The 144,179-nt window shown below is 39.8% G+C and overlaps 27 non-coding genes and 3 pseudogenes across 27 annotated transcripts; all 30 read left to right on the top strand.

Moving 5' to 3' along the window:
* The first annotated feature begins 13,961 nt into the window (after positions 1–13,961).
* LOC117185535 (small subunit ribosomal RNA) lies at positions 13,962–15,956 on the top strand. Its single transcript, XR_004471050.1, has one exon. It is a non-coding gene; the product is annotated as a small subunit ribosomal RNA (ribosomal RNA).
* Positions 15,957–16,556: 600 nt separating this feature from the next.
* On the top strand, positions 16,557–16,735 carry LOC117185521 (5.8S ribosomal RNA). The gene has a single exon (XR_004471036.1). It is a non-coding gene; the product is annotated as a 5.8S ribosomal RNA (ribosomal RNA).
* Positions 16,736–17,177: 442 nt separating this feature from the next.
* Positions 17,178–19,930, top strand: LOC117185549 (uncharacterized; annotated as a pseudogene).
* Positions 19,931–48,972: 29,042 nt separating this feature from the next.
* On the top strand, positions 48,973–50,967 carry LOC117185534 (small subunit ribosomal RNA). The gene has a single exon (XR_004471049.1). It is a non-coding gene; the product is annotated as a small subunit ribosomal RNA (ribosomal RNA).
* A 599-nt stretch (positions 50,968–51,566) lies between these two features.
* Positions 51,567–51,745, top strand: LOC117185520 (5.8S ribosomal RNA). Its single transcript, XR_004471035.1, has one exon. It is a non-coding gene; the product is annotated as a 5.8S ribosomal RNA (ribosomal RNA).
* Positions 51,746–52,162: 417 nt separating this feature from the next.
* LOC117185545 (large subunit ribosomal RNA) lies at positions 52,163–56,131 on the top strand. The gene has a single exon (XR_004471060.1). It is a non-coding gene; the product is annotated as a large subunit ribosomal RNA (ribosomal RNA).
* Positions 56,132–59,143: 3,012 nt separating this feature from the next.
* On the top strand, positions 59,144–61,138 carry LOC117185533 (small subunit ribosomal RNA). Its single transcript, XR_004471048.1, has one exon. It is a non-coding gene; the product is annotated as a small subunit ribosomal RNA (ribosomal RNA).
* A 600-nt stretch (positions 61,139–61,738) lies between these two features.
* Positions 61,739–61,917, top strand: LOC117185519 (5.8S ribosomal RNA). Its single transcript, XR_004471034.1, has one exon. It is a non-coding gene; the product is annotated as a 5.8S ribosomal RNA (ribosomal RNA).
* Positions 61,918–62,334: 417 nt separating this feature from the next.
* On the top strand, positions 62,335–68,323 carry LOC117185546 (uncharacterized; annotated as a pseudogene).
* Positions 68,324–71,067: 2,744 nt separating this feature from the next.
* On the top strand, positions 71,068–73,062 carry LOC117185532 (small subunit ribosomal RNA). The gene has a single exon (XR_004471047.1). It is a non-coding gene; the product is annotated as a small subunit ribosomal RNA (ribosomal RNA).
* Positions 73,063–73,662: 600 nt separating this feature from the next.
* On the top strand, positions 73,663–73,841 carry LOC117185518 (5.8S ribosomal RNA). The gene has a single exon (XR_004471033.1). It is a non-coding gene; the product is annotated as a 5.8S ribosomal RNA (ribosomal RNA).
* Positions 73,842–74,258: 417 nt separating this feature from the next.
* LOC117185544 (large subunit ribosomal RNA) lies at positions 74,259–78,221 on the top strand. Its single transcript, XR_004471059.1, has one exon. It is a non-coding gene; the product is annotated as a large subunit ribosomal RNA (ribosomal RNA).
* A 3,011-nt stretch (positions 78,222–81,232) lies between these two features.
* LOC117185524 (small subunit ribosomal RNA) lies at positions 81,233–83,226 on the top strand. The gene has a single exon (XR_004471039.1). It is a non-coding gene; the product is annotated as a small subunit ribosomal RNA (ribosomal RNA).
* A 600-nt stretch (positions 83,227–83,826) lies between these two features.
* Positions 83,827–84,005, top strand: LOC117185517 (5.8S ribosomal RNA). Its single transcript, XR_004471032.1, has one exon. It is a non-coding gene; the product is annotated as a 5.8S ribosomal RNA (ribosomal RNA).
* Positions 84,006–84,422: 417 nt separating this feature from the next.
* LOC117185543 (large subunit ribosomal RNA) lies at positions 84,423–88,385 on the top strand. Its single transcript, XR_004471058.1, has one exon. It is a non-coding gene; the product is annotated as a large subunit ribosomal RNA (ribosomal RNA).
* A 3,011-nt stretch (positions 88,386–91,396) lies between these two features.
* Positions 91,397–93,390, top strand: LOC117185523 (small subunit ribosomal RNA). Its single transcript, XR_004471038.1, has one exon. It is a non-coding gene; the product is annotated as a small subunit ribosomal RNA (ribosomal RNA).
* Positions 93,391–93,990: 600 nt separating this feature from the next.
* LOC117185516 (5.8S ribosomal RNA) lies at positions 93,991–94,169 on the top strand. The gene has a single exon (XR_004471031.1). It is a non-coding gene; the product is annotated as a 5.8S ribosomal RNA (ribosomal RNA).
* A 417-nt stretch (positions 94,170–94,586) lies between these two features.
* On the top strand, positions 94,587–98,549 carry LOC117185542 (large subunit ribosomal RNA). The gene has a single exon (XR_004471057.1). It is a non-coding gene; the product is annotated as a large subunit ribosomal RNA (ribosomal RNA).
* Positions 98,550–101,561: 3,012 nt separating this feature from the next.
* LOC117185531 (small subunit ribosomal RNA) lies at positions 101,562–103,556 on the top strand. The gene has a single exon (XR_004471046.1). It is a non-coding gene; the product is annotated as a small subunit ribosomal RNA (ribosomal RNA).
* A 600-nt stretch (positions 103,557–104,156) lies between these two features.
* LOC117185515 (5.8S ribosomal RNA) lies at positions 104,157–104,335 on the top strand. The gene has a single exon (XR_004471030.1). It is a non-coding gene; the product is annotated as a 5.8S ribosomal RNA (ribosomal RNA).
* A 415-nt stretch (positions 104,336–104,750) lies between these two features.
* On the top strand, positions 104,751–108,713 carry LOC117185541 (large subunit ribosomal RNA). The gene has a single exon (XR_004471056.1). It is a non-coding gene; the product is annotated as a large subunit ribosomal RNA (ribosomal RNA).
* Positions 108,714–111,725: 3,012 nt separating this feature from the next.
* On the top strand, positions 111,726–113,720 carry LOC117185530 (small subunit ribosomal RNA). The gene has a single exon (XR_004471045.1). It is a non-coding gene; the product is annotated as a small subunit ribosomal RNA (ribosomal RNA).
* Positions 113,721–114,320: 600 nt separating this feature from the next.
* On the top strand, positions 114,321–114,499 carry LOC117185550 (5.8S ribosomal RNA). The gene has a single exon (XR_004471062.1). It is a non-coding gene; the product is annotated as a 5.8S ribosomal RNA (ribosomal RNA).
* Positions 114,500–114,916: 417 nt separating this feature from the next.
* Positions 114,917–118,879, top strand: LOC117185540 (large subunit ribosomal RNA). Its single transcript, XR_004471055.1, has one exon. It is a non-coding gene; the product is annotated as a large subunit ribosomal RNA (ribosomal RNA).
* A 3,010-nt stretch (positions 118,880–121,889) lies between these two features.
* Positions 121,890–123,884, top strand: LOC117185529 (small subunit ribosomal RNA). Its single transcript, XR_004471044.1, has one exon. It is a non-coding gene; the product is annotated as a small subunit ribosomal RNA (ribosomal RNA).
* A 600-nt stretch (positions 123,885–124,484) lies between these two features.
* On the top strand, positions 124,485–124,663 carry LOC117185547 (5.8S ribosomal RNA). The gene has a single exon (XR_004471061.1). It is a non-coding gene; the product is annotated as a 5.8S ribosomal RNA (ribosomal RNA).
* Positions 124,664–125,078: 415 nt separating this feature from the next.
* LOC117185539 (large subunit ribosomal RNA) lies at positions 125,079–129,041 on the top strand. Its single transcript, XR_004471054.1, has one exon. It is a non-coding gene; the product is annotated as a large subunit ribosomal RNA (ribosomal RNA).
* A 3,011-nt stretch (positions 129,042–132,052) lies between these two features.
* LOC117185528 (small subunit ribosomal RNA) lies at positions 132,053–134,047 on the top strand. Its single transcript, XR_004471043.1, has one exon. It is a non-coding gene; the product is annotated as a small subunit ribosomal RNA (ribosomal RNA).
* Positions 134,048–134,647: 600 nt separating this feature from the next.
* Positions 134,648–134,826, top strand: LOC117185536 (5.8S ribosomal RNA). Its single transcript, XR_004471051.1, has one exon. It is a non-coding gene; the product is annotated as a 5.8S ribosomal RNA (ribosomal RNA).
* Positions 134,827–135,243: 417 nt separating this feature from the next.
* Positions 135,244–138,040, top strand: LOC117185548 (uncharacterized; annotated as a pseudogene).
* The last annotated feature ends 6,139 nt before the right edge of the window (positions 138,041–144,179 follow it).

Here is a 144,179-nt window from a genome sequence, read left to right as displayed (position 1 = left end):
TATAGTTTATTCAAATTATTATGCTTGCATTTTAACATAGAATAAATGTCATTAATTTGATAAAGTGTTGATAAATTAAAATTAATACAGTGCGTTAATTTTTCGAAATTATATAATGGCATAATTATCATTGATTTTTGTGTTTATTATATGCATTTGTATGATTAACAATGCGAAAGATTCAGGATACCTTCGGGACCCGTCTTGAAACACGGACCAAGGAGTCTAACATATGTGCAAGTTATTGGGAGATAAACCTAATAGCGTAATTAACTTGACTAATAATGGGATTAGTTTTTTAACTATTTATAGATAATTAACACAATCCCGGGGCGTTCTATATAGTTATGTATGATAATATTTATATTATTTATGCCTCTAACTGGAACGTACCTTGAGCATATATGCTGTGACCCGAAAGATGGTGAACTATACTTGATCAGGTTGAAGTCAGGGGAAACCCTGATGGAAGACCGAAACAGTTCTGACGTGCAAATCGATTGTCAGAATTCAGTATAGGGGCGAAAGACCAATCGAACCATCTAGTAGCTGGTTCCTTCCGAAGTTTCCCTCAGGATAGCTGGTGCATTTTAATGTTATATAAAATAATCTTATCTGGTAAAGCGAATGATTAGAGGCCTTAGGGTCGAAACGATCTTAACCTATTCTCAAACTTTAAATGGGTAAGAACCTTAACTTTCTTGATATGAAGTTTAAGGTTATGATATAATGTGCCCAGTGGGCCACTTTTGGTAAGCAGAACTGGCGCTGTGGGATGAACCAAACGTAATGTTACGGTGCCCAAATTAACAACTCATGCAGAAACCATGAAAGGCGTTGGTTGCTTAAAACAGCAGGACGGTGATCATGGAAGTCGAAATCCGCTAAGGAGTGTGTAACAACTCACCTGCCGAAGCAACTAGCCCTTAAAATGGATGGCGCTTAAGTTGTATACCTATACATTACCACTAAAGTAGATGATTTATATTACTTGTGATATAAATTTTGAAACTTTAGTGAGTAGGAAGGTACAATGGTATGCGTAGAAGTGTTTGGCGTAAGCCTTCATGGAGCTGCCATTGGCACAGATCTTGGTGGTAGTAGCAAATAATCGAATGAGACCTTGGAGGACTGAAGTGGAGAAGGGTTTCGTGTGAACAGTGGTTGATCACGAGTTAGTCGGTCCTAAGTTCAAGGCGAAAGCCGAAAATTTTCAAGTAAAAAATCAGTGAGTAATATTGTCAAATCTTTTATGATTTTTAAATACTTGAATAATTTTGAACGAAAGGGAATACGGTTCCAATTCCGTAACCTGTTGAGTATCCGTTTGTTATTAAATATGGGCCTCGTGCTCATCCTGGCAACAGGAACGACCATAAAGAAGCCGTCGAGAGATATCGGAAGAGTTTTCTTTTCTGTTTTATAGCCGTACTACCATGGAAGTCTTTCGCAGAGAGATATGGTAGATGGGCTAGAAGAGCATGACATATACTGTTGTGTCGATATTTTCTCCTCGGACCTTGAAAATTTATGGTGGGGACACGCAAACTTCTCAACAGGCCGTACCAATATCCGCAGCTGGTCTCCAAGGTGAAGAGTCTCTAGTCGATAGAATAATGTAGGTAAGGGAAGTCGGCAAATTAGATCCGTAACTTCGGGATAAGGATTGGCTCTGAAGATTGAGATAGTCGGGCTTGATTGGGAAACAATAACATGGTTTATGTGCTCGTTCTGGGTAAATAGAGTTTCTATCATTTATGGTAGTTACTTGTTCCCCGGATAGTTTAGTTACGTAGCCAATTGTGGAACTTTCTTGCTAAAATTTTTAAGAATACTAATTGGGTTAAACCAGTTAGTTCTTATTAATTATAACGATTATCAATTAACAATCAATTCAGAACTGGCACGGACTTGGGGAATCCGACTGTCTAATTAAAACAAAGCATTGTGATGGCCCTAGCGGGTGTTGACACAATGTGATTTCTGCCCAGTGCTCTGAATGTCAAAGTGAAGAAATTCAAGTAAGCGCGGGTCAACGGCGGGAGTAACTATGACTCTCTTTGGAAGATATGGGTCTGAATAATAGCGTAGAAGGGGAGTCATTCCGTAATTCGTAAATCGTAAAAATCAGATCAAGTTGATTCAAGACCTCCTCGTGGTATCTTCTGGATGCTATTAGACTGAAGTTCTTTTGGTCTAATAGTAACTAACTTGAACAGCGAAACGGTCCTATGGGGTTGCCAGCCCCTTGGAGAGTTCAGTTTGATTGGCACTAATATGCAAAATACAACGCCTCGGATAATAAACACTAATTCGTTGACGAACCAAATCCCTACGGTCTCTAGCCTAGGGGCCCAATCTGAACATAGTGCACAGGTTAACCCAAACAGTGGTTACCAATGCACGATATGTGAATCGTCTTTCCGTAGCAAAAGCGGACTAGGCGTTCACATGTCACGTCGGCACAAGGACGAGTTTGATCAACTTCGTCTGCGTACCGACCGTAAGGCACAATGGAGTGAGGAAGAGTTGAGTATGATGGCAAGAAAAGAGATCGAGCTCGCAGCAAATGGAGAAAGATATCTAAATAAGAAGCTAGCGGAAGTATTTACGAACCGTAGCGTCGACGCTATCAAGAAATGTCGACAGAGGGAGAGATATAAGACCAAAATCGAACAGCTAAAGGGTCAAGCTGTTCCTCTCCCAGAAGCATTAGAATCTGAAACCATACAGCGCCGCCCTAGTATACGCGAGCGAGATCTCCTAGTAACGCCACCTAACACTCTCGGAACCACTCCAACCGAACTGTCGAACAGGGAAATCCTGGCAGTACTACAGGGGTACCCACCTGTAGTATGCAATGACCAATGGAGAGTTGAGGTTTTGCAATCCATCGTAGATGGTGCGCAGGCCTCGGGTAAGGAAATTACTCTTCAGCGCTTGTCTACTTACCTTATGGAAGTATTTCCCTCACAGAATGACCGCCCCATTCAAACGAGACCTCCACGGAGACCTCGTAATAGGAGACAAGGTAGGAGACAGCAGTACGCCTTAACACAGCGTAACTGGGACAAGCACAAAGGTCGTTGTATAAAAGCCATTTTGGATGGAACTGAGGGGACAGCAACTATGCCAAGTCAAGGTATCATGGGGTCCTATTGGAGACAAGTCATGACACAAACAAGCCCAACATATAGTGGTACGAACACCACGTTCCGGACGGAACACCCACTTGAAGGGGTTTGGTCCCCGATAACACTAGGGGACCTAAGGGTACACAGAGTGTCATTGACGAAATCTCCAGGACCTGATGGAATTACTCCAAGAACTGTCAGGAGTATTCCGTCAGGAGTTATGCTTCGCATAATGAACCTGATACTTTGGTGCGGAAAGTTGCCTGTCTCCATCCGACAGGCACGAACCATCTTCATTCCGAAGGGTGGGAATGCTTCTCGACCGCAAGACTTTCGTCCAATTACGGTACAATCTGTTATGGTAAGGATTTTAAATGCCATTTTGGCTTCCCGGTTGACCTCATCAGTCGACTGGGATCCGCGTCAGCGAGGTTTCCTTCCAACCGACGGATGTGCCGATAATACGACGATAGTCGACTTAATCTTAAGGGATCACCATAAACGTTGTAAATCACTTTATATCGCAACTTTAGATATAAGCAAAGCATTTGACTCGGTGTCTCATGCAGCAGTTAGCGCCACTCTAACTGCATATGGTGCCCCTAAAGAATTCGTTGACTACGTACAAAATTCGTACGAGGTCTGTGGCGCAACGCTCAATGGGGACGGATGGAGATCAGAGGAATTCATACCTGCTCGAGGTGTCAGACAGGGTGACCCGCTATCTCCCATAATATTCAACTTGATCATAGATCAGTTGCTTAGGTCCTACCCCAATGAGATTGGTGCCACAATCGGTGATCACACAACAAACGCGGCCGCGTTCGCAGATGATATTGTCTTATTTGCGGAAACTCGTTTAGGCCTTCAAACAATGCTAGACACGACTGTCGATTTTCTATCTTCAGTCGGGCTTACCCTTAACTCGGATAAATGTTTTACAGTTGGAATAAAGGGGCAACCGAAACAGAAGTGTACTGTGGTCATCCCAGAGACCTTCCGTATCGGTTCGCGCTCGTGTCCTGCATTGAAGCGCACAGACGAGTGGAAGTATTTAGGCATAACATTCACTGCACAAGGGAGGACCAGGTACAGTCCAGCCGACGACCTAGGTCCGAAGCTGTTGAGGCTGACAAGGTCCCCCCTAAAACCACAACAGAAATTGTTCGCACTCAGAACAGTTCTTATCCCACAACTTTACCATAAGCTGACCCTAGGTAGTGTGATGATAGGTGTTCTGAGGAAGTGTGACATACTGGTACGTTCGACCGTAAGGAAGTGGTTAGGGCTTCCTCTGGACGTGTCAACTGCATTCTTCCATGCTCCTCATATTTATGGGGGCCTCGGAATCCCTTCAGTTCGTTGGGTAGCGCCAATGCTACGTATGAAAAGATTGAGCAATATTAAGTGGGCCCACCTCGCGCAATCCGAGGCGGCCAGCTCATTTCTTACCGACGAATTGAATAAGGCCCGGGGTAGAACTCTGGCTGGACTGAATGAGTTGACATCGCGTACAGAGATCGAAACGTACTGGGCGAACAGGTTGTATATGTCTGTTGATGGTCGCGGCTTACGTGAAGCGGGACTTTTTCGTCCCCAACACGGCTGGGTGTGTCAGCCCACGCGTTTGCTAACAGGTCAAGATTACCGAAACGTAATCAAGCTGCGAATAAATGCCCTACCATCGAGGTCTCGTACCACGAGGGGCAGAAATGAATTGGAACGGCAATGTCGCTTGTCGCACGCTTGCGTGATTGATGCGCAGATTATAACGGATGGACTGTTTCTCGACGATGTGCACCATCGCAAAGTTGAGAAATATAAAAGACCGGAAGTTATATCTGCACTGCGGAGAGAATTCGGAGTGTCGGGCAACGTCGAAGTCCTATCCGCGACGTTAAACTGGCGTGGGATCTGGAGCAATCAATCCGTTAGAAGATTGATAGCAAAGGGTCTCATCTCATCCGGTGACAGCAATGTCATTAGCGCCAGAGTGGTAACAGGCGGACTATATTGCTTCAGACAGTTCATGTATCTCGCAGGTTACACTCGAGATTGGACTTAGCCTATACACTATGTTGGAGAGAAGACGCTTGCTACCTAGGCATAATGTGAAATTAGGTATAAACATCGTGGTTGTAAAACTTGAGGGGGGTTTTTAGTACGTATGCGTGATTACTTCGTAATCATGAATCGTGCATGCTAGTGGGGTTTGGCCTCCACTAGTATCTTTGAAGATTTTCCTTCCTCAGCGATCAAAAAAAAAAAATAATAAAATAAAAATAGCCAAATGCCTCGTCATCTAATTAGTGACGCGCATGAATGGATTAACGAGATTCCTACTGTCCCTATCTACTCAGTTGCTTTTTGACTGCCACTCGAAGCAGACGTGTTTTTCAAGCGGTCCGCTATACCGTCGTTCGAATAAAGTAAAAAGTGATTTTTCCAAGTGGAAAATACATCAAAATTGCCGCGAGATCACGCGCTGTTCGTGAGTGAAATCGGGTGTTAATTTGGTGAAAGAACAAAGCAGATATTTGCAAATTAATATTTGCAAAATAAACGCTAAAAACAACCACGTGCGAACCCTAGTTCGTAAACAAGTGCAAATAGTTCGACAGCACGTTCGAGTTCGAAGCTTTGGTTCGAAGCTTTGGCTCGAGTTCGAAGCGTTCGGTTCGTGTCTCCGCTGAGACGTTGGTTCGAGTCTCCACTAAGTGCCGATTAGTTGAGTCACGCCAATAGAGGTAGTCACAACCCGCCGGGCTATGGAAATAGAGACGGAGGCCGACGCCAGCGACACTAGCGTGGCTAGTGTAGGGGCGAGCTCGTCGTCGAGCGTTCCCGCCCGCAGGCGGGGTCGGCCGAAGTCCTCAGCCGCCAAACAGGGAGCCAAAAAGATCGGGCTTGGGATTGGGCTAGCTGGAGAGCGGCCGATCCCAGCCGAGAGATCGCCGCCAACGTCGCTCCCCTTTGAGCAGGCTCCATCCACCTCTGCCGCTGCCGCTGCCACCACCGCTGCCAGTACTTCTGCCGCCGCTGCCACCACCGCTGCCGCCACCGCTGCCGCCACCGCTGCCACCACCGCTGCCACCACCGCTGCCACCACCGCTGCCACATGCCCGGCAACTGCCATTGTCGCGGCAGGTTACTCGGCCATCATCGCAGAAATGTCTGCAATAGGGATGGCGGTGAGCGAGGCTGTCCTTAAGGGGCTGATGCCGCCCGAGGCCTCAATGGAAATCCTCGTCGCGACCAACCGGTACGACGAGTTGGTCATGGCCCTGGCTGGGGAAAAGGTGCGCCTGGAGGAGAGGGCAAGGATGCCGCCTCCACCGAGACCCGCTGCTGCTGCCCACACGGGCACCACTGCCGTCACAGCCGCTGCGTATGCGACAGCCTTCCCAGGCCTGCCCGCACCGAGCGCCGTCGCTGCACCGATCCCAAAGCCTAGGGATACCTGGTCTGCTCTAATAAAGAGCAAAAACCCGGAGGAGACCAGCAAGGAGCTAGTGGAGCGTGTTAAGAAGACCGTGGTGCCGACTCTTGGAGTCCGCGTCCACGAGGTTCGCGAGCTGAAGAGCGGAGGAGCGATTATTCGCACCCCTTCAGTGAGCGAACTGAGGAAGGTAGTGGCCAGCAGCAAGTTCACCGAAGCAGGATTGGAGGTCAAGAAGAGGCCGGAGACCAAGCCTCAGGTCGTGGTGTATGACGTGGACACGTCCATAACACCGGAAGAGTTCATGGAGGAGCTCTTCACAAAGAACCTGGAGGAGACCATGACAGCCGCGGAGTTCAAAAAGTCGGTTCACCTGGGCAGTAAACCCTGGTCGGTCACCGACGGCGCCACGATCAACGTGACGCTAGAGGTCGACGCAAAGGCACAGGAGGCGTTGCGCGAATGCGTGTACATCAAGTGGTTTAGATGCCGCTGCCGCTCCTTGGTCAGAACATACGCCTGCCACAGATGTGCAGGCTTCGACCACAAGGTGTCGCAATGTCGCCTAAAGGAGAACGTGTGCCACCGGTGTGGACAGAACGGCCACAACGTTGCACGGTGTCCCAACCCCGTGGACTGCCGCAACTGCCGCTTCAAGGGGTACCCTGCAGCACATTCCATGCTATCAGCGGCGTGCCCGATCTACGGAGCGGTACTGGCGAGGGTGCAAGCTAGACATTAATGTTTAGCTTCATCCAAGCTAATTGTGGCCGTGGCCGAGCGGCTGTGATGGAACTCGGAGCCATCATGCGCAGATCTGGCCGTCAGTTCGCACTGGTCCAGGAGCCGTACGTCGATGGAGCAGGGCGGATTACCGGCCTTCCTTCTGGAATGCGAGTTTTCCAGGACCGCCGAGGAAAAGCTGCTATCATCGTCGACGAACCGGACGCCATCTGCATGCAATGGAGACCCTTACCACGGATTTTGGAGTATGCGTCAGAGTTACAGGAAGATTCGGCTCAATCTTCCTATGCTCCGTGTACTGCCAACTCGACACCGACTTGGCGCCGTACCTCAGGTACTTAGATGCGGTGCTGCTGCTGGGCAGCCGCACTCCTGTCATCTTTGGGCTCGACGCGAACGCAGTATCCCCAGCGTGGTTTAGCAAGCTCTCCGGACACAATCGGGGGCAAGCTAACTATGCACGGGGAGAGCTGCTGTCTGAGTGGATAACCGAGATGAGAGCCGGCGTGCTCAATGAAGCCAGTCGGGTGTTTACATTCGATAACCGTAGAGGCCAAAGCGATATCGATGTGACGATCGTCAACCAAGCTGCGACTATGTGGGCCACATACGATTGGGAAGTGAAGGAATGGGACACCAGCGATCACAACATGATCCATGTTGTGGTGACGACTGACCCGAACGACACAGTTGAGCCCATTGCTCCTGTGCCGTCATGGAAGCTTTCCAATGCGCGCTGGCGATTGTTCGAGGAGGAAGTGGTAAGGGAGATTGCCGAATTACCGGAAGACATCGCCGAATCGCCGTTGGACAACCAAGTGTCTGCACTGCGCTCTGTAGAGTGCGACAGAGTGCTGGGACGCAGCGCACCGAGAGCCGCGAGAAAAGTAGTTTGGTGGACTGCCGAACTACACTCCAAACGCCGAGAGGTCAGGAGACTGAGGCGAAGGCTCCAGGACGCTCGTCGGCATGAGACCGACGCAGCAGAGGAACTTGTGCTCGCGTTGAGGATCTCCTCAGCGCAGTACAAGAAGCTCATCCTGAGATCGAAGGAAGACAACTGGCGACGCTTCGTGGGAGAGAACAGAGATGATCCATGGGGGCACGTCTACAGGATTTGCCGAGGCCGCAAAAAGAGCACGGAGATTGGATGCCTTCGAACGGATGGTAGGCTGGTCGCAACATGGCGCGACTGTGCGGGTGTGCTCCTTCGCAACTTCTTTCCTGTTGCGGAGACGAATGCACACATTGCCATCCCGATCGAGGCTCCACCGGCCCTCGAAGCTTTCGAGGTTGATGCATGCGTCGCCAGGTTGAAGAGCAGACGCTCTCCCGGCATGGACGGCATCACAGGTGCCATTTGCAAGGCATTGTGGCGTGCCATCCCTCAGCACATGACAGCGATGTATTCCCGCTGCCTGGAGACAGGGTATTTCCCAACGGAATGGAAGCATCCCAGGGTGGTTCCACTCCTGAAGGGACCCGATAAGGACCGGACCGATCCTACCTCATATCGGGGTATCTGTCTGTTGCCAGTACTGGGCAAAGTGCTTGAGGGCATCATGGTGAATCGTCTGAAGGACACCATTCCGGATGGCTGCAGATGGCAATTTGGCTTTCGCCAAGGACGTTGTGTGGAGGATGCTTGGAAACACGTCGTGAGTACTGTTTCGGCCAGCCGGTCGAAATACGTGCTCGGAGTCTTCGTGGATTTAAGGGAGCCTTCGACAACGTTGAGTGGAATGCTGCACTACGCCGCCTCCTTGAGCTGGGATGCCGAGAAGCAAGCTTGTGGCGAAGTTTCTTCTCCGGCCGGAGTGCGAGCATCGTCAGTAGGCATGGAGTAGCCACTGTTACGGTGACAAGAGGTTGCCCGCAGGGGTCCATAAGTGGTCCGTTTATATGGAACATCTTAATGGACGTGTTGCTCCAGCGCTTAGAGCCCCTTGGTGCGCTCAGCGCGTATGCTGACGACTTGCTCCTCCTCATCGAAGGGAATGCCCGATCAGAGCTCGAACAAAAAGGAGGTGAGTTAATGTCCATCGTAGGCGCTTGGGGAGTTGAAGTCGGCGTTGCCGTTTCAACTAGCAAGACGGCGATCGTGCTGCTCAAAGGCATACTTAGACGGCCGCCAGTGGTACGGTTTGCTGGAGCAAGCCTGCCATATAAGCGCAAGTATCGGTACCTAGGCATCACGGTCGGCGAGCGGTTGAGTTTTCTCCCGCACATCTCGGGCTTGCGTGATAAGCTGACCGGAGTCGTAGGGGCATTGTCGCGCGTACTGCGGGTCGACTGGGGACTCAGTCCCCGCGCAAAGCGGACAATATATGCCGGACTCATGGTGCCCCTGTGCACTATTTGGTGCCTCGGTTTGGTCTGTCGTGACGACGACGCAAGTGGTTGCCAGGAGGCATCTGCTTGCGTGCCAAAGGATCGTCCTGATTGGACGCCTACCGGTATGCCGAACAGTGTCCACCATGGCGCTGCAAGTACTAGCTGGAGCCCCCCCGTTTGATCTGGTTGCCAGACGCCTGGCAATCAGCTTCAAGCTAAAGCGTGACTACCCGCTGGAGGAGAGCGATTGGCTATACGGCGAAGATTTGGCAAATCTTAGCTGGAAGCAGAAGATGGCGCGACTAGACGAAGACCTGTTGTGCGAGTGGCAACGCAGATGGGATGATGGTGACTCCCCAGGACGGGTGACGCACCGCTTCATCCCGAACGCAGGCTTCGTCTACAGCGAACGAAGGTTTGGCTTCACGCTGCGCGCTGGGTTCCTGCTGACGGGCCACGGATCGCTCAATGCATTTCTGCATGGAAGAAGCCTTAGCGACACGCCAGCATGTCTATGCGGCGCAGAACGCGAGGATTGGCAGCACTTCCTATGTGCTTGTCCCCTCTATACAGACTTGCGAGACCTCGATGGACTTGGAGTGCAGTACACGGATGGCGACTGGACCTTCTCCGATGTGACGGCTTCTCAGGAGAGAATGCGGACTCTCGACAGGTTCGCCGGACCGGCGTTCTCCAGGCGACAGCAGCTGCTGAATGCGCAAACGGCGCACGGGCTGGGTGGATTCCCTATCCAGGCCGGTCGGGGCTAAAAGGGAGGATCGAGCTGAGTCCTTAAGATCGGTACCACGGGTTGTGCAGTTCCAAGGCTGCACATTGAGGTCGGCCCCCTAGTGGGAGTATCGTGGTGGCTGTGGTTGATACCCAAACGTTACGCGGGGAGAGCCGCTAGGCTCCTCGTGGAGTTGCGCTCTCAACCGGGTGCCGAGACCCATAGATCGGAAGACGTGTACGGAAGACGGTACATCTGTCAAATAATAACGGAGGTGTCCCAAGGCCAGCTCAGTGCGGACAGAAACCACACATAGAGCAAAAGGGCAAATGCTGACTTGATCTCGGTGTTCAGTACACACAGGGACAGCAAAAGCTCGGCCTATCGATCCTTTTGGTTTAAAGAGTTTTTAACAAGAGGTGTCAGAAAAGTTACCATAGGGATAACTGGCTTGTGGCGGCCAAGCGTTCATAGCGACGTCGCTTTTTGATCCTTCGATGTCGGCTCTTCCTATCATTGTGAAGCAAAATTCACCAAGCGTTGGATTGTTCACCCATGCAAGGGAACGTGAGCTGGGTTTAGACCGTCGTGAGACAGGTTAGTTTTACCCTACTAATGACAAAACGTTGTTGCGACAGCATTCCTGCGTAGTACGAGAGGAACCGCAGGTACGGACCAATGGCACAATACTTGTTCGAGCGAACAGTGGTATGACGCTACGTCCGTTGGATTATGCCTGAACGCCTCTAAGGTCGTATCCGTGCTGGACTGCAATGATAAATAAGGGGCAATTTGCATTGTATGGCTTCTAAAGCATTAAAAGTTTATAATTTATTTTATAAACGACAATGGATGTGATGCCAATGTAATTTGTAACATAGTAAATTGGGAGGATCATCGATCACCTGATGCCGCGCTAGTTGCATATAAAAACATTATTTAATACAATGACAAAGCCTAGAATCAATTGTAAACGACTTTTGTAACAGGCAAGGTGTTGTAAGTGGTTGAGCAGCTGCCATACTGCGATCCACTGAAGCTTATCCTTTGCTTGATGATTCGATATATATAAATTTATTCTTTATATATGAAAATTATTTTTATATATTTATATGAATATATACCTATAAATGGTAATATATATTTATATATAGATATATATTAAAAAGAATATATTTTATATAAATATGGATAAATTATTTATCCTATATAAATTACGTTGGCTTGAATATGAATATAATGTTATATTATAAGTTTGTTATACTTAATTACATATGAAATGATACTTATAAAAATTTTATTATGTGAACACACGAAACATAGTGTATATGCATATGTGCAAATGTGAATGTATATATGAAATAATATGAATGCAAAAAGCATGGAGTGATCGTATATGGAACTTGGAAGTATTTCTAATATTGGAATTTAATGATATGTGATATGAATGCAAGAATTAAATAGTTTGGTATATAAAATGTGATAATATTATTGTGTATGTGAAATGTTTCCCATATCCTAAAAATTATAACATGAGCATGATTTGATTATGAATACAGAAAATATAAAGATATATTTTATATACATATGTACAAATATATGTATATTTGGAGTGGTCGTTTGTGGAACTTGGAAGTATTTCTAATATTGGAATTCAATGATATGTGATATAAATGCAAGAATTAAATAGTTTTGTATATAAAATGACAATATTATGGATATGGGGAAACATTCACCATATCCTTAAAATTATAACATGAGCATGATTTGATTTTGAATAGAGAAAATATAATGATATATTTTATATACATATTTACAAAAATATATGTATATTTTTGACATTGTGTTATAATGAATAAAAATAACAAATAACGCCGAGGTGTGCTATAAAATATCAATATTAGGTTTTATATGGATATGGATATGGATATGGATATGGATATGGGAATGTTTCTCATATATAATATAACATTATAACATAATCATAATGCGATTATAAATATAGAAAATATAAAAATGTATTTAATATAAATAGATATATTACGTGTATATGTGAAATTAAAGCAAAGATACCAGCTGATATGATATTTTTCATGTAAATGAATGATGAATGTAATAAAAATAATTAATTTAATTTCATATGATATGGGGAACATACTAAGTCGGCAATGTCTGTTTATTTTATATGCGTATATATATTTTTCTTAATATATATGAATAATTTTGAAGTGATAGTATAGTATTTTGTATTAAAATACGAAAAGAAACTATTTTTAAAAGGTACTCTCAAGTAAAAATACCTGATTTGCGGAAAGCGTGGCAGAAAACCTATATAGGGAGTGGTAGTCTCGTGCATGGTATATTTCATATGAAAATTTTATAATGAAAAATTATTAATTTATTTCATATGATATGGGGAATATACTAAGCCGGCAATGTCTGTGTATTTTATATGAATATATATATATTTCTTAATATATATGAATAATTTTGAAGTGATAGTATTGTATTTTTTATTAAAATACGAAAAGAAACTATTGTTAAGAGGCACTCTCAAGTAAAAATACCCGATTTGCGGAAAGCGTGGCAGAAAACCTATATAGGGAGTGGTAGTCTCGTGCATGGTATATTTCATATGAAAATTTTATAATGAAAAATTATTAATTTATTTCATATGATATGGGGAATATACTTAGCCGACAATGTCTGTGTATTTTATATGAATATATATATATTTCTTAATATATATGAATAATTTTGAAGTGATAGTATTGTATTTTTTATTAAAATACGAAAAGAAACTATTGTTAAGAGGCTTTCTAAAGCAAAAATACCCGATTTGCGGAAAGCGTGGCAGAAAACCTATACATGATGGACAGTTGATGTCCATCGGTATTGTATACAATATTTGGTACAGTATTGTATATAATATTATTATATGTTGTCATTATACTCAAAGTAGTGTTTAATAGGAGATATTTGTTTTCAAATTGATCTTAATAAAGATAATATAGTGAAACTAACCAAGATATATACTATTTAGTATATATCATTTCTGTTTCGAATTATTATCGTGAATTTTTGGAAATGGTCTTATATGATTAAATATTGTATGAGTGCCATTTCAACAATGTACCAGCATATAATCAAAGCGATTTATATGCAAATTCAAATATTGCCAAAATATATAAATTCCATTCCACATGAACTCATGTGTTTGGTTTTATTTAATGTATATCACAAAAAACGCATACGAAATTGGATAAATTTTAAATTTGTTGTCAAAATACATAGTTTAAACACAATTAATATTGGTTTAAGCCTATATACGTGTGATAATATATTAAGTGCAAATAAAAAGATATTTTTGAACGAAAAAAAAATGTATATAATAAAATATATATATTTATATAGAGAAAAATGGCGAATGTGAATGCTATATAAAAATGGCCACAATCGTTTAACAAATTCTCATAAACTGTTGATAAAAAATATTTATTTTTTTTTTTTTTATTCAAAAGTATTATTGAGTTGTCAAATATTTACATATGTGAGCGTATGCGCACGAAACGAAAACATTATTCTGGTTGATCCTGCCAGTAGTTATATGCTTGTCTCAAAGATTAAGCCATGCATGTCTAAGTACACACGAATTAAAAGTGAAACCGCAAAAGGCTCATTATATCAGTTATGGTTCCTTAGATCGTTAACAGTTACTTGGATAACTGTGGTAATTCTAGAGCTAATACATGCAATTAAAACACGGACCTTATGGGACGTGTGCTTTTATTAGGCTAAAACCAAGCGATCGCAAGATCGTTACATTGGTTGAACTCTAGATAACATGCAGATCGTATGGTCTTGTACCGACGACAGATCTTTCAAATGTCTGCCCTATCAACTTTTGATGGTAGTATCTAGGACTACCATGGTTGCAACGGGTAACGGGGAATCAGGGTTCGATTCCGGAGAGGGAGCCTGAGAAACGGCTACCACATCTAAGGAAGGCAGCAGGCGCGTAAATTACCCACTCCCAGCTCGGGGAGGTAGTGACGAAAAATAACAATACAGGACTCATATCCGAGGCCCTGTAATTGGAATGAGTACACTTTAAATCCTTTAACAAGGACCAATTGGAGGGCAAGTCTGGTGCCAGCAGCCGCGGTAATTCCAGCTCCAATAGCGTATATTAAAGTTGTTGCGGTTAAAACGTTCGTAGTTGAACTTGTGCTTCATACGGGTAGTACAACTTACAATTGTGGTTAGTACTATACCTTTATGTATGTAAGCGTATTACCGGTGGAGTTCTTATATATAATTAAGTACTTGTATTTTTTTATATATTCCTCCTATTTAAAAACCTGCATTAGTGCTCTTCATCGAGTGTTATTGTGGGCCGGTACAATTACTTTGAACAAATTAGAGTGCTTAAAGCAGGCTTCAAATGCCTGAATATTCTGTGCATGGGATAATGAAATAAGACCTCTGTTCTGCTTTCATTGGTTTTCAGATCAAGAGGTAATGATTAATAGAAGCAGTTTGGGGGCATTAGTATTACGACGCGAGAGGTGAAATTCTTGGACCGTCGTAAGACTAACTTAAGCGAAAGCATTTGCCAAAGATGTTTTCATTAATCAAGAACGAAAGTTAGAGGTTCGAAGGCGATCAGATACCGCCCTAGTTCTAACCATAAACGATGCCAGCTAGCAATTGGGTGTAGCTACTTTTATGGCTCTCTCAGTCGCTTCCCGGGAAACCAAAGCTTTTGGGCTCCGGGGGAAGTATGGTTGCAAAGCTGAAACTTAAAGGAATTGACGGAAGGGCACCACCAGGAGTGGAGCCTGCGGCTTAATTTGACTCAACACGGGAAAACTTACCAGGTCCGAACATAAGTGTGTAAGACAGATTGATAGCTCTTTCTCGAATCTATGGGTGGTGGTGCATGGCCGTTCTTAGTTCGTGGAGTGATTTGTCTGGTTAATTCCGATAACGAACGAGACTCAAATATATTAAATAGATATCTTCAGGATTATGGTGTTGAAGCTTATATAGCCTTCATTCATGGTGGCAGTAAAATGTTTATTGTGTTTGAATGTGTTTATATAAGTGGAGCCGTACCTGTTGGTTTGTCCCATTATAAGGACACTAGCTTCTTAAATGGACAAATTGCGTCTAGCAATAATGAGATTGAGCAATAACAGGTCTGTGATGCCCTTAGATGTCCTGGGCTGCACGCGCGCTACAATGAAAGTATCAACGTGTATTTCCTAGACCGAGAGGTCCGGGTAAACCGCTGAACCACTTTCATGCTTGGGATTGTGAACTGAAACTGTTCACATGAACTTGGAATTCCCAGTAAGTGTGAGTCATTAACTCGCATTGATTACGTCCCTGCCCTTTGTACACACCGCCCGTCGCTACTACCGATTGAATTATTTAGTGAGGTCTCCGGACGTGATCACTGTGACGCCTTGCGTGTTACGGTTGTTTCGCAAAAGTTGACCGAACTTGATTATTTAGAGGAAGTAAAAGTCGTAACAAGGTTTCCGTAGGTGAACCTGCGGAAGGATCATTATTGTATGTTTCTACCGTTAACAAAAATATATATATATTGCCAATTTACCAAACAAAATATGTTTTTATAAAATCATAATTGTAAAATAAAATATATTCAGTTGTATATATTATATGTTTATATTAATTAATTATATTGCCAATATACTCATTTAGTAGTAGCTATACATATAACATTGTGTTCTATGTGTGTAGCAATTAATATATAAATACATATTGATGATATTATTACAATAATATTGATTTATAACATCTGTGTGCATATGTACCATAGTATGCACGCGTTGCGAATATGTATTTTCCATCATAGCTATGGGCATACATTGGTTAATGCAACAGCCTAAAAAGTACAATGTTGTACCTGATTTCAGGTTAATACTTTTATATAAATTGATAATTATCAAACAAGCCAAAATACATATTATATTATTTAACAATATGGTAATATATCGTTTATATAAAACTAAGACATTTCGCAACATTCTTTTAGGATAAAATTAAAATTTATTGAAGGAATTGATATATGCCAGTAAAATGGTGTATTTTTAATTTCTTTCAATAAAGACATATCTGACAAATAAATGAATAAACAAATTTTAATCACTCTAAGCGGTGGATCACTCGGCTCATGGGTCGATGAAGAACGCAGCAAACTGTGCGTCATCGTGTGAACTGCAGGACACATGAACATCGACATTTTGAACGCATATCGCAGTCCATGCTGTTTGGTACTTTAATTAATTTTATAGTGCTGCTTGGACTACATATGGTTGAGGGTTGTAAGACTATGCTAAATAAGTTGTTTAAAAATTTTACGAAATTTTTAAGCATATTGTATATTATTGGATATGTATATATATATATATATTCATAATATTGATATTAAATGGAAACGCATTATCTCTCATTGTTGTATATATTTGTGTGAGAAGAACGAAGAAAAATATATATTTTTTTGTCCTTTTTGAATCAAATAATACTGAGGAATGTCTAGCATAAAAAAATAATTAAAGTTTTTTCATCTAGAATTGCCTCTTATTAATGTTTCGAAAGGAAATTTTGTTGTAAATATAAATATTTAATATTCTTCGTGATATTCGTTATAAAATACGAATATTATAATGATTTCATTATGAGAACGCTCTATATATATAATAATATAGTGTAATTATCATTATAAATTTTAATATACGTATATACAACCTCAACTCATATGGGACTACCCCCTGAATTTAAGCATATTAATTAGGGGAGGAAAAGAAACTAACCAGGATTTTCTTAGTAGCGGCGAGCGAAAAGAAATCAGTTCAGCACTAAGTCACTTTGTCTATATGGCAAACGTGAGATGCAGTGTATGGAGCGTCAATATTCTAGTATGAGAAATTAACGATTTAAGTCCTTCTTAAATGAGGCCATTTACCCATAGAGGGTGCCAGGCCCGTATAACGTTAATGATTACTAGATGATGTTTCCAAAGAGTCGTGTTGCTTGATAGTGCAGCACTAAGTGGGTGGTAAACTCCATCTAAAACTAAATATAACCATGAGACCGATAGTAAACAAGTACCGTGAGGGAAAGTTGAAAAGAACTCTGAATAGAGAGTTCAACAGTACGTGAAACTGCTTAGAGGTTAAGCCCGATGAACCTGAATATCCGTTATGGAAAATTCATCATTAAAGTTGTAATATTTTAACAATATTATAATAATAGTGTGCATTTTTTCCATATAAGGACATTGTAATCTATTAGCATATAACAAATTTATCATAAAATATGACTTATAGTTTATTCAAATTATTATGCTTGCATTTTAACATAGAATAAATGTCATTAATTTGATAAAGTGTTGATAAATTAAAATTAATACAGTGCGTTAATTTTTCGAAATTATATAATGGCATAATTATCATTGATTTTTGTGTTTATTATATGCATTTGTATGATTAACAATGCGAAAGATTCAGGATACTTTCGGGACCCGTCTTGAAACACGGACCAAGGAGTCTAACATATGTGCAAGTTATTGGGAGATAAACCTAATAGCATAATTAACTTGACTAATAATGGGATTAGTTTTTTAACTATTTATAGATAATTAACACAATCCCGGGGCGTTCTATATAGTTATGTATGATAATATTTATATTATTTATGCCTCTAACTGGAACGTACCTTGAGCATATATGCTGTGACCCGAAAGATGGTGAACTATACTTGATCAGGTTGAAGTCAGGGGAAACCCTGATGGAAGACCGAAACAGTTCTGACGTGCAAATCGATTGTCAGAATTGAGTATAGGGGCGAAAGACCAATCGAACCATCTAGTAGCTGGTTCCTTCCGAAGTTTCCCTCAGGATAGCTGGTGCATTTTAATGTTATATAAAATAATCTTATCTGGTAAAGCGAATGATTAGAGGCCTTAGGGTCGAAACGATCTTAACCTATTCTCAAACTTTAAATGGGTAAGAACCTTAACTTTCTTGATATGAAGTTTAAGGTTATGATATAATGTGCCCAGTGGGCCACTTTTGGTAAGCAGAACTGGCGCTGTGGGATGAACCAAACGTAATGTTACGGTGCCCAAATTAACAACTCATGCAGAAACCATGAAAGGCGTTGGTTGCTTAAAACAGCAGGACGGTGATCATGGAAGTCGAAATCCGCTAAGGAGTGTGTAACAACTCACCTGCCGAAGCAACTAGCCCTTAAAATGGATGGCGCTTAAGTTGTATACCTATACATTACCGCTAAAGTAGATGATTTATATTACTTGTGATATAAGGTTTGAAACTTTAGTGAGTAGGAAGGTACAATGGTATGCGTAGAAGTGTTTGGCGTAAGCCTTCATGGAGCTGCCATTGGCACAGATCTTGGTGGTAGTAGCAAATAATCGAATGAGACCTTGGAGGACTGAAGTGGAGAAGGGTTTCGTGTGAACAGTGGTTGATCACGAGTTAGTCGGTCCTAAGTTCAAGGCGAAAGCCGAAAATTTTCAAGTAAAAAATCAGTGAGTAATATTGTCAAATCTTTTATGATTTTTAAATACTTGAATAATTTTGAACGAAAGGGAATACGGTTCCAATTCCGTAACCTGTTGAGTATCCGTTTGTTATTAAATATGGGCCTCGTGCTCATCCTGGCAACAGGAACGACCATAAAGAAGCCGTCGAGAGATATCGGAAGAGTTTTCTTTTCTGTTTTATAGCCGTACTACCATGGAAGTCTTTCGCAGAGAGATATGGTAGATGGGCTAGAAGAGCATGACATATACTGTTGTGTCGATATTTTCTCCTCGGACCTTGAAAATTTATGGTGGGGACACGCAAACTTCTCAACAGGCCGTACCAATATCCGCAGCTGGTCTCCAAGGTGAAGAGTCTCTAGTCGATAGAATAATGTAGGTAAGGGAAGTCGGCAAATTAGATCCGTAACTTCGGGATAAGGATTGGTTTTGAAGATTGAGATAGTCGGGCTTGATTGGGAAACAATAACATGGTTTATGTGCTCGTTCTGGGTAAATAGAGTTTCTATCATTTATGATAGTTACTTGTTCCCCGGATAGTTTAGTTACGTAGCCAATTGTGGAACTTTCTTGCTAAAATTTTTAAGAATACTAATTGGGTTAAACCAGTTAGTTCTTATTAATTATAACGATTATCAATTAACAATCAATTCAGAACTGGCACGGACTTGGGGAATCCGACTGTCTAATTAAAACAAAGCATTGTGATGGCCCTAGCGGGTGTTGACACAATGTGATTTCTGCCCAGTGCTCTGAATGTCAAAGTGAAGAAATTCAAGTAAGCGCGGGTCAACGGCGGGAGTAACTATGACTCTCTTTGGAAGATATGGGTCTGAATAATAGCGTAGAAGGGGAGTCATTCCGTAATTCGTAAATCGTAAAAATCAGATCAAGTTGATTCAAGACCTCCTCGTGGTATCTTCTGGATGCTATTAGACTGAAGTTCTTTTGGTCTAATAGTAACTAACTTGAACAGCGAAACAGTCCTATGGGGTTGCCAGCCCCTTGGACAGTTCAGTTTGATTGGCACTAATATGCAAAATACAACGCCTCGGATAATAAACACTAATTCGTTGACGAACCAAATCCCTACGGTCTCTAGCCTAGGGGCCCAATCTGAACATAGTGCACAGGTTAACCCAAACAGTGGTTACCAATGCACGATATGTGAATCGTCTTTCCGTAGCAAAAGCGGACTAGGCGTTCACATGTCACGTCGGCACAAGGACGAGTTTGATCAACTTCGTCTGCGTACCGACCGTAAGGCACAATGGAGTGAGGAAGAGTTGAGTATGATGGCAAGAAAAGAGATCGAGCTCGCAGCAAATGGAGAAAGATATCTAAATAAGAAGCTAGCGGAAGTATTTACGAACCGTAGCGTCGACGCTATCAAGAAATGTCGACAGAGGGAGAGATATAAGACCAAAATCGAACAGCTAAAGGGTCAAGCTGTTCCTCTCCCAGAAGCATTAGAATCTGAAACCATACAGCGCCGCCCTAGTATACGCGAGCGAGATCTCCTAGTAACGCCACCTAACACTCTCGGAACCACTCCAACCGAACTGTCGAACAGGGAAATCCTGGCAGTACTACAGGGGTACCCACCTGTAGTATGCAATGACCAATGGAGAGTTGAGGTTTTGCAATCCATCGTAGATGGTGCGCAGGCCTCGGGTAAGGAAACTACTCTTCAGCGCTTGTCTACTTACCTTATGGAAGTATTTCCCTCACAGAATGACCGCCCCATTCAAACGAGACCTCCACGGAGACCTCGTAATAGGAGACAAGGTAGGAGACAGCAGTACGCCTTAACACAGCGTAACTGGGACAAGCACAAAGGTCGTTGTATAAAAGCCATTTTGGATGGAACTGAGGGGACAGCAACTATGCCAAGTCAAGGTATCATGGGGTCCTATTGGAGACAAGTCATGACACAAACAAGCCCAACATATAGTGGTACGAACACCACGTTCCGGACGGAACACCCACTTGAAGGGGTTTGGTCCCCGATAACACTAGGGGACCTAAGGGTACACAGAGTGTCATTGACGAAATCTCCAGGACCTGATGGGATTACTCCAAGAACTGTCAGGAGTATTCCGTCAGGAGTTATGCTTCGCATAATGAACCTGATACTTTGGTGCGGAAAGTTGCCTGTCTCCATCCGACAGGCACGAACCATCTTCATTCCGAAGGTGGGGAATGCTTCTCGACCGCAAGACTTTCGTCCAATTACGGTACAATCTGTTATGGTAAGGATTTTAAATGCCATTTTGGCTTCCCGGTTGACCTCATCAGTCGACTGGGATCCGCGTCAGCGAGGTTTCCTTCCAACCGACGGATGTGCCGATAATACGACGATAGTCGACTTAATCTTAAGGGATCACCATAAACGTTGTAAATCACTTTATATCGCAACTTTAGATATAAGCAAAGCATTTGACTCGGTGTCTCATGCAGCAGTTAGCGCCACTCTAACTGCATTCGGTGCCCCTAAAGAATTCGTTGACTACGTACAAAATTCGTACGAGGTCTGTGGCACAACGCTCAATGGGGACGGATGGAGATCAGAGGAATTCATACCTGCTCGAGGTGTCAGACAGGGTGACCCGCTATCTCCCATAATATTCAACTTGATCATCGATCAGTTGCTTAGGTCCTACCCCAATGAGATTGGTGCCACAATCGGTGATCACACAACAAACGCGGCCGCGTTCGCAGATGATATTGTCTTATTTGCGGAAACTCGTTTAGGCCTTCAAACAATGCTAGACACGACTGTCGATTTTCTATCTTCAGTCGGGCTTACCCTTAACTCGGATAAATGTTTTACAGTTGGAATAAAGGGGCAACCGAAACAGAAGTGTACTGTGGTCATCCCAGAGACCTTCCGTATCGGTTCGCGCTCGTGTCCTGCATTGAAGCGCACAGACGAGTGGAAGTATTTAGGCATAACATTCACTGCACAAGGGAGGACCAGGTACAGTCCAGCCGACGACCTAGGTCCGAAGCTGTTGAGGCTGACAAGGTCCCCCCTAAAACCACAACAGAAATTGTTCGCACTCAGAACAGTTCTTATCCCACAACTTTACCATAAGCTGACCCTAGGTAGTGTGATGATAGGTGTTCTGAGGAAGTGTGACATACTGGTACGTTCGACCGTAAGGAAGTGGTTAGGGCTTCCTCTGGACGTGTCAACTGCATTCTTCCATGCTCCTCATATTTATGGGGGCCTCGGAATCCCTTCAGTTCGTTGGGTAGCGCCAATGCTACGTATGAAAAGATTGAGCAATATTAAGTGGGCCCACCTCGCGCAATCCGAGGCGGCCAGCTCATTTCTTACCGACGAATTGAATAAGGCCCGGGGTAGAACTCTGGCTGGACTGAATGAGTTGACATCGCGTTCGGAGATCGAAACGTATTGGGCGAACAGGTTGTATATGTCTGTTGATGGTCGCGGCTTACGTGAAGCGGGACTTTTTCGTCCCCAACACGGCTGGGTGTGTCAGCCCACGCGTTTGCTAACAGGTCAAGATTACCGAAACGGTATCAAGCTGCGAATAAATGCCCTACCATCGAGGTCTCGTACCACGAGGGGCAGAAATGAATTGGAACGGCAATGTCGTGCAGGTTGTGATGCTCCCGAAACAACAAACCACATCCTGCAGAATTGTTACCGTACGCATGGGAGGCGGGTAGCAAGACATAACTGTGTAGTCAATAACCTTAAGAGGATTCTTGAGGAGAAGGGCCACACAGTACACGTCGAACCAAGTTTGCAGCTGGAAACCTCGGTAAGTAAACCAGACCTGGTGTGTATCCGTGACAATCACGCTTGCGTGATTGATGCGCAGATTATAACGGATGGACTGTTTCTCGACGATGTGCACCATCGCAAAGTTGAGAAATATAAAAGACCGGAAGTTATATCTGCACTGCGGAGAGAATTCGGAGTGTCGGGCAACGTCGAAGTCCTATCCGCGACGTTAAACTGGCGTGGGATCTGGAGCAATCAATCCGTTAGAAGATTGATAGCAAAGGGTCTCATCTCATCCGGTGACAGCAATGTCATTAGCGCCAGAGTGGTAACAGGCGGACTATATTGCTTCAGACAGTTCATGTATCTCGCAGGTTACACTCGAGATTGGACTTAGCCTATACACTATGTTGGAGAGAAGACGCTTGCTACCTAGGCTTAATGTGAAATTAGGTATAAACATCGTGGTTGTAAAACTTGAGGTGGGTTTTTAGTACGTATGCGTGATTACTTCGTAATCATGAATCGTGCATGCTAGTGGGGTTTGGCCTCCACTAGTATCTTTGAAGATTTTCCTTCCTCAGCGATCAAAAAAAAAAAAAAAAAAAAAAAAAAAAAAAAAATAGCCAAATGCCTCGTCATCTAATTAGTGACGCGCATGAATGGATTAACGAGATTCCTACTGTCCCTATCTACTCAGTTGCTTTTTGACTGCCATTCGAAGCAGACGTGTTTTTCAAGCGGTCCGCTATACCGTCGTTCGAAGAAAGTAAAAAGTGATTTTTCCAAGTGGAAAATACATCAAAATTGCCGCGAGATCACGCGCTGTTCGTGAGTGAAATCGGGAGTTAATTTGGTGAAAGAACAAAGCAGATATTTGCAAATTAATATTTGCAGAATAAACGCTAAAAACAACCACGTGCGGAACCCTAGTTCGTAAACAAGTGCGAATAGTTCGACAACAAGTCGGAATAGTTCGACAGCACGTTCGAGTTCGAAGCTTTGGTTCGAAGCTTTGGCTCGAGTTCGAAGCGTTCGGTTCGTGTCTTCGCTGAGACGTTGGTTCGAGTCTCCACTAAGTGCCGATTAGTTGAGTCACGCCAATAGAGGTAGCCACAACCCGCCGGGCTATGGAAATAGAGACGGAGGCCGACGCCAGCGACACTAGCGTGGCTAGTGTAGGGGCGAGCTCGACGTCGAGCGTTCTCGCCCGCAGGCGGGGTCGGCCGAAGTCCTCAGCCGTCAAACAGGGAGCCAAAAAGATCGGGCTTGGGATTGGGCTAGCTGGAGAGCGGCCGATCCCAGCCGAGAGATCGCCGCCAACGTCGCTCCCCTTTGAGCAGGCTCCATCCACCTCTGCCGCTGCCGCTGCCACCACCGCTGCCAGTACTTCTGCCGCCGCTGCCACCACCGCTGCCGCCACCGCTGCCGCCACCGCTGCCGCCACCGCTGCCACCACCGCTGCCACCACCGCTGCCACATGCCCGGCAACTGCCATTGTCGCGGCAGGTTACTCGGCCATCATCGCAGAAATGTCTGCAATAAGGATGGCGGTGAGCAAGGCTGTCCTTAAGGGGCTGATGCCGCCCGAGGCCTCAATGGAAATCCTTGTCGCGACCAACCGGTACGACGAGTTGGTCATGGCCCTGGCTGGGGAAAAGGTGCGCCTGGAGGAGAGGGCAAGGATGCCGCCTCCACCGAGACCCGCTGCTGCTGCCCACACGGGCACCAATGCCGTCACAGCCGCTGCGTATGCGACAGCCTTCCCAGGACTGCCCGCACCGAGCGCCGTCGCTGCACCGATCCCAAAGCCTAGGGATACCTGGTCTGCTCTAATAAAGAGCAAAAACCCGGAGGAGACCAGCAAGGAGCTAGTGGAGCGTATTAAGAAGACCGTGGTGCCGACTCTTGGAGTCCGCGTCCACGAGGTTCGCGAGCTGAAGAGCGGAGGAGCGATTATTCGCACCCCTTCAGTGAGCGAACTGAGGAAGGTAGTGGCCAGCAGCAAATTCACCGAAGCAGGATTGGAGGTGAAGAAGAGGCCGGAGACCAAGCCTCAGGTCGTGGTGTATGACGTGGACACGTCCATAACACCGGAAGAGTTCATGGAGGAGCTCTTCACAAAGAACCTGGAGGAGACCATGACAGCCGCGGAGTTCAAAAAGTCGGTTCACCTGGGCAGTAAACCCTGGTCGGTCACCGATGGCGCCACGATCAACGTGACGCTAGAGGTCGACGCAAAGGCACAGGAGGCGTTGCGCGAATGCGTATACATTAAGTGGTTTAGATGCCGCTGCCGCTCCTTGGTCAGAACATACGCCTGCCACAGATGTGCAGGCTTCGACCACAAGGTGTCGCAATGTCGCCTAAAGGAGAACGTGTGCCACCGGTGTGGACAGAACGGCCACAACGTTGCACGGTGCCCCAACCCCGTGGACTGCCGCAACTGCCGCTTCAAGGGGTACCCTGCAGCACATTCCATGCTGTCAGCGGCGTGCCCGATCTACGGAGCGGTACTGGCGAGGGTGCAAGCTAGACATTAATGTTTAGCTTCATCCAAGCTAATTGTGGCCGTGGCCGAGCGGCTGTGATGGAACTCGGAGCCATCATGCGCAGCTCTGGCCGTCAGTTCGCACTGGTCCAGGAGCCGTACGTCGATGGAGCAGGGCGGATTACCGGCCTTCCTTCTGGAATGCGAGTTTTCCAGGACCGCCGAGGAAAAGCTGCTATCATCGTCGACGAACCGGACGCCATCTGCATGCCAATGGAGACCCTTACCACGGATTTTGGAGTATGCGTCAGAGTTACGGGAAGATTCGGCTCAATCTTCCTATGCTCCGTGTACTGCCAATTCGACACCGACTTGGCGCCGTACCTCAGGTACTTAGATGCGGTGCTGCTGCTGGGCAGCCGCACTCCTGTCATCTTTGGGCTCGACGCGAACGCAGTATCCCCAGCGTGGTTTAGCAAGCTCTCCGGACACAATCGGGGGCAAGCTAACTATGCACGGGGTGAGCTGCTGTCTGAGTGGATAACCGAGATGAGAGCCGGCGTGCTCAATGAAGCCAGTCGGGTGTTTACATTCGATAACCGTAGAGGCCAAAGCGATATCGATGTGACGATCGTCAACCAAGCTGCGACTATGTGGGCCACATACGATTGGGAAGTGAAGGAATGGGACACCAGCGATCACAACATGATCCATGTTGTGGTGACGACTGACCCGAACGACACAGTTGAGCCCATTGCTCCTGTGCCGTCATGGAAGCTTTCCAATGCGCGCTGGCGATTGTTCGAGGAGGAAGTGGTAAGGGAGATTGCCGAATTACCGGAAGACATCGCCGAATCGCCGTTGGACAACCAAGTGTCTGCACTGCGCTCTGTAGTGCACAGTGTGTGCGACAGAGTGCTGGGACGCAGCACACCGAGAGCCGCGAGAAAAGTAGTTTGGTGGACTGCCGAACTACACTCCAAACGCCGAGAGGTCAGGAGACTGAGGCGAAGGCTCCAGGACGCTCGTCGGCATGAGACCGACGCAGCAGAGGAACTTGTGCTCGCGTTGAGGATCTCCTCAGCGCAGTACAAGAAGCTCATCCTGAGATCGAAGGAAGACAACTGGCGACGCTTCGTGGGAGAGAACAGAGATGATCCATGGGGGCACGTCTACAGGATTTGCCGAGGCCGCAAAAAGAGCACGGAGATTGGATGCCTTCGAACGGATGGTAGGCTGGTCGCAACATGGCGCGACTGTGCGGGTGTGCTCCTTCGCAACTTCTTTCCTGTTGCGGAGACGAATGCACACATTGCCATCCCGATCGAGGCTCCACCGGCCCTCGAAGCTTTCGAGGTTGATGCATGCGTCGCCAGGTTGAAGAGCAGACGCTCTCCCGGCATGGACGGCATCACAGGTGCCATTTGCAAGGCATTGTGGCGTGCCATCCCTCAGCACATGACAGCGATGTATTCCCGCTGCCTGGAGACAGGGTATTTCCCAACGGAATGGAAGCATCCCAGGGTGGTTCCACTCCTGAAGGGACCCGATAAGGACCGGACCGATCCTACCTCATATCGGGGTATCTGTCTGTTGCCAGTGCTGGGCAAAGTGCTTGAGGGCATCATGGTGAATCGTCTGAAGGACACCATTCCGGATGGCTGCAGATGGCAATTTGGCTTTCGCCAAGGACGTTGTGTGGAGGATGCTTGGAAACACGTCGTGAGTACTGTTTCGGCCAGCCGGTCGAAATACGTGCTCGGAGTCTTCGTGGATTTCAAGGGAGCCTTCGACAACGTTGAGTGGAATGCTGCACTACGCCGCCTCCTTGAGCTGGGATGCCGAGAAGCAAGCTTGTGGCGAAGTTTCTTCTCCGGCCGGAGTGCGAGCATCGTCAGTAGGCATGGAGTAGCCACTGTTCCGGTGACAAGAGGTTGCCCGCAGGGGTCCATAAGTGGTCCGTTTATATGGAACATCTTAATGGACGTGTTGCTCCAGCGCTTAGAGCCCCTTGGTGCGCTCAGCGCGTATGCTGACGACTTGCTCCTCCTCATCGAAGGGAATGCCCGATCAGAGCTCGAACAAAAAGGAGGTGAGTTAATGTCCATCGTAGGCGCTTGGGGAGTTGAAGTCGGCGTTGCCGTTTCAACTAGCAAAACGGCGACCATGCTGCTCAAAGGCATACTTAGACGGCCGCCAGTGGTACGGTTTGCTGGAGCAAGCCTGCCATATAAGCGCAAGTATCGGTACCTAGGCATCACGGTCGGCGAGCGGTTGAGTTTTCTCCCGCACATCACGGGCTTGCGTGATAAGCTGACCGGAGTCGTAGGGGCATTGTCGCGCGTACTTCGGGTCGACTGGGGACTCAGTCCCCGCGCAAAGCGGACAATATATGCCGGACTCATGGTGCCCTGTGCACTATTTGGTGCCTCGGTTTGGTCTGTCGTGACGACGACGCAAGTGGTTGCCAGGAGGCATCTGCTTGCGTGCCAAAGGATCGTCCTGATTGGATGCCTACCGGTATGCCGAACAGTGTCCACCATGGCACTGCAAGTACTAGCTGGAGCCCCCCCGTTTGATCTGGCTGCCAGACGCCTGGCAATCAGCTTCAAGCTAAAGCGTGACTACCCGCTGGAGGAGAGCGATTGGCTGTACGGCGAAGATTTGGCAAATCTTAGCTGGAAGCAGAAGATGGCGCGACTAGACGAAGACCTGTTGTGCGAGTGGCAACGCAGATGGGATGATGGTGACTCCCCAGGACGGGTGACGCACCGCTTCATCCCGAACGCAGGCTTCGTCTACAGCGAACGAAGGTTTGGCTTCACGCTGCGCGCTGGGTTCCTGCTGACGGGCCACGGATCGCTCAATGCATTTCTGCATGGAAGAAGCCTTAGCGACACGCCAGCATGTCTATGCGGCGCAGAACGCGAGGATTGGCAGCACTTCCTATGTGCTTGTCCCCTCTATACAGACTTGCGAGACCTCGATGGACTCGGAGTGCAGTACACGGATGGCGACTGGACCTTCTCCGATGTGACGGCTTCTCAGGAGAGAATGCGGACTCTCGACAGGTTCGCCGGACTGGCGTTCTCCAGGCGACAGCAGCTGCTGAATGCGCAAGAGGCGCACGGGCTGGGTGGATTCCCTATCCAGGCCGGTCGGGGCTAAAAGGGAGGATCGAGCTGAGTCCTTAAGATCGGTACCACGGGTTGTGCAGTTCCAAGGCTGCACATTGAGGTCGGCCCCCTAGTGGGAGTATCGTGGTGGCTGTGGTTGATACCCAAACGTTACGCGGGGAGAGCCGCTAGGCTCCTCGTGGAGTTGCGCTCTCAACCGGGTGCCGAGACCCATAGATCGGAAGACGTGTTAGATACACCTCGCCCCTCACCAAGGGGGATTGTATGCCCGACCAGGATACTTTCAATTGGTACCAGAAGAGTCGCTATGTACATAGCTATAGCTTCTTTTTAGGGGCGTTAACTGGCGCATTGTACCAGGTTCCTGCGTATGTAGCGGTGGTGCGTGATGGCGTGATATATGTAAATATATCGCACTAATCGAGGCTAAGCTGCAGATAAACATTAGACGCCGTGGTTGAAATCCCTCCCTGAGGAACCGCCACGTAAAATAAAGCTGAGAGATCAGATTCATTCTGTCCCTATCTACTGTTGCTTTTTGACTGCCATTCGAAGCAGACGTGTTTTTCAAGCGGTCCGCTATACCGTCGTTCGAAGAAAGTAAAAAGTGATTTTTCCAAGTGGAAAATACATCAAAATTGCCGCGAGATCACGCGCTGTTCGTGAGTGAAATCGGGAGTTAATTTGGTGAAAGAACAAAGCAGATATTTGCAAATTAATATTTGCAGAATAAACGCTAAAAACAACCACGTGCGGAACCCTAGTTCGTAAACAAGTGCGAATAGTTCGACAACAAGTCGGAATAGTTCGACAGCACGTTCGAGTTCGAAGCTTTGGTTCGAAGCTTTGGCTCGAGTTCGAAGCGTTCGGTTCGTGTCTTCGCTGAGACGTTGGTTCGAGTCTCCACTAAGTGCCGATTAGTTGAGTTACGCCAATAGAGGTAGCCACAACCCGCCGGGCTATGGAAATAGAGACGGAGGCCGACGCCAGCGACACTAGCGTGGCTAGTGTAGGGGCGAGCTCGTCGTCGAGCGTTCCCGCCCGCAGGCGGGGTCGGCCGAAGTCCTCAGCCGTCAAACAGGGAGCCAAAAAGATCGGGCTTGGGATTGGGCTAGCTGGAGAGCGGCCGATCCCAGCCGAGAGATCGCCGCCAACGTCGCTCCCCTTTGAGCAGGCTCCATCCACCTCTGCCGCTGCCGCTGCCGCTGCCACCACCGCTGCCAGTACTTCTGCCGCCGCTGCCACCACCGCTGCCGCCACCGCTGCCGCCACCGCTGCCACCACCGCTGCCACCACCGCTGCCACCACCGCTGCCACATGCCCGGCAACTGCCATTGTCGCGGCAGGTTACTCGGCCATCATCGCAGAAATGTCTGCAATAAGGATGGCGGTGAGCGAGGCTGTCCTGAAGGGGCTGATGCCGCCCGAAGCCTCAATGGAAATCCTCGTCGCGACCAACCGGTACGACGAGTTGGTCATGGCCCTGGCTGGGGAAAAGGTGCGCCTGGAGGAGAGGGCAAGGATGCCGCCTCCACCGAGACCCGCTGCTGCTGCCCACACGGGCACCAATGCCGTCACAGCCGCTGCGTATGCGACAGCCTTCCCAGGCCTGCCCGCACCGAGCGCCGTCGCTGCACCGATCCCAAAGCCTAGGGATACCTGGTCTGCTCTAATAAAGAGCAAAAACCCGGAGGAGACCAGCAAGGAGCTAGTGGAGCGTGTCAAGAAGACCGTGGTGCCGACTCTTGGAGTCCGCGTCCACGAGGTTCGCGAGCTTAAGAGCGGAGGAGCGATTATTCGCACCCCTTCAGTGAGCGAACTGAGGAAGGTGGTGGCCAGCAGCAAATTCACCGAAGCAGGATTGGAGGTGAAGAAGAGGCCGGAGACCAAGCCTCAGGTCGTGGTGTATGACGTGGACACGTCCATAACACCGGAAGAGTTCATGGAGGAGCTCTTCGCAAAGAACCTGGAGGAGACCATGACAGCCGCGGAGTTCAAAAAGTCGGTTCACCTGGGCAGTAAACCCTGGTCGGTCACCGACGGCGCCACGATCAACGTGACGCTAGAGGTCGACGCAAAGGCACAGGAGGCGTTGCGCGAATGCGTATACATTAAGTGGTTTAGATGCCGCTGCCGCTCCTTGGTCAGAACATACGCCTGCCACAGATGTGCAGGCTTCGACCACAAGGTGTCGCAATGTCGCCTAAAGGAGAACGTGTGCCACCGGTGTGGACAGAACGGCCACAACGTTGCACGGTGTCCCAACCCCGTGGACTGCCGCAACTGCCGCTTCAAGGGGTACCCTGCAGCACATTCCATGCTGTCAGCGGCGTGCCCGATCTACGGAGCGGTACTGGCGAGGGTGCAAGCTAGACATTAATGTTTAGCTTCATCCAAGCTAATTGTGGCCGTGGCCGAGCGGCTGTGATGGAACTCGGAGCCATCATGCGCAGCTCTGGCCGTCAGTTCGCACTGGTCCAGGAGCCGTACGTCGATGGAGCAGGGCGGATTACCGGCCTTCCTTCTGGAATGCGAGTCTTCCAGGACCGCCGAGGAAAAGCTGCTATCATCGTCGACGAACCGGACGCCATCTGCATGCCAATGGAGACCCTTACCACGGATTTTGGAGTATGCGTCAGAGTTATGGGAAGATTCGGCTCAATCTTCCTATGCTCCGTGTACTGCCAATTCGACACCGACTTGGCGCCGTACCTCAGGTACTTAGATGCGGTGCTGCTGCTGGGCATCCGCACTCCTGTCATCTTTGGGCTCGACGCGAACGCAGTATCCCCAGCGTGGTTTAGCAAGCTCTCCGGACACAATCGGGGGCAAGCTAACTATGCACGGGGTGAGCTGCTGTCTGAGTGGATAACCGAGATGAGAGCCGGCGTGCTCAATGAAGCCAGTCGGGTGTTTACATTCGATAACCGTAGAGGCCAAAGCGATATCGATGTGACAATCGTCAACCAAGCTGCGACTATGTGGGCCACATACGATTGGGAAGTGAAGGAATGGGACACCAGCGATCACAACATGATCCATGTTGTGGTGACGACTGACCCGAACGACACAGTTGAGCCCATTGCTCCTGTGCCGTCATGGAAGCTTTCCAATGCGCGCTGGCGATTGTTCGAGGAGGAAGTGGTAAGGGAGATTGCCGAATTACCGGAAGACATCGCCGAATCGCCGTTGGACAACCAAGTGTCTGCACTGCGCTCTGTAGTGCACAGTGTGTGCGACAGAGTGCTGCGACGCAGCACACCGAGAGCCGCGAGAAAAGTAGTTTGGTGGACTGCCGAACTACACTCCAAACGCCGAGAGGTCAGGAGACTGAGGCGAAGGCTCCAGGACGCTCGTCGGCATGAGACCGACGCAGCAGAGGAACTTGTGCTCGCGTTGAGGATCTCCTCAGCGCAGTACAAGAAGCTCATCCTGAGATCGAAGGAAGACAACTGGCGACGCTTCGTGGGAGAGAACAGAGATGATCCATGGGGGCACGTCTACAGGATTTGCCGAGGCCGCAAAAAGAGCACGGAGATTGGATGCCTTCGAACGGATGGTAGGCTGGTCGCAACATGGCGCGACTGTGCGGGTGTGCTCCTTCGCAACTTCTTTCCTGTTGCGGAGACGAATGCACACATTGCCATCCCGATCGAGGCTCCACCGGCCCTCGAAGCTTTCGAGGTTGATGCATGCGTCGCCAGGTTGAAGAGCAGACGCTCTCCTGGCATGGACGGCATCACAGGTGCCATTTGCAAGGCATTGTGGCGTGCCATCCCTCAGCACATGACAGCGATGTATTCCCGCTGCCTGGAGACAGGGTATTTCCCAACGGAATGGAAGCATCCCAGGGTGGTTCCACTCCTGAAGGGACCCGATAAGGACCGGACCGATCCTACCTCATATCGGGGTATCTGTCTGTTGCCAGTGCTGGGCAAAGTGCTTGAGGGCATCATGGTGAATCGTCTGAAGGACACCATTCCGGATGGCTGCAGATGGCAATTTGGCTTTCGCCAAGGACGTTGTGTGGAGGATGCTTGGAAACACGTCGTGAGTACTGTTTCGGCCAGCCGGTCGAAATACGTGCTCGGAGTCTTCGTGGATTTCAAGGGAGCCTTCGACAACGTTGAGTGGAATGCTGCACTACGCCGCCTCCTTGAGCTGGGATGCCGAGAAGCAAGCTTGTGGCGAAGTTTCTTCTCCGGCCGGAGTGCGAGCATCGTCAGTAGGCATGGAGTAGCCACTGTTCCGGTGACAAGAGGTTGCCCGCAGGGGTCCATAAGTGGTCCGTTTATATGGAACATCTTAATGGACGTGTTGCTCCAGCGCTTAGAGCCCCTTGGTGCGCTCAGCGCGTATGCTGACGACTTGCTCCTCCTCATCGAAGGGAATGCCCGATCAGAGCTCGAACAAAAAGGAGGTGAGTTAATGTCCATCGTAGGCGCTTGGGGAGTTGAAGTCGGCGTTGCCGTTTCAACTAGCAAGACGGCGATCATGCTGCTCAAAGGCATACTTAGACGGCCGCCAGTGGTACGGTTTGCTGGAGCAAGCCTGCCATATAAGCGCAAGTATCGGTACCTAGGCATCACGGGCTTGCGTGATAAGCTGACCGGAGTCGTAGGGGCATTGTCGCGCGTACTGCGGGTCGACTGGGGACTCAGTCCCCGCGCAAAGCGGACAATATATGCCGGACTCATGGTGCCCTGTGCACTATTTGGTGCCTCGGTTTGGTCTGTCGTGACGACGACGCAAGTGGTTGCCAGGAGGCATCTGCTTGCGTGCCAAAGGATCGTCCTGATTGGATGCCTACCGGTATGCCGAACAGTGTCCACCATGGCGCTGCAAGTACTAGCTGGAGCCCCCCCGTTTGATCTGGTTGCCAGACGCCTGGCAATCAGCTTCAAACTAAAGCGTGACTACCCGCTGGAGGAGAGCGATTGGCTGTACGGCGAAGATTTGGCAAATCTTAGCTGGAAGCAGAAGATGGCGCGACTAGACGAAGACCTGTTGTGCGAGTGGCAACGCAGATGGGATGATGGTGACTCCCCAGGACGGGTGACGCACCGCTTCATCCCGAACGCAGGCTTCGTCTACAGCGAACGAAGGTTTGGCTTCACGCTGCGCGCTGGGTTCCTGCTGACGGGCCACGGATCGCTCAATGCATTTCTGCATGGAAGAAGCCTTAGCGACACGCCAGCATGTCTATGCGGCGCAGAACGCGAGGATTGGCAGCACTTCCTATGTGCTTGTCCCCTCTATACAGACTTGCGAGACCTCGATGGACTCGGAGTGCAGTACACGGATGGCGACTGGACCTTCTCCGATGTGACGGCTTCTCAGGAGAGAATGCGGACTCTCGACAGGTTCGCCGGACTGGCGTTCTCCAGGCGACAGCAGCTGCTGAATGCGCAAGCGGCGCACGGGCTGGGTGGATTCCCTATCCAGGCCGGTCGGGGCTAAAAGGGAGGATCGAGCTGAGTCCTTAAGATCGGTACCACGGGTTGTGCAGTTCCAAGGCTGCACATTGAGGTCGGCCCCCTAGTGGGAGTATCGTGGTGGCTGTGGTTGATACCCAAACGTTACGCGGGGAGAGCCGCTAGGCTCCTCGTGGAGTTGCGCTCTCAACCGGGTGCCGAGACCCATAGATCGGAAGACGTGTTAGATACACCTCGCCCCTCACCAAGGGGGATTGTATGCCCGACCAGGATACTTTCAATTGGTACCAGAAGAGTCGCTATGTACATAGCTATAGCTTCTTTTTAGGGGCGCTAACTGGCGCATTGTACCAGGTTCCTGCGTATGTAGCGGTGGTGCGTGATGGCGTGATATATGTAAATATATCGCACTAATCGAGGCTAAGCTGCAGATAAACATTAGACGCCGTGGTTGAAATCCCTCCCTGAGGAACCGCCACGTAAAATAAAGCTGAGAGATCAGATTCATTCTAACCCTATCTACTATCTAGCGAAACCACAGCCAAGGGAACGGGCTTGGAATAATTAGCGGGGAAAGAAGACCCTTTTGAGCTTGACTCTAATCTGGCAGTGTAAGGAGACATAAGAGGTGTAGCATAAGTGGGAGATATTAGATTTCGGTTTGGTATCGACAATGAAATACCACTACTCTTATTGTTTCCTTACTTACTTGATTAAATGGAACGTGTATCATTTCCTAGCCATTATACGGATATATTTATTATATCTTATGGTATTGGGTTTTGATGCAAGCTTCTTGATCAAAGTATCACGAGTTTGTTATATAATCGCAAACAAATTCTTTAATGAGAAAATGCATTTATGTATTTTCAATTTGAAAATTTGGTATAACTCCAATTACTCAGGTATGATCCAATTCAAGGACATTGCCAGGTAGGGAGTTTGACTGGGGCGGTACATCTCTCAAATAATAACGGAGGTGTCCCAAGGCCAGCTCAGTGCGGACAGAAACCACACATAGAGCAAAAGGGCAAATGCTGACTTGATCTCGGTGTTCAGTACACACAGGGACAGCAAAAGCTCGGCCTATCGATCCTTTTGGTTTAAAGAGTTTTTAACAAGAGGTGTCCGAAAAGTTACCATAGGGATAACTGGCTTGTGGCGGCCAAGCGTTCATAGCGACGTCGCTTTTTGATCCTTCGATGTCGGCTCTTCCTATCATTGTGAAGCAAAATTCACCAAGCGTTGGATTGTTCACCCATGCGTATGCGACAGCCTTCCCAGGGACTGCCCGCCCGAGCGCGTTCGCTGCAACGATCCCAAAGCTAGGATACTGGTCTGCTTCGATAATAAAGAGCCCAAAAACCCGGAGGAGACCCGCAAGGAGACTAGTGGAGCGTATAAGAAGACCGTGGTGCCGACTCTTGGAGTCCGCGTCCACGAGGTTCGCGAGCTGAAGAGCGGAGGAGCGATTATTCGCACCCCTTCAGTGAGCGAACTGAGGAAGGTAGTGGCCAGCAGCAAATTCACCGAAGCAGGATTGGAGGTGAAGAAGAGGCCGGAGACCAAGCCTCAGGTCGTGGTGTATGACGTGGACACGTCCATAACACCGGAAGAGTTCATGGAGGAGCTCTTCACAAAGAACCTGGAGGAGACCATGACAGCCGCGGAGTTCAAAAAGTCGGTTCACCTGGGCAGTAACCCTGGTCGGTCACCGATGGCGCCACGATCAACGTGACGCTAGAGGTCGACGCAAAGGCACAGGAGGCGTTGCGCGAATGCGTATACATTAAGTGGTTTAGATGCCGCTGCCGCTCCTTGGTCAGAACATACGCCTGCCACAGATGTGCAGGCTTCGACCACAAGGTGTCGCAATGTCGCCTAAAGGAGAACGTGTGCCACCGGTGTGGACAGAACGGCCACAACGTTGCACGGTGCCCCAACCCCGTGGACTGCCGCAACTGCCGCTTCAAGGGGTACCCTGCAGCACATTCCATGCTGTCAGCGGCGTGCCCGATCTACGGAGCGGTACTGGCGAGGGTGCAAGCTAGACATTAATGTTTAGCTTCATCCAAGCTAATTGTGGCCGTGGCCGAGCGGCTGTGATGGAACTCGGAGCCATCATGCGCAGCTCTGGCCGTCAGTTCGCACTGGTCCAGGAGCCGTACGTCGATGGAGCAGGGCGGATTACCGGCCTTCCTTCTGGAATGCGAGTTTTCCAGGACCGCCGAGGAAAAGCTGCTATCATCGTCGACGAACCGGACGCCATCTGCATGCCAATGGAGACCCTTACCACGGATTTTGGAGTATGCGTCAGAGTTACGGGAAGATTCGGCTCAATCTTCCTATGCTCCGTGTACTGCCAATTCGACACCGACTTGGCGCCGTACCTCAGGTACTTAGATGCGGTGCTGCTGCTGGGCAGCCGCACTCCTGTCATCTTTGGGCTCGACGCGAACGCAGTATCCCCAGCGTGGTTTAGCAAGCTCTCCGGACACAATCGGGGGCAAGCTAACTATGCACGGGGTGAGCTGCTGTCTGAGTGGATAACCGAGATGAGAGCCGGCGTGCTCAATGAAGCCAGTCGGGTGTTTACATTCGATAACCGTAGAGGCCAAAGCGATATCGATGTGACGATCGTCAACCAAGCTGCGACTATGTGGGCCACATACGATTGGGAAGTGAAGGAATGGGACACCAGCGATCACAACATGATCCATGTTGTGGTGACGACTGACCCGAACGACACAGTTGAGCCCATTGCTCCTGTGCCGTCATGGAAGCTTTCCAATGCGCGCTGGCGATTGTTCGAGGAGGAAGTGGTAAGGGAGATTGCCGAATTACCGGAAGACATCGCCGAATCGCCGTTGGACAACCAAGTGTCTGCACTGCGCTCTGTAGTGCACAGTGTGTGCGACAGAGTGCTGGGACGCAGCACACCGAGAGCCGCGAGAAAAGTAGTTTGGTGGACTGCCGAACTACACTCCAAACGCCGAGAGGTCAGGAGACTGAGGCGAAGGCTCCAGGACGCTCGTCGGCATGAGACCGACGCAGCAGAGGAACTTGTGCTCGCGTTGAGGATCTCCTCAGCGCAGTACAAGAAGCTCATCCTGAGATCGAAGGAAGACAACTGGCGACGCTTCGTGGGAGAGAACAGAGATGATCCATGGGGGCACGTCTACAGGATTTGCCGAGGCCGCAAAAAGAGCACGGAGATTGGATGCCTTCGAACGGATGGTAGGCTGGTCGCAACATGGCGCGACTGTGCGGGTGTGCTCCTTCGCAACTTCTTTCCTGTTGCGGAGACGAATGCACACATTGCCATCCCGATCGAGGCTCCACCGGCCCTCGAAGCTTTCGAGGTTGATGCATGCGTCGCCAGGTTGAAGAGCAGACGCTCTCCCGGCATGGACGGCATCACAGGTGCCATTTGCAAGGCATTGTGGCGTGCCATCCCTCAGCACATGACAGCGATGTATTCCCGCTGCCTGGAGACAGGGTATTTCCCAACGGAATGGAAGCATCCCAGGGTGGTTCCACTCCTGAAGGGACCCGATAAGGACCGGACCGATCCTACCTCATATCGGGGTATCTGTCTGTTGCCAGTGCTGGGCAAAGTGCTTGAGGGCATCATGGTGAATCGTCTGAAGGACACCATTCCGGATGGCTGCAGATGGCAATTTGGCTTTCGCCAAGGACGTTGTGTGGAGGATGCTTGGAAACACGTCGTGAGTACTGTTTCGGCCAGCCGGTCGAAATACGTGCTCGGAGTCTTCGTGGATTTCAAGGGAGCCTTCGACAACGTTGAGTGGAATGCTGCACTACGCCGCCTCCTTGAGCTGGGATGCCGAGAAGCAAGCTTGTGGCGAAGTTTCTTCTCCGGCCGGAGTGCGAGCATCGTCAGTAGGCATGGAGTAGCCACTGTTCCGGTGACAAGAGGTTGCCCGCAGGGGTCCATAAGTGGTCCGTTTATATGGAACATCTTAATGGACGTGTTGCTCCAGCGCTTAGAGCCCCTTGGTGCGCTCAGCGCGTATGCTGACGACTTGCTCCTCCTCATCGAAGGGAATGCCCGATCAGAGCTCGAACAAAAAGGAGGTGAGTTAATGTCCATCGTAGGCGCTTGGGGAGTTGAAGTCGGCGTTGCCGTTTCAACTAGCAAACGGCGACCATGCTGCTCAAAGGCATACTTAGACGGCCGCCAGTGGTACGGTTTGCTGGAGCAAGCCTGCCATATAAGCGCAAGTATCGGTACCTAGGCATCACGGTCGGCGAGCGGTTGAGTTTTCTCCCGCACATCACGGGCTTGCGTGATAAGCTGACCGGAGTCGTAGGGGCATTGTCGCGCGTACTTCGGGTCGACTGGGGACTCAGTCCCCGCGCAAAGCGGACAATATATGCCGGACTCATGGTGCCCTGTGCACTATTTGGTGCCTCGGTTTGGTCTGTCGTGACGACGACGCAAGTGGTTGCCAGGAGGCATCTGCTTGCGTGCCAAAGGATCGTCCTGATTGGATGCCTACCGGTATGCCGAACAGTGTCCACCATGGCACTGCAAGTACTAGCTGGAGCCCCCCCGTTTGATCTGGCTGCCAGACGCCTGGCAATCAGCTTCAAGCTAAAGCGTGACTACCCGCTGGAGGAGAGCGATTGGCTGTACGGCGAAGATTTGGCAAATCTTAGCTGGAAGCAGAAGATGGCGCGACTAGACGAAGACCTGTTGTGCGAGTGGCAACGCAGATGGGATGATGGTGACTCCCCAGGACGGGTGACGCACCGCTTCATCCCGAACGCAGGCTTCGTCTACAGCGAACGAAGGTTTGGCTTCACGCTGCGCGCTGGGTTCCTGCTGACGGGCCACGGATCGCTCAATGCATTTCTGCATGGAAGAAGCCTTAGCGACACGCCAGCATGTCTATGCGGCGCAGAACGCGAGGATTGGCAGCACTTCCTATGTGCTTGTCCCCTCTATACAGACTTGCGAGACCTCGATGGACTCGGAGTGCAGTACACGGATGGCGACTGGACCTTCTCCGATGTGACGGCTTCTCAGGAGAGAATGCGGACTCTCGACAGGTTCGCCGGACTGGCGTTCTCCAGGCGACAGCAGCTGCTGAATGCGCAAGAGGCGCACGGGCTGGGTGGATTCCCTATCCAGGCCGGTCGGGGCTAAAAGGGAGGATCGAGCTGAGTCCTTAAGATCGGTACCACGGGTTGTGCAGTTCCAAGGCTGCACATTGAGGTCGGCCCCCTAGTGGGAGTATCGTGGTGGCTGTGGTTGATACCCAAACGTTACGCGGGGAGAGCCGCTAGGCTCCTCGTGGAGTTGCGCTCTCAACCGGGTGCCGAGACCCATAGATCGGAAGACGTGTTAGATACACCTCGCCCCTCACCAAGGGGGATTGTATGCCCGACCAGGATACTTTCAATTGGTACCAGAAGAGTCGCTATGTACATAGCTATAGCTTCTTTTTAGGGGCGTTAACTGGCGCATTGTACCAGGTTCCTGCGTATGTAGCGGTGGTGCGTGATGGCGTGATATATGTAAATATATCGCACTAATCGAGGCTAAGCTGCAGATAAACATTAGACGCCGTGGTTGAAATCCCTCCCTGAGGAACCGCCACGTAAAATAAAGCTGAGAGATCAGATTCATTCTGTCCCTATCTACTGTTGCTTTTTGACTGCCATTCGAAGCAGACGTGTTTTTCAAGCGGTCCGCTATACCGTCGTTCGAAGAAAGTAAAAAGTGATTTTTCCAAGTGGAAAATACATCAAAATTGCCGCGAGATCACGCGCTGTTCGTGAGTGAAATCGGGAGTTAATTTGGTGAAAGAACAAGGCAGATATTTGCAAATTAATATTTGCAGAATAAACGCTAAAAACAGCCACGTGCGGAACCCTAGTTCGTACAACAGGTGCGAATAGTTCGACAACAAGTCGGAATAGTTCGACAGCACGTTCGAGTTCGAAGCTTTGGTTCGAAGCTTTGGCTCGAGTTCGAAGCGTTCGGTTCGTGTCTCTGCTGAGACGTTGGTTCGAGTCTCCACTAAGTGCCGATTAGTTGAGTCACGCCAATAGAGGTAGCCACAACTCGCCGGGCTATGGAAATAGAGACGGAGGCCGACGCCAGCGACACTAGCGTGGCTAGTGTAGGGGCGAGCTCGTCGTCGAGCGTTCCCGCCCGCAGGCGGGGTCGGCCGAAGTCCTCAGCCGTCAAACAGGGAGCCAAAAAGATCGGGCTTGGGATTGGGCTAGCTGGAGAGCGGCCGATCCCAGCCGAGAGATCGCCGCCAACGTCGCTCCCCTTTGAGCAGGCTCCATCCACCTCTGCCGCTGCCGCTGCCGCTGCCACCACCGCTGCCAGTACTTCTGCCGCCGCTGCCACCACCGCTGCCGCCACCGCTGCCGCCACCGCTGCCACCACCGCTGCCACCACCGCTGCCACCACCGCTGCCACATGCCCGGCAACTGCCATTGTCGCGGCAGGTTACTCGGCCATCATCGCAGAAATGTCTGCAATAAGGATGGCGGTGAGCGAGGCTGTCCTGAAGGGGCTGATGCCGCCCGAAGCCTCAATGGAAATCCTCGTCGCGACCAACCGGTACGACGAGTTGGTCATGGCCCTGGCTGGGGAAAAGGTGCGCCTGGAGGAGAGGGCAAGGATGCCGCCTCCACCGAGACCCGCTGCTGCTGCCCACACGGGCACCAATGCCGTCACAGCCGCTGCGTATGCGACAGCCTTCCCAGGCCTGCCCGCACCGAGCGCCGTCGCTGCACCGATCCCAAAGCCTAGGGATACCTGGTCTGCTCTAATAAAGAGCAAAAACCCGGAGGAGACCAGCAAGGAGCTAGTGGAGCGTGTCAAGAAGACCGTGGTGCCGACTCTTGGAGTCCGCGTCCACGAGGTTCGCGAGCTGAAGAGCGGAGGAGCGATTATTCGCACCCCTTCAGTGAGCGAACTGAGGAAGGTAGGTGGCCAGCAGCAAATTCACCGAAGCAGGATTGGAGGTGAAGAAGAGGCCGGAGACCAAGCCTCAGGTCGTGGTGTATGACGTGGACACGTCCATAACACCGGAAGAGTTCATGGAGGAGCTCTTCACAAAGAACCTGGAGGAGACCATGACAGCCGCGGAGTTCAAAAAGTCGGTTCACCTGGGCAGTAAACCCTGGTCGGTCACCGACTGGCGCCACGATCAACGTGACGCTAGAGGTCGACGCAAAGGCACAGGAGGCGTTGCGCGAATGCGTATACATTAAGTGGTTTAGATGCCGCTGCCGCTCCTTGGTCAGAACATACGCCTGCCACAGATGTGCAGGCTTCGACCACAAGGTGTCGCAATGTCGCCTAAAGGAGAACGTGTGCCACCGGTGTGGACAGAACGGCCACAACGTTGCACGGTGTCCCAACCCCGTGGACTGCCGCAACTGCCGCTTCAAGGGGTACCCTGCAGCACATTCCATGCTGTCAGCGGCGTGCCCGATCTACGGAGCGGTACTGGCGAGGGTGCAAGCTAGACATTAATGTTTAGCTTCATCCAAGCTAATTGTGGCCGTGGCCGAGCGGCTGTGATGGAACTCGGAGCCATCATGCGCAGCTCTGGCCGTCAGTTCGCACTGGTCCAGGAGCCGTACGTCGATGGAGCAGGGCGGATTACCGGCCTTCCTTCTGGAATGCGAGTTTTCCAGGACCGCCGAGGAAAAGCTGCTATCATCGTCGACGAACCGGACGCCATCTGCATGCCAATGGAGACCCTTACCACGGATTTTGGAGTATGCGTCAGAGTTACGGGAAGATTCGGCTCAATCTTCCTATGCTCCGTGTACTGCCAATTCGACACCGACTTGGCGCCGTACCTCAGGTACTTAGATGCGGTGCTGCTGCTGGGCAGCCGCACTCCTGTCATCTTTGGGCTCGACGCGAACGCAGTATCCCCAGCGTGGTTTAGCAAGCTCTCCGGACACAATCGGGGGCAAGCTAACTATGCACGGGGTGAGCTGCTGTCTGAGTGGATAACCGAGATGAGAGCCGGCGTGCTCAATGAAGCCAGTCGGGTGTTTACATTCGATAACCGTAGAGGCCAAAGCGATATCGATGTGACAATCGTCAACCAAGCTGCGACTATGTGGGCCACATACGATTGGGAAGTGAAGGAATGGGACACCAGCGATCACAACATGATCCATGTTGTGGTGACGACTGACCCGAACGACACAGTTGAGCCCATTGCTCCTGTGCCGTCATGGAAGCTTTCCAATGCGCGCTGGCGATTGTTCGAGGAGGAAGTGGTAAGGGAGATTGCCGAATTACCGGAAGACATCGCCGAATCGCCGTTGGACAACCAAGTGTCTGCACTGCGCTCTGTAGTGCACAGTGTGTGCGACAGAGTGCTGCGACGCAGCACACCGAGAGCCGCGAGAAAAGTAGTTTGGTGGACTGCCGAACTACACTCCAAACGCCGAGAGGTCAGGAGACTGAGGCGAAGGCTCCAGGACGCTCGTCGGCATGAGACCGACGCAGCAGAGGAACTTGTGCTCGCGTTGAGGATCTCCTCAGCGCAGTACAAGAAGCTCATCCTGAGATCGAAGGAAGACAACTGGCGACGCTTCGTGGGAGAGAACAGAGATGATCCATGGGGGCACGTCTACAGGATTTGCCGAGGCCGCAAAAAGAGCACGGAGATTGGATGCCTTCGAACGGATGGTAGGCTGGTCGCAACATGGCGCGACTGTGCGGGTGTGCTCCTTCGCAACTTCTTTCCTGTTGCGGAGACGAATGCACACATTGCCATCCCGATCGAGGCTCCACCGGCCCTCGAAGCTTTCGAGGTTGATGCATGCGTCGCCAGGTTGAAGAGCAGACGCTCTCCTGGCATGGACGGCATCACAGGTGCCATTTGCAAGGCATTGTGGCGTGCCATCCCTCAGCACATGACAGCGATGTATTCCCGCTGCCTGGAGACAGGGTATTTCCCAACGGAATGGAAGCATCCCAGGGTGGTTCCACTCCTGAAGGGACCCGATAAGGACCGGACCGATCCTACCTCATATCGGGGTATCTGTCTGTTGCCAGTGCTGGGCAAAGTGCTTGAGGGCATCATGGTGAATCGTCTGAAGGACACCATTCCGGATGGCTGCAGATGGCAATTTGGCTTTCGCCAAGGACGTTGTGTGGAGGATGCTTGGAAACACGTCGTGAGTACTGTTTCGGCCAGCCGGTCGAAATACGTGCTCGGAGTCTTCGTGGATTTCAAGGGAGCCTTCGACAACGTTGAGTGGAATGCTGCACTACGCCGCCTCCTTGAGCTGGGATGCCGAGAAGCAAGCTTGTGGCGAAGTTTCTTCTCCGGCCGGAGTGCGAGCATCGTCAGTAGGCATGGAGTAGCCACTGTTCCGGTGACAAGAGGTTGCCCGCAGGGGTCCATAAGTGGTCCGTTTATATGGAACATCTTAATGGACGTGTTGCTCCAGCGCTTAGAGCCCCTTGGTGCGCTCAGCGCGTATGCTGACGACTTGCTCCTCCTCATCGAAGGGAATGCCCGATCAGAGCTCGAACAAAAAGGAGGTGAGTTAATGTCCATCGTAGGCGCTTGGGGAGTTGAAGTCGGCGTTGCCGTTTCAACTAGCAAGACGGCGATCATGCTGCTCAAAGGCATACTTAGACGGCCGCCAGTGGTACGGTTTGCTGGAGCAAGCCTGCCATATAAGCGCAAGTATCGGTACCTAGGCATCACGGTCGGCGAGCGGTTGAGTTTTCTCCCGCACATCACGGGCTTGCGTGATAAGCTGACCGGAGTCGTAGGGGCATTGTCGCGCGTACTGCGGGTCGACTGGGGACTCAGTCCCCGCGCAAAGCGGACAATATATGCCGGACTCATGGTGCCCTGTGCACTATTTGGTGCCTCGGTTTGGTCTGTCGTGACGACGACGCAAGTGGTTGCCAGGAGGCATCTGCTTGCGTGCCAAAGGATCGTCCTGATTGGATGCCTACCGGTATGCCGAACAGTGTCCACCATGGCACTGCAAGTACTAGCTGGAGCCCCCCCGTTTGATCTGGCTGCCAGACGCCTGGCAATCAGCTTCAAGCTAAAGCGTGACTACCCGCTGGAGGAGAGCGATTGGCTGTACGGCGAAGATTTGGCAAATCTTAGCTGGAAGCAGAAGATGGCGCGACTAGACGAAGACCTGTTGTGCGAGTGGCAACGCAGATGGGATGATGGTGACTCCCCAGGACGGGTGACGCACCGCTTCATCCCGAACGCAGGCTTCGTCTACAGCGAACGAAGGTTTGGCTTCACGCTGCGCGCTGGGTTCCTGCTGACGGGCCACGGATCGCTCAATGCATTTCTGCATGGAAGAAGCCTTAGCGACACGCCAGCATGTCTATGCGGCGCAGAACGCGAGGATTGGCAGCACTTCCTATGTGCTTGTCCCCTCTATACAGACTTGCGAGACCTCGATGGACTTGGAGTGCAGTACACGGATGGCGACTGGACCTTCTCCGATGTGACGGCTTCTCAGGAGAGAATGCGGACTCTCGACAGGTTCGCCGGACTGGCGTTCTCCAGGCGACAGCAGCTGCTGAATGCGCAAGCGGCGCACGGGCTGGGTGGATTCCCTATCCAGGCCGGTCGGGGCTAAAAGGGAGGATCGAGCTGAGTCCTTAAGATCGGTACCACGGGTTGTGCAGTTCCAAGGCTGCACATTGAGGTCGGCCCCCTAGTGGGAGTATCGTGGTGGCTGTGGTTGATACCCAAACGTTACGCGGGGAGAGCCGCTAGGCTCCTCGTGGAGTTGCGCTCTCAACCGGGTGCCGAGACCCATAGATCGGAAGACGTGTTAGATACACCTCGCCCCTCACCAAGGGGGATTGTATGCCCGACCAGGATACTTTCAATTGGTACCAGAAGAGTCGCTATGTACATAGCTATAGCTTCTTTTTAGGGGCGCTAACTGGCGCATTGTACCAGGTTCCTGCGTATGTAGCGGTGGTGCGTGATGGCGTGATATATGTAAATATATCGCACTAATCGAGGCTAAGCTGCAGATAAACATTAGACGCCGTGGTTGAAATCCCTCCCTGAGGAACCGCCACGTAAAATAAAGCTGAGAGATCAGATTCATTCTGTCCCTATCTACTATCTAGCGAAACCACAGCCAAGGGAACGGGCTTGGAATAATTAGCGGGGAAAGAAGACCCTTTTGAGCTTGACTCTAATCTGGCAGTGTAAGGAGACATAAGAGGTGTAGCATAAGTGGGAGATATTAGATTTCGGTTTGGTATCGACAATGAAATACCACTACTCTTATTGTTTCCTTACTTACTTGATTAAATGGAACGTGTATCATTTCCTAGCCATTATACGGATATATTTATTATATCTTATGGTATTGGGTTTTGATGCAAGCTTCTTGATCAAAGTATCACGAGTTTGTTATATAATCGCAAACAAATTCTTTAATGAGAAAATGCATTTATGTATTTTCAATTTGAAAATTTGGTATAACTCCAATTACTCAGGTATGATCCAATTCAAGGACATTGCCAGGTAGGGAGTTTGACTGGGGCGGTACATCTCTCAAATAATAACGGAGGTGTCCCAAGGCCAGCTCAGTGCGGACAGAAACCACACATAGAGCAAAAGGGCAAATGCTGACTTGATCTCGGTGTTCAGTACACACAGGGACAGCAAAAGCTCGGCCTATCGATCCTTTTGGTTTAAAGAGTTTTTAACAAGAGGTGTCAGAAAAGTTACCATAGGGATAACTGGCTTGTGGCGGCCAAGCGTTCATAGCGACGTCGCTTTTTGATCCTTCGATGTCGGCTCTTCCTATCATTGTGAAGCAAAATTCACCAAGCGTTGGATTGTTCACCCATGCAAGGGAACGTGAGCTGGGTTTAGACCGTCGTGAGACAGGTTAGTTTTACCCTACTAATGACAAAACGTTGTTGCGACAGCATTCCTGCGTAGTACGAGAGGAACCGCAGGTACGGACCAATGGCACAATACTTGTTCGAGCGAACAGTGGTATGACGCTACGTCCGTTGGATTATGCCTGAACGCCTCTAAGGTCGTATCCGTGCTGGACTGCAATGATAAATAAGGGGCAATTTGCATTGTATGGCTTCTAAACCATTAAAAGTTTATAATTTATTTTATAAACGACAATGGATGTGATGCCAATGTAATTTGTAACATAGTAAATTGGGAGGATCATCGATCACCTGATGCCGCGCTAGTTGCATATAAAAACATTATTTAATACAATGACAAAGCCTAGAATCAATTGTAAACGACTTTTGTAACAGGCAAGGTGTTGTAAGTGGTTGAGCAGCTGCCATACTGCGATCCACTGAAGCTTATCCTTTGCTTGATGATTCGATATATATAATTTATTCTTTATATATGAAAATTATTTTTATATATTTATATGAATATATACCTATAAATGGTAATATATATTTATATATAGATATATATTAAAAAGAATATATTTTATATAAATATGGATAAATTATTTATCCTATATAAATTACGTTGGCTTGAATATGAATATAATGTTATATTATAAGTTTGTTATACTTAATTACATATGAAATGATACTTATAAAAATTTTATTATGTGAACACACGAAACATAGTGTATATGCATATGTGCAAATGTGAATGTATATATGAAATAATATGAATGCAAAAAGCATGGAGTGATCGTATATGGAACTTGGAAGTATTTCTAATATTGGAATTTAATGATATGTGATATGAATGCAAGAATTAAATAGTTTGGTATATAAAATGTGATAATATTATTGGGTATGTGAAATGTTTCCCATATCCTAAAAATTATAACATGAGCATGATTTGATTATGAATACAGAAAATATAAAGATATATTTTATATACATATGTACAAATATATGTATATTTGGAGTGGTCGTTTGTGGAACTTGGCAGTATTTCTAATATTGGAATTCAATGATATGTGATATAAATGCAAGAATTAAATAGTTTTGTATATAAAATGACAATATTATGGATATGGGGAAACATTCACCATATCCTTAAAATTATAACATGAGCATGATTTGATTTTGAATAGAGAAAATATAATGATATATTTTATATACATATTTACAAAAATATATGTATATTTTTGACATTGTGTTATAATGAATAAAAATAACAAATAACGCCGAGGTGTGCTATAAAATATCAATATTAGGTTTTATATGGATATGGATATGGATATGGATATGGATATGGATATGGGAATGTTTCTCATATATAATATAACATTATAACATAATCATAATGCGATTATAAATATAGAAAATATAAAAATGTATTTAATATAAATAGATATATTACGTGTATATGTGAAATTAAAGCAAAGATACCAGCTGATATGATATTTTTCATGTAAATGAATGATGAATGTAATAAAAATAATTAATTTAATTTCATATGATATGGGGAACATACTAAGTCGGCAATGTCTGTTTATTTTATATGCGTATATATATTTTTCTTAATATATATGAATAATTTTGAAGTGATAGTATAGTATTTTGTATTAAAATACGAAAAGAAACTATTTTTAAAAGGTACTCTCAAGTAAAAATACCCGATTTGCGGAAAGCGTGGCAGAAAACCTATATAGGGAGTGGTAGTCTCGTGCATGGTATATTTCATATGAAAATTTTATAATGAAAAATTATTAATTTATTTCATATGATATGGGGAATATACTTAGCCGGCAATGTCTGTGTATTTTATATGAATATATATATATTTCTTAATATATATGAATAATTTTGAAGTGATAGTATTGTATTTTTTATTAAAATACGAAAAGAAACTATTGTTAAGAGGCACTCTCAAGTAAAAATACCCGATTTGCGGAAAGCGTGGCAGAAAACCTATATAGGGAGTGGTAGTCTCGTGCATGGTATATTTCATATGAAAATTTTATAATGAAAAATTATTAATTTATTTCATATGATATGGGGAATATACTTAGCCGGCAATGTCTGTGTATTTTATATGAATATATATATATTTCTTAATATATATGAATAATTTTGAAGTGATAGTATTGTATTTTTTATTAAAATACGAAAAGAAACTATTGTTAAGAGGCACTCTCAAGTAAAAATACCCGATTTGCGGAAAGCGTGGCAGAAAACCTATATAGGGAGTGGTAGTCTCGTGCATGGTATATTTCATATGAAAATTTTATAATGAAAAATTATTAATTTATTTCATATGATATGGGGAATATACTTAGCCGACAATGTCTGTGTATTTTATATGAATATATATATATTTCTTAATATATATGAATAATTTTGAAGTGATAGTATTGTATTTTTTATTAAAATACGAAAAGAAACTATTGTTAAGAGGCACTCTAAAGCAAAAATACCCGATTTGCGGAAAGCGTGGCAGAAAACCTATACATGATGGACAGTTGATGTCCATCGGTATTGTATACAATATTTGGTACAGTATTGTATATAATATTATTATATGTTGTCATTATACTCAAAGTAGTGTTTAATAGGAGATATTTGTTTTCAAATTGATCTTAATAAAGATAATATAGTGAAACTAACCAAGATATATACTATTTAGTATATATCATTTCTGTTTCGAATTATTATCGTGAATTTTTGGAAATGGTCTTATATGATTAAATATTGTATGAGTGCCATTTCAACAATGTACCAGCATATAATCAAAGCGATTTATATGCAAATTCAAATATTGCCAAAATATATAAATTCCATTCCACATGAACTCATGTGTTTGGTTTTATTTAATGTATATCACAAAAAACGCATACGAAATTGGATAAATTTTAAATTTGTTGTCAAAATACATAGTTTAAACACAATTAATATTGGTTTAAGCCTATATACGTGTGATAATATATTAAGTGCAAATAAAAAGATATTTTTGAACGAAAAAAAAATGTATATAATAAAATATATATATTTATATAGAGAAAAATGGCGAATGTGAATGCTATATAAAAATGGCCACAATCGTTTAACAAATTCTCATAAACTGTTGATAAAAAATATTTATTTATTTTTTTTTTTTATTCAAAAGTATTATTGAGTTGTCAAATATTTACATATGTGAGCGTATGCGCACGAAACGAAAACATTATTCTGGTTGATCCTGCCAGTAGTTATATGCTTGTCTCAAAGATTAAGCCATGCATGTCTAAGTACACACGAATTAAAAGTGAAACCGCAAAAGGCTCATTATATCAGTTATGGTTCCTTAGATCGTTAACAGTTACTTGGATAACTGTGGTAATTCTAGAGCTAATACATGCAATTAAAACACGGACCTTATGGGACGTGTGCTTTTATTAGGCTAAAACCAAGCGATCGCAAGATCGTTACATTGGTTGAACTCTAGATAACATGCAGATCGTATGGTCTTGTACCGACGACAGATCTTTCAAATGTCTGCCCTATCAACTTTTGATGGTAGTATCTAGGACTACCATGGTTGCAACGGGTAACGGGGAATCAGGGTTCGATTCCGGAGAGGGAGCCTGAGAAACGGCTACCACATCTAAGGAAGGCAGCAGGCGCGTAAATTACCCACTCCCAGCTCGGGGAGGTAGTGACGAAAAATAACAATACAGGACTCATATCCGAGGCCCTGTAATTGGAATGAGTACACTTTAAATCCTTTAACAAGGACCAATTGGAGGGCAAGTCTGGTGCCAGCAGCCGCGGTAATTCCAGCTCCAATAGCGTATATTAAAGTTGTTGCGGTTAAAACGTTCGTAGTTGAACTTGTGCTTCATACGGGTAGTACAACTTACAATTGTGGTTAGTACTATACCTTTATGTATGTAAGCGTATTACCGGTGGAGTTCTTATATATAATTAAGTACTTGTATTTTTTTATATATTCCTCCTATTTAAAAACCTGCATTAGTGCTCTTCATCGAGTGTTATTGTGGGCCGGTACAATTACTTTGAACAAATTAGAGTGCTTAAAGCAGGCTTCAAATGCCTGAATATTCTGTGCATGGGATAATGAAATAAGACCTCTGTTCTGCTTTCATTGGTTTTCAGATCAAGAGGTAATGATTAATAGAAGCAGTTTGGGGGCATTAGTATTACGACGCGAGAGGTGAAATTCTTGGACCGTCGTAAGACTAACTTAAGCGAAAGCATTTGCCAAAGATGTTTTCATTAATCAAGAACGAAAGTTAGAGGTTCGAAGGCGATCAGATACCGCCCTAGTTCTAACCATAAACGATGCCAGCTAGCAATTGGGTGTAGCTACTTTTATGGCTCTCTCAGTCGCTTCCCGGGAAACCAAAGCTTTTGGGCTCCGGGGGAAGTATGGTTGCAAAGCTGAAACTTAAAGGAATTGACGGAAGGGCACCACCAGGAGTGGAGCCTGCGGCTTAATTTGACTCAACACGGGAAAACTTACCAGGTCCGAACATAAGTGTGTAAGACAGATTGATAGCTCTTTCTCGAATCTATGGGTGGTGGTGCATGGCCGTTCTTAGTTCGTGGAGTGATTTGTCTGGTTAATTCCGATAACGAACGAGACTCAAATATATTAAATAGATATCTTCAGGATTATGGTGTTGAAGCTTATATAGCCTTCATTCATGGTGGCAGTAAAATGTTTATTGTGTTTGAATGTGTTTATATAAGTGGAGCCGTACCTGTTGGTTTGTCCCATTATAAGGACACTAGCTTCTTAAATGGACAAATTGCGTCTAGCAATAATGAGATTGAGCAATAACAGGTCTGTGATGCCCTTAGATGTCCTGGGCTGCACGCGCGCTACAATGAAAGTATCAACGTGTATTTCCTAGACCGAGAGGTCCGGGTAAACCGCTGAACCACTTTCATGCTTGGGATTGTGAACTGAAACTGTTCACATGAACTTGGAATTCCCAGTAAGTGTGAGTCATTAACTCGCATTGATTACGTCCCTGCCCTTTGTACACACCGCCCGTCGCTACTACCGATTGAATTATTTAGTGAGGTCTCCGGACGTGATCACTGTGACGCCTTGCGTGTTACGGTTGTTTCGCAAAAGTTGACCGAACTTGATTATTTAGAGGAAGTAAAAGTCGTAACAAGGTTTCCGTAGGTGAACCTGCGGAAGGATCATTATTGTATGTTTCTACCGTTAACAAAAATATATATATATTGCCAATTTACCAAACAAAATATGTTTTTATAAAATCATAATTGTAAAAAAAATATATTCAGTTGTATATATTATATGTTTATATTAATTAATTATATTGCCAATATACTCATTTAGTAGTAGCTATACATATAACATTGTGTTCTATGTGTGTAGCAATTAATATATAAATACATATTGATGATATTATTACAATAATATTGATTTATAAAATCTGTGTGCATATGTACCATAGTATGCACGCGTTGCGAATATGTATTGTCCATCATAGCTATGGGCATACATTGGTTAATGCAACAGCCTAAAAAGTACAATGTTGTACCTGATTTCAGGTTAATACTTTTATATAAATTGATAATTATCAAACAAGCCAAAATACATATTATATTATTTAACAATATGGTAATATATCGTTTATATAAAACTAAGACATTTCGCAACATTCTTTTAGGATAAAATTAAAATTTATTGAAGGAATTGATATATGCCAGTAAAATGGTGTATTTTTAATTTCTTTCAATAAAGACATATCTGACAAATAAATGAATAAACAAATTTTAATCACTCTAAGCGGTGGATCACTCGGCTCATGGGTCGATGAAGAACGCAGCAAACTGTGCGTCATCGTGTGAACTGCAGGACACATGAACATCGACATTTTGAACGCATATCGCAGTCCATGCTGTTTGGTACTTTAATTAATTTTATAGTGCTGCTTGGACTACATATGGTTGAGGGTTGTAAGACTATGCTAAATAAGTTGTTTAAAAATTTTACGAAATTTTTAAGCATATTGTATATTATTGGATATGTATATATATATATATTCATAATATTGATATTAAATGGAAACGCATTATCTCTCATTGTTGTATATATTTGTGTGAGAAGAACGAAGAAAAATATATATTTTTTTGTCCTTTTTGAATCAAATAATACTGAGGAATGTCTAGCATAAAAAAATAATTAAAGTTTTTTCATCTAGAATTGCCTCTTATTAATGTTTCGAAAGGAAATTTTGTTGTAAATATAAATATTTAATATTCTTCGTGATATTCGTTATAAAATACGAATATTATAATGATTTCATTATGAGAACGCTCTATATATATAATAATATAGTGTAATTATCATTATAAATTTTAATATACGTATATACAACCTCAACTCATATGGGACTACCCCCTGAATTTAAGCATATTAATTAGGGGAGGAAAAGAAACTAACCAGGATTTTCTTAGTAGCGGCGAGCGAAAAGAAATCAGTTCAGCACTAAGTCACTTTGTCTATATGGCAAACGTGAGATGCAGTGTATGGAGCGTCAATATTCTAGTATGAGAAATTAACGATTTAAGTCCTTCTTAAATGAGGCCATTTACCCATAGAGGGTGCCAGGCCCGTATAACGTTAATGATTACTAGATGATGTTTCCAAAGAGTCGTGTTGCTTGATAGTGCAGCACTAAGTGGGTGGTAAACTCCATCTAAAACTAAATATAACCATGAGACCGATAGTAAACAAGTACCGTGAGGGAAAGTTGAAAAGAACTCTGAATAGAGAGTTAAACAGTACGTGAAACTGCTTAGAGGTTAAGCCCGATGAACCTGAATATCCGTTATGGAAAATTCATCATTAAAGTTGTAATATTTTAACAATATTATAATAATAGTGTGCATTTTTTCCATATAAGGACATTGTAATCTATTAGCATATAACAAATTTATCATAAAATATGACTTATAGTTTATTCAAATTATTATGCTTGCATTTTAACATAGAATAAATGTCATTAATTTGATAAAGTGTTGATAAATTAAAATTAATACAGTGCGTTAATTTTTCGAAATTATATAATGGCATAATTATCATTGATTTTTGTGTTTATTATATGCATTTGTATGATTAACAATGCGAAAGATTCAGGATACCTTCGGGACCCGTCTTGAAACACGGACCAAGGAGTCTAACATATGTGCAAGTTATTGGGAGATAAACCTAATAGCGTAATTAACTTGACTAATAATGGGATTAGTTTTTTAACTATTTATAGATAATTAACACAATCCCGGGGCGTTCTATATAGTTATGTATGATAATATTTATATTATTTATGCCTCTAACTGGAACGTACCTTGAGCATATATGCTGTGACCCGAAAGATGGTGAACTATACTTGATCAGGTTGAAGTCAGGGGAAACCCTGATGGAAGACCGAAACAGTTCTGACGTGCAAATCGATTGTCAGAATTGAGTATAGGGGCGAAAGACCAATCGAACCATCTAGTAGCTGGTTCCTTCCGAAGTTTCCCTCAGGATAGCTGGTGCATTTTAATGTTATATAAAATAATCTTATCTGGTAAAGCGAATGATTAGAGGCCTTAGGGTCGAAACGATCTTAACCTATTCTCAAACTTTAAATGGGTAAGAACCTTAACTTTCTTGATATGAAGTTTAAGGTTATGATATAATGTGCCCAGTGGGCCACTTTTGGTAAGCAGAACTGGCGCTGTGGGATGAACCAAACGTAATGTTACGGTGCCCAAATTAACAACTCATGCAGAAACCATGAAAGGCGTTGGTTGCTTAAAACAGCAGGACGGTGATCATGGAAGTCGAAATCCGCTAAGGAGTGTGTAACAACTCACCTGCCGAAGCAACTAGCCCTTAAAATGGATGGCGCTTAAGTTGTATACCTATACATTACCGCTAAAGTAGATGATTTATATTACTTGTGATATAAATTTTGAAACTTTAGTGAGTAGGAAGGTACAATGGTATGCGTAGAAGTGTTTGGCGTAAGCCTTCATGGAGCTGCCATTGGCACAGATCTTGGTGGTAGTAGCAAATAATCGAATGAGACCTTGGAGGACTGAAGTGGAGAAGGGTTTCGTGTGAACAGTGGTTGATCACGAGTTAGTCGGTCCTAAGTTCAAGGCGAAAGCCGAAAATTTTCAAGTAAAAAATCAGTGAGTAATATTGTCAAATCTTTTATGATTTTTAAATACTTGAATAATTTTGAACGAAAGGGAATACGGTTCCAATTCCGTAACCTGTTGAGTATCCGTTTGTTATTAAATATGGGCCTCGTGCTCATCCTGGCAACAGGAACGACCATAAAGAAGCCGTCGAGAGATATCGGAAGAGTTTTCTTTTCTGTTTTATAGCCGTACTACCATGGAAGTCTTTCGCAGAGAGATATGGTAGATGGGCTAGAAGAGCATGACATATACTGTTGTGTCGATATTTTCTCCTCGGACCTTGAAAATTTATGGTGGGGACACGCAAACTTCTCAACAGGCCGTACCAATATCCGCAGCTGGTCTCCAAGGTGAAGAGTCTCTAGTCGATAGAATAATGTAGGTAAGGGAAGTCGGCAAATTAGATCCGTAACTTCGGGATAAGGATTGGCTCTGAAGATTGAGATAGTCGGGCTTGATTGGGAAACAATAACATGGTTTATGTGCTCGTTCTGGGTAAATAGAGTTTCTATCATTTATGGTAGTTACTTGTTCCCCGGATAGTTTAGTTACGTAGCCAATTGTGGAACTTTCTTGCTAAAATTTTTAAGAATACTAATTGGGTTAAACCAGTTAGTTCTTATTAATTATAACGATTATCAATTAACAATCAATTCAGAACTGGCACGGACTTGGGGAATCCGACTGTCTAATTAAAACAAAGCATTGTGATGGCCCTAGCGGGTGTTGACACAATGTGATTTCTGCCCAGTGCTCTGAATGTCAAAGTGAAGAAATTCAAGTAAGCGCGGGTCAACGGCGGGAGTAACTATGACTCTCTTAAGGTAGCCAAATGCCTCGTCATCTAATTAGTGACGCGCATGAATGGATTAACGAGATTCCTACTGCTCCCTATCTACTATCTAGCGAAACCACAGCCAAGGGAACGGGCTTGGAATAATTAGCGGGGAAAGAAGACCCTTTTGAGCTTGACTCTAATCTGGCAGTGCAGTGTAAGGAGACATAAGAGGTGTAGCATAAGTGGGAGATATTAGATTTCGGTTTGGTATCGACAATGAAATACCACTACTCTTATTGTTTCCTTACTTACTTGATTAAATGGAACGTGTATCATTTCCTAGCCATTATACGGATATATTTATTATATCTTATGGTATTGGGTTTTGATGCAAGCTTCTTGATCAAAGTATCACGAGTTTGTTATATAATCGCAAACAAATTCTTTAATGAGAAAATGCATTTATGTATTTTCAATTTGAAAATTTGGTATAACTCCAATTACTCAGGTATGATCCAATTCAAGGACATTGCCAGGTAGGGAGTTTGACTGGGGCGGTACATCTCTCAAATAATAACGGAGGTGTCCCAAGGCCAGCTCAGTGCGGACAGAAACCACACATAGAGCAAAAGGGCAAATGCTGACTTGATCTCGGTGTTCAGTACACACAGGGACAGCAAAAGCTCGGCCTATCGATCCTTTTGGTTTAAAGAGTTTTTAACAAGAGGTGTCAGAAAAGTTACCATAGGGATAACTGGCTTGTGGCGGCCAAGCGTTCATAGCGACGTCGCTTTTTGATCCTTCGATGTCGGCTCTTCCTATCATTGTGAAGCAAAATTCACCAAGCGTTGGATTGTTCACCCATGCAAGGGAACGTGAGCTGGGTTTAGACCGTCGTGAGACAGGTTAGTTTTACCCTACTAATGACAAAACGTTGTTGCGACAGCATTCCTGCGTAGTACGAGAGGAACCGCAGGTACGGACCAATGGCACAATACTTGTTCGAGCGAACAGTGGTATGACGCTACGTCCGTTGGATTATGCCTGAACGCCTCTAAGGTCGTATCCGTGCTGGACTGCAATGATAAATAAGGGGCAATTTGCATTGTATGGCTTCTAAACCATTAAAAGTTTATAATTTATTTTATAAACGACAATGGATGTGATGCCAATGTAATTTGTAACATAGTAAATTGGGAGGATCATCGATCACCTGATGCCGCGCTAGTTGCATATAAAAACATTATTTAATACAATGACAAAGCCTAGAATCAATTGTAAACGACTTTTGTAACAGGCAAGGTGTTGTAAGTGGTTGAGCAGCTGCCATACTGCGATCCACTGAAGCTTATCCTTTGCTTGATGATTCGATATATATAAATTTATTCTTTATATATGAAAATTATTTTTATATATTTATATGAATATATACCTATAAATGGTAATATATATTTATATATAGATATATATTAAAAAGAATATATTTTATATAAATATGGATAAATTATTTATCCTATATAAATTACGTTGGCTTGAATATGAATATAATGTTATATTATAAGTTTGTTATACTTAATTACATATGAAATGATACTTATAAAAATTTTATTATGTGAACACACGAAACATAGTGTATATGCATATGTGCAAATGTGAATGTATATATGAAATAATATGAATGCAAAAAGCATGGAGTGATCGTATATGGAACTTGGAAGTATTTCTAATATTGGAATTTAATGATATGTGATATGAATGCAAGAATTAAATAGTTTGGTATATAAAATGTGATAATATTATTGGGTATGTGAAATGTTTCCCATATCCTAAAAATTATAACATGAGCATGATTTGATTATGAATACAGAAAATATAAAGATATATTTTATATACATATGTACAAATATATGTATATTTGGAGTGGTCGTTTGTGGAACTTGGAAGTATTTCTAATATTGGAATTTAATGATATGTGATATGAATGCAAGAATTAAATAGTTTGGTATATAAAATGTGATAATATTATTGGGTATGTGAAATGTTTCCCATATCCTAAAAATTATAACATGAGCATGATTTGATTATGAATACAGAAAATATAAAGATATATTTTATATACATATGTACAAATATATGTATATTTGGAGTGGTCGTTTGTGGAACTTGGCAGTATTTCTAATATTGGAATTCAATGATATGTGATATAAATGCAAGAATTAAATAGTTTTGTATATAAAATGACAATATTATGGATATGGGGAAACATTCACCATATCCTTAAAATTATAACATGAGCATGATTTGATTTTGAATAGAGAAAATATAATGATATATTTTATATACATATTTACAAAAATATATGTATATTTTTGACATTGTGTTATAATGAATAAAAATAACAAATAACGCCGAGGTGTGCTATAAAATATCAATATTAGGTTTTATATGGATATGGATATGGATATGGATATGGATATGGGAATGTTTCTCATATATAATATAACATTATAACATAATCATAATGCGATTATAAATATAGAAAATATAAAAATGTATTTAATATAAATAGATATATTACGTGTATATGTGAAATTAAAGCAAAGATACCAGCTGATATGATATTTTTCATGTAAATGAATGATGAATGTAATAAAAATAATTAATTTAATTTCATATGATATGGGGAACATACTAAGTCGGCAATGTCTGTTTATTTTATATGCGTATATATATTTTTCTTAATATATATGAATAATTTTGAAGTGATAGTATAGTATTTTGTATTAAAATACGAAAAGAAACTATTTTTAAAAGGTACTCTCAAGTAAAAATACCCGATTTGCGGAAAGCGTGGCAGAAAACCTATATAGGGAGTGGTAGTCTCGTGCATGGTATATTTCATATGAAAATTTTATAATGAAAAATTATTAATTTATTTCATATGATATGGGGAATATACTTAGCCGGCAATGTCTGTGTATTTTATATGAATATATATATATTTCTTAATATATATGAATAATTTTGAAGTGATAGTATTGTATTTTTTATTAAAATACGAAAAGAAACTATTGTTAAGAGGCACTCTCAAGTAAAAATACCCGATTTGCGGAAAGCGTGGCAGAAAACCTATATAGGGAGTGGTAGTCTCGTGCATGGTATATTTCATATGAAAATTTTATAATGAAAAATTATTAATTTATTTCATATGATATGGGGAATATACTTAGCCGGCAATGTCTGTGTATTTTATATGAATATATATATATTTCTTAATATATATGAATAATTTTGAAGTGATAGTATTGTATTTTTTATTAAAATACGAAAAGAAACTATTGTTAAGAGGCACTCTCAAGTAAAAATACCCGATTTGCGGAAAGCGTGGCAGAAAACCTATATAGGGAGTGGTAGTCTCGTGCATGGTATATTTCATATGAAAATTTTATAATGAAAAATTATTAATTTATTTCATATGATATGGGGAATATACTTAGCCGACAATGTCTGTGTATTTTATATGAATATATATATATTTCTTAATATATATGAATAATTTTGAAGTGATAGTATTGTATTTTTTATTAAAATACGAAAAGAAACTATTGTTAAGAGGCACTCTAAAGCAAAAATACCCGATTTGCGGAAAGCGTGGCAGAAAACCTATACATGATGGACAGTTGATGTCCATCGGTATTGTATACAATATTTGGTACAGTATTGTATATAATATTATTATATGTTGTCATTATACTCAAAGTAGTGTTTAATAGGAGATATTTGTTTTCAAATTGATCTTAATAAAGATAATATAGTGAAACTAACCAAGATATATACTATTTAGTATATATCATTTCTGTTTCGAATTATTATCGTGAATTTTTGGAAATGGTCTTATATGATTAAATATTGTATGAGTGCCATTTCAACAATGTACCAGCATATAATCAAAGCGATTTATATGCAAATTCAAATATTGCCAAAATATATAAATTCCATTCCACATGAACTCATGTGTTTGGTTTTATTTAATGTATATCACAAAAAACGCATACGAAATTGGATAAATTTTAAATTTGTTGTCAAAATACATAGTTTAAACACAATTAATATTGGTTTAAGCCTATATACGTGTGATAATATATTAAGTGCAAATAAAAAGATATTTTTGAACGAAAAAAAAATGTATATAATAAAATATATATATTTATATAGAGAAAAATGGCGAATGTGAATGCTATATAAAAATGGCCACAATCGTTTAACAAATTCTCATAAACTGTTGATAAAAAATATTTATTTATTTTTTTTTTTTATTCAAAAGTATTATTGAGTTGTCAAATATTTACATATGTGAGCGTATGCGCACGAAACGAAAACATTATTCTGGTTGATCCTGCCAGTAGTTATATGCTTGTCTCAAAGATTAAGCCATGCATGTCTAAGTACACACGAATTAAAAGTGAAACCGCAAAAGGCTCATTATATCAGTTATGGTTCCTTAGATCGTTAACAGTTACTTGGATAACTGTGGTAATTCTAGAGCTAATACATGCAATTAAAACACGGACCTTATGGGACGTGTGCTTTTATTAGGCTAAAACCAAGCGATCGCAAGATCGTTACATTGGTTGAACTCTAGATAACATGCAGATCGTATGGTCTTGTACCGACGACAGATCTTTCAAATGTCTGCCCTATCAACTTTTGATGGTAGTATCTAGGACTACCATGGTTGCAACGGGTAACGGGGAATCAGGGTTCGATTCCGGAGAGGGAGCCTGAGAAACGGCTACCACATCTAAGGAAGGCAGCAGGCGCGTAAATTACCCACTCCCAGCTCGGGGAGGTAGTGACGAAAAATAACAATACAGGACTCATATCCGAGGCCCTGTAATTGGAATGAGTACACTTTAAATCCTTTAACAAGGACCAATTGGAGGGCAAGTCTGGTGCCAGCAGCCGCGGTAATTCCAGCTCCAATAGCGTATATTAAAGTTGTTGCGGTTAAAACGTTCGTAGTTGAACTTGTGCTTCATACGGGTAGTACAACTTACAATTGTGGTTAGTACTATACCTTTATGTATGTAAGCGTATTACCGGTGGAGTTCTTATATATAATTAAGTACTTGTATTTTTTTATATATTCCTCCTATTTAAAAACCTGCATTAGTGCTCTTCATCGAGTGTTATTGTGGGCCGGTACAATTACTTTGAACAAATTAGAGTGCTTAAAGCAGGCTTCAAATGCCTGAATATTCTGTGCATGGGATAATGAAATAAGACCTCTGTTCTGCTTTCATTGGTTTTCAGATCAAGAGGTAATGATTAATAGAAGCAGTTTGGGGGCATTAGTATTACGACGCGAGAGGTGAAATTCTTGGACCGTCGTAAGACTAACTTAAGCGAAAGCATTTGCCAAAGATGTTTTCATTAATCAAGAACGAAAGTTAGAGGTTCGAAGGCGATCAGATACCGCCCTAGTTCTAACCATAAACGATGCCAGCTAGCAATTGGGTGTAGCTACTTTTATGGCTCTCTCAGTCGCTTCCCGGGAAACCAAAGCTTTTGGGCTCCGGGGGAAGTATGGTTGCAAAGCTGAAACTTAAAGGAATTGACGGAAGGGCACCACCAGGAGTGGAGCCTGCGGCTTAATTTGACTCAACACGGGAAAACTTACCAGGTCCGAACATAAGTGTGTAAGACAGATTGATAGCTCTTTCTCGAATCTATGGGTGGTGGTGCATGGCCGTTCTTAGTTCGTGGAGTGATTTGTCTGGTTAATTCCGATAACGAACGAGACTCAAATATATTAAATAGATATCTTCAGGATTATGGTGTTGAAGCTTATATAGCCTTCATTCATGGTGGCAGTAAAATGTTTATTGTGTTTGAATGTGTTTATATAAGTGGAGCCGTACCTGTTGGTTTGTCCCATTATAAGGACACTAGCTTCTTAAATGGACAAATTGCGTCTAGCAATAATGAGATTGAGCAATAACAGGTCTGTGATGCCCTTAGATGTCCTGGGCTGCACGCGCGCTACAATGAAAGTATCAACGTGTATTTCCTAGACCGAGAGGTCCGGGTAAACCGCTGAACCACTTTCATGCTTGGGATTGTGAACTGAAACTGTTCACATGAACTTGGAATTCCCAGTAAGTGTGAGTCATTAACTCGCATTGATTACGTCCCTGCCCTTTGTACACACCGCCCGTCGCTACTACCGATTGAATTATTTAGTGAGGTCTCCGGACGTGATCACTGTGACGCCTTGCGTGTTACGGTTGTTTCGCAAAAGTTGACCGAACTTGATTATTTAGAGGAAGTAAAAGTCGTAACAAGGTTTCCGTAGGTGAACCTGCGGAAGGATCATTATTGTATGTTTCTACCGTTAACAAAAATATATATATATTGCCAATTTACCAAACAAAATATGTTTTTATAAAATCATAATTGTAAAATAAAATATATTCAGTTGTATATATTATATGTTTATATTAATTAATTATATTGCCAATATACTCATTTAGTAGTAGCTATACATATAACATTGTGTTCTATGTGTGTAGCAATTAATATATAAATACATATTGATGATATTATTACAATAATATTGATTTATAAAATCTGTGTGCATATGTACCATAGTATGCACGCGTTGCGAATATGTATTGTCCATCATAGCTATGGGCATACATTGGTTAATGCAACAGCCTAAAAAGTACAATGTTGTACCTGATTTCAGGTTAATACTTTTATATAAATTGATAATTATCAAACAAGCCAAAATACATATTATATTATTTAACAATATGGTAATATATCGTTTATATAAAACTAAGACATTTCGCAACATTCTTTTAGGATAAAATTAAAATTTATTGAAGGAATTGATATATGCCAGTAAAATGGTGTATTTTTAATTTCTTTCAATAAAGACATATCTGACAAATAAATGAATAAACAAATTTTAATCACTCTAAGCGGTGGATCACTCGGCTCATGGGTCGATGAAGAACGCAGCAAACTGTGCGTCATCGTGTGAACTGCAGGACACATGAACATCGACATTTTGAACGCATATCGCAGTCCATGCTGTTTGGTACTTTAATTAATTTTATAGTGCTGCTTGGACTACATATGGTTGAGGGTTGTAAGACTATGCTAAATAAGTTGTTTAAAAATTTTACGAAATTTTTAAGCATATTGTATATTATTGGATATGTATATATATATATATTCATAATATTGATATTAAATGGAAACGCATTATCTCTCATTGTTGTATATATTTGTGTGAGAAGAACGAAGAAAAATATATATTTTTTTGTCCTTTTTGAATCAAATAATACTGAGGAATGTCTAGCATAAAAAAATAATTAAAGTTTTTTCATCTAGAATTGCCTCTTATTAATGTTTCGAAAGGAAATTTTGTTGTAAATATAAATATTTAATATTCTTCGTGATATTCGTTATAAAATACGAATATTATAATGATTTCATTATGAGAACGCTCTATATATATAATAATATAGTGTAATTATCATTATAAATTTTAATATACGTATATACAACCTCAACTCATATGGGACTACCCCCTGAATTTAAGCATATTAATTAGGGGAGGAAAAGAAACTAACCAGGATTTTCTTAGTAGCGGCGAGCGAAAAGAAATCAGTTCAGCACTAAGTCACTTTGTCTATATGGCAAACGTGAGATGCAGTGTATGGAGCGTCAATATTCTAGTATGAGAAATTAACGATTTAAGTCCTTCTTAAATGAGGCCATTTACCCATAGAGGGTGCCAGGCCCGTATAACGTTAATGATTACTAGATGATGTTTCCAAAGAGTCGTGTTGCTTGATAGTGCAGCACTAAGTGGGTGGTAAACTCCATCTAAAACTAAATATAACCATGAGACCGATAGTAAACAAGTACCGTGAGGGAAAGTTGAAAAGAACTCTGAATAGAGAGTTAAACAGTACGTGAAACTGCTTAGAGGTTAAGCCCGATGAACCTGAATATCCGTTATGGAAAATTCATCATTAAAGTTGTAATATTTTAACAATATTATAATAATAGTGTGCATTTTTTCCATATAAGGACATTGTAATCTATTAGCATATAACAAATTTATCATAAAATATGACTTATAGTTTATTCAAATTATTATGCTTGCATTTTAACATAGAATAAATGTCATTAATTTGATAAAGTGTTGATAAATTAAAATTAATACAGTGCGTTAATTTTTCGAAATTATATAATGGCATAATTATCATTGATTTTTGTGTTTATTATATGCATTTGTATGATTAACAATGCGAAAGATTCAGGATACCTTCGGGACCCGTCTTGAAACACGGACCAAGGAGTCTAACATATGTGCAAGTTATTGGGAGATAAACCTAATAGCGTAATTAACTTGACTAATAATGGGATTAGTTTTTTAACTATTTATAGATAATTAACACAATCCCGGGGCGTTCTATATAGTTATGTATGATAATATTTATATTATTTATGCCTCTAACTGGAACGTACCTTGAGCATATATGCTGTGACCCGAAAGATGGTGAACTATACTTGATCAGGTTGAAGTCAGGGGAAACCCTGATGGAAGACCGAAACAGTTCTGACGTGCAAATCGATTGTCAGAATTGAGTATAGGGGCGAAAGACCAATCGAACCATCTAGTAGCTGGTTCCTTCCGAAGTTTCCCTCAGGATAGCTGGTGCATTTTAATGTTATATAAAATAATCTTATCTGGTAAAGCGAATGATTAGAGGCCTTAGGGTCGAAACGATCTTAACCTATTCTCAAACTTTAAATGGGTAAGAACCTTAACTTTCTTGATATGAAGTTTAAGGTTATGATATAATGTGCCCAGTGGGCCACTTTTGGTAAGCAGAACTGGCGCTGTGGGATGAACCAAACGTAATGTTACGGTGCCCAAATTAACAACTCATGCAGAAACCATGAAAGGCGTTGGTTGCTTAAAACAGCAGGACGGTGATCATGGAAGTCGAAATCCGCTAAGGAGTGTGTAACAACTCACCTGCCGAAGCAACTAGCCCTTAAAATGGATGGCGCTTAAGTTGTATACCTATACATTACCGCTAAAGTAGATGATTTATATTACTTGTGATATAAATTTTGAAACTTTAGTGAGTAGGAAGGTACAATGGTATGCGTAGAAGTGTTTGGCGTAAGCCTTCATGGAGCTGCCATTGGCACAGATCTTGGTGGTAGTAGCAAATAATCGAATGAGACCTTGGAGGACTGAAGTGGAGAAGGGTTTCGTGTGAACAGTGGTTGATCACGAGTTAGTCGGTCCTAAGTTCAAGGCGAAAGCCGAAAATTTTCAAGTAAAAAATCAGTGAGTAATATTGTCAAATCTTTTATGATTTTTAAATACTTGAATAATTTTGAACGAAAGGGAATACGGTTCCAATTCCGTAACCTGTTGAGTATCCGTTTGTTATTAAATATGGGCCTCGTGCTCATCCTGGCAACAGGAACGACCATAAAGAAGCCGTCGAGAGATATCGGAAGAGTTTTCTTTTCTGTTTTATAGCCGTACTACCATGGAAGTCTTTCGCAGAGAGATATGGTAGATGGGCTAGAAGAGCATGACATATACTGTTGTGTCGATATTTTCTCCTCGGACCTTGAAAATTTATGGTGGGGACACGCAAACTTCTCAACAGGCCGTACCAATATCCGCAGCTGGTCTCCAAGGTGAAGAGTCTCTAGTCGATAGAATAATGTAGGTAAGGGAAGTCGGCAAATTAGATCCGTAACTTCGGGATAAGGATTGGCTCTGAAGATTGAGATAGTCGGGCTTGATTGGGAAACAATAACATGGTTTATGTGCTCGTTCTGGGTAAATAGAGTTTCTATCATTTATGGTAGTTACTTGTTCCCCGGATAGTTTAGTTACGTAGCCAATTGTGGAACTTTCTTGCTAAAATTTTTAAGAATACTAATTGGGTTAAACCAGTTAGTTCTTATTAATTATAACGATTATCAATTAACAATCAATTCAGAACTGGCACGGACTTGGGGAATCCGACTGTCTAATTAAAACAAAGCATTGTGATGGCCCTAGCGGGTGTTGACACAATGTGATTTCTGCCCAGTGCTCTGAATGTCAAAGTGAAGAAATTCAAGTAAGCGCGGGTCAACGGCGGGAGTAACTATGACTCTCTTAAGGAACGGACGGAACACCCACTTGAAGGGGTTTGGTCCCCGATAACACTAGGGGACCTAAGGGTACACAGAGTGTCATTGACGAAATCTCCAGGACCTGATGGGATTACTCCAAGAACTGTCAGGAGTATTCCGTCAGGAGTTATGCTTCGCATAATGAACCTGATACTTTGGTGCGGAAAGTTGCCTGTCTCCATCCGGCAGGCACGAACCATCTTCATTCCGAAGGTGGGGAATGCTTCTCGACCGCAAGACTTTCGTCCAATTACGGTACAATCTGTTTTGGTAAGGATTTTAAATGCCATTTTGGCTTCCCGGTTGACCTCATCAGTCGACTGGGATCCGCGTCAGCGAGGTTTCCTTCCAACCGACGGATGTGCCGATAATACGACGATAGTCGACTTAATCTTAAGGGATCACCATAAACGTTGTAAATCACTTTATATCGCAACTTTAGATATAAGCAAAGCATTTGACTCGGTGTCTCATGCAGCAGTTAGCGCCACTCTAACTGCATATGGTGCCCCTAAAGAATTCGTTGACTACGTACAAAATTCGTACGAGGTCTGTGGCACAACGCTCAATGGGGACGGATGGAGATCAGAGGAATTCATACCTGCTCGAGGTGTCAGACAGGGTGACCCGCTATCTCCCATAATATTCAACTTGATCATCGATCAGTTGCTTAGGTCCTACCCCAATGAGATTGGTGCCACAATCGGTGATCACACAACAAACGCGGCCGCGTTCGCAGATGATATTGTCTTATTTGCGGAAACTCGTTTAGGCCTTCAAACAATGCTAGACACGACTGTCGATTTTCTATCTTCAGTCGGGCTTACCCTTAACTCGGATAAATGTTTTACAGTTGGAATAAAGGGGCAACCGAAACAGAAGTGTACTGTGGTCATCCCAGAGACCTTCCGTATCGGTTCGCGCTCGTGTCCTGCATTGAAGCGCACAGACGAGTGGAAGTATTTAGGCATAACATTCACTGCACAAGGGAGGACCAGGTACAGTCCAGCCGACGACCTAGGTCCGAAGCTGTTGAGGCTGACAAGGTCCCCCCTAAAACCACAACAGAAATTGTTCGCACTCAGAACAGTTCTTATCCCACAACTTTACCATAAGCTGACCCTAGGTAGTGTGATGATAGGTGTTCTGAGGAAGTGTGACATACTGGTACGTTCGACCGTAAGGAAGTGGTTAGGGCTTCCTCTGGACGTGTCAACTGCATTCTTCCATGCTCCTCATATTTATGGGGGCCTCGGAATCCCTTCAGTTCGTTGGGTAGCGCCAATGCTACGTATGAAAAGATTGAGCAATATTAAGTGGGCCCACCTCGCGCAATCCGAGGCGGCCAGCTCATTTCTTACCGACGAATTGAATAAGGCCCGGGGTAGAACTCTGGCTGGACTGAATGAGTTGACATCGCGTTCGGAGATCGAAACGTATTGGGCGAACAGGTTGTATATGTCTGTTGATGGTCGCGGCTTACGTGAAGCGGGACTTTTTCGTCCCCAACACGGCTGGGTGTGTCAGCCCACGCGTTTGCTAACAGGTCAAGATTACCGAAACGGTATCAAGCTGCGAATAAATGCCCTACCATCGAGGTCTCGTACCACGAGGGGCAGAAATGAATTGGAACGGCAATGTCGTGCAGGTTGTGATGCTCCCGAAACAACAAACCACATCCTGCAGAATTGTTACCGTACGCATGGGAGGCGGGTAGCAAGACATAACTGTGTAGTCAATAACCTTAAGAGGATTCTTGAGGAGAAGGGCCACACAGTACACGTCGAACCAAGTTTGCAGCTGGAAACCTCGGTAAGTAAACCAGACCTGGTGTGTATCCGTGACAATCACGCTTGCGTGATTGATGCGCAGATTATAACGGATGGACTGTTTCTCGACGATGTGCACCATCGCAAAGTTGAGAAATATAAAAGACCGGAAGTTATATCTGCACTGCGGAGAGAATTCGGAGTGTCGGGCAACGTCGAAGTCTAATAGACTCTTTAAGGGTAGCCAAATGCCTCGTCATCTAATTAGTGACGCGCATGAATGGATTAACGAGATTCCTACTGTCCCTATCTACTATCTAGCGAAACCACAGCCAAGGGAAGGGAACGGGCTTGGAATAATTAGCGGGGAAAGAAGACCCTTTTGAGCTTGACTCTAATCTGGCAGTGTAAGGAGACATAAGAGGTGTAGCATAAGTGGGAGATATTAGATTTCGGTTTGGTATCGACAATGAAATACCACTACTCTTATTGTTTCCTTACTTACTTGATTAAATGGAACGTGTATCATTTCCTAGCCATTATACGGATATATTTATTATATCTTATGGTATTGGGTTTTGATGCAAGCTTCTTGATCAAAGTATCACGAGTTTGTTATATAATCGCAAACAAATTCTTTAATGAGAAAATGCATTTATGTATTTTCAATTTGAAAATTTGGTATAACTCCAATTACTCAGGTATGATCCAATTCAAGGACATTGCCAGGTAGGGAGTTTGACTGGGGCGGTACATCTCTCAAATAATAACGGAGGTGTCCCAAGGCCAGCTCAGTGCGGACAGAAACCACACATAGAGCAAAAGGGCAAATGCTGACTTGATCTCGGTGTTCAGTACACACAGGGACAGCAAAAGCTCGGCCTATCGATCCTTTTGGTTTAAAGAGTTTTTAACAAGAGGTGTCAGAAAAGTTACCATAGGGATAACTGGCTTGTGGCGGCCAAGCGTTCATAGCGACGTCGCTTTTTGATCCTTCGATGTCGGCTCTTCCTATCATTGTGAAGCAAAATTCACCAAGCGTTGGATTGTTCACCCATGCAAGGGAACGTGAGCTGGGTTTAGACCGTCGTGAGACAGGTTAGTTTTACCCTACTAATGACAAAACGTTGTTGCGACAGCATTCCTGCGTAGTACGAGAGGAACCGCAGGTACGGACCAATGGCACAATACTTGTTCGAGCGAACAGTGGTATGACGCTACGTCCGTTGGATTATGCCTGAACGCCTCTAAGGTCGTATCCGTGCTGGACTGCAATGATAAATAAGGGGCAATTTGCATTGTATGGCTTCTAAACCATTAAAAGTTTATAATTTATTTTATAAACGACAATGGATGTGATGCCAATGTAATTTGTAACATAGTAAATTGGGAGGATCATCGATCACCTGATGCCGCGCTAGTTGCATATAAAAACATTATTTAATACAATGACAAAGCCTAGAATCAATTGTAAACGACTTTTGTAACAGGCAAGGTGTTGTAAGTGGTTGAGCAGCTGCCATACTGCGATCCACTGAAGCTTATCCTTTGCTTGATGATTCGATATATATAAATTTATTCTTTATATATGAAAATTATTTTTATATATTTATATGAATATATACCTATAAATGGTAATATATATTTATATATAGATATATATTAAAAAGAATATATTTTATATAAATATGGATAAATTATTTATCCTATATAAATTACGTTGGCTTGAATATGAATATAATGTTATATTATAAGTTTGTTATACTTAATTACATATGAAATGATACTTATAAAAATTTTATTATGTGAACACACGAAACATAGTGTATATGCATATGTGCAAATGTGAATGTATATATGAAATAATATGAATGCAAAAAGCATGGAGTGATCGTATATGGAACTTGGAAGTATTTCTAATATTGGAATTTAATGATATGTGATATGAATGCAAGAATTAAATAGTTTGGTATATAAAATGTGATAATATTATTGGGTATGTGAAATGTTTCCCATATCCTAAAAATTATAACATGAGCATGATTTGATTATGAATACAGAAAATATAAAGATATATTTTATATACATATGTACAAATATATGTATATTTGGAGTGGTCGTTTGTGGAACTTGGAAGTATTTCTAATATTGGAATTTAATGATATGTGATATGAATGCAAGAATTAAATAGTTTGGTATATAAAATGTGATAATATTATTGGGTATGTGAAATGTTTCCCATATCCTAAAAATTATAACATGAGCATGATTTGATTATGAATACAGAAAATATAAAGATATATTTTATATACATATGTACAAATATATGTATATTTGGAGTGGTCGTTTGTGGAACTTGGCAGTATTTCTAATATTGGAATTCAATGATATGTGATATAAATGCAAGAATTAAATAGTTTTGTATATAAAATGACAATATTATGGATATGGGGAAACATTCACCATATCCTTAAAATTATAACATGAGCATGATTTGATTTTGAATAGAGAAAATATAATGATATATTTTATATACATATTTACAAAAATATATGTATATTTTTGACATTGTGTTATAATGAATAAAAATAACAAATAACGCCGAGGTGTGCTATAAAATATCAATATTAGGTTTTATATGGATATGGATATGGATATGGATATGGATATGGGAATGTTTCTCATATATAATATAACATTATAACATAATCATAATGCGATTATAAATATAGAAAATATAAAAATGTATTTAATATAAATAGATATATTACGTGTATATGTGAAATTAAAGCAAAGATACCAGCTGATATGATATTTTTCATGTAAATGAATGATGAATGTAATAAAAATAATTAATTTAATTTCATATGATATGGGGAACATACTAAGTCGGCAATGTCTGTTTATTTTATATGCGTATATATATTTTTCTTAATATATATGAATAATTTTGAAGTGATAGTATAGTATTTTGTATTAAAATACGAAAAGAAACTATTTTTAAAAGGTACTCTCAAGTAAAAATACCCGATTTGCGGAAAGCGTGGCAGAAAACCTATATAGGGAGTGGTAGTCTCGTGCATGGTATATTTCATATGAAAATTTTATAATGAAAAATTATTAATTTATTTCATATGATATGGGGAATATACTTAGCCGGCAATGTCTGTGTATTTTATATGAATATATATATATTTCTTAATATATATGAATAATTTTGAAGTGATAGTATTGTATTTTTTATTAAAATACGAAAAGAAACTATTGTTAAGAGGCACTCTCAAGTAAAAATACCCGATTTGCGGAAAGCGTGGCAGAAAACCTATATAGGGAGTGGTAGTCTCGTGCATGGTATATTTCATATGAAAATTTTATAATGAAAAATTATTAATTTATTTCATATGATATGGGGAATATACTTAGCCGACAATGTCTGTGTATTTTATATGAATATATATATATTTCTTAATATATATGAATAATTTTGAAGTGATAGTATTGTATTTTTTATTAAAATACGAAAAGAAACTATTGTTAAGAGGCACTCTAAAGCAAAAATACCCGATTTGCGGAAAGCGTGGCAGAAAACCTATACATGATGGACAGTTGATGTCCATCGGTATTGTATACAATATTTGGTACAGTATTGTATATAATATTATTATATGTTGTCATTATACTCAAAGTAGTGTTTAATAGGAGATATTTGTTTTCAAATTGATCTTAATAAAGATAATATAGTGAAACTAACCAAGATATATACTATTTAGTATATATCATTTCTGTTTCGAATTATTATCGTGAATTTTTGGAAATGGTCTTATATGATTAAATATTGTATGAGTGCCATTTCAACAATGTACCAGCATATAATCAAAGCGATTTATATGCAAATTCAAATATTGCCAAAATATATAAATTCCATTCCACATGAACTCATGTGTTTGGTTTTATTTAATGTATATCACAAAAAACGCATACGAAATTGGATAAATTTTAAATTTGTTGTCAAAATACATAGTTTAAACACAATTAATATTGGTTTAAGCCTATATACGTGTGATAATATATTAAGTGCAAATAAAAAGATATTTTTGAACGAAAAAAAAATGTATATAATAAAATATATATATTTATATAGAGAAAAATGGCGAATGTGAATGCTATATAAAAATGGCCACAATCGTTTAACAAATTCTCATAAACTGTTGATAAAAAATATTTATTTATTTTTTTTTTTATTCAAAAGTATTATTGAGTTGTCAAATATTTACATATGTGAGCGTATGCGCACGAAACGAAAACATTATTCTGGTTGATCCTGCCAGTAGTTATATGCTTGTCTCAAAGATTAAGCCATGCATGTCTAAGTACACACGAATTAAAAGTGAAACCGCAAAAGGCTCATTATATCAGTTATGGTTCCTTAGATCGTTAACAGTTACTTGGATAACTGTGGTAATTCTAGAGCTAATACATGCAATTAAAACACGGACCTTATGGGACGTGTGCTTTTATTAGGCTAAAACCAAGCGATCGCAAGATCGTTACATTGGTTGAACTCTAGATAACATGCAGATCGTATGGTCTTGTACCGACGACAGATCTTTCAAATGTCTGCCCTATCAACTTTTGATGGTAGTATCTAGGACTACCATGGTTGCAACGGGTAACGGGGAATCAGGGTTCGATTCCGGAGAGGGAGCCTGAGAAACGGCTACCACATCTAAGGAAGGCAGCAGGCGCGTAAATTACCCACTCCCAGCTCGGGGAGGTAGTGACGAAAAATAACAATACAGGACTCATATCCGAGGCCCTGTAATTGGAATGAGTACACTTTAAATCCTTTAACAAGGACCAATTGGAGGGCAAGTCTGGTGCCAGCAGCCGCGGTAATTCCAGCTCCAATAGCGTATATTAAAGTTGTTGCGGTTAAAACGTTCGTAGTTGAACTTGTGCTTCATACGGGTAGTACAACTTACAATTGTGGTTAGTACTATACCTTTATGTATGTAAGCGTATTACCGGTGGAGTTCTTATATATAATTAAGTACTTGTATTTTTTTATATATTCCTCCTATTTAAAAACCTGCATTAGTGCTCTTCATCGAGTGTTATTGTGGGCCGGTACAATTACTTTGAACAAATTAGAGTGCTTAAAGCAGGCTTCAAATGCCTGAATATTCTGTGCATGGGATAATGAAATAAGACCTCTGTTCTGCTTTCATTGGTTTTCAGATCAAGAGGTAATGATTAATAGAAGCAGTTTGGGGGCATTAGTATTACGACGCGAGAGGTGAAATTCTTGGACCGTCGTAAGACTAACTTAAGCGAAAGCATTTGCCAAAGATGTTTTCATTAATCAAGAACGAAAGTTAGAGGTTCGAAGGCGATCAGATACCGCCCTAGTTCTAACCATAAACGATGCCAGCTAGCAATTGGGTGTAGCTACTTTTATGGCTCTCTCAGTCGCTTCCCGGGAAACCAAAGCTTTTGGGCTCCGGGGGAAGTATGGTTGCAAAGCTGAAACTTAAAGGAATTGACGGAAGGGCACCACCAGGAGTGGAGCCTGCGGCTTAATTTGACTCAACACGGGAAAACTTACCAGGTCCGAACATAAGTGTGTAAGACAGATTGATAGCTCTTTCTCGAATCTATGGGTGGTGGTGCATGGCCGTTCTTAGTTCGTGGAGTGATTTGTCTGGTTAATTCCGATAACGAACGAGACTCAAATATATTAAATAGATATCTTCAGGATTATGGTGTTGAAGCTTATATAGCCTTCATTCATGGTGGCAGTAAAATGTTTATTGTGTTTGAATGTGTTTATATAAGTGGAGCCGTACCTGTTGGTTTGTCCCATTATAAGGACACTAGCTTCTTAAATGGACAAATTGCGTCTAGCAATAATGAGATTGAGCAATAACAGGTCTGTGATGCCCTTAGATGTCCTGGGCTGCACGCGCGCTACAATGAAAGTATCAACGTGTATTTCCTAGACCGAGAGGTCCGGGTAAACCGCTGAACCACTTTCATGCTTGGGATTGTGAACTGAAACTGTTCACATGAACTTGGAATTCCCAGTAAGTGTGAGTCATTAACTCGCATTGATTACGTCCCTGCCCTTTGTACACACCGCCCGTCGCTACTACCGATTGAATTATTTAGTGAGGTCTCCGGACGTGATCACTGTGACGCCTTGCGTGTTACGGTTGTTTCGCAAAAGTTGACCGAACTTGATTATTTAGAGGAAGTAAAAGTCGTAACAAGGTTTCCGTAGGTGAACCTGCGGAAGGATCATTATTGTATGTTTCTACCGTTAACAAAAATATATATATATTGCCAATTTACCAAACAAAATATGTTTTTATAAAATCATAATTGTAAAATAAAATATATTCAGTTGTATATATTATATGTTTATATTAATTAATTATATTGCCAATATACTCATTTAGTAGTAGCTATACATATAACATTGTGTTCTATGTGTGTAGCAATTAATATATAAATACATATTGATGATATTATTACAATAATATTGATTTATAAAATCTGTGTGCATATGTACCATAGTATGCACGCGTTGCGAATATGTATTGTCCATCATAGCTATGGGCATACATTGGTTAATGCAACAGCCTAAAAAGTACAATGTTGTACCTGATTTCAGGTTAATACTTTTATATAAATTGATAATTATCAAACAAGCCAAAATACATATTATATTATTTAACAATATGGTAATATATCGTTTATATAAAACTAAGACATTTCGCAACATTCTTTTAGGATAAAATTAAAATTTATTGAAGGAATTGATATATGCCAGTAAAATGGTGTATTTTTAATTTCTTTCAATAAAGACATATCTGACAAATAAATGAATAAACAAATTTTAATCACTCTAAGCGGTGGATCACTCGGCTCATGGGTCGATGAAGAACGCAGCAAACTGTGCGTCATCGTGTGAACTGCAGGACACATGAACATCGACATTTTGAACGCATATCGCAGTCCATGCTGTTTGGTACTTTAATTAATTTTATAGTGCTGCTTGGACTACATATGGTTGAGGGTTGTAAGACTATGCTAAATAAGTTGTTTAAAAATTTTACGAAATTTTTAAGCATATTGTATATTATTGGATATGTATATATATATATATTCATAATATTGATATTAAATGGAAACGCATTATCTCTCATTGTTGTATATATTTGTGTGAGAAGAACGAAGAAAAATATATATTTTTTTGTCCTTTTTGAATCAAATAATACTGAGGAATGTCTAGCATAAAAAAATAATTAAAGTTTTTTCATCTAGAATTGCCTCTTATTAATGTTTCGAAAGGAAATTTTGTTGTAAATATAAATATTTAATATTCTTCGTGATATTCGTTATAAAATACGAATATTATAATGATTTCATTATGAGAACGCTCTATATATATAATAATATAGTGTAATTATCATTATAAATTTTAATATACGTATATACAACCTCAACTCATATGGGACTACCCCCTGAATTTAAGCATATTAATTAGGGGAGGAAAAGAAACTAACCAGGATTTTCTTAGTAGCGGCGAGCGAAAAGAAATCAGTTCAGCACTAAGTCACTTTGTCTATATGGCAAACGTGAGATGCAGTGTATGGAGCGTCAATATTCTAGTATGAGAAATTAACGATTTAAGTCCTTCTTAAATGAGGCCATTTACCCATAGAGGGTGCCAGGCCCGTATAACGTTAATGATTACTAGATGATGTTTCCAAAGAGTCGTGTTGCTTGATAGTGCAGCACTAAGTGGGTGGTAAACTCCATCTAAAACTAAATATAACCATGAGACCGATAGTAAACAAGTACCGTGAGGGAAAGTTGAAAAGAACTCTGAATAGAGAGTTAAACAGTACGTGAAACTGCTTAGAGGTTAAGCCCGATGAACCTGAATATCCGTTATGGAAAATTCATCATTAAAGTTGTAATATTTTAACAATATTATAATAATAGTGTGCATTTTTTCCATATAAGGACATTGTAATCTATTAGCATATAACAAATTTATCATAAAATATGACTTATAGTTTATTCAAATTATTATGCTTGCATTTTAACATAGAATAAATGTCATTAATTTGATAAAGTGTTGATAAATTAAAATTAATACAGTGCGTTAATTTTTCGAAATTATATAATGGCATAATTATCATTGATTTTTGTGTTTATTATATGCATTTGTATGATTAACAATGCGAAAGATTCAGGATACCTTCGGGACCCGTCTTGAAACACGGACCAAGGAGTCTAACATATGTGCAAGTTATTGGGAGATAAACCTAATAGCGTAATTAACTTGACTAATAATGGGATTAGTTTTTTAACTATTTATAGATAATTAACACAATCCCGGGGCGTTCTATATAGTTATGTATGATAATATTTATATTATTTATGCCTCTAACTGGAACGTACCTTGAGCATATATGCTGTGACCCGAAAGATGGTGAACTATACTTGATCAGGTTGAAGTCAGGGGAAACCCTGATGGAAGACCGAAACAGTTCTGACGTGCAAATCGATTGTCAGAATTGAGTATAGGGGCGAAAGACCAATCGAACCATCTAGTAGCTGGTTCCTTCCGAAGTTTCCCTCAGGATAGCTGGTGCATTTTAATGTTATATAAAATAATCTTATCTGGTAAAGCGAATGATTAGAGGCCTTAGGGTCGAAACGATCTTAACCTATTCTCAAACTTTAAATGGGTAAGAACCTTAACTTTCTTGATATGAAGTTTAAGGTTATGATATAATGTGCCCAGTGGGCCACTTTTGGTAAGCAGAACTGGCGCTGTGGGATGAACCAAACGTAATGTTACGGTGCCCAAATTAACAACTCATGCAGAAACCATGAAAGGCGTTGGTTGCTTAAAACAGCAGGACGGTGATCATGGAAGTCGAAATCCGCTAAGGAGTGTGTAACAACTCACCTGCCGAAGCAACTAGCCCTTAAAATGGATGGCGCTTAAGTTGTATACCTATACATTACCGCTAAAGTAGATGATTTATATTACTTGTGATATAAATTTTGAAACTTTAGTGAGTAGGAAGGTACAATGGTATGCGTAGAAGTGTTTGGCGTAAGCCTTCATGGAGCTGCCATTGGCACAGATCTTGGTGGTAGTAGCAAATAATCGAATGAGACCTTGGAGGACTGAAGTGGAGAAGGGTTTCGTGTGAACAGTGGTTGATCACGAGTTAGTCGGTCCTAAGTTCAAGGCGAAAGCCGAAAATTTTCAAGTAAAAAATCAGTGAGTAATATTGTCAAATCTTTTATGATTTTTAAATACTTGAATAATTTTGAACGAAAGGGAATACGGTTCCAATTCCGTAACCTGTTGAGTATCCGTTTGTTATTAAATATGGGCCTCGTGCTCATCCTGGCAACAGGAACGACCATAAAGAAGCCGTCGAGAGATATCGGAAGAGTTTTCTTTTCTGTTTTATAGCCGTACTACCATGGAAGTCTTTCGCAGAGAGATATGGTAGATGGGCTAGAAGAGCATGACATATACTGTTGTGTCGATATTTTCTCCTCGGACCTTGAAAATTTATGGTGGGGACACGCAAACTTCTCAACAGGCCGTACCAATATCCGCAGCTGGTCTCCAAGGTGAAGAGTCTCTAGTCGATAGAATAATGTAGGTAAGGGAAGTCGGCAAATTAGATCCGTAACTTCGGGATAAGGATTGGCTCTGAAGATTGAGATAGTCGGGCTTGATTGGGAAACAATAACATGGTTTATGTGCTCGTTCTGGGTAAATAGAGTTTCTATCATTTATGGTAGTTACTTGTTCCCCGGATAGTTTAGTTACGTAGCCAATTGTGGAACTTTCTTGCTAAAATTTTTAAGAATACTAATTGGGTTAAACCAGTTAGTTCTTATTAATTATAACGATTATCAATTAACAATCAATTCAGAACTGGCACGGACTTGGGGAATCCGACTGTCTAATTAAAACAAAGCATTGTGATGGCCCTAGCGGGTGTTGACACAATGTGATTTCTGCCCAGTGCTCTGAATGTCAAAGTGAAGAAATTCAAGTAAGCGCGGGTCAACGGCGGGAGTAACTATGACTCTCTTAAGGTAGCCAAATGCCTCGTCATCTAATTAGTGACGCGCATGAATGGATTAACGAGATTCCTACTGTCCCTATCTACTATCTAGCGAAACCACAGCCAAGGGAACGGGCTTGGAATAATTAGCGGGGAAAGAAGACCCTTTTGAGCTTGACTCTAATCTGGCAGTGTAAGGAGACATAAGAGGTGTAGCATAAGTGGGAGATATTAGATTTCGGTTTGGTATCGACAATGAAATACCACTACTCTTATTGTTTCCTTACTTACTTGATTAAATGGAACGTGTATCATTTCCTAGCCATTATACGGATATATTTATTATATCTTATGGTATTGGGTTTTGATGCAAGCTTCTTGATCAAAGTATCACGAGTTTGTTATATAATCGCAAACAAATTCTTTAATGAGAAAATGCATTTATGTATTTTCAATTTGAAAATTTGGTATAACTCCAATTACTCAGGTATGATCCAATTCAAGGACATTGCCAGGTAGGGAGTTTGACTGGGGCGGTACATCTCTCAAATAATAACGGAGGTGTCCCAAGGCCAGCTCAGTGCGGACAGAAACCACACATAGAGCAAAAGGGCAAATGCTGACTTGATCTCGGTGTTCAGTACACACAGGGACAGCAAAAGCTCGGCCTATCGATCCTTTTGGTTTAAAGAGTTTTTAACAAGAGGTGTCAGAAAAGTTACCATAGGGATAACTGGCTTGTGGCGGCCAAGCGTTCATAGCGACGTCGCTTTTTGATCCTTCGATGTCGGCTCTTCCTATCATTGTGAAGCAAAATTCACCAAGCGTTGGATTGTTCACCCATGCAAGGGAACGTGAGCTGGGTTTAGACCGTCGTGAGACAGGTTAGTTTTACCCTACTAATGACAAAACGTTGTTGCGACAGCATTCCTGCGTAGTACGAGAGGAACCGCAGGTACGGACCAATGGCACAATACTTGTTCGAGCGAACAGTGGTATGACGCTACGTCCGTTGGATTATGCCTGAACGCCTCTAAGGTCGTATCCGTGCTGGACTGCAATGATAAATAAGGGGCAATTTGCATTGTATGGCTTCTAAACCATTAAAAGTTTATAATTTATTTTATAAACGACAATGGATGTGATGCCAATGTAATTTGTAACATAGTAAATTGGGAGGATCATCGATCACCTGATGCCGCGCTAGTTGCATATAAAAACATTATTTAATACAATGACAAAGCCTAGAATCAATTGTAAACGACTTTTGTAACAGGCAAGGTGTTGTAAGTGGTTGAGCAGCTGCCATACTGCGATCCACTGAAGCTTATCCTTTGCTTGATGATTCGATATATATAAATTTATTCTTTATATATGAAAATTATTTTTATATATTTATATGAATATATACCTATAAATGGTAATATATATTTATATATAGATATATATTAAAAAGAATATATTTTATATAAATATGGATAAATTATTTATCCTATATAAATTACGTTGGCTTGAATATGAATATAATGTTATATTATAAGTTTGTTATACTTAATTACATATGAAATGATACTTATAAAAATTTTATTATGTGAACACACGAAACATAGTGTATATGCATATGTGCAAATGTGAATGTATATATGAAATAATATGAATGCAAAAAGCATGGAGTGATCGTATATGGAACTTGGAAGTATTTCTAATATTGGAATTTAATGATATGTGATATGAATGCAAGAATTAAATAGTTTGGTATATAAAATGTGATAATATTATTGGGTATGTGAAATGTTTCCCATATCCTAAAAATTATAACATGAGCATGATTTGATTATGAATACAGAAAATATAAAGATATATTTTATATACATATGTACAAATATATGTATATTTGGAGTGGTCGTTTGTGGAACTTGGAAGTATTTCTAATATTGGAATTTAATGATATGTGATATGAATGCAAGAATTAAATAGTTTGGTATATAAAATGTGATAATATTATTGGGTATGTGAAATGTTTCCCATATCCTAAAAATTATAACATGAGCATGATTTGATTATGAATACAGAAAATATAAAGATATATTTTATATACATATGTACAAATATATGTATATTTGGAGTGGTCGTTTGTGGAACTTGGCAGTATTTCTAATATTGGAATTCAATGATATGTGATATAAATGCAAGAATTAAATAGTTTTGTATATAAAATGACAATATTATGGATATGGGGAAACATTCACCATATCCTTAAAATTATAACATGAGCATGATTTGATTTTGAATAGAGAAAATATAATGATATATTTTATATACATATTTACAAAAATATATGTATATTTTTGACATTGTGTTATAATGAATAAAAATAACAAATAACGCCGAGGTGTGCTATAAAATATCAATATTAGGTTTTATATGGATATGGATATGGATATGGATATGGATATGGGAATGTTTCTCATATATAATATAACATTATAACATAATCATAATGCGATTATAAATATAGAAAATATAAAAATGTATTTAATATAAATAGATATATTACGTGTATATGTGAAATTAAAGCAAAGATACCAGCTGATATGATATTTTTCATGTAAATGAATGATGAATGTAATAAAAATAATTAATTTAATTTCATATGATATGGGGAACATACTAAGTCGGCAATGTCTGTTTATTTTATATGCGTATATATATTTTTCTTAATATATATGAATAATTTTGAAGTGATAGTATAGTATTTTGTATTAAAATACGAAAAGAAACTATTTTTAAAAGGTACTCTCAAGTAAAAATACCCGATTTGCGGAAAGCGTGGCAGAAAACCTATATAGGGAGTGGTAGTCTCGTGCATGGTATATTTCATATGAAAATTTTATAATGAAAAATTATTAATTTATTTCATATGATATGGGGAATATACTTAGCCGGCAATGTCTGTGTATTTTATATGAATATATATATATTTCTTAATATATATGAATAATTTTGAAGTGATAGTATTGTATTTTTTATTAAAATACGAAAAGAAACTATTGTTAAGAGGCACTCTCAAGTAAAAATACCCGATTTGCGGAAAGCGTGGCAGAAAACCTATATAGGGAGTGGTAGTCTCGTGCATGGTATATTTCATATGAAAATTTTATAATGAAAAATTATTAATTTATTTCATATGATATGGGGAATATACTTAGCCGGCAATGTCTGTGTATTTTATATGAATATATATATATTTCTTAATATATATGAATAATTTTGAAGTGATAGTATTGTATTTTTTATTAAAATACGAAAAGAAACTATTGTTAAGAGGCACTCTCAAGTAAAAATACCCGATTTGCGGAAAGCGTGGCAGAAAACCTATATAGGGAGTGGTAGTCTCGTGCATGGTATATTTCATATGAAAATTTTATAATGAAAAATTATTAATTTATTTCATATGATATGGGGAATATACTTAGCCGACAATGTCTGTGTATTTTATATGAATATATATATATTTCTTAATATATATGAATAATTTTGAAGTGATAGTATTGTATTTTTTATTAAAATACGAAAAGAAACTATTGTTAAGAGGCACTCTAAAGCAAAAATACCCGATTTGCGGAAAGCGTGGCAGAAAACCTATACATGATGGACAGTTGATGTCCATCGGTATTGTATACAATATTTGGTACAGTATTGTATATAATATTATTATATGTTGTCATTATACTCAAAGTAGTGTTTAATAGGAGATATTTGTTTTCAAATTGATCTTAATAAAGATAATATAGTGAAACTAACCAAGATATATACTATTTAGTATATATCATTTCTGTTTCGAATTATTATCGTGAATTTTTGGAAATGGTCTTATATGATTAAATATTGTATGAGTGCCATTTCAACAATGTACCAGCATATAATCAAAGCGATTTATATGCAAATTCAAATATTGCCAAAATATATAAATTCCATTCCACATGAACTCATGTGTTTGGTTTTATTTAATGTATATCACAAAAAACGCATACGAAATTGGATAAATTTTAAATTTGTTGTCAAAATACATAGTTTAAACACAATTAATATTGGTTTAAGCCTATATACGTGTGATAATATATTAAGTGCAAATAAAAAGATATTTTTGAACGAAAAAAAAATGTATATAATAAAATATATATATTTATATAGAGAAAAATGGCGAATGTGAATGCTATATAAAAATGGCCACAATCGTTTAACAAATTCTCATAAACTGTTGATAAAAAATATTTATTTATTTTTTTTTTTATTCAAAAGTATTATTGAGTTGTCAAATATTTACATATGTGAGCGTATGCGCACGAAACGAAAACATTATTCTGGTTGATCCTGCCAGTAGTTATATGCTTGTCTCAAAGATTAAGCCATGCATGTCTAAGTACACACGAATTAAAAGTGAAACCGCAAAAGGCTCATTATATCAGTTATGGTTCCTTAGATCGTTAACAGTTACTTGGATAACTGTGGTAATTCTAGAGCTAATACATGCAATTAAAACACGGACCTTATGGGACGTGTGCTTTTATTAGGCTAAAACCAAGCGATCGCAAGATCGTTACATTGGTTGAACTCTAGATAACATGCAGATCGTATGGTCTTGTACCGACGACAGATCTTTCAAATGTCTGCCCTATCAACTTTTGATGGTAGTATCTAGGACTACCATGGTTGCAACGGGTAACGGGGAATCAGGGTTCGATTCCGGAGAGGGAGCCTGAGAAACGGCTACCACATCTAAGGAAGGCAGCAGGCGCGTAAATTACCCACTCCCAGCTCGGGGAGGTAGTGACGAAAAATAACAATACAGGACTCATATCCGAGGCCCTGTAATTGGAATGAGTACACTTTAAATCCTTTAACAAGGACCAATTGGAGGGCAAGTCTGGTGCCAGCAGCCGCGGTAATTCCAGCTCCAATAGCGTATATTAAAGTTGTTGCGGTTAAAACGTTCGTAGTTGAACTTGTGCTTCATACGGGTAGTACAACTTACAATTGTGGTTAGTACTATACCTTTATGTATGTAAGCGTATTACCGGTGGAGTTCTTATATATAATTAAGTACTTGTATTTTTTATATATTCCTCCTATTTAAAAACCTGCATTAGTGCTCTTCATCGAGTGTTATTGTGGGCCGGTACAATTACTTTGAACAAATTAGAGTGCTTAAAGCAGGCTTCAAATGCCTGAATATTCTGTGCATGGGATAATGAAATAAGACCTCTGTTCTGCTTTCATTGGTTTTCAGATCAAGAGGTAATGATTAATAGAAGCAGTTTGGGGGCATTAGTATTACGACGCGAGAGGTGAAATTCTTGGACCGTCGTAAGACTAACTTAAGCGAAAGCATTTGCCAAAGATGTTTTCATTAATCAAGAACGAAAGTTAGAGGTTCGAAGGCGATCAGATACCGCCCTAGTTCTAACCATAAACGATGCCAGCTAGCAATTGGGTGTAGCTACTTTTATGGCTCTCTCAGTCGCTTCCCGGGAAACCAAAGCTTTTGGGCTCCGGGGGAAGTATGGTTGCAAAGCTGAAACTTAAAGGAATTGACGGAAGGGCACCACCAGGAGTGGAGCCTGCGGCTTAATTTGACTCAACACGGGAAAACTTACCAGGTCCGAACATAAGTGTGTAAGACAGATTGATAGCTCTTTCTCGAATCTATGGGTGGTGGTGCATGGCCGTTCTTAGTTCGTGGAGTGATTTGTCTGGTTAATTCCGATAACGAACGAGACTCAAATATATTAAATAGATATCTTCAGGATTATGGTGTTGAAGCTTATATAGCCTTCATTCATGGTGGCAGTAAAATGTTTATTGTGTTTGAATGTGTTTATATAAGTGGAGCCGTACCTGTTGGTTTGTCCCATTATAAGGACACTAGCTTCTTAAATGGACAAATTGCGTCTAGCAATAATGAGATTGAGCAATAACAGGTCTGTGATGCCCTTAGATGTCCTGGGCTGCACGCGCGCTACAATGAAAGTATCAACGTGTATTTCCTAGACCGAGAGGTCCGGGTAAACCGCTGAACCACTTTCATGCTTGGGATTGTGAACTGAAACTGTTCACATGAACTTGGAATTCCCAGTAAGTGTGAGTCATTAACTCGCATTGATTACGTCCCTGCCCTTTGTACACACCGCCCGTCGCTACTACCGATTGAATTATTTAGTGAGGTCTCCGGACGTGATCACTGTGACGCCTTGCGTGTTACGGTTGTTTCGCAAAAGTTGACCGAACTTGATTATTTAGAGGAAGTAAAAGTCGTAACAAGGTTTCCGTAGGTGAACCTGCGGAAGGATCATTATTGTATGTTTCTACCGTTAACAAAAATATATATATATTGCCAATTTACCAAACAAAATATGTTTTTATAAAATCATAATTGTAAAATAAAATATATTCAGTTGTATATATTATATGTTTATATTAATTAATTATATTGCCAATATACTCATTTAGTAGTAGCTATACATATAACATTGTGTTCTATGTGTGTAGCAATTAATATATAAATACATATTGATGATATTATTACAATAATATTGATTTATAAAATCTGTGTGCATATGTACCATAGTATGCACGCGTTGCGAATATGTATTGTCCATCATAGCTATGGGCATACATTGGTTAATGCAACAGCCTAAAAAGTACAATGTTGTACCTGATTTCAGGTTAATACTTTTATATAAATTGATAATTATCAAACAAGCCAAAATACATATTATATTATTTAACAATATGGTAATATATCGTTTATATAAAACTAAGACATTTCGCAACATTCTTTTAGGATAAAATTAAAATTTATTGAAGGAATTGATATATGCCAGTAAAATGGTGTATTTTTAATTTCTTTCAATAAAGACATATCTGACAAATAAATGAATAAACAAATTTTAATCACTCTAAGCGGTGGATCACTCGGCTCATGGGTCGATGAAGAACGCAGCAAACTGTGCGTCATCGTGTGAACTGCAGGACACATGAACATCGACATTTTGAACGCATATCGCAGTCCATGCTGTTTGGTACTTTAATTAATTTTATAGTGCTGCTTGGACTACATATGGTTGAGGGTTGTAAGACTATGCTAAATAAGTTGTTTAAAAATTTTACGAAATTTTTAAGCATATTGTATATTATTGGATATGTATATATATATATATTCATAATATTGATATTAAATGGAAACGCATTATCTCTCATTGTTGTATATATTTGTGTGAGAAGAACGAAGAAAAATATATATTTTTTTGTCCTTTTTGAATCAAATAATACTGAGGAATGTCTAGCATAAAAAAATAATTAAAGTTTTTTCATCTAGAATTGCCTCTTATTAATGTTTCGAAAGGAAATTTTGTTGTAAATATAAATATTTAATATTCTTCGTGATATTCGTTATAAAATACGAATATTATAATGATTTCATTATGAGAACGCTCTATATATATAATAATATAGTGTAATTATCATTATAAATTTTAATATACGTATATACAACCTCAACTCATATGGGACTACCCCCTGAATTTAAGCATATTAATTAGGGGAGGAAAAGAAACTAACCAGGATTTTCTTAGTAGCGGCGAGCGAAAAGAAATCAGTTCAGCACTAAGTCACTTTGTCTATATGGCAAACGTGAGATGCAGTGTATGGAGCGTCAATATTCTAGTATGAGAAATTAACGATTTAAGTCCTTCTTAAATGAGGCCATTTACCCATAGAGGGTGCCAGGCCCGTATAACGTTAATGATTACTAGATGATGTTTCCAAAGAGTCGTGTTGCTTGATAGTGCAGCACTAAGTGGGTGGTAAACTCCATCTAAAACTAAATATAACCATGAGACCGATAGTAAACAAGTACCGTGAGGGAAAGTTGAAAAGAACTCTGAATAGAGAGTTAAACAGTACGTGAAACTGCTTAGAGGTTAAGCCCGATGAACCTGAATATCCGTTATGGAAAATTCATCATTAAAGTTGTAATATTTTAACAATATTATAATAATAGTGTGCATTTTTTCCATATAAGGACATTGTAATCTATTAGCATATAACAAATTTATCATAAAATATGACTTATAGTTTATTCAAATTATTATGCTTGCATTTTAACATAGAATAAATGTCATTAATTTGATAAAGTGTTGATAAATTAAAATTAATACAGTGCGTTAATTTTTCGAAATTATATAATGGCATAATTATCATTGATTTTTGTGTTTATTATATGCATTTGTATGATTAACAATGCGAAAGATTCAGGATACCTTCGGGACCCGTCTTGAAACACGGACCAAGGAGTCTAACATATGTGCAAGTTATTGGGAGATAAACCTAATAGCGTAATTAACTTGACTAATAATGGGATTAGTTTTTTAACTATTTATAGATAATTAACACAATCCCGGGGCGTTCTATATAGTTATGTATGATAATATTTATATTATTTATGCCTCTAACTGGAACGTACCTTGAGCATATATGCTGTGACCCGAAAGATGGTGAACTATACTTGATCAGGTTGAAGTCAGGGGAAACCCTGATGGAAGACCGAAACAGTTCTGACGTGCAAATCGATTGTCAGAATTGAGTATAGGGGCGAAAGACCAATCGAACCATCTAGTAGCTGGTTCCTTCCGAAGTTTCCCTCAGGATAGCTGGTGCATTTTAATGTTATATAAAATAATCTTATCTGGTAAAGCGAATGATTAGAGGCCTTAGGGTCGAAACGATCTTAACCTATTCTCAAACTTTAAATGGGTAAGAACCTTAACTTTCTTGATATGAAGTTTAAGGTTATGATATAATGTGCCCAGTGGGCCACTTTTGGTAAGCAGAACTGGCGCTGTGGGATGAACCAAACGTAATGTTACGGTGCCCAAATTAACAACTCATGCAGAAACCATGAAAGGCGTTGGTTGCTTAAAACAGCAGGACGGTGATCATGGAAGTCGAAATCCGCTAAGGAGTGTGTAACAACTCACCTGCCGAAGCAACTAGCCCTTAAAATGGATGGCGCTTAAGTTGTATACCTATACATTACCGCTAAAGTAGATGATTTATATTACTTGTGATATAAATTTTGAAACTTTAGTGAGTAGGAAGGTACAATGGTATGCGTAGAAGTGTTTGGCGTAAGCCTTCATGGAGCTGCCATTGGCACAGATCTTGGTGGTAGTAGCAAATAATCGAATGAGACCTTGGAGGACTGAAGTGGAGAAGGGTTTCGTGTGAACAGTGGTTGATCACGAGTTAGTCGGTCCTAAGTTCAAGGCGAAAGCCGAAAATTTTCAAGTAAAAAATCAGTGAGTAATATTGTCAAATCTTTTATGATTTTTAAATACTTGAATAATTTTGAACGAAAGGGAATACGGTTCCAATTCCGTAACCTGTTGAGTATCCGTTTGTTATTAAATATGGGCCTCGTGCTCATCCTGGCAACAGGAACGACCATAAAGAAGCCGTCGAGAGATATCGGAAGAGTTTTCTTTTCTGTTTTATAGCCGTACTACCATGGAAGTCTTTCGCAGAGAGATATGGTAGATGGGCTAGAAGAGCATGACATATACTGTTGTGTCGATATTTTCTCCTCGGACCTTGAAAATTTATGGTGGGGACACGCAAACTTCTCAACAGGCCGTACCAATATCCGCAGCTGGTCTCCAAGGTGAAGAGTCTCTAGTCGATAGAATAATGTAGGTAAGGGAAGTCGGCAAATTAGATCCGTAACTTCGGGATAAGGATTGGCTCTGAAGATTGAGATAGTCGGGCTTGATTGGGAAACAATAACATGGTTTATGTGCTCGTTCTGGGTAAATAGAGTTTCTATCATTTATGGTAGTTACTTGTTCCCCGGATAGTTTAGTTACGTAGCCAATTGTGGAACTTTCTTGCTAAAATTTTTAAGAATACTAATTGGGTTAAACCAGTTAGTTCTTATTAATTATAACGATTATCAATTAACAATCAATTCAGAACTGGCACGGACTTGGGGAATCCGACTGTCTAATTAAAACAAAGCATTGTGATGGCCCTAGCGGGTGTTGACACAATGTGATTTCTGCCCAGTGCTCTGAATGTCAAAGTGAAGAAATTCAAGTAAGCGCGGGTCAACGGCGGGAGTAACTATGACTCTCTTAAGGTAGCCAAATGCCTCGTCATCTAATTAGTGACGCGCATGAATGGATTAACGAGATTCCTACTGTCCCTATCTACTATCTAGCGAAACCACAGCCAAGGGAACGGGCTTGGAATAATTAGCGGGGAAAGAAGACCCTTTTGAGCTTGACTCTAATCTGGCAGTGTAAGGAGACATAAGAGGTGTAGCATAAGTGGGAGATATTAGATTTCGGTTTGGTATCGACAATGAAATACCACTACTCTTATTGTTTCCTTACTTACTTGATTAAATGGAACGTGTATCATTTCCTAGCCATTATACGGATATATTTATTATATCTTATGGTATTGGGTTTTGATGCAAGCTTCTTGATCAAAGTATCACGAGTTTGTTATATAATCGCAAACAAATTCTTTAATGAGAAAATGCATTTATGTATTTTCAATTTGAAAATTTGGTATAACTCCAATTACTCAGGTATGATCCAATTCAAGGACATTGCCAGGTAGGGAGTTTGACTGGGGCGGTACATCTCTCAAATAATAACGGAGGTGTCCCAAGGCCAGCTCAGTGCGGACAGAAACCACACATAGAGCAAAAGGGCAAATGCTGACTTGATCTCGGTGTTCAGTACACACAGGGACAGCAAAAGCTCGGCCTATCGATCCTTTTGGTTTAAAGAGTTTTTAACAAGAGGTGTCAGAAAAGTTACCATAGGGATAACTGGCTTGTGGCGGCCAAGCGTTCATAGCGACGTCGCTTTTTGATCCTTCGATGTCGGCTCTTCCTATCATTGTGAAGCAAAATTCACCAAGCGTTGGATTGTTCACCCATGCAAGGGAACGTGAGCTGGGTTTAGACCGTCGTGAGACAGGTTAGTTTTACCCTACTAATGACAAAACGTTGTTGCGACAGCATTCCTGCGTAGTACGAGAGGAACCGCAGGTACGGACCAATGGCACAATACTTGTTCGAGCGAACAGTGGTATGACGCTACGTCCGTTGGATTATGCCTGAACGCCTCTAAGGTCGTATCCGTGCTGGACTGCAATGATAAATAAGGGGCAATTTGCATTGTATGGCTTCTAAACCATTAAAAGTTTATAATTTATTTTATAAACGACAATGGATGTGATGCCAATGTAATTTGTAACATAGTAAATTGGGAGGATCATCGATCACCTGATGCCGCGCTAGTTGCATATAAAAACATTATTTAATACAATGACAAAGCCTAGAATCAATTGTAAACGACTTTTGTAACAGGCAAGGTGTTGTAAGTGGTTGAGCAGCTGCCATACTGCGATCCACTGAAGCTTATCCTTTGCTTGATGATTCGATATATATAAATTTATTCTTTATATATGAAAATTATTTTTATATATTTATATGAATATATACCTATAAATGGTAATATATATTTATATATAGATATATATTAAAAAGAATATATTTTATATAAATATGGATAAATTATTTATCCTATATAAATTACGTTGGCTTGAATATGAATATAATGTTATATTATAAGTTTGTTATACTTAATTACATATGAAATGATACTTATAAAAATTTTATTATGTGAACACACGAAACATAGTGTATATGCATATGTGCAAATGTGAATGTATATATGAAATAATATGAATGCAAAAAGCATGGAGTGATCGTATATGGAACTTGGAAGTATTTCTAATATTGGAATTTAATGATATGTGATATGAATGCAAGAATTAAATAGTTTGGTATATAAAATGTGATAATATTATTGGGTATGTGAAATGTTTCCCATATCCTAAAAATTATAACATGAGCATGATTTGATTATGAATACAGAAAATATAAAGATATATTTTATATACATATGTACAAATATATGTATATTTGGAGTGGTCGTTTGTGGAACTTGGAAGTATTTCTAATATTGGAATTTAATGATATGTGATATGAATGCAAGAATTAAATAGTTTGGTATATAAAATGTGATAATATTATTGGGTATGTGAAATGTTTCCCATATCCTAAAAATTATAACATGAGCATGATTTGATTATGAATACAGAAAATATAAAGATATATTTTATATACATATGTACAAATATATGTATATTTGGAGTGGTCGTTTGTGGAACTTGGCAGTATTTCTAATATTGGAATTCAATGATATGTGATATAAATGCAAGAATTAAATAGTTTTGTATATAAAATGACAATATTATGGATATGGGGAAACATTCACCATATCCTTAAAATTATAACATGAGCATGATTTGATTTTGAATAGAGAAAATATAATGATATATTTTATATACATATTTACAAAAATATATGTATATTTTTGACATTGTGTTATAATGAATAAAAATAACAAATAACGCCGAGGTGTGCTATAAAATATCAATATTAGGTTTTATATGGATATGGATATGGATATGGATATGGATATGGGAATGTTTCTCATATATAATATAACATTATAACATAATCATAATGCGATTATAAATATAGAAAATATAAAAATGTATTTAATATAAATAGATATATTACGTGTATATGTGAAATTAAAGCAAAGATACCAGCTGATATGATATTTTTCATGTAAATGAATGATGAATGTAATAAAAATAATTAATTTAATTTCATATGATATGGGGAACATACTAAGTCGGCAATGTCTGTTTATTTTATATGCGTATATATATTTTTCTTAATATATATGAATAATTTTGAAGTGATAGTATAGTATTTTGTATTAAAATACGAAAAGAAACTATTTTTAAAAGGTACTCTCAAGTAAAAATACCCGATTTGCGGAAAGCGTGGCAGAAAACCTATATAGGGAGTGGTAGTCTCGTGCATGGTATATTTCATATGAAAATTTTATAATGAAAAATTATTAATTTATTTCATATGATATGGGGAATATACTTAGCCGGCAATGTCTGTGTATTTTATATGAATATATATATATTTCTTAATATATATGAATAATTTTGAAGTGATAGTATTGTATTTTTTATTAAAATACGAAAAGAAACTATTGTTAAGAGGCACTCTCAAGTAAAAATACCCGATTTGCGGAAAGCGTGGCAGAAAACCTATATAGGGAGTGGTAGTCTCGTGCATGGTATATTTCATATGAAAATTTTATAATGAAAAATTATTAATTTATTTCATATGATATGGGGAATATACTTAGCCGGCAATGTCTGTGTATTTTATATGAATATATATATATTTCTTAATATATATGAATAATTTTGAAGTGATAGTATTGTATTTTTTATTAAAATACGAAAAGAAACTATTGTTAAGAGGCACTCTCAAGTAAAAATACCCGATTTGCGGAAAGCGTGGCAGAAAACCTATATAGGGAGTGGTAGTCTCGTGCATGGTATATTTCATATGAAAATTTTATAATGAAAAATTATTAATTTATTTCATATGATATGGGGAATATACTTAGCCGACAATGTCTGTGTATTTTATATGAATATATATATATTTCTTAATATATATGAATAATTTTGAAGTGATAGTATTGTATTTTTTATTAAAATACGAAAAGAAACTATTGTTAAGAGGCACTCTAAAGCAAAAATACCCGATTTGCGGAAAGCGTGGCAGAAAACCTATACATGATGGACAGTTGATGTCCATCGGTATTGTATACAATATTTGGTACAGTATTGTATATAATATTATTATATGTTGTCATTATACTCAAAGTAGTGTTTAATAGGAGATATTTGTTTTCAAATTGATCTTAATAAAGATAATATAGTGAAACTAACCAAGATATATACTATTTAGTATATATCATTTCTGTTTCGAATTATTATCGTGAATTTTTGGAAATGGTCTTATATGATTAAATATTGTATGAGTGCCATTTCAACAATGTACCAGCATATAATCAAAGCGATTTATATGCAAATTCAAATATTGCCAAAATATATAAATTCCATTCCACATGAACTCATGTGTTTGGTTTTATTTAATGTATATCACAAAAAACGCATACGAAATTGGATAAATTTTAAATTTGTTGTCAAAATACATAGTTTAAACACAATTAATATTGGTTTAAGCCTATATACGTGTGATAATATATTAAGTGCAAATAAAAAGATATTTTTGAACGAAAAAAAAATGTATATAATAAAATATATATATTTATATAGAGAAAAATGGCGAATGTGAATGCTATATAAAAATGGCCACAATCGTTTAACAAATTCTCATAAACTGTTGATAAAAAATATTTATTTATTTTTTTTTTTATTCAAAAGTATTATTGAGTTGTCAAATATTTACATATGTGAGCGTATGCGCACGAAACGAAAACATTATTCTGGTTGATCCTGCCAGTAGTTATATGCTTGTCTCAAAGATTAAGCCATGCATGTCTAAGTACACACGAATTAAAAGTGAAACCGCAAAAGGCTCATTATATCAGTTATGGTTCCTTAGATCGTTAACAGTTACTTGGATAACTGTGGTAATTCTAGAGCTAATACATGCAATTAAAACACGGACCTTATGGGACGTGTGCTTTTATTAGGCTAAAACCAAGCGATCGCAAGATCGTTACATTGGTTGAACTCTAGATAACATGCAGATCGTATGGTCTTGTACCGACGACAGATCTTTCAAATGTCTGCCCTATCAACTTTTGATGGTAGTATCTAGGACTACCATGGTTGCAACGGGTAACGGGGAATCAGGGTTCGATTCCGGAGAGGGAGCCTGAGAAACGGCTACCACATCTAAGGAAGGCAGCAGGCGCGTAAATTACCCACTCCCAGCTCGGGGAGGTAGTGACGAAAAATAACAATACAGGACTCATATCCGAGGCCCTGTAATTGGAATGAGTACACTTTAAATCCTTTAACAAGGACCAATTGGAGGGCAAGTCTGGTGCCAGCAGCCGCGGTAATTCCAGCTCCAATAGCGTATATTAAAGTTGTTGCGGTTAAAACGTTCGTAGTTGAACTTGTGCTTCATACGGGTAGTACAACTTACAATTGTGGTTAGTACTATACCTTTATGTATGTAAGCGTATTACCGGTGGAGTTCTTATATATAATTAAGTACTTGTATTTTTTATATATTCCTCCTATTTAAAAACCTGCATTAGTGCTCTTCATCGAGTGTTATTGTGGGCCGGTACAATTACTTTGAACAAATTAGAGTGCTTAAAGCAGGCTTCAAATGCCTGAATATTCTGTGCATGGGATAATGAAATAAGACCTCTGTTCTGCTTTCATTGGTTTTCAGATCAAGAGGTAATGATTAATAGAAGCAGTTTGGGGGCATTAGTATTACGACGCGAGAGGTGAAATTCTTGGACCGTCGTAAGACTAACTTAAGCGAAAGCATTTGCCAAAGATGTTTTCATTAATCAAGAACGAAAGTTAGAGGTTCGAAGGCGATCAGATACCGCCCTAGTTCTAACCATAAACGATGCCAGCTAGCAATTGGGTGTAGCTACTTTTATGGCTCTCTCAGTCGCTTCCCGGGAAACCAAAGCTTTTGGGCTCCGGGGGAAGTATGGTTGCAAAGCTGAAACTTAAAGGAATTGACGGAAGGGCACCACCAGGAGTGGAGCCTGCGGCTTAATTTGACTCAACACGGGAAAACTTACCAGGTCCGAACATAAGTGTGTAAGACAGATTGATAGCTCTTTCTCGAATCTATGGGTGGTGGTGCATGGCCGTTCTTAGTTCGTGGAGTGATTTGTCTGGTTAATTCCGATAACGAACGAGACTCAAATATATTAAATAGATATCTTCAGGATTATGGTGTTGAAGCTTATATAGCCTTCATTCATGGTGGCAGTAAAATGTTTATTGTGTTTGAATGTGTTTATATAAGTGGAGCCGTACCTGTTGGTTTGTCCCATTATAAGGACACTAGCTTCTTAAATGGACAAATTGCGTCTAGCAATAATGAGATTGAGCAATAACAGGTCTGTGATGCCCTTAGATGTCCTGGGCTGCACGCGCGCTACAATGAAAGTATCAACGTGTATTTCCTAGACCGAGAGGTCCGGGTAAACCGCTGAACCACTTTCATGCTTGGGATTGTGAACTGAAACTGTTCACATGAACTTGGAATTCCCAGTAAGTGTGAGTCATTAACTCGCATTGATTACGTCCCTGCCCTTTGTACACACCGCCCGTCGCTACTACCGATTGAATTATTTAGTGAGGTCTCCGGACGTGATCACTGTGACGCCTTGCGTGTTACGGTTGTTTCGCAAAAGTTGACCGAACTTGATTATTTAGAGGAAGTAAAAGTCGTAACAAGGTTTCCGTAGGTGAACCTGCGGAAGGATCATTATTGTATGTTTCTACCGTTAACAAAAATATATATATATTGCCAATTTACCAAACAAAATATGTTTTTATAAAATCATAATTGTAAAATAAAATATATTCAGTTGTATATATTATATGTTTATATTAATTAATTATATTGCCAATATACTCATTTAGTAGTAGCTATACATATAACATTGTGTTCTATGTGTGTAGCAATTAATATATAAATACATATTGATGATATTATTACAATAATATTGATTTATAAAATCTGTGTGCATATGTACCATAGTATGCACGCGTTGCGAATATGTATTGTCCATCATAGCTATGGGCATACATTGGTTAATGCAACAGCCTAAAAAGTACAATGTTGTACCTGATTTCAGGTTAATACTTTTATATAAATTGATAATTATCAAACAAGCCAAAATACATATTATATTATTTAACAATATGGTAATATATCGTTTATATAAAACTAAGACATTTCGCAACATTCTTTTAGGATAAAATTAAAATTTATTGAAGGAATTGATATATGCCAGTAAAATGGTGTATTTTTAATTTCTTTCAATAAAGACATATCTGACAAATAAATGAATAAACAAATTTTAATCACTCTAAGCGGTGGATCACTCGGCTCATGGGTCGATGAAGAACGCAGCAAACTGTGCGTCATCGTGTGAACTGCAGGACACATGAACATCGACATTTTGAACGCATATCGCAGTCCATGCTGTTTGGTACTTTAATTAATTTTATAGTGCTGCTTGGACTACATATGGTTGAGGGTTGTAAGACTATGCTAAATAAGTTGTTTAAAAATTTTACGAAATTTTTAAGCATATTGTATATTATTGGATATGTATATATATATATATTCATAATATTGATATTAAATGGAAACGCATTATCTCTCATTGTTGTATATATTTGTGTGAGAAGAACGAAGAAAAATATATATTTTTTTGTCCTTTTTGAATCAAATAATACTGAGGAATGTCTAGCATAAAAAAATAATTAAAGTTTTTTCATCTAGAATTGCCTCTTATTAATGTTTCGAAAGGAAATTTTGTTGTAAATATAAATATTTAATATTCTTCGTGATATTCGTTATAAAATACGAATATTATAATGATTTCATTATGAGAACGCTCTATATATATAATAATATAGTGTAATTATCATTATAAATTTTAATATACGTATATACAACCTCAACTCATATGGGACTACCCCCTGAATTTAAGCATATTAATTAGGGGAGGAAAAGAAACTAACCAGGATTTTCTTAGTAGCGGCGAGCGAAAAGAAATCAGTTCAGCACTAAGTCACTTTGTCTATATGGCAAACGTGAGATGCAGTGTATGGAGCGTCAATATTCTAGTATGAGAAATTAACGATTTAAGTCCTTCTTAAATGAGGCCATTTACCCATAGAGGGTGCCAGGCCCGTATAACGTTAATGATTACTAGATGATGTTTCCAAAGAGTCGTGTTGCTTGATAGTGCAGCACTAAGTGGGTGGTAAACTCCATCTAAAACTAAATATAACCATGAGACCGATAGTAAACAAGTACCGTGAGGGAAAGTTGAAAAGAACTCTGAATAGAGAGTTAAACAGTACGTGAAACTGCTTAGAGGTTAAGCCCGATGAACCTGAATATCCGTTATGGAAAATTCATCATTAAAGTTGTAATATTTTAACAATATTATAATAATAGTGTGCATTTTTTCCATATAAGGACATTGTAATCTATTAGCATATAACAAATTTATCATAAAATATGACTTATAGTTTATTCAAATTATTATGCTTGCATTTTAACATAGAATAAATGTCATTAATTTGATAAAGTGTTGATAAATTAAAATTAATACAGTGCGTTAATTTTTCGAAATTATATAATGGCATAATTATCATTGATTTTTGTGTTTATTATATGCATTTGTATGATTAACAATGCGAAAGATTCAGGATACCTTCGGGACCCGTCTTGAAACACGGACCAAGGAGTCTAACATATGTGCAAGTTATTGGGAGATAAACCTAATAGCGTAATTAACTTGACTAATAATGGGATTAGTTTTTTAACTATTTATAGATAATTAACACAATCCCGGGGCGTTCTATATAGTTATGTATGATAATATTTATATTATTTATGCCTCTAACTGGAACGTACCTTGAGCATATATGCTGTGACCCGAAAGATGGTGAACTATACTTGATCAGGTTGAAGTCAGGGGAAACCCTGATGGAAGACCGAAACAGTTCTGACGTGCAAATCGATTGTCAGAATTGAGTATAGGGGCGAAAGACCAATCGAACCATCTAGTAGCTGGTTCCTTCCGAAGTTTCCCTCAGGATAGCTGGTGCATTTTAATGTTATATAAAATAATCTTATCTGGTAAAGCGAATGATTAGAGGCCTTAGGGTCGAAACGATCTTAACCTATTCTCAAACTTTAAATGGGTAAGAACCTTAACTTTCTTGATATGAAGTTTAAGGTTATGATATAATGTGCCCAGTGGGCCACTTTTGGTAAGCAGAACTGGCGCTGTGGGATGAACCAAACGTAATGTTACGGTGCCCAAATTAACAACTCATGCAGAAACCATGAAAGGCGTTGGTTGCTTAAAACAGCAGGACGGTGATCATGGAAGTCGAAATCCGCTAAGGAGTGTGTAACAACTCACCTGCCGAAGCAACTAGCCCTTAAAATGGATGGCGCTTAAGTTGTATACCTATACATTACCGCTAAAGTAGATGATTTATATTACTTGTGATATAAATTTTGAAACTTTAGTGAGTAGGAAGGTACAATGGTATGCGTAGAAGTGTTTGGCGTAAGCCTTCATGGAGCTGCCATTGGCACAGATCTTGGTGGTAGTAGCAAATAATCGAATGAGACCTTGGAGGACTGAAGTGGAGAAGGGTTTCGTGTGAACAGTGGTTGATCACGAGTTAGTCGGTCCTAAGTTCAAGGCGAAAGCCGAAAATTTTCAAGTAAAAAATCAGTGAGTAATATTGTCAAATCTTTTATGATTTTTAAATACTTGAATAATTTTGAACGAAAGGGAATACGGTTCCAATTCCGTAACCTGTTGAGTATCCGTTTGTTATTAAATATGGGCCTCGTGCTCATCCTGGCAACAGGAACGACCATAAAGAAGCCGTCGAGAGATATCGGAAGAGTTTTCTTTTCTGTTTTATAGCCGTACTACCATGGAAGTCTTTCGCAGAGAGATATGGTAGATGGGCTAGAAGAGCATGACATATACTGTTGTGTCGATATTTTCTCCTCGGACCTTGAAAATTTATGGTGGGGACACGCAAACTTCTCAACAGGCCGTACCAATATCCGCAGCTGGTCTCCAAGGTGAAGAGTCTCTAGTCGATAGAATAATGTAGGTAAGGGAAGTCGGCAAATTAGATCCGTAACTTCGGGATAAGGATTGGCTCTGAAGATTGAGATAGTCGGGCTTGATTGGGAAACAATAACATGGTTTATGTGCTCGTTCTGGGTAAATAGAGTTTCTATCATTTATGGTAGTTACTTGTTCCCCGGATAGTTTAGTTACGTAGCCAATTGTGGAACTTTCTTGCTAAAATTTTTAAGAATACTAATTGGGTTAAACCAGTTAGTTCTTATTAATTATAACGATTATCAATTAACAATCAATTCAGAACTGGCACGGACTTGGGGAATCCGACTGTCTAATTAAAACAAAGCATTGTGATGGCCCTAGCGGGTGTTGACACAATGTGATTTCTGCCCAGTGCTCTGAATGTCAAAGTGAAGAAATTCAAGTAAGCGCGGGTCAACGGCGGGAGTAACTATGACTCTCTTAAGGTAGCCAAATGCCTCGTCATCTAATTAGTGACGCGCATGAATGGATTAACGAGATTCCTACTGTCCCTATCTACTATCTAGCGAAACCACAGCCAAGGGAACGGGCTTGGAATAATTAGCGGGGAAAGAAGACCCTTTTGAGCTTGACTCTAATCTGGCAGTGTAAGGAGACATAAGAGGTGTAGCATAAGTGGGAGATATTAGATTTCGGTTTGGTATCGACAATGAAATACCACTACTCTTATTGTTTCCTTACTTACTTGATTAAATGGAACGTGTATCATTTCCTAGCCATTATACGGATATATTTATTATATCTTATGGTATTGGGTTTTGATGCAAGCTTCTTGATCAAAGTATCACGAGTTTGTTATATAATCGCAAACAAATTCTTTAATGAGAAAATGCATTTATGTATTTTCAATTTGAAAATTTGGTATAACTCCAATTACTCAGGTATGATCCAATTCAAGGACATTGCCAGGTAGGGAGTTTGACTGGGGCGGTACATCTCTCAAATAATAACGGAGGTGTCCCAAGGCCAGCTCAGTGCGGACAGAAACCACACATAGAGCAAAAGGGCAAATGCTGACTTGATCTCGGTGTTCAGTACACACAGGGACAGCAAAAGCTCGGCCTATCGATCCTTTTGGTTTAAAGAGTTTTTAACAAGAGGTGTCAGAAAAGTTACCATAGGGATAACTGGCTTGTGGCGGCCAAGCGTTCATAGCGACGTCGCTTTTTGATCCTTCGATGTCGGCTCTTCCTATCATTGTGAAGCAAAATTCACCAAGCGTTGGATTGTTCACCCATGCAAGGGAACGTGAGCTGGGTTTAGACCGTCGTGAGACAGGTTAGTTTTACCCTACTAATGACAAAACGTTGTTGCGACAGCATTCCTGCGTAGTACGAGAGGAACCGCAGGTACGGACCAATGGCACAATACTTGTTCGAGCGAACAGTGGTATGACGCTACGTCCGTTGGATTATGCCTGAACGCCTCTAAGGTCGTATCCGTGCTGGACTGCAATGATAAATAAGGGGCAATTTGCATTGTATGGCTTCTAAACCATTAAAAGTTTATAATTTATTTTATAAACGACAATGGATGTGATGCCAATGTAATTTGTAACATAGTAAATTGGGAGGATCATCGATCACCTGATGCCGCGCTAGTTGCATATAAAAACATTATTTAATACAATGACAAAGCCTAGAATCAATTGTAAACGACTTTTGTAACAGGCAAGGTGTTGTAAGTGGTTGAGCAGCTGCCATACTGCGATCCACTGAAGCTTATCCTTTGCTTGATGATTCGATATATATAAATTTATTCTTTATATATGAAAATTATTTTTATATATTTATATGAATATATACCTATAAATGGTAATATATATTTATATATAGATATATATTAAAAAGAATATATTTTATATAAATATGGATAAATTATTTATCCTATATAAATTACGTTGGCTTGAATATGAATATAATGTTATATTATAAGTTTGTTATACTTAATTACATATGAAATGATACTTATAAAAATTTTATTATGTGAACACACGAAACATAGTGTATATGCATATGTGCAAATGTGAATGTATATATGAAATAATATGAATGCAAAAAGCATGGAGTGATCGTATATGGAACTTGGAAGTATTTCTAATATTGGAATTTAATGATATGTGATATGAATGCAAGAATTAAATAGTTTGGTATATAAAATGTGATAATATTATTGGGTATGTGAAATGTTTCCCATATCCTAAAAATTATAACATGAGCATGATTTGATTATGAATACAGAAAATATAAAGATATATTTTATATACATATGTACAAATATATGTATATTTGGAGTGGTCGTTTGTGGAACTTGGAAGTATTTCTAATATTGGAATTTAATGATATGTGATATGAATGCAAGAATTAAATAGTTTGGTATATAAAATGTGATAATATTATTGGGTATGTGAAATGTTTCCCATATCCTAAAAATTATAACATGAGCATGATTTGATTATGAATACAGAAAATATAAAGATATATTTTATATACATATGTACAAATATATGTATATTTGGAGTGGTCGTTTGTGGAACTTGGCAGTATTTCTAATATTGGAATTCAATGATATGTGATATAAATGCAAGAATTAAATAGTTTTGTATATAAAATGACAATATTATGGATATGGGGAAACATTCACCATATCCTTAAAATTATAACATGAGCATGATTTGATTTTGAATAGAGAAAATATAATGATATATTTTATATACATATTTACAAAAATATATGTATATTTTTGACATTGTGTTATAATGAATAAAAATAACAAATAACGCCGAGGTGTGCTATAAAATATCAATATTAGGTTTTATATGGATATGGATATGGATATGGATATGGATATGGGAATGTTTCTCATATATAATATAACATTATAACATAATCATAATGCGATTATAAATATAGAAAATATAAAAATGTATTTAATATAAATAGATATATTACGTGTATATGTGAAATTAAAGCAAAGATACCAGCTGATATGATATTTTTCATGTAAATGAATGATGAATGTAATAAAAATAATTAATTTAATTTCATATGATATGGGGAACATACTAAGTCGGCAATGTCTGTTTATTTTATATGCGTATATATATTTTTCTTAATATATATGAATAATTTTGAAGTGATAGTATAGTATTTTGTATTAAAATACGAAAAGAAACTATTTTTAAAAGGTACTCTCAAGTAAAAATACCCGATTTGCGGAAAGCGTGGCAGAAAACCTATATAGGGAGTGGTAGTCTCGTGCATGGTATATTTCATATGAAAATTTTATAATGAAAAATTATTAATTTATTTCATATGATATGGGGAATATACTTAGCCGGCAATGTCTGTGTATTTTATATGAATATATATATATTTCTTAATATATATGAATAATTTTGAAGTGATAGTATTGTATTTTTTATTAAAATACGAAAAGAAACTATTGTTAAGAGGCACTCTCAAGTAAAAATACCCGATTTGCGGAAAGCGTGGCAGAAAACCTATATAGGGAGTGGTAGTCTCGTGCATGGTATATTTCATATGAAAATTTTATAATGAAAAATTATTAATTTATTTCATATGATATGGGGAATATACTTAGCCGGCAATGTCTGTGTATTTTATATGAATATATATATATTTCTTAATATATATGAATAATTTTGAAGTGATAGTATTGTATTTTTTATTAAAATACGAAAAGAAACTATTGTTAAGAGGCACTCTCAAGTAAAAATACCCGATTTGCGGAAAGCGTGGCAGAAAACCTATATAGGGAGTGGTAGTCTCGTGCATGGTATATTTCATATGAAAATTTTATAATGAAAAATTATTAATTTATTTCATATGATATGGGGAATATACTTAGCCGACAATGTCTGTGTATTTTATATGAATATATATATATTTCTTAATATATATGAATAATTTTGAAGTGATAGTATTGTATTTTTTATTAAAATACGAAAAGAAACTATTGTTAAGAGGCACTCTAAAGCAAAAATACCCGATTTGCGGAAAGCGTGGCAGAAAACCTATACATGATGGACAGTTGATGTCCATCGGTATTGTATACAATATTTGGTACAGTATTGTATATAATATTATTATATGTTGTCATTATACTCAAAGTAGTGTTTAATAGGAGATATTTGTTTTCAAATTGATCTTAATAAAGATAATATAGTGAAACTAACCAAGATATATACTATTTAGTATATATCATTTCTGTTTCGAATTATTATCGTGAATTTTTGGAAATGGTCTTATATGATTAAATATTGTATGAGTGCCATTTCAACAATGTACCAGCATATAATCAAAGCGATTTATATGCAAATTCAAATATTGCCAAAATATATAAATTCCATTCCACATGAACTCATGTGTTTGGTTTTATTTAATGTATATCACAAAAAACGCATACGAAATTGGATAAATTTTAAATTTGTTGTCAAAATACATAGTTTAAACACAATTAATATTGGTTTAAGCCTATATACGTGTGATAATATATTAAGTGCAAATAAAAAGATATTTTTGAACGAAAAAAAAATGTATATAATAAAATATATATATTTATATAGAGAAAAATGGCGAATGTGAATGCTATATAAAAATGGCCACAATCGTTTAACAAATTCTCATAAACTGTTGATAAAAAATATTTATTTATTTTTTTTTTTTATTCAAAAGTATTATTGAGTTGTCAAATATTTACATATGTGAGCGTATGCGCACGAAACGAAAACATTATTCTGGTTGATCCTGCCAGTAGTTATATGCTTGTCTCAAAGATTAAGCCATGCATGTCTAAGTACACACGAATTAAAAGTGAAACCGCAAAAGGCTCATTATATCAGTTATGGTTCCTTAGATCGTTAACAGTTACTTGGATAACTGTGGTAATTCTAGAGCTAATACATGCAATTAAAACACGGACCTTATGGGACGTGTGCTTTTATTAGGCTAAAACCAAGCGATCGCAAGATCGTTACATTGGTTGAACTCTAGATAACATGCAGATCGTATGGTCTTGTACCGACGACAGATCTTTCAAATGTCTGCCCTATCAACTTTTGATGGTAGTATCTAGGACTACCATGGTTGCAACGGGTAACGGGGAATCAGGGTTCGATTCCGGAGAGGGAGCCTGAGAAACGGCTACCACATCTAAGGAAGGCAGCAGGCGCGTAAATTACCCACTCCCAGCTCGGGGAGGTAGTGACGAAAAATAACAATACAGGACTCATATCCGAGGCCCTGTAATTGGAATGAGTACACTTTAAATCCTTTAACAAGGACCAATTGGAGGGCAAGTCTGGTGCCAGCAGCCGCGGTAATTCCAGCTCCAATAGCGTATATTAAAGTTGTTGCGGTTAAAACGTTCGTAGTTGAACTTGTGCTTCATACGGGTAGTACAACTTACAATTGTGGTTAGTACTATACCTTTATGTATGTAAGCGTATTACCGGTGGAGTTCTTATATATAATTAAGTACTTGTATTTTTTTATATATTCCTCCTATTTAAAAACCTGCATTAGTGCTCTTCATCGAGTGTTATTGTGGGCCGGTACAATTACTTTGAACAAATTAGAGTGCTTAAAGCAGGCTTCAAATGCCTGAATATTCTGTGCATGGGATAATGAAATAAGACCTCTGTTCTGCTTTCATTGGTTTTCAGATCAAGAGGTAATGATTAATAGAAGCAGTTTGGGGGCATTAGTATTACGACGCGAGAGGTGAAATTCTTGGACCGTCGTAAGACTAACTTAAGCGAAAGCATTTGCCAAAGATGTTTTCATTAATCAAGAACGAAAGTTAGAGGTTCGAAGGCGATCAGATACCGCCCTAGTTCTAACCATAAACGATGCCAGCTAGCAATTGGGTGTAGCTACTTTTATGGCTCTCTCAGTCGCTTCCCGGGAAACCAAAGCTTTTGGGCTCCGGGGGAAGTATGGTTGCAAAGCTGAAACTTAAAGGAATTGACGGAAGGGCACCACCAGGAGTGGAGCCTGCGGCTTAATTTGACTCAACACGGGAAAACTTACCAGGTCCGAACATAAGTGTGTAAGACAGATTGATAGCTCTTTCTCGAATCTATGGGTGGTGGTGCATGGCCGTTCTTAGTTCGTGGAGTGATTTGTCTGGTTAATTCCGATAACGAACGAGACTCAAATATATTAAATAGATATCTTCAGGATTATGGTGTTGAAGCTTATATAGCCTTCATTCATGGTGGCAGTAAAATGTTTATTGTGTTTGAATGTGTTTATATAAGTGGAGCCGTACCTGTTGGTTTGTCCCATTATAAGGACACTAGCTTCTTAAATGGACAAATTGCGTCTAGCAATAATGAGATTGAGCAATAACAGGTCTGTGATGCCCTTAGATGTCCTGGGCTGCACGCGCGCTACAATGAAAGTATCAACGTGTATTTCCTAGACCGAGAGGTCCGGGTAAACCGCTGAACCACTTTCATGCTTGGGATTGTGAACTGAAACTGTTCACATGAACTTGGAATTCCCAGTAAGTGTGAGTCATTAACTCGCATTGATTACGTCCCTGCCCTTTGTACACACCGCCCGTCGCTACTACCGATTGAATTATTTAGTGAGGTCTCCGGACGTGATCACTGTGACGCCTTGCGTGTTACGGTTGTTTCGCAAAAGTTGACCGAACTTGATTATTTAGAGGAAGTAAAAGTCGTAACAAGGTTTCCGTAGGTGAACCTGCGGAAGGATCATTATTGTATGTTTCTACCGTTAACAAAAATATATATATATTGCCAATTTACCAAACAAAATATGTTTTTATAAAATCATAATTGTAAAAAAAAATATATTCAGTTGTATATATTATATGTTTATATTAATTAATTATATTGCCAATATACTCATTTAGTAGTAGCTATACATATAACATTGTGTTCTATGTGTGTAGCAATTAATATATAAATACATATTGATGATATTATTACAATAATATTGATTTATAAAATCTGTGTGCATATGTACCATAGTATGCACGCGTTGCGAATATGTATTGTCCATCATAGCTATGGGCATACATTGGTTAATGCAACAGCCTAAAAAGTACAATGTTGTACCTGATTTCAGGTTAATACTTTTATATAAATTGATAATTATCAAACAAGCCAAAATACATATTATATTATTTAACAATATGGTAATATATCGTTTATATAAAACTAAGACATTTCGCAACATTCTTTTAGGATAAAATTAAAATTTATTGAAGGAATTGATATATGCCAGTAAAATGGTGTATTTTTAATTTCTTTCAATAAAGACATATCTGACAAATAAATGAATAAACAAATTTTAATCACTCTAAGCGGTGGATCACTCGGCTCATGGGTCGATGAAGAACGCAGCAAACTGTGCGTCATCGTGTGAACTGCAGGACACATGAACATCGACATTTTGAACGCATATCGCAGTCCATGCTGTTTGGTACTTTAATTAATTTTATAGTGCTGCTTGGACTACATATGGTTGAGGGTTGTAAGACTATGCTAAATAAGTTGTTTAAAAATTTTACGAAATTTTTAAGCATATTGTATATTATTGGATATGTATATATATATATTCATAATATTGATATTAAATGGAAACGCATTATCTCTCATTGTTGTATATATTTGTGTGAGAAGAACGAAGAAAAATATATATTTTTTTGTCCTTTTTGAATCAAATAATACTGAGGAATGTCTAGCATAAAAAAATAATTAAAGTTTTTTCATCTAGAATTGCCTCTTATTAATGTTTCGAAAGGAAATTTTGTTGTAAATATAAATATTTAATATTCTTCGTGATATTCGTTATAAAATACGAATATTATAATGATTTCATTATGAGAACGCTCTATATATATAATAATATAGTGTAATTATCATTATAAATTTTAATATACGTATATACAACCTCAACTCATATGGGACTACCCCCTGAATTTAAGCATATTAATTAGGGGAGGAAAAGAAACTAACCAGGATTTTCTTAGTAGCGGCGAGCGAAAAGAAATCAGTTCAGCACTAAGTCACTTTGTCTATATGGCAAACGTGAGATGCAGTGTATGGAGCGTCAATATTCTAGTATGAGAAATTAACGATTTAAGTCCTTCTTAAATGAGGCCATTTACCCATAGAGGGTGCCAGGCCCGTATAACGTTAATGATTACTAGATGATGTTTCCAAAGAGTCGTGTTGCTTGATAGTGCAGCACTAAGTGGGTGGTAAACTCCATCTAAAACTAAATATAACCATGAGACCGATAGTAAACAAGTACCGTGAGGGAAAGTTGAAAAGAACTCTGAATAGAGAGTTAAACAGTACGTGAAACTGCTTAGAGGTTAAGCCCGATGAACCTGAATATCCGTTATGGAAAATTCATCATTAAAGTTGTAATATTTTAACAATATTATAATAATAGTGTGCATTTTTTCCATATAAGGACATTGTAATCTATTAGCATATAACAAATTTATCATAAAATATGACTTATAGTTTATTCAAATTATTATGCTTGCATTTTAACATAGAATAAATGTCATTAATTTGATAAAGTGTTGATAAATTAAAATTAATACAGTGCGTTAATTTTTCGAAATTATATAATGGCATAATTATCATTGATTTTTGTGTTTATTATATGCATTTGTATGATTAACAATGCGAAAGATTCAGGATACCTTCGGGACCCGTCTTGAAACACGGACCAAGGAGTCTAACATATGTGCAAGTTATTGGGAGATAAACCTAATAGCGTAATTAACTTGACTAATAATGGGATTAGTTTTTTAACTATTTATAGATAATTAACACAATCCCGGGGCGTTCTATATAGTTATGTATGATAATATTTATATTATTTATGCCTCTAACTGGAACGTACCTTGAGCATATATGCTGTGACCCGAAAGATGGTGAACTATACTTGATCAGGTTGAAGTCAGGGGAAACCCTGATGGAAGACCGAAACAGTTCTGACGTGCAAATCGATTGTCAGAATTGAGTATAGGGGCGAAAGACCAATCGAACCATCTAGTAGCTGGTTCCTTCCGAAGTTTCCCTCAGGATAGCTGGTGCATTTTAATGTTATATAAAATAATCTTATCTGGTAAAGCGAATGATTAGAGGCCTTAGGGTCGAAACGATCTTAACCTATTCTCAAACTTTAAATGGGTAAGAACCTTAACTTTCTTGATATGAAGTTTAAGGTTATGATATAATGTGCCCAGTGGGCCACTTTTGGTAAGCAGAACTGGCGCTGTGGGATGAACCAAACGTAATGTTACGGTGCCCAAATTAACAACTCATGCAGAAACCATGAAAGGCGTTGGTTGCTTAAAACAGCAGGACGGTGATCATGGAAGTCGAAATCCGCTAAGGAGTGTGTAACAACTCACCTGCCGAAGCAACTAGCCCTTAAAATGGATGGCGCTTAAGTTGTATACCTATACATTACCGCTAAAGTAGATGATTTATATTACTTGTGATATAAATTTTGAAACTTTAGTGAGTAGGAAGGTACAATGGTATGCGTAGAAGTGTTTGGCGTAAGCCTTCATGGAGCTGCCATTGGCACAGATCTTGGTGGTAGTAGCAAATAATCGAATGAGACCTTGGAGGACTGAAGTGGAGAAGGGTTTCGTGTGAACAGTGGTTGATCACGAGTTAGTCGGTCCTAAGTTCAAGGCGAAAGCCGAAAATTTTCAAGTAAAAAATCAGTGAGTAATATTGTCAAATCTTTTATGATTTTTAAATACTTGAATAATTTTGAACGAAAGGGAATACGGTTCCAATTCCGTAACCTGTTGAGTATCCGTTTGTTATTAAATATGGGCCTCGTGCTCATCCTGGCAACAGGAACGACCATAAAGAAGCCGTCGAGAGATATCGGAAGAGTTTTCTTTTCTGTTTTATAGCCGTACTACCATGGAAGTCTTTCGCAGAGAGATATGGTAGATGGGCTAGAAGAGCATGACATATACTGTTGTGTCGATATTTTCTCCTCGGACCTTGAAAATTTATGGTGGGGACACGCAAACTTCTCAACAGGCCGTACCAATATCCGCAGCTGGTCTCCAAGGTGAAGAGTCTCTAGTCGATAGAATAATGTAGGTAAGGGAAGTCGGCAAATTAGATCCGTAACTTCGGGATAAGGATTGGCTCTGAAGATTGAGATAGTCGGGCTTGATTGGGAAACAATAACATGGTTTATGTGCTCGTTCTGGGTAAATAGAGTTTCTATCATTTATGGTAGTTACTTGTTCCCCGGATAGTTTAGTTACGTAGCCAATTGTGGAACTTTCTTGCTAAAATTTTTAAGAATACTAATTGGGTTAAACCAGTTAGTTCTTATTAATTATAACGATTATCAATTAACAATCAATTCAGAACTGGCACGGACTTGGGGAATCCGACTGTCTAATTAAAACAAAGCATTGTGATGGCCCTAGCGGGTGTTGACACAATGTGATTTCTGCCCAGTGCTCTGAATGTCAAAGTGAAGAAATTCAAGTAAGCGCGGGTCAACGGCGGGAGTAACTATGACTCTCTTAAGGTAGCCAAATGCCTCGTCATCTAATTAGTGACGCGCATGAATGGATTAACGAGATTCCTACTGTCCCTATCTACTATCTAGCGAAACCACAGCCAAGGGAACGGGCTTGGAATAATTAGCGGGGAAAGAAGACCCTTTTGAGCTTGACTCTAATCTGGCAGTGTAAGGAGACATAAGAGGTGTAGCATAAGTGGGAGATATTAGATTTCGGTTTGGTATCGACAATGAAATACCACTACTCTTATTGTTTCCTTACTTACTTGATTAAATGGAACGTGTATCATTTCCTAGCCATTATACGGATATATTTATTATATCTTATGGTATTGGGTTTTGATGCAAGCTTCTTGATCAAAGTATCACGAGTTTGTTATATAATCGCAAACAAATTCTTTAATGAGAAAATGCATTTATGTATTTTCAATTTGAAAATTTGGTATAACTCCAATTACTCAGGTATGATCCAATTCAAGGACATTGCCAGGTAGGGAGTTTGACTGGGGCGGTACATCTCTCAAATAATAACGGAGGTGTCCCAAGGCCAGCTCAGTGCGGACAGAAACCACACATAGAGCAAAAGGGCAAATGCTGACTTGATCTCGGTGTTCAGTACACACAGGGACAGCAAAAGCTCGGCCTATCGATCCTTTTGGTTTAAAGAGTTTTTAACAAGAGGTGTCAGAAAAGTTACCATAGGGATAACTGGCTTGTGGCGGCCAAGCGTTCATAGCGACGTCGCTTTTTGATCCTTCGATGTCGGCTCTTCCTATCATTGTGAAGCAAAATTCACCAAGCGTTGGATTGTTCACCCATGCAAGGGAACGTGAGCTGGGTTTAGACCGTCGTGAGACAGGTTAGTTTTACCCTACTAATGACAAAACGTTGTTGCGACAGCATTCCTGCGTAGTACGAGAGGAACCGCAGGTACGGACCAATGGCACAATACTTGTTCGAGCGAACAGTGGTATGACGCTACGTCCGTTGGATTATGCCTGAACGCCTCTAAGGTCGTATCCGTGCTGGACTGCAATGATAAATAAGGGGCAATTTGCATTGTATGGCTTCTAAACCATTAAAAGTTTATAATTTATTTTATAAACGACAATGGATGTGATGCCAATGTAATTTGTAACATAGTAAATTGGGAGGATCATCGATCACCTGATGCCGCGCTAGTTGCATATAAAAACATTATTTAATACAATGACAAAGCCTAGAATCAATTGTAAACGACTTTTGTAACAGGCAAGGTGTTGTAAGTGGTTGAGCAGCTGCCATACTGCGATCCACTGAAGCTTATCCTTTGCTTGATGATTCGATATATATAAATTTATTCTTTATATATGAAAATTATTTTTATATATTTATATGAATATATACCTATAAATGGTAATATATATTTATATATAGATATATATTAAAAAGAATATATTTTATATAAATATGGATAAATTATTTATCCTATATAAATTACGTTGGCTTGAATATGAATATAATGTTATATTATAAGTTTGTTATACTTAATTACATATGAAATGATACTTATAAAAATTTTATTATGTGAACACACGAAACATAGTGTATATGCATATGTGCAAATGTGAATGTATATATGAAATAATATGAATGCAAAAAGCATGGAGTGATCGTATATGGAACTTGGAAGTATTTCTAATATTGGAATTTAATGATATGTGATATGAATGCAAGAATTAAATAGTTTGGTATATAAAATGTGATAATATTATTGGGTATGTGAAATGTTTCCCATATCCTAAAAATTATAACATGAGCATGATTTGATTATGAATACAGAAAATATAAAGATATATTTTATATACATATGTACAAATATATGTATATTTGGAGTGGTCGTTTGTGGAACTTGGAAGTATTTCTAATATTGGAATTTAATGATATGTGATATGAATGCAAGAATTAAATAGTTTGGTATATAAAATGTGATAATATTATTGGGTATGTGAAATGTTTCCCATATCCTAAAAATTATAACATGAGCATGATTTGATTATGAATACAGAAAATATAAAGATATATTTTATATACATATGTACAAATATATGTATATTTGGAGTGGTCGTTTGTGGAACTTGGCAGTATTTCTAATATTGGAATTCAATGATATGTGATATAAATGCAAGAATTAAATAGTTTTGTATATAAAATGACAATATTATGGATATGGGGAAACATTCACCATATCCTTAAAATTATAACATGAGCATGATTTGATTTTGAATAGAGAAAATATAATGATATATTTTATATACATATTTACAAAAATATATGTATATTTTTGACATTGTGTTATAATGAATAAAAATAACAAATAACGCCGAGGTGTGCTATAAAATATCAATATTAGGTTTTATATGGATATGGATATGGATATGGATATGGATATGGGAATGTTTCTCATATATAATATAACATTATAACATAATCATAATGCGATTATAAATATAGAAAATATAAAAATGTATTTAATATAAATAGATATATTACGTGTATATGTGAAATTAAAGCAAAGATACCAGCTGATATGATATTTTTCATGTAAATGAATGATGAATGTAATAAAAATAATTAATTTAATTTCATATGATATGGGGAACATACTAAGTCGGCAATGTCTGTTTATTTTATATGCGTATATATATTTTTCTTAATATATATGAATAATTTTGAAGTGATAGTATAGTATTTTGTATTAAAATACGAAAAGAAACTATTTTTAAAAGGTACTCTCAAGTAAAAATACCCGATTTGCGGAAAGCGTGGCAGAAAACCTATATAGGGAGTGGTAGTCTCGTGCATGGTATATTTCATATGAAAATTTTATAATGAAAAATTATTAATTTATTTCATATGATATGGGGAATATACTTAGCCGGCAATGTCTGTGTATTTTATATGAATATATATATATTTCTTAATATATATGAATAATTTTGAAGTGATAGTATTGTATTTTTTATTAAAATACGAAAAGAAACTATTGTTAAGAGGCACTCTCAAGTAAAAATACCCGATTTGCGGAAAGCGTGGCAGAAAACCTATATAGGGAGTGGTAGTCTCGTGCATGGTATATTTCATATGAAAATTTTATAATGAAAAATTATTAATTTATTTCATATGATATGGGGAATATACTTAGCCGGCAATGTCTGTGTATTTTATATGAATATATATATATTTCTTAATATATATGAATAATTTTGAAGTGATAGTATTGTATTTTTTATTAAAATACGAAAAGAAACTATTGTTAAGAGGCACTCTCAAGTAAAAATACCCGATTTGCGGAAAGCGTGGCAGAAAACCTATATAGGGAGTGGTAGTCTCGTGCATGGTATATTTCATATGAAAATTTTATAATGAAAAATTATTAATTTATTTCATATGATATGGGGAATATACTTAGCCGACAATGTCTGTGTATTTTATATGAATATATATATATTTCTTAATATATATGAATAATTTTGAAGTGATAGTATTGTATTTTTTATTAAAATACGAAAAGAAACTATTGTTAAGAGGCACTCTAAAGCAAAAATACCCGATTTGCGGAAAGCGTGGCAGAAAACCTATACATGATGGACAGTTGATGTCCATCGGTATTGTATACAATATTTGGTACAGTATTGTATATAATATTATTATATGTTGTCATTATACTCAAAGTAGTGTTTAATAGGAGATATTTGTTTTCAAATTGATCTTAATAAAGATAATATAGTGAAACTAACCAAGATATATACTATTTAGTATATATCATTTCTGTTTCGAATTATTATCGTGAATTTTTGGAAATGGTCTTATATGATTAAATATTGTATGAGTGCCATTTCAACAATGTACCAGCATATAATCAAAGCGATTTATATGCAAATTCAAATATTGCCAAAATATATAAATTCCATTCCACATGAACTCATGTGTTTGGTTTTATTTAATGTATATCACAAAAAACGCATACGAAATTGGATAAATTTTAAATTTGTTGTCAAAATACATAGTTTAAACACAATTAATATTGGTTTAAGCCTATATACGTGTGATAATATATTAAGTGCAAATAAAAAGATATTTTTGAACGAAAAAAAAATGTATATAATAAAATATATATATTTATATAGAGAAAAATGGCGAATGTGAATGCTATATAAAAATGGCCACAATCGTTTAACAAATTCTCATAAACTGTTGATAAAAAATATTTATTTATTTTTTTTTTTTATTCAAAAGTATTATTGAGTTGTCAAATATTTACATATGTGAGCGTATGCGCACGAAACGAAAACATTATTCTGGTTGATCCTGCCAGTAGTTATATGCTTGTCTCAAAGATTAAGCCATGCATGTCTAAGTACACACGAATTAAAAGTGAAACCGCAAAAGGCTCATTATATCAGTTATGGTTCCTTAGATCGTTAACAGTTACTTGGATAACTGTGGTAATTCTAGAGCTAATACATGCAATTAAAACACGGACCTTATGGGACGTGTGCTTTTATTAGGCTAAAACCAAGCGATCGCAAGATCGTTACATTGGTTGAACTCTAGATAACATGCAGATCGTATGGTCTTGTACCGACGACAGATCTTTCAAATGTCTGCCCTATCAACTTTTGATGGTAGTATCTAGGACTACCATGGTTGCAACGGGTAACGGGGAATCAGGGTTCGATTCCGGAGAGGGAGCCTGAGAAACGGCTACCACATCTAAGGAAGGCAGCAGGCGCGTAAATTACCCACTCCCAGCTCGGGGAGGTAGTGACGAAAAATAACAATACAGGACTCATATCCGAGGCCCTGTAATTGGAATGAGTACACTTTAAATCCTTTAACAAGGACCAATTGGAGGGCAAGTCTGGTGCCAGCAGCCGCGGTAATTCCAGCTCCAATAGCGTATATTAAAGTTGTTGCGGTTAAAACGTTCGTAGTTGAACTTGTGCTTCATACGGGTAGTACAACTTACAATTGTGGTTAGTACTATACCTTTATGTATGTAAGCGTATTACCGGTGGAGTTCTTATATATAATTAAGTACTTGTATTTTTTTATATATTCCTCCTATTTAAAAACCTGCATTAGTGCTCTTCATCGAGTGTTATTGTGGGCCGGTACAATTACTTTGAACAAATTAGAGTGCTTAAAGCAGGCTTCAAATGCCTGAATATTCTGTGCATGGGATAATGAAATAAGACCTCTGTTCTGCTTTCATTGGTTTTCAGATCAAGAGGTAATGATTAATAGAAGCAGTTTGGGGGCATTAGTATTACGACGCGAGAGGTGAAATTCTTGGACCGTCGTAAGACTAACTTAAGCGAAAGCATTTGCCAAAGATGTTTTCATTAATCAAGAACGAAAGTTAGAGGTTCGAAGGCGATCAGATACCGCCCTAGTTCTAACCATAAACGATGCCAGCTAGCAATTGGGTGTAGCTACTTTTATGGCTCTCTCAGTCGCTTCCCGGGAAACCAAAGCTTTTGGGCTCCGGGGGAAGTATGGTTGCAAAGCTGAAACTTAAAGGAATTGACGGAAGGGCACCACCAGGAGTGGAGCCTGCGGCTTAATTTGACTCAACACGGGAAAACTTACCAGGTCCGAACATAAGTGTGTAAGACAGATTGATAGCTCTTTCTCGAATCTATGGGTGGTGGTGCATGGCCGTTCTTAGTTCGTGGAGTGATTTGTCTGGTTAATTCCGATAACGAACGAGACTCAAATATATTAAATAGATATCTTCAGGATTATGGTGTTGAAGCTTATATAGCCTTCATTCATGGTGGCAGTAAAATGTTTATTGTGTTTGAATGTGTTTATATAAGTGGAGCCGTACCTGTTGGTTTGTCCCATTATAAGGACACTAGCTTCTTAAATGGACAAATTGCGTCTAGCAATAATGAGATTGAGCAATAACAGGTCTGTGATGCCCTTAGATGTCCTGGGCTGCACGCGCGCTACAATGAAAGTATCAACGTGTATTTCCTAGACCGAGAGGTCCGGGTAAACCGCTGAACCACTTTCATGCTTGGGATTGTGAACTGAAACTGTTCACATGAACTTGGAATTCCCAGTAAGTGTGAGTCATTAACTCGCATTGATTACGTCCCTGCCCTTTGTACACACCGCCCGTCGCTACTACCGATTGAATTATTTAGTGAGGTCTCCGGACGTGATCACTGTGACGCCTTGCGTGTTACGGTTGTTTCGCAAAAGTTGACCGAACTTGATTATTTAGAGGAAGTAAAAGTCGTAACAAGGTTTCCGTAGGTGAACCTGCGGAAGGATCATTATTGTATGTTTCTACCGTTAACAAAAATATATATATATTGCCAATTTACCAAACAAAATATGTTTTTATAAAATCATAATTGTAAAATAAAATATATTCAGTTGTATATATTATATGTTTATATTAATTAATTATATTGCCAATATACTCATTTAGTAGTAGCTATACATATAACATTGTGTTCTATGTGTGTAGCAATTAATATATAAATACATATTGATGATATTATTACAATAATATTGATTTATAAAATCTGTGTGCATATGTACCATAGTATGCACGCGTTGCGAATATGTATTGTCCATCATAGCTATGGGCATACATTGGTTAATGCAACAGCCTAAAAAGTACAATGTTGTACCTGATTTCAGGTTAATACTTTTATATAAATTGATAATTATCAAACAAGCCAAAATACATATTATATTATTTAACAATATGGTAATATATCGTTTATATAAAACTAAGACATTTCGCAACATTCTTTTAGGATAAAATTAAAATTTATTGAAGGAATTGATATATGCCAGTAAAATGGTGTATTTTTAATTTCTTTCAATAAAGACATATCTGACAAATAAATGAATAAACAAATTTTAATCACTCTAAGCGGTGGATCACTCGGCTCATGGGTCGATGAAGAACGCAGCAAACTGTGCGTCATCGTGTGAACTGCAGGACACATGAACATCGACATTTTGAACGCATATCGCAGTCCATGCTGTTTGGTACTTTAATTAATTTTATAGTGCTGCTTGGACTACATATGGTTGAGGGTTGTAAGACTATGCTAAATAAGTTGTTTAAAAATTTTACGAAATTTTTAAGCATATTGTATATTATTGGATATGTATATATATATATATTCATAATATTGATATTAAATGGAAACGCATTATCTCTCATTGTTGTATATATTTGTGTGAGAAGAACGAAGAAAAATATATATTTTTTTGTCCTTTTTGAATCAAATAATACTGAGGAATGTCTAGCATAAAAAAATAATTAAAGTTTTTTCATCTAGAATTGCCTCTTATTAATGTTTCGAAAGGAAATTTTGTTGTAAATATAAATATTTAATATTCTTCGTGATATTCGTTATAAAATACGAATATTATAATGATTTCATTATGAGAACGCTCTATATATATAATAATATAGTGTAATTATCATTATAAATTTTAATATACGTATATACAACCTCAACTCATATGGGACTACCCCCTGAATTTAAGCATATTAATTAGGGGAGGAAAAGAAACTAACCAGGATTTTCTTAGTAGCGGCGAGCGAAAAGAAATCAGTTCAGCACTAAGTCACTTTGTCTATATGGCAAACGTGAGATGCAGTGTATGGAGCGTCAATATTCTAGTATGAGAAATTAACGATTTAAGTCCTTCTTAAATGAGGCCATTTACCCATAGAGGGTGCCAGGCCCGTATAACGTTAATGATTACTAGATGATGTTTCCAAAGAGTCGTGTTGCTTGATAGTGCAGCACTAAGTGGGTGGTAAACTCCATCTAAAACTAAATATAACCATGAGACCGATAGTAAACAAGTACCGTGAGGGAAAGTTGAAAAGAACTCTGAATAGAGAGTTAAACAGTACGTGAAACTGCTTAGAGGTTAAGCCCGATGAACCTGAATATCCGTTATGGAAAATTCATCATTAAAGTTGTAATATTTTAACAATATTATAATAATAGTGTGCATTTTTTCCATATAAGGACATTGTAATCTATTAGCATATAACAAATTTATCATAAAATATGACTTATAGTTTATTCAAATTATTATGCTTGCATTTTAACATAGAATAAATGTCATTAATTTGATAAAGTGTTGATAAATTAAAATTAATACAGTGCGTTAATTTTTCGAAATTATATAATGGCATAATTATCATTGATTTTTGTGTTTATTATATGCATTTGTATGATTAACAATGCGAAAGATTCAGGATACCTTCGGGACCCGTCTTGAAACACGGACCAAGGAGTCTAACATATGTGCAAGTTATTGGGAGATAAACCTAATAGCGTAATTAACTTGACTAATAATGGGATTAGTTTTTTAACTATTTATAGATAATTAACACAATCCCGGGGCGTTCTATATAGTTATGTATGATAATATTTATATTATTTATGCCTCTAACTGGAACGTACCTTGAGCATATATGCTGTGACCCGAAAGATGGTGAACTATACTTGATCAGGTTGAAGTCAGGGGAAACCCTGATGGAAGACCGAAACAGTTCTGACGTGCAAATCGATTGTCAGAATTGAGTATAGGGGCGAAAGACCAATCGAACCATCTAGTAGCTGGTTCCTTCCGAAGTTTCCCTCAGGATAGCTGGTGCATTTTAATGTTATATAAAATAATCTTATCTGGTAAAGCGAATGATTAGAGGCCTTAGGGTCGAAACGATCTTAACCTATTCTCAAACTTTAAATGGGTAAGAACCTTAACTTTCTTGATATGAAGTTTAAGGTTATGATATAATGTGCCCAGTGGGCCACTTTTGGTAAGCAGAACTGGCGCTGTGGGATGAACCAAACGTAATGTTACGGTGCCCAAATTAACAACTCATGCAGAAACCATGAAAGGCGTTGGTTGCTTAAAACAGCAGGACGGTGATCATGGAAGTCGAAATCCGCTAAGGAGTGTGTAACAACTCACCTGCCGAAGCAACTAGCCCTTAAAATGGATGGCGCTTAAGTTGTATACCTATACATTACCGCTAAAGTAGATGATTTATATTACTTGTGATATAAATTTTGAAACTTTAGTGAGTAGGAAGGTACAATGGTATGCGTAGAAGTGTTTGGCGTAAGCCTTCATGGAGCTGCCATTGGCACAGATCTTGGTGGTAGTAGCAAATAATCGAATGAGACCTTGGAGGACTGAAGTGGAGAAGGGTTTCGTGTGAACAGTGGTTGATCACGAGTTAGTCGGTCCTAAGTTCAAGGCGAAAGCCGAAAATTTTCAAGTAAAAAATCAGTGAGTAATATTGTCAAATCTTTTATGATTTTTAAATACTTGAATAATTTTGAACGAAAGGGAATACGGTTCCAATTCCGTAACCTGTTGAGTATCCGTTTGTTATTAAATATGGGCCTCGTGCTCATCCTGGCAACAGGAACGACCATAAAGAAGCCGTCGAGAGATATCGGAAGAGTTTTCTTTTCTGTTTTATAGCCGTACTACCATGGAAGTCTTTCGCAGAGAGATATGGTAGATGGGCTAGAAGAGCATGACATATACTGTTGTGTCGATATTTTCTCCTCGGACCTTGAAAATTTATGGTGGGGACACGCAAACTTCTCAACAGGCCGTACCAATATCCGCAGCTGGTCTCCAAGGTGAAGAGTCTCTAGTCGATAGAATAATGTAGGTAAGGGAAGTCGGCAAATTAGATCCGTAACTTCGGGATAAGGATTGGCTCTGAAGATTGAGATAGTCGGGCTTGATTGGGAAACAATAACATGGTTTATGTGCTCGTTCTGGGTAAATAGAGTTTCTATCATTTATGGTAGTTACTTGTTCCCCGGATAGTTTAGTTACGTAGCCAATTGTGGAACTTTCTTGCTAAAATTTTTAAGAATACTAATTGGGTTAAACCAGTTAGTTCTTATTAATTATAACGATTATCAATTAACAATCAATTCAGAACTGGCACGGACTTGGGGAATCCGACTGTCTAATTAAAACAAAGCATTGTGATGGCCCTAGCGGGTGTTGACACAATGTGATTTCTGCCCAGTGCTCTGAATGTCAAAGTGAAGAAATTCAAGTAAGCGCGGGTCAACGGCGGGAGTAACTATGACTCTCTTAAGGTAGCCAAATGCCTCGTCATCTAATTAGTGACGCGCATGAATGGATTAACGAGATTCCTACTGTCCCTATCTACTATCTAGCGAAACCACAGCCAAGGGAACGGGCTTGGAATAATTAGCGGGGAAAGAAGACCCTTTTGAGCTTGACTCTAATCTGGCAGTGTAAGGAGACATAAGAGGTGTAGCATAAGTGGGAGATATTAGATTTCGGTTTGGTATCGACAATGAAATACCACTACTCTTATTGTTTCCTTACTTACTTGATTAAATGGAACGTGTATCATTTCCTAGCCATTATACGGATATATTTATTATATCTTATGGTATTGGGTTTTGATGCAAGCTTCTTGATCAAAGTATCACGAGTTTGTTATATAATCGCAAACAAATTCTTTAATGAGAAAATGCATTTATGTATTTTCAATTTGAAAATTTGGTATAACTCCAATTACTCAGGTATGATCCAATTCAAGGACATTGCCAGGTAGGGAGTTTGACTGGGGCGGTACATCTCTCAAATAATAACGGAGGTGTCCCAAGGCCAGCTCAGTGCGGACAGAAACCACACATAGAGCAAAAGGGCAAATGCTGACTTGATCTCGGTGTTCAGTACACACAGGGACAGCAAAAGCTCGGCCTATCGATCCTTTTGGTTTAAAGAGTTTTTAACAAGAGGTGTCAGAAAAGTTACCATAGGGATAACTGGCTTGTGGCGGCCAAGCGTTCATAGCGACGTCGCTTTTTGATCCTTCGATGTCGGCTCTTCCTATCATTGTGAAGCAAAATTCACCAAGCGTTGGATTGTTCACCCATGCAAGGGAACGTGAGCTGGGTTTAGACCGTCGTGAGACAGGTTAGTTTTACCCTACTAATGACAAAACGTTGTTGCGACAGCATTCCTGCGTAGTACGAGAGGAACCGCAGGTACGGACCAATGGCACAATACTTGTTCGAGCGAACAGTGGTATGACGCTACGTCCGTTGGATTATGCCTGAACGCCTCTAAGGTCGTATCCGTGCTGGACTGCAATGATAAATAAGGGGCAATTTGCATTGTATGGCTTCTAAACCATTAAAAGTTTATAATTTATTTTATAAACGACAATGGATGTGATGCCAATGTAATTTGTAACATAGTAAATTGGGAGGATCATCGATCACCTGATGCCGCGCTAGTTGCATATAAAAACATTATTTAATACAATGACAAAGCCTAGAATCAATTGTAAACGACTTTTGTAACAGGCAAGGTGTTGTAAGTGGTTGAGCAGCTGCCATACTGCGATCCACTGAAGCTTATCCTTTGCTTGATGATTCGATATATATAAATTTATTCTTTATATATGAAAATTATTTTTATATATTTATATGAATATATACCTATAAATGGTAATATATATTTATATATAGATATATATTAAAAAGAATATATTTTATATAAATATGGATAAATTATTTATCCTATATAAATTACGTTGGCTTGAATATGAATATAATGTTATATTATAAGTTTGTTATACTTAATTACATATGAAATGATACTTATAAAAATTTTATTATGTGAACACACGAAACATAGTGTATATGCATATGTGCAAATGTGAATGTATATATGAAATAATATGAATGCAAAAAGCATGGAGTGATCGTATATGGAACTTGGAAGTATTTCTAATATTGGAATTTAATGATATGTGATATGAATGCAAGAATTAAATAGTTTGGTATATAAAATGTGATAATATTATTGGGTATGTGAAATGTTTCCCATATCCTAAAAATTATAACATGAGCATGATTTGATTATGAATACAGAAAATATAAAGATATATTTTATATACATATGTACAAATATATGTATATTTGGAGTGGTCGTTTGTGGAACTTGGAAGTATTTCTAATATTGGAATTTAATGATATGTGATATGAATGCAAGAATTAAATAGTTTGGTATATAAAATGTGATAATATTATTGGGTATGTGAAATGTTTCCCATATCCTAAAAATTATAACATGAGCATGATTTGATTATGAATACAGAAAATATAAAGATATATTTTATATACATATGTACAAATATATGTATATTTGGAGTGGTCGTTTGTGGAACTTGGCAGTATTTCTAATATTGGAATTCAATGATATGTGATATAAATGCAAGAATTAAATAGTTTTGTATATAAAATGACAATATTATGGATATGGGGAAACATTCACCATATCCTTAAAATTATAACATGAGCATGATTTGATTTTGAATAGAGAAAATATAATGATATATTTTATATACATATTTACAAAAATATATGTATATTTTTGACATTGTGTTATAATGAATAAAAATAACAAATAACGCCGAGGTGTGCTATAAAATATCAATATTAGGTTTTATATGGATATGGATATGGATATGGATATGGATATGGGAATGTTTCTCATATATAATATAACATTATAACATAATCATAATGCGATTATAAATATAGAAAATATAAAAATGTATTTAATATAAATAGATATATTACGTGTATATGTGAAATTAAAGCAAAGATACCAGCTGATATGATATTTTTCATGTAAATGAATGATGAATGTAATAAAAATAATTAATTTAATTTCATATGATATGGGGAACATACTAAGTCGGCAATGTCTGTTTATTTTATATGCGTATATATATTTTTCTTAATATATATGAATAATTTTGAAGTGATAGTATAGTATTTTGTATTAAAATACGAAAAGAAACTATTTTTAAAAGGTACTCTCAAGTAAAAATACCCGATTTGCGGAAAGCGTGGCAGAAAACCTATATAGGGAGTGGTAGTCTCGTGCATGGTATATTTCATATGAAAATTTTATAATGAAAAATTATTAATTTATTTCATATGATATGGGGAATATACTTAGCCGGCAATGTCTGTGTATTTTATATGAATATATATATATTTCTTAATATATATGAATAATTTTGAAGTGATAGTATTGTATTTTTTATTAAAATACGAAAAGAAACTATTGTTAAGAGGCACTCTCAAGTAAAAATACCCGATTTGCGGAAAGCGTGGCAGAAAACCTATATAGGGAGTGGTAGTCTCGTGCATGGTATATTTCATATGAAAATTTTATAATGAAAAATTATTAATTTATTTCATATGATATGGGGAATATACTTAGCCGGCAATGTCTGTGTATTTTATATGAATATATATATTTCTTAATATATATGAATAATTTTGAAGTGATAGTATTGTATTTTTTATTAAAATACGAAAAGAAACTATTGTTAAGAGGCACTCTCAAGTAAAAATACCCGATTTGCGGAAAGCGTGGCAGAAAACCTATATAGGGAGTGGTAGTCTCGTGCATGGTATATTTCATATGAAAATTTTATAATGAAAAATTATTAATTTATTTCATATGATATGGGGAATATACTTAGCCGACAATGTCTGTGTATTTTATATGAATATATATATATTTCTTAATATATATGAATAATTTTGAAGTGATAGTATTGTATTTTTTATTAAAATACGAAAAGAAACTATTGTTAAGAGGCACTCTAAAGCAAAAATACCCGATTTGCGGAAAGCGTGGCAGAAAACCTATACATGATGGACAGTTGATGTCCATCGGTATTGTATACAATATTTGGTACAGTATTGTATATAATATTATTATATGTTGTCATTATACTCAAAGTAGTGTTTAATAGGAGATATTTGTTTTCAAATTGATCTTAATAAAGATAATATAGTGAAACTAACCAAGATATATACTATTTAGTATATATCATTTCTGTTTCGAATTATTATCGTGAATTTTTGGAAATGGTCTTATATGATTAAATATTGTATGAGTGCCATTTCAACAATGTACCAGCATATAATCAAAGCGATTTATATGCAAATTCAAATATTGCCAAAATATATAAATTCCATTCCACATGAACTCATGTGTTTGGTTTTATTTAATGTATATCACAAAAAACGCATACGAAATTGGATAAATTTTAAATTTGTTGTCAAAATACATAGTTTAAACACAATTAATATTGGTTTAAGCCTATATACGTGTGATAATATATTAAGTGCAAATAAAAAGATATTTTTGAACGAAAAAAAAATGTATATAATAAAATATATATATTTATATAGAGAAAAATGGCGAATGTGAATGCTATATAAAAATGGCCACAATCGTTTAACAAATTCTCATAAACTGTTGATAAAAAATATTTATTTATTTTTTTTTTTTATTCAAAAGTATTATTGAGTTGTCAAATATTTACATATGTGAGCGTATGCGCACGAAACGAAAACATTATTCTGGTTGATCCTGCCAGTAGTTATATGCTTGTCTCAAAGATTAAGCCATGCATGTCTAAGTACACACGAATTAAAAGTGAAACCGCAAAAGGCTCATTATATCAGTTATGGTTCCTTAGATCGTTAACAGTTACTTGGATAACTGTGGTAATTCTAGAGCTAATACATGCAATTAAAACACGGACCTTATGGGACGTGTGCTTTTATTAGGCTAAAACCAAGCGATCGCAAGATCGTTACATTGGTTGAACTCTAGATAACATGCAGATCGTATGGTCTTGTACCGACGACAGATCTTTCAAATGTCTGCCCTATCAACTTTTGATGGTAGTATCTAGGACTACCATGGTTGCAACGGGTAACGGGGAATCAGGGTTCGATTCCGGAGAGGGAGCCTGAGAAACGGCTACCACATCTAAGGAAGGCAGCAGGCGCGTAAATTACCCACTCCCAGCTCGGGGAGGTAGTGACGAAAAATAACAATACAGGACTCATATCCGAGGCCCTGTAATTGGAATGAGTACACTTTAAATCCTTTAACAAGGACCAATTGGAGGGCAAGTCTGGTGCCAGCAGCCGCGGTAATTCCAGCTCCAATAGCGTATATTAAAGTTGTTGCGGTTAAAACGTTCGTAGTTGAACTTGTGCTTCATACGGGTAGTACAACTTACAATTGTGGTTAGTACTATACCTTTATGTATGTAAGCGTATTACCGGTGGAGTTCTTATATATAATTAAGTACTTGTATTTTTTTATATATTCCTCCTATTTAAAAACCTGCATTAGTGCTCTTCATCGAGTGTTATTGTGGGCCGGTACAATTACTTTGAACAAATTAGAGTGCTTAAAGCAGGCTTCAAATGCCTGAATATTCTGTGCATGGGATAATGAAATAAGACCTCTGTTCTGCTTTCATTGGTTTTCAGATCAAGAGGTAATGATTAATAGAAGCAGTTTGGGGGCATTAGTATTACGACGCGAGAGGTGAAATTCTTGGACCGTCGTAAGACTAACTTAAGCGAAAGCATTTGCCAAAGATGTTTTCATTAATCAAGAACGAAAGTTAGAGGTTCGAAGGCGATCAGATACCGCCCTAGTTCTAACCATAAACGATGCCAGCTAGCAATTGGGTGTAGCTACTTTTATGGCTCTCTCAGTCGCTTCCCGGGAAACCAAAGCTTTTGGGCTCCGGGGGAAGTATGGTTGCAAAGCTGAAACTTAAAGGAATTGACGGAAGGGCACCACCAGGAGTGGAGCCTGCGGCTTAATTTGACTCAACACGGGAAAACTTACCAGGTCCGAACATAAGTGTGTAAGACAGATTGATAGCTCTTTCTCGAATCTATGGGTGGTGGTGCATGGCCGTTCTTAGTTCGTGGAGTGATTTGTCTGGTTAATTCCGATAACGAACGAGACTCAAATATATTAAATAGATATCTTCAGGATTATGGTGTTGAAGCTTATATAGCCTTCATTCATGGTGGCAGTAAAATGTTTATTGTGTTTGAATGTGTTTATATAAGTGGAGCCGTACCTGTTGGTTTGTCCCATTATAAGGACACTAGCTTCTTAAATGGACAAATTGCGTCTAGCAATAATGAGATTGAGCAATAACAGGTCTGTGATGCCCTTAGATGTCCTGGGCTGCACGCGCGCTACAATGAAAGTATCAACGTGTATTTCCTAGACCGAGAGGTCCGGGTAAACCGCTGAACCACTTTCATGCTTGGGATTGTGAACTGAAACTGTTCACATGAACTTGGAATTCCCAGTAAGTGTGAGTCATTAACTCGCATTGATTACGTCCCTGCCCTTTGTACACACCGCCCGTCGCTACTACCGATTGAATTATTTAGTGAGGTCTCCGGACGTGATCACTGTGACGCCTTGCGTGTTACGGTTGTTTCGCAAAAGTTGACCGAACTTGATTATTTAGAGGAAGTAAAAGTCGTAACAAGGTTTCCGTAGGTGAACCTGCGGAAGGATCATTATTGTATGTTTCTACCGTTAACAAAAATATATATATATTGCCAATTTACCAAACAAAATATGTTTTTATAAAATCATAATTGTAAAATAAAATATATTCAGTTGTATATATTATATGTTTATATTAATTAATTATATTGCCAATATACTCATTTAGTAGTAGCTATACATATAACATTGTGTTCTATGTGTGTAGCAATTAATATATAAATACATATTGATGATATTATTACAATAATATTGATTTATAAAATCTGTGTGCATATGTACCATAGTATGCACGCGTTGCGAATATGTATTGTCCATCATAGCTATGGGCATACATTGGTTAATGCAACAGCCTAAAAAGTACAATGTTGTACCTGATTTCAGGTTAATACTTTTATATAAATTGATAATTATCAAACAAGCCAAAATACATATTATATTATTTAACAATATGGTAATATATCGTTTATATAAAACTAAGACATTTCGCAACATTCTTTTAGGATAAAATTAAAATTTATTGAAGGAATTGATATATGCCAGTAAAATGGTGTATTTTTAATTTCTTTCAATAAAGACATATCTGACAAATAAATGAATAAACAAATTTTAATCACTCTAAGCGGTGGATCACTCGGCTCATGGGTCGATGAAGAACGCAGCAAACTGTGCGTCATCGTGTGAACTGCAGGACACATGAACATCGACATTTTGAACGCATATCGCAGTCCATGCTGTTTGGTACTTTAATTAATTTTATAGTGCTGCTTGGACTACATATGGTTGAGGGTTGTAAGACTATGCTAAATAAGTTGTTTAAAAATTTTACGAAATTTTTAAGCATATTGTATATTATTGGATATGTATATATATATATTCATAATATTGATATTAAATGGAAACGCATTATCTCTCATTGTTGTATATATTTGTGTGAGAAGAACGAAGAAAAATATATATTTTTTTGTCCTTTTTGAATCAAATAATACTGAGGAATGTCTAGCATAAAAAAATAATTAAAGTTTTTTCATCTAGAATTGCCTCTTATTAATGTTTCGAAAGGAAATTTTGTTGTAAATATAAATATTTAATATTCTTCGTGATATTCGTTATAAAATACGAATATTATAATGATTTCATTATGAGAACGCTCTATATATATAATAATATAGTGTAATTATCATTATAAATTTTAATATACGTATATACAACCTCAACTCATATGGGACTACCCCCTGAATTTAAGCATATTAATTAGGGGAGGAAAAGAAACTAACCAGGATTTTCTTAGTAGCGGCGAGCGAAAAGAAATCAGTTCAGCACTAAGTCACTTTGTCTATATGGCAAACGTGAGATGCAGTGTATGGAGCGTCAATATTCTAGTATGAGAAATTAACGATTTAAGTCCTTCTTAAATGAGGCCATTTACCCATAGAGGGTGCCAGGCCCGTATAACGTTAATGATTACTAGATGATGTTTCCAAAGAGTCGTGTTGCTTGATAGTGCAGCACTAAGTGGGTGGTAAACTCCATCTAAAACTAAATATAACCATGAGACCGATAGTAAACAAGTACCGTGAGGGAAAGTTGAAAAGAACTCTGAATAGAGAGTTAAACAGTACGTGAAACTGCTTAGAGGTTAAGCCCGATGAACCTGAATATCCGTTATGGAAAATTCATCATTAAAGTTGTAATATTTTAACAATATTATAATAATAGTGTGCATTTTTTCCATATAAGGACATTGTAATCTATTAGCATATAACAAATTTATCATAAAATATGACTTATAGTTTATTCAAATTATTATGCTTGCATTTTAACATAGAATAAATGTCATTAATTTGATAAAGTGTTGATAAATTAAAATTAATACAGTGCGTTAATTTTTCGAAATTATATAATGGCATAATTATCATTGATTTTTGTGTTTATTATATGCATTTGTATGATTAACAATGCGAAAGATTCAGGATACCTTCGGGACCCGTCTTGAAACACGGACCAAGGAGTCTAACATATGTGCAAGTTATTGGGAGATAAACCTAATAGCGTAATTAACTTGACTAATAATGGGATTAGTTTTTTAACTATTTATAGATAATTAACACAATCCCGGGGCGTTCTATATAGTTATGTATGATAATATTTATATTATTTATGCCTCTAACTGGAACGTACCTTGAGCATATATGCTGTGACCCGAAAGATGGTGAACTATACTTGATCAGGTTGAAGTCAGGGGAAACCCTGATGGAAGACCGAAACAGTTCTGACGTGCAAATCGATTGTCAGAATTGAGTATAGGGGCGAAAGACCAATCGAACCATCTAGTAGCTGGTTCCTTCCGAAGTTTCCCTCAGGATAGCTGGTGCATTTTAATGTTATATAAAATAATCTTATCTGGTAAAGCGAATGATTAGAGGCCTTAGGGTCGAAACGATCTTAACCTATTCTCAAACTTTAAATGGGTAAGAACCTTAACTTTCTTGATATGAAGTTTAAGGTTATGATATAATGTGCCCAGTGGGCCACTTTTGGTAAGCAGAACTGGCGCTGTGGGATGAACCAAACGTAATGTTACGGTGCCCAAATTAACAACTCATGCAGAAACCATGAAAGGCGTTGGTTGCTTAAAACAGCAGGACGGTGATCATGGAAGTCGAAATCCGCTAAGGAGTGTGTAACAACTCACCTGCCGAAGCAACTAGCCCTTAAAATGGATGGCGCTTAAGTTGTATACCTATACATTACCGCTAAAGTAGATGATTTATATTACTTGTGATATAAATTTTGAAACTTTAGTGAGTAGGAAGGTACAATGGTATGCGTAGAAGTGTTTGGCGTAAGCCTTCATGGAGCTGCCATTGGCACAGATCTTGGTGGTAGTAGCAAATAATCGAATGAGACCTTGGAGGACTGAAGTGGAGAAGGGTTTCGTGTGAACAGTGGTTGATCACGAGTTAGTCGGTCCTAAGTTCAAGGCGAAAGCCGAAAATTTTCAAGTAAAAAATCAGTGAGTAATATTGTCAAATCTTTTATGATTTTTAAATACTTGAATAATTTTGAACGAAAGGGAATACGGTTCCAATTCCGTAACCTGTTGAGTATCCGTTTGTTATTAAATATGGGCCTCGTGCTCATCCTGGCAACAGGAACGACCATAAAGAAGCCGTCGAGAGATATCGGAAGAGTTTTCTTTTCTGTTTTATAGCCGTACTACCATGGAAGTCTTTCGCAGAGAGATATGGTAGATGGGCTAGAAGAGCATGACATATACTGTTGTGTCGATATTTTCTCCTCGGACCTTGAAAATTTATGGTGGGGACACGCAAACTTCTCAACAGGCCGTACCAATATCCGCAGCTGGTCTCCAAGGTGAAGAGTCTCTAGTCGATAGAATAATGTAGGTAAGGGAAGTCGGCAAATTAGATCCGTAACTTCGGGATAAGGATTGGCTCTGAAGATTGAGATAGTCGGGCTTGATTGGGAAACAATAACATGGTTTATGTGCTCGTTCTGGGTAAATAGAGTTTCTATCATTTATGGTAGTTACTTGTTCCCCGGATAGTTTAGTTACGTAGCCAATTGTGGAACTTTCTTGCTAAAATTTTTAAGAATACTAATTGGGTTAAACCAGTTAGTTCTTATTAATTATAACGATTATCAATTAACAATCAATTCAGAACTGGCACGGACTTGGGGAATCCGACTGTCTAATTAAAACAAAGCATTGTGATGGCCCTAGCGGGTGTTGACACAATGTGATTTCTGCCCAGTGCTCTGAATGTCAAAGTGAAGAAATTCAAGTAAGCGCGGGTCAACGGCGGGAGTAACTATGACTCTCTTAAGGTAGCCAAATGCCTCGTCATCTAATTAGTGACGCGCATGAATGGATTAACGAGATTCCTACTGTCCCTATCTACTATCTAGCGAAACCACAGCCAAGGGAACGGGCTTGGAATAATTAGCGGGGAAAGAAGACCCTTTTGAGCTTGACTCTAATCTGGCAGTGTAAGGAGACATAAGAGGTGTAGCATAAGTGGGAGATATTAGATTTCGGTTTGGTATCGACAATGAAATACCACTACTCTTATTGTTTCCTTACTTACTTGATTAAATGGAACGTGTATCATTTCCTAGCCATTATACGGATATATTTATTATATCTTATGGTATTGGGTTTTGATGCAAGCTTCTTGATCAAAGTATCACGAGTTTGTTATATAATCGCAAACAAATTCTTTAATGAGAAAATGCATTTATGTATTTTCAATTTGAAAATTTGGTATAACTCCAATTACTCAGGTATGATCCAATTCAAGGACATTGCCAGGTAGGGAGTTTGACTGGGGCGGTACATCTCTCAAATAATAACGGAGGTGTCCCAAGGCCAGCTCAGTGCGGACAGAAACCACACATAGAGCAAAAGGGCAAATGCTGACTTGATCTCGGTGTTCAGTACACACAGGGACAGCAAAAGCTCGGCCTATCGATCCTTTTGGTTTAAAGAGTTTTTAACAAGAGGTGTCAGAAAAGTTACCATAGGGATAACTGGCTTGTGGCGGCCAAGCGTTCATAGCGACGTCGCTTTTTGATCCTTCGATGTCGGCTCTTCCTATCATTGTGAAGCAAAATTCACCAAGCGTTGGATTGTTCACCCATGCAAGGGAACGTGAGCTGGGTTTAGACCGTCGTGAGACAGGTTAGTTTTACCCTACTAATGACAAAACGTTGTTGCGACAGCATTCCTGCGTAGTACGAGAGGAACCGCAGGTACGGACCAATGGCACAATACTTGTTCGAGCGAACAGTGGTATGACGCTACGTCCGTTGGATTATGCCTGAACGCCTCTAAGGTCGTATCCGTGCTGGACTGCAATGATAAATAAGGGGCAATTTGCATTGTATGGCTTCTAAACCATTAAAAGTTTATAATTTATTTTATAAACGACAATGGATGTGATGCCAATGTAATTTGTAACATAGTAAATTGGGAGGATCATCGATCACCTGATGCCGCGCTAGTTGCATATAAAAACATTATTTAATACAATGACAAAGCCTAGAATCAATTGTAAACGACTTTTGTAACAGGCAAGGTGTTGTAAGTGGTTGAGCAGCTGCCATACTGCGATCCACTGAAGCTTATCCTTTGCTTGATGATTCGATATATATAAATTTATTCTTTATATATGAAAATTATTTTTATATATTTATATGAATATATACCTATAAATGGTAATATATATTTATATATAGATATATATTAAAAAGAATATATTTTATATAAATATGGATAAATTATTTATCCTATATAAATTACGTTGGCTTGAATATGAATATAATGTTATATTATAAGTTTGTTATACTTAATTACATATGAAATGATACTTATAAAAATTTTATTATGTGAACACACGAAACATAGTGTATATGCATATGTGCAAATGTGAATGTATATATGAAATAATATGAATGCAAAAAGCATGGAGTGATCGTATATGGAACTTGGAAGTATTTCTAATATTGGAATTTAATGATATGTGATATGAATGCAAGAATTAAATAGTTTGGTATATAAAATGTGATAATATTATTGGGTATGTGAAATGTTTCCCATATCCTAAAAATTATAACATGAGCATGATTTGATTATGAATACAGAAAATATAAAGATATATTTTATATACATATGTACAAATATATGTATATTTGGAGTGGTCGTTTGTGGAACTTGGAAGTATTTCTAATATTGGAATTTAATGATATGTGATATGAATGCAAGAATTAAATAGTTTGGTATATAAAATGTGATAATATTATTGGGTATGTGAAATGTTTCCCATATCCTAAAAATTATAACATGAGCATGATTTGATTATGAATACAGAAAATATAAAGATATATTTTATATACATATGTACAAATATATGTATATTTGGAGTGGTCGTTTGTGGAACTTGGCAGTATTTCTAATATTGGAATTCAATGATATGTGATATAAATGCAAGAATTAAATAGTTTTGTATATAAAATGACAATATTATGGATATGGGGAAACATTCACCATATCCTTAAAATTATAACATGAGCATGATTTGATTTTGAATAGAGAAAATATAATGATATATTTTATATACATATTTACAAAAATATATGTATATTTTTGACATTGTGTTATAATGAATAAAAATAACAAATAACGCCGAGGTGTGCTATAAAATATCAATATTAGGTTTTATATGGATATGGATATGGATATGGATATGGATATGGGAATGTTTCTCATATATAATATAACATTATAACATAATCATAATGCGATTATAAATATAGAAAATATAAAAATGTATTTAATATAAATAGATATATTACGTGTATATGTGAAATTAAAGCAAAGATACCAGCTGATATGATATTTTTCATGTAAATGAATGATGAATGTAATAAAAATAATTAATTTAATTTCATATGATATGGGGAACATACTAAGTCGGCAATGTCTGTTTATTTTATATGCGTATATATATTTTTCTTAATATATATGAATAATTTTGAAGTGATAGTATAGTATTTTGTATTAAAATACGAAAAGAAACTATTTTTAAAAGGTACTCTCAAGTAAAAATACCCGATTTGCGGAAAGCGTGGCAGAAAACCTATATAGGGAGTGGTAGTCTCGTGCATGGTATATTTCATATGAAAATTTTATAATGAAAAATTATTAATTTATTTCATATGATATGGGGAATATACTTAGCCGGCAATGTCTGTGTATTTTATATGAATATATATATATTTCTTAATATATATGAATAATTTTGAAGTGATAGTATTGTATTTTTTATTAAAATACGAAAAGAAACTATTGTTAAGAGGCACTCTCAAGTAAAAATACCCGATTTGCGGAAAGCGTGGCAGAAAACCTATATAGGGAGTGGTAGTCTCGTGCATGGTATATTTCATATGAAAATTTTATAATGAAAAATTATTAATTTATTTCATATGATATGGGGAATATACTTAGCCGGCAATGTCTGTGTATTTTATATGAATATATATATATTTCTTAATATATATGAATAATTTTGAAGTGATAGTATTGTATTTTTTATTAAAATACGAAAAGAAACTATTGTTAAGAGGCACTCTCAAGTAAAAATACCCGATTTGCGGAAAGCGTGGCAGAAAACCTATATAGGGAGTGGTAGTCTCGTGCATGGTATATTTCATATGAAAATTTTATAATGAAAAATTATTAATTTATTTCATATGATATGGGGAATATACTTAGCCGACAATGTCTGTGTATTTTATATGAATATATATATATTTCTTAATATATATGAATAATTTTGAAGTGATAGTATTGTATTTTTTATTAAAATACGAAAAGAAACTATTGTTAAGAGGCACTCTAAAGCAAAAATACCCGATTTGCGGAAAGCGTGGCAGAAAACCTATACATGATGGACAGTTGATGTCCATCGGTATTGTATACAATATTTGGTACAGTATTGTATATAATATTATTATATGTTGTCATTATACTCAAAGTAGTGTTTAATAGGAGATATTTGTTTTCAAATTGATCTTAATAAAGATAATATAGTGAAACTAACCAAGATATATACTATTTAGTATATATCATTTCTGTTTCGAATTATTATCGTGAATTTTTGGAAATGGTCTTATATGATTAAATATTGTATGAGTGCCATTTCAACAATGTACCAGCATATAATCAAAGCGATTTATATGCAAATTCAAATATTGCCAAAATATATAAATTCCATTCCACATGAACTCATGTGTTTGGTTTTATTTAATGTATATCACAAAAAACGCATACGAAATTGGATAAATTTTAAATTTGTTGTCAAAATACATAGTTTAAACACAATTAATATTGGTTTAAGCCTATATACGTGTGATAATATATTAAGTGCAAATAAAAAGATATTTTTGAACGAAAAAAAAATGTATATAATAAAATATATATATTTATATAGAGAAAAATGGCGAATGTGAATGCTATATAAAAATGGCCACAATCGTTTAACAAATTCTCATAAACTGTTGATAAAAAATATTTATTTATTTTTTTTTTTATTCAAAAGTATTATTGAGTTGTCAAATATTTACATATGTGAGCGTATGCGCACGAAACGAAAACATTATTCTGGTTGATCCTGCCAGTAGTTATATGCTTGTCTCAAAGATTAAGCCATGCATGTCTAAGTACACACGAATTAAAAGTGAAACCGCAAAAGGCTCATTATATCAGTTATGGTTCCTTAGATCGTTAACAGTTACTTGGATAACTGTGGTAATTCTAGAGCTAATACATGCAATTAAAACACGGACCTTATGGGACGTGTGCTTTTATTAGGCTAAAACCAAGCGATCGCAAGATCGTTACATTGGTTGAACTCTAGATAACATGCAGATCGTATGGTCTTGTACCGACGACAGATCTTTCAAATGTCTGCCCTATCAACTTTTGATGGTAGTATCTAGGACTACCATGGTTGCAACGGGTAACGGGGAATCAGGGTTCGATTCCGGAGAGGGAGCCTGAGAAACGGCTACCACATCTAAGGAAGGCAGCAGGCGCGTAAATTACCCACTCCCAGCTCGGGGAGGTAGTGACGAAAAATAACAATACAGGACTCATATCCGAGGCCCTGTAATTGGAATGAGTACACTTTAAATCCTTTAACAAGGACCAATTGGAGGGCAAGTCTGGTGCCAGCAGCCGCGGTAATTCCAGCTCCAATAGCGTATATTAAAGTTGTTGCGGTTAAAACGTTCGTAGTTGAACTTGTGCTTCATACGGGTAGTACAACTTACAATTGTGGTTAGTACTATACCTTTATGTATGTAAGCGTATTACCGGTGGAGTTCTTATATATAATTAAGTACTTGTATTTTTTTATATATTCCTCCTATTTAAAAACCTGCATTAGTGCTCTTCATCGAGTGTTATTGTGGGCCGGTACAATTACTTTGAACAAATTAGAGTGCTTAAAGCAGGCTTCAAATGCCTGAATATTCTGTGCATGGGATAATGAAATAAGACCTCTGTTCTGCTTTCATTGGTTTTCAGATCAAGAGGTAATGATTAATAGAAGCAGTTTGGGGGCATTAGTATTACGACGCGAGAGGTGAAATTCTTGGACCGTCGTAAGACTAACTTAAGCGAAAGCATTTGCCAAAGATGTTTTCATTAATCAAGAACGAAAGTTAGAGGTTCGAAGGCGATCAGATACCGCCCTAGTTCTAACCATAAACGATGCCAGCTAGCAATTGGGTGTAGCTACTTTTATGGCTCTCTCAGTCGCTTCCCGGGAAACCAAAGCTTTTGGGCTCCGGGGGAAGTATGGTTGCAAAGCTGAAACTTAAAGGAATTGACGGAAGGGCACCACCAGGAGTGGAGCCTGCGGCTTAATTTGACTCAACACGGGAAAACTTACCAGGTCCGAACATAAGTGTGTAAGACAGATTGATAGCTCTTTCTCGAATCTATGGGTGGTGGTGCATGGCCGTTCTTAGTTCGTGGAGTGATTTGTCTGGTTAATTCCGATAACGAACGAGACTCAAATATATTAAATAGATATCTTCAGGATTATGGTGTTGAAGCTTATATAGCCTTCATTCATGGTGGCAGTAAAATGTTTATTGTGTTTGAATGTGTTTATATAAGTGGAGCCGTACCTGTTGGTTTGTCCCATTATAAGGACACTAGCTTCTTAAATGGACAAATTGCGTCTAGCAATAATGAGATTGAGCAATAACAGGTCTGTGATGCCCTTAGATGTCCTGGGCTGCACGCGCGCTACAATGAAAGTATCAACGTGTATTTCCTAGACCGAGAGGTCCGGGTAAACCGCTGAACCACTTTCATGCTTGGGATTGTGAACTGAAACTGTTCACATGAACTTGGAATTCCCAGTAAGTGTGAGTCATTAACTCGCATTGATTACGTCCCTGCCCTTTGTACACACCGCCCGTCGCTACTACCGATTGAATTATTTAGTGAGGTCTCCGGACGTGATCACTGTGACGCCTTGCGTGTTACGGTTGTTTCGCAAAAGTTGACCGAACTTGATTATTTAGAGGAAGTAAAAGTCGTAACAAGGTTTCCGTAGGTGAACCTGCGGAAGGATCATTATTGTATGTTTCTACCGTTAACAAAAATATATATATATTGCCAATTTACCAAACAAAATATGTTTTTATAAAATCATAATTGTAAAATAAAATATATTCAGTTGTATATATTATATGTTTATATTAATTAATTATATTGCCAATATACTCATTTAGTAGTAGCTATACATATAACATTGTGTTCTATGTGTGTAGCAATTAATATATAAATACATATTGATGATATTATTACAATAATATTGATTTATAAAATCTGTGTGCATATGTACCATAGTATGCACGCGTTGCGAATATGTATTGTCCATCATAGCTATGGGCATACATTGGTTAATGCAACAGCCTAAAAAGTACAATGTTGTACCTGATTTCAGGTTAATACTTTTATATAAATTGATAATTATCAAACAAGCCAAAATACATATTATATTATTTAACAATATGGTAATATATCGTTTATATAAAACTAAGACATTTCGCAACATTCTTTTAGGATAAAATTAAAATTTATTGAAGGAATTGATATATGCCAGTAAAATGGTGTATTTTTAATTTCTTTCAATAAAGACATATCTGACAAATAAATGAATAAACAAATTTTAATCACTCTAAGCGGTGGATCACTCGGCTCATGGGTCGATGAAGAACGCAGCAAACTGTGCGTCATCGTGTGAACTGCAGGACACATGAACATCGACATTTTGAACGCATATCGCAGTCCATGCTGTTTGGTACTTTAATTAATTTTATAGTGCTGCTTGGACTACATATGGTTGAGGGTTGTAAGACTATGCTAAATAAGTTGTTTAAAAATTTTACGAAATTTTTAAGCATATTGTATATTATTGGATATGTATATATATATATATTCATAATATTGATATTAAATGGAAACGCATTATCTCTCATTGTTGTATATATTTGTGTGAGAAGAACGAAGAAAAATATATATTTTTTTGTCCTTTTTGAATCAAATAATACTGAGGAATGTCTAGCATAAAAAAATAATTAAAGTTTTTTCATCTAGAATTGCCTCTTATTAATGTTTCGAAAGGAAATTTTGTTGTAAATATAAATATTTAATATTCTTCGTGATATTCGTTATAAAATACGAATATTATAATGATTTCATTATGAGAACGCTCTATATATATAATAATATAGTGTAATTATCATTATAAATTTTAATATACGTATATACAACCTCAACTCATATGGGACTACCCCCTGAATTTAAGCATATTAATTAGGGGAGGAAAAGAAACTAACCAGGATTTTCTTAGTAGCGGCGAGCGAAAAGAAATCAGTTCAGCACTAAGTCACTTTGTCTATATGGCAAACGTGAGATGCAGTGTATGGAGCGTCAATATTCTAGTATGAGAAATTAACGATTTAAGTCCTTCTTAAATGAGGCCATTTACCCATAGAGGGTGCCAGGCCCGTATAACGTTAATGATTACTAGATGATGTTTCCAAAGAGTCGTGTTGCTTGATAGTGCAGCACTAAGTGGGTGGTAAACTCCATCTAAAACTAAATATAACCATGAGACCGATAGTAAACAAGTACCGTGAGGGAAAGTTGAAAAGAACTCTGAATAGAGAGTTAAACAGTACGTGAAACTGCTTAGAGGTTAAGCCCGATGAACCTGAATATCCGTTATGGAAAATTCATCATTAAAGTTGTAATATTTTAACAATATTATAATAATAGTGTGCATTTTTTCCATATAAGGACATTGTAATCTATTAGCATATAACAAATTTATCATAAAATATGACTTATAGTTTATTCAAATTATTATGCTTGCATTTTAACATAGAATAAATGTCATTAATTTGATAAAGTGTTGATAAATTAAAATTAATACAGTGCGTTAATTTTTCGAAATTATATAATGGCATAATTATCATTGATTTTTGTGTTTATTATATGCATTTGTATGATTAACAATGCGAAAGATTCAGGATACCTTCGGGACCCGTCTTGAAACACGGACCAAGGAGTCTAACATATGTGCAAGTTATTGGGAGATAAACCTAATAGCGTAATTAACTTGACTAATAATGGGATTAGTTTTTTAACTATTTATAGATAATTAACACAATCCCGGGGCGTTCTATATAGTTATGTATGATAATATTTATATTATTTATGCCTCTAACTGGAACGTACCTTGAGCATATATGCTGTGACCCGAAAGATGGTGAACTATACTTGATCAGGTTGAAGTCAGGGGAAACCCTGATGGAAGACCGAAACAGTTCTGACGTGCAAATCGATTGTCAGAATTGAGTATAGGGGCGAAAGACCAATCGAACCATCTAGTAGCTGGTTCCTTCCGAAGTTTCCCTCAGGATAGCTGGTGCATTTTAATGTTATATAAAATAATCTTATCTGGTAAAGCGAATGATTAGAGGCCTTAGGGTCGAAACGATCTTAACCTATTCTCAAACTTTAAATGGGTAAGAACCTTAACTTTCTTGATATGAAGTTTAAGGTTATGATATAATGTGCCCAGTGGGCCACTTTTGGTAAGCAGAACTGGCGCTGTGGGATGAACCAAACGTAATGTTACGGTGCCCAAATTAACAACTCATGCAGAAACCATGAAAGGCGTTGGTTGCTTAAAACAGCAGGACGGTGATCATGGAAGTCGAAATCCGCTAAGGAGTGTGTAACAACTCACCTGCCGAAGCAACTAGCCCTTAAAATGGATGGCGCTTAAGTTGTATACCTATACATTACCGCTAAAGTAGATGATTTATATTACTTGTGATATAAATTTTGAAACTTTAGTGAGTAGGAAGGTACAATGGTATGCGTAGAAGTGTTTGGCGTAAGCCTTCATGGAGCTGCCATTGGCACAGATCTTGGTGGTAGTAGCAAATAATCGAATGAGACCTTGGAGGACTGAAGTGGAGAAGGGTTTCGTGTGAACAGTGGTTGATCACGAGTTAGTCGGTCCTAAGTTCAAGGCGAAAGCCGAAAATTTTCAAGTAAAAAATCAGTGAGTAATATTGTCAAATCTTTTATGATTTTTAAATACTTGAATAATTTTGAACGAAAGGGAATACGGTTCCAATTCCGTAACCTGTTGAGTATCCGTTTGTTATTAAATATGGGCCTCGTGCTCATCCTGGCAACAGGAACGACCATAAAGAAGCCGTCGAGAGATATCGGAAGAGTTTTCTTTTCTGTTTTATAGCCGTACTACCATGGAAGTCTTTCGCAGAGAGATATGGTAGATGGGCTAGAAGAGCATGACATATACTGTTGTGTCGATATTTTCTCCTCGGACCTTGAAAATTTATGGTGGGGACACGCAAACTTCTCAACAGGCCGTACCAATATCCGCAGCTGGTCTCCAAGGTGAAGAGTCTCTAGTCGATAGAATAATGTAGGTAAGGGAAGTCGGCAAATTAGATCCGTAACTTCGGGATAAGGATTGGCTCTGAAGATTGAGATAGTCGGGCTTGATTGGGAAACAATAACATGGTTTATGTGCTCGTTCTGGGTAAATAGAGTTTCTATCATTTATGGTAGTTACTTGTTCCCCGGATAGTTTAGTTACGTAGCCAATTGTGGAACTTTCTTGCTAAAATTTTTAAGAATACTAATTGGGTTAAACCAGTTAGTTCTTATTAATTATAACGATTATCAATTAACAATCAATTCAGAACTGGCACGGACTTGGGGAATCCGACTGTCTAATTAAAACAAAGCATTGTGATGGCCCTAGCGGGTGTTGACACAATGTGATTTCTGCCCAGTGCTCTGAATGTCAAAGTGAAGAAATTCAAGTAAGCGCGGGTCAACGGCGGGAGTAACTATGACTCTCTTAAGGTAGCCAAATGCCTCGTCATCTAATTAGTGACGCGCATGAATGGATTAACGAGATTCCTACTGTCCCTATCTACCTACTACCTATCTACTGAGTTGCTTTTTGACTGCCATTCGAAGCAGACGTGTTTTTCAAGCGGTCCGCTATACCGTCGTTCGAAGAAAGTAAAAAGTGATTTTTCCAAGTGGAAAATACATCAAAATTGCTGCGAGATCACGCGCTGTTCGTGAGTGAAATCGGGAGTTAATTTGGTGAAAGAACAAGGCAGATATTTGCAAATTAATATTTGCAAAATAAACGCTAAAAACAGCCACGTGCGGAACCTTAGTTCGACAACAGGTTCGAATAGTTCGACAACAAGTCGGAATAGTTCGACAGCACGTTCGAGTTCGAAGCTTTGGTTGGAAGCTTTGGCTCGAGTTCGGAGCGTTCGGTTCGTGTCTCTGCTGAGACTTTGGTTCGAGTCTCCACTAAGTGCCGATTAGTGTTGAGTCACGCCAATAGAGGGAGCCACAACTCGCCGGGCTATGGAAATAGAGACGGAGGCCGACGCCAGCGACACTAGCGTGGCTAGTGTAGGGGCGAGCTCGTCGTCGAGCGTTCCCGCCCGCAGGCGGGGTCGGCCGAAGTCCTCAGCCGTCAAACAGGGAGCCAAAAAGATCGGGCTTGGGATTGGGCTAGCTGGAGAGCGGCCGATCCCAGCCGAGAGATCGCCGCCAACGTCGCTCCCCTTTGAGCAGGCTCCATCCACCTCTGCCGCTGCCGCTGCCGCTGCCACCACCGCTGCCAGTACTTCTGCCGCCGCTGCCACCACCGCTGCCGCCACCGCTGCCGCCACCGCTGCCACCACCGCTGCCACCACCGCTGCCACATGCCCGGCAACTGCCATTGTCGCGGCAGGTTACTCGGCCATCATCGCAGAAATGTCTGCAATAAGGATGGCGGTGAGCGAGGCTGTCCTGAAGGGGCTGATGCCGCCCGAGGCCTCAATGGAAATCCTCGTCGCGACCAACCGGTACGACGAGTTGGTCATGGCCCTGGCTGGGGAAAAGGTGCGCCTGGAGGAGAGGGCAAGGATGCCGCCTCCACCGAGACCCGCTGCTGCTGCCCACACGGGCACCAATGCCGTCACAGCCGCTGCGTATGCGACAGCCTTCCCAGGCCTGCCCGCACCGAGCGCCGTCGCTGCACCGATCCCAAAGCCTAGGGATACCTGGTCTGCTCTAATAAAGAGCAAAAACCCGGAGGAGACCAGCAAGGAGCTAGTGGAGCGTGTCAAGAAGACCGTGGTGCCGACTCTTGGAGTCCGCGTCCACGAGGTTCGCGAGCTGAAGAGCGGAGGAGCGATTATTCGCACCCCTTCAGTGAGCGAACTGAGGAAGGTAGTGGCCAGCAGCAAATTCACCGAAGCAGGATTGGAGGTGAAGAAGAGGCCGGAGACCAAGCCTCAGGTCGTGGTGTATGACGTGGACACGTCCATAACACCGGAAGAGTTCATGGAGGAGCTCTTCACAAAGAACCTGGAGGAGACCATGACAGCCGCGGAGTTCAAAAAGTCGGTTCACCTGGGCAGTAAACCCTGGTCGGTCACCGATGGCGCCACGATCAACGTGACGCTAGAGGTCGACGCAAAGGCACAGGAGGCGTTGCGCGAATGCGTATACATTAAGTGGTTTAGATGCCGCTGCCGCTCCTTGGTCAGAACATACGCCTGCCACAGATGTGCAGGCTTCGACCACAAGGTGTCGCAATGTCGCCTAAAGGAGAACGTGTGCCACCGGTGTGGACAGAACGGCCACAACGTTGCACGGTGTCCCAACCCCGTGGACTGCCGCAACTGCCGCTTCAAGGGGTACCCTGCAGCACATTCCATGCTGTCAGCGGCGTGCCCGATCTACGGAGCGGTACTGGCGAGGGTGCAAGCTAGACATTAATGTTTAGCTTCATCCAAGCTAATTGTGGCCGTGGCCGAGCGGCTGTGATGGAACTCGGAGCCATCATGCGCAGCTCTGGCCGTCAGTTCGCACTGGTCCAGGAGCCGTACGTCGATGGAGCAGGGCGGATTACCGGCCTTCCTTCTGGAATGCGAGTTTTCCAGGACCGCCGAGGAAAAGCTGCTATCATCGTCGACGAACCGGACGCCATCTGCATGCCAATGGAGACCCTTACCACGGATTTTGGAGTATGCGTCAGAGTTACGGGAAGATTCGGCTCAATCTTCCTATGCTCCGTGTACTGCCAATTCGACACCGACTTGGCGCCGTACCTCAGGTACTTAGATGCGGTGCTGCTGCTGGGCAGCCGCACTCCTGTCATCTTTGGGCTCGACGCGAACGCAGTATCCCCAGCGTGGTTTAGCAAGCTCTCCGGACACAATCGGGGGCAAGCTAACTATGCACGGGGTGAGCTGCTGTCTGAGTGGATAACCGAGATGAGAGCCGGCGTGCTCAATGAAGCCAGTCGGGTGTTTACATTCGATAACCGTAGAGGCCAAAGCGATATCGATGTGACAATCGTCAACCAAGCTGCGACTATGTGGGCCACATACGATTGGGAAGTGAAGGAATGGGACACCAGCGATCACAACATGATCCATGTTGTGGTGACGACTGACCCGAACGACACAGTTGAGCCCATTGCTCCTGTGCCGTCATGGAAGCTTTCCAATGCGCGCTGGCGATTGTTCGAGGAGGAAGTGGTAAGGGAGATTGCCGAATTACCGGAAGACATCGCCGAATCGCCGTTGGACAACCAAGTGTCTGCACTGCGCTCTGTAGTGCACAGTGTGTGCGACAGAGTGCTGCGACGCAGCACACCGAGAGCCGCGAGAAAAGTAGTTTGGTGGACTGCCGAACTACACTCCAAACGCCGAGAGGTCAGGAGACTGAGGCGAAGGCTCCAGGACGCTCGTCGGCATGAGACCGACGCAGCAGAGGAACTTGTGCTCGCGTTGAGGATCTCCTCAGCGCAGTACAAGAAGCTCATCCTGAGATCGAAGGAAGACAACTGGCGACGCTTCGTGGGAGAGAACAGAGATGATCCATGGGGGCACGTCTACAGGATTTGCCGAGGCCGCAAAAAGAGCACGGAGATTGGATGCCTTCGAACGGATGGTAGGCTGGTCGCAACATGGCGCGACTGTGCGGGTGTGCTCCTTCGCAACTTCTTTCCTGTTGCGGAGACGAATGCACACATTGCCATCCCGATCGAGGCTCCACCGGCCCTCGAAGCTTTCGAGGTTGATGCATGCGTCGCCAGGTTGAAGAGCAGACGCTCTCCTGGCATGGACGGCATCACAGGTGCCATTTGCAAGGCATTGTGGCGTGCCATCCCTCAGCACATGACAGCGATGTATTCCCGCTGCCTGGAGACAGGGTATTTCCCAACGGAATGGAAGCATCCCAGGGTGGTTCCACTCCTGAAGGGACCCGATAAGGACCGGACCGATCCTACCTCATATCGGGGTATCTGTCTGTTGCCAGTGCTGGGCAAAGTGCTTGAGGGCATCATGGTGAATCGTCTGAAGGACACCATTCCGGATGGCTGCAGATGGCAATTTGGCTTTCGCCAAGGACGTTGTGTGGAGGATGCTTGGAAACACGTCGTGAGTACTGTTTCGGCCAGCCGGTCGAAATACGTGCTCGGAGTCTTCGTGGATTTCAAGGGAGCCTTCGACAACGTTGAGTGGAATGCTGCACTACGCCGCCTCCTTGAGCTGGGATGCCGAGAAGCAAGCTTGTGGCGAAGTTTCTTCTCCGGCCGGAGTGCGAGCATCGTCAGTAGGCATGGAGTAGCCACTGTTCCGGTGACAAGAGGTTGCCCGCAGGGGTCCATAAGTGGTCCGTTTATATGGAACATCTTAATGGACGTGTTGCTCCAGCGCTTAGAGCCCCTTGGTGCGCTCAGCGCGTATGCTGACGACTTGCTCCTCCTCATCGAAGGGAATGCCCGATCAGAGCTCGAACAAAAAGGAGGTGAGTTAATGTCCATCGTAGGCGCTTGGGGAGTTGAAGTCGGCGTTGCCGTTTCAACTAGCAAGACGGCGATCATGCTGCTCAAAGGCATACTTAGACGGCCGCCAGTGGTACGGTTTGCTGGAGCAAGCCTGCCATATAAGCGCAAGTATCGGTACCTAGGCATCACGGTCGGCGAGCGGTTGAGTTTTCTCCCGCACATCACGGGCTTGCGTGATAAGCTGACCGGAGTCGTAGGGGCATTGTCGCGCGTACTGCGGGTCGACTGGGGACTCAGTCCCCGCGCAAAGCGGACAATATATGCCGGACTCATGGTGCCCTGTGCACTATTTGGTGCCTCGGTTTGGTCTGTCGTGACGACGACGCAAGTGGTTGCCAGGAGGCATCTGCTTGCGTGCCAAAGGATCGTCCTGATTGGATGCCTACCGGTATGCCGAACAGTGTCCACCATGGCACTGCAAGTACTAGCTGGAGCCCCCCCGTTTGATCTGGCTGCCAGACGCCTGGCAATCAGCTTCAAGCTAAAGCGTGACTACCCGCTGGAGGAGAGCGATTGGCTGTACGGCGAAGATTTGGCAAATCTTAGCTGGAAGCAGAAGATGGCGCGACTAGACGAAGACCTGTTGTGCGAGTGGCAACGCAGATGGGATGATGGTGACTCCCCAGGACGGGTGACGCACCGCTTCATCCCGAACGCAGGCTTCGTCTACAGCGAACGAAGGTTTGGCTTCACGCTGCGCGCTGGGTTCCTGCTGACAGGCCACGGATCGCTCAATGCATTTCTGCATGGAAGAAGCCTTAGCGACACGCCAGCATGTCTATGCGGCGCAGAACGCGAGGATTGGCAGCACTTCCTATGTGCTTGTCCCCTCTATACAGACTTGCGAGACCTCGATGGACTTGGAGTGCAGTACACGGATGGCGACTGGACCTTCTCCGATGTGACGGCTTCTCAGGAGAGAATGCGGACTCTCGACAGGTTCGCCGGACTGGCGTTCTCCAGGCGACAGCAGCTGCTGAATGCGCAAGCGGCGCACGGGCTGGGTGGATTCCCTATCCAGGCCGGTCGGGGCTAAAAGGGAGGATCGAGCTGAGTCCTTAAGATCGGTACCACGGGTTGTGCAGTTCCAAGGCTGCACATTGAGGTCGGCCCCCTAGTGGGAGTATCGTGGTGGCTGTGGTTGATACCCAAACGTTACGCGGGGAGAGCCGCTAGGCTCCTCGTGGAGTTGCGCTCTCAACCGGGTGCCGAGACCCATAGATCGGAAGACGTGTTAGATACACCTCGCCCCTCACCAAGGGGGATTGTATGCCCGACCAGGATACTTTCAATTGGTACCAGAAGAGTCGCTATGTACATAGCTATAGCTTCTTTTTAGGGGCGCTAACTGGCGCATTGTACCAGGTTCCTGCGTATGTAGCGGTGGTGCGTGATGGCGTGATATATGTAAATATATCGCACTAATCGAGGCTAAGCTGCAGATAAACATTAGACGCCGTGGTTGAAATCCCTCCCTGAGGAACCGCCACGTAAAATAAAGCTGAGAGATCAGATTCATTCTGTCCCTATCTACTCAGTTGCTTTTTGACTGCCATTCGAAGCAGACGTGTTTTTCAAGCGGTCCGCTATACCGTCGTTCGAAGAAAGTAAAAAGTGATTTTTCCAAGTGGAAAATACATCAAAATTGCTGCGAGATCACGCGCTGTTCGTGAGTGAAATCGGGAGTTAATTTGGTGAAAGAACAAGGCAGATATTTGCAAATTAATATTTGCAAAATAAACGCTAAAAACAGCCACGTGCGGAACCTTAGTTCGACAACAGGTTCGAATAGTTCGACAACAAGTCGGAATAGTTCGACAGCACGTTCGAGTTCGAAGCTTTGGTTGGAAGCTTTGGCTCGAGTTCGGAGCGTTCGGTTCGTGTCTCTGCTGAGACTTTGGTTCGAGTCTCCACTAAGTGCCGATTAGTGTTGAGTCACGCCAATAGAGGGAGCCACAACTCGCCGGGCTATGGAAATAGAGACGGAGGCCGACGCCAGCGACACTAGCGTGGCTAGTGTAGGGGCGAGCTCGTCGTCGAGCGTTCCCGCCCGCAGGCGGGGTCGGCCGAAGTCCTCAGCCGTCAAACAGGGAGCCAAAAAGATCGGGCTTGGGATTGGGCTAGCTGGAGAGCGGCCGATCCCAGCCGAGAGATCGCCGCCAACGTCGCTCCCCTTTGAGCAGGCTCCATCCACCTCTGCCGCTGCCGCTGCCGCTGCCACCACCGCTGCCAGTACTTCTGCCGCCGCTGCCACCACCGCTGCCGCCACCGCTGCCGCCA

Source organism: Drosophila pseudoobscura, unplaced genomic scaffold, assembly GCF_009870125.1.
Source record: "Drosophila pseudoobscura strain MV-25-SWS-2005 unplaced genomic scaffold, UCI_Dpse_MV25 Unplacedtig00000848, whole genome shotgun sequence".
Classification (NCBI taxonomy): Eukaryota; Metazoa; Arthropoda; class Insecta; order Diptera; family Drosophilidae; genus Drosophila; species Drosophila pseudoobscura.
The sequence above is the reverse complement of the archived record's forward strand: the minus strand, read 5'-3'. Positions and strand labels throughout refer to the sequence as shown.